The sequence below is a fragment of the Pseudopipra pipra genome, chromosome 14, assembly GCF_036250125.1.
Source record: "Pseudopipra pipra isolate bDixPip1 chromosome 14, bDixPip1.hap1, whole genome shotgun sequence".
Classification (NCBI taxonomy): Eukaryota; Metazoa; Chordata; class Aves; order Passeriformes; family Pipridae; genus Pseudopipra; species Pseudopipra pipra.
Genome location: NC_087562.1, coordinates 13861439 through 14000229, shown reverse-complemented (window position 1 = coordinate 14000229; position 138791 = coordinate 13861439). Strand labels below are relative to the sequence as shown.

The window sequence follows — 138791 nt, the reverse complement described above, 5'->3', positions numbered from 1 at the left end:
TTGACAAAACAGAAGTGTCTATGTGAGGTAGAATGTGGTAGATGAGAAGGAAAATGTAATGGAGAGATCCGAATGGGAAAACAAAATTAGAATAGCAGTAGGCAAATAGCTGGTATTCATGCACACATCTTGAAAAGACTGAGGAAAATGAGGTGAGAACTGAAGTGAGGTACCAGTGTCCCAGTGTCCTCAGAAGAGACTGTGGGGAATATCTGTGTGTTAGATGAGAACAGCAGATGGTCATCTGGATGTGCAGGGTAAAATAAACACTGAAGGTGAGCCACCTCTCTGAGAGGAATCAATGGAAGGCATCAGAAACGAATCTTGACATCCATCCTCTAATTTCTTTGGAAGAGAAGGGAAGCTGGACTTGCACCTTCCCTCCCCTTCCATGCAACAACAAACACTACAGCCTCTGGCTCTGAAATAATCTTCAAAGCCTGTAGATACATTCTCGTGCCATGTCATAATTCTAGTTCTGTTTGAAATTGTATGTGACTGGCCACAGCATCCCTGAAGTGAAAGCTGAGTAACTTTAGTGTGTCTTTCTGGCAAACCCAATTAGTCTGCCTCTTTCTTAAAGGAGAAGAAGAGCTCGTGGCTCTGCCTTCTGCACAGCCCGCAGGGAGCAGAGGAGCTGGCAGGGACACTCATGCATGAGCGAGGGGCCGTCCCTGTGTGTGCAGTGTCATGAGAGGAAGGTCATTCGGACCCATTTCTCAAAGAAAAAACTGAGTCTGTTCATACTGCTTCTCCCATGATGATCCCATTTCCAAATCGCTGGGAAACGCAGCTGTGCTGCCCTGTAGGTGTGAGTCCCCGGTGGTTATGAGGGGAACAGACAGAGATGGAGTTGAATAACTTGTATGGAACACACACACAGCACATGCTGATTAATTGTGCTGTGTCAGTGGCCTTGAAATGCTGCTGGAGACGCTGTGGTGCCTGCAGGTTTTCCCAGCAGCTTCAGTCTCTGTCATGGAAAGATTAATGCTGTGAGACACGGGACACAAGGGTATAAACTGACCTCATATGCCCCATGATGACTTTTGGAATTGGTAGATAAGCTTGCTCTCCAGCTTTCTTGCTTCTAATGAGCTATTATCTTCCTGCAGGATCCTGCAAATAGTGCAATGACTTCTCAGTAATGCACAGGGGCTAAAATGGTGTCCTTTTATGGTAATCTCTTAGATGTGACACAGTTTTCAGTAAGGAGTTAATGCTGAAAGATTATTGCTACTGCTAGAGTGGATCACACAGGCAAATTTCCTTTTTTGTCTTTGGTTATAAAATCTAGAAGGAGAGGAAAAAACCCCTTGAAGCAAAGTTTCTGATGACATTAACACCTACACGACCTACTGATGACAGGGAAAAGGGAGAGTCAGCCTATTCCCCCAGCCAGAAAGACATGAATACAGCAGCTGTAATGGATCCTTCTCACTCATATTTTCAAAAAGCCTGACCTAGACCAAACCCTCTAGAGCCAAAGCTGTACTTACAATGACTCCTAAAACTGAGGAAAGTTTAGTATGAGGGGACTGATTGTTGAAAATGAGTTTTCATTACTGAGCACACTTTTATCTTGTTTAAATACATATCTTCTTGTGTTATTTGTTCTTTTGACTTCAGTTTGAACAAAATTAGCCTGATATAGGAGGGCTTTTGCTTAGTTTTATGTGCATTTTTATAGCCATCATATTCCTTTGGTGCGAAAGTGCTTGTGTCCCTATTGAAATTAGGATTTAAGAAAAAAATAAGACTTTCTTAAATAAAAAAGAAATCACAAAATATTTTAAGGATATCCATTTAAAATGTCATGTGTTAGGGTATCACTTGATTAGATTTTACCTGCCTTTACGGATATAGCGTTAAAAGTTCTTTTCAAAACTAAATATTATTTTTGTGTGACTGGTGCTGTGAGTTCTTTTCCTGCTGACGACAACTTATGAGAACGTGTCTGATATATAAAATATGTATTTTAGTTGTGGAGACTTCAGAATGTTGAGGATGGGGGGAAATACCTGTAGCAGTGTCTCTGAAATCTGAAAAGATTTCCTTGCTTGCTGATGTCCTCTCACAACTATCTTCTGCAAAGTGTGCAGATAGGTGTCTGCAGATAGGTTGTCTTAACACTGTTTGCCCTGGTAGTGAAGAGATGTATAGAGAAGAATAGGAAGGATACAATTCTTAGCAATCCAGCCTTTGATTCACCCTTGCTTTCCAGGCTCAGCTGGTGTGGATCTTTCTAACATTGGAGGAAAAAAGTCAGAGGAGGTGGATAATGGCTGTTAGTTTAGCCCATTTAATCTGTTGTGTCTATTGTTTCCTCACCTGTATGTAAGTCCTGTGTCCTTCCATCCTGTTATAAAAGGGTCTTATTAGTTGAGTGAACAAGCAGTGAAGCTGTGATTAGTCTGATAGCAAGTAGAGCTTTTTTTTGAAATCACATGTTTTTTGAGTAATCATTTTATCCAGAGCCCTGCAGGAATATCTACTGTTTCTGCTTTGGCTCAAATGTACATTTTGCTCTAATAGTTTTAAAATAGACTAGACTGGAAGCTTTCCTGTTTGACTGATGTCTTGACTTGGATGTCAGTGCATCCCTTCCTTAAATAAGAGGACCTTAACTGGTTTGAATCAAAGCCCATTAAACTTTTGAGGTGATGGTAAAATGGCTTCCGGGTTCTTTCAGCTTTTGCATCTTGCTTGCATTATTGGAGGGGTCAGGTTTAACTTTGAATACAATGATCTTGATCTAGTCTTATTTTCCTGAAGATGCTCTGTTTCCAGCTTATTCAGGATGTCAGAAATTCTGGGCAGAGAAGGGTTTTTGGATAATCCACCAGGAGAAAGGCACTGATAAGATATGAGAATAACCATATGTGTAAACTGCTAGGTAGGTGACCATCAGAGCTGGCAGAGAAGGCGTAGTGAAGAATTGGAAGTTCAGAGTTAAAACTTCTAAAAGGCTTTGTGTGTGTGTGTGTATGTGTATATACACAAAATTATCTGCTGAATTGCAGGGGGCATTTAAAATGTCAGGACCCTTTTTTTTTTTTAGAAGCGCTGACAATGAAGTTTGTGGGGACATATTCTGAGGCCCTGTTTAGGGCAGGAGAGTTGTTACCACAGTTTCAGTTAGGAAATATTGACCCAGTCCTCCCATTCAGCTCCACACTGGCAGATAAGCTTTGTCAGGGATTGAGAGCCTCAATAAAACTGAGAGGCAAACCCATCCATGAGGTGACTTCATTGAAGTCAGTGAGTTACAACAGCCCACAGGAACATTCAGCACAAAATTAATTTCTATGTAACTAACTAGTTTTATTAAAGAGGTAGATTAATGTGACTTAGTTTTTAAATCTCATGGTCTATTATCTTCTTCTCTTCTCAGCTCTGTTTACTTCAACAGGAGCTGCCATTCTGGTCAACAGTAAGTAGTGTGTCTCTATGGCAACTGTCAACAAAAGAATTATTTATTTGTATACACACACACATTTTGTACCTCTTGTATACCTTCGGAGACATGGTTGAATCACTGCGAAGAACAATTTATAGTTCTATCTTTTAAATAAATCACACTCTACCCTGTTTCAGGCCCACCAAGGGACAATACTAAACAACTGAGACTTGTGCACAGAAGAAGAAACTATGTTGTGATGCAGGAATGTTGGATGTGGACGGGGTGATACACACTGATTCTTTACTGAACACATCTAAGTTCAGAGACATCAAGCTGTGTACATTCTCATCCTTTTTGTTCTTTGGAATTTGAATGAGCTTAACAAACTTATTATAGGCTAATACATTTGCAAATGTATGGAAAATATTAGAGTTTATCACCTTCAACTGTATGTGAGAGAAAAGTGGTATTATCCAAGTAGGCTGCAACTGAAATGAATCAAGAATAGCAGCTGTGTATAGTGTATTAATCAGAAAAGCTAAGAAACTGTATTAAATTCACTGTTTTTTCTTTGGAGGTTTCATAGAATTTCTATGAATAAGCTGATTTCTGTGAAGGAACAAAATACCACAGTATTTGCTTTATAAGGGAAGAATAAGACATGGCAGGATTACCTAAACCTATACCACGAGTCTAAATGTACTTTCAGGTAACATTTTTGACAGGGTGATGTGGATTAAACTGTGCATAATACTTGTTCCACGCAAAGAAAAGAAAAATCTTCATACTGTTAGGTACTTCAGAGTCTTATCTAACCCCAGATTTTGGTATGGGTGGGATATGCTAGAAAGAAGTGCTTCCTGAGGCTAAAAGTTCTTATTTTTTTATTGCTCAACAGCTCTCCTCTGCCTCTAGATATTGTTGTCTAAATAGTTTTGTAATAAAGAGCCCCAGTAGGTCATGTCAGGCTTGTTTATTATCATTACTCCTAAAATTTTTTTGGTGTTATTTTTGTGAAAGCCAGGCAGTGTCACTAAAAGCCCTATGGTGCTTAGAATCCCTGAAAATGAGTCAGCCTTAAATAATTTGTAACCGACAACCACTGCTCTATTTTCCAAATATGTGAAAACTATTAGCAGTTGCTGCACAAGTTAATTTGACTTTTAATTGCATGGTGTTTGTCTGTGAGCCAGAAAATATATAGAGCAGGCTTTGTTTATTGTCACATTATGCACCAAAAGCATGTGCCTGTCAGCTTACCCTGAGGATAAACACCAACTTCTCCAGCAATGATTCTTCTTTTGGGAGTCCTACTCTGTGGTGGAGCTGCAACTTTTTTAGAATTTTGCTACATCAGAAATGACATGTGGGCTGGCTCACATATAGGTAGCAAAACATGGAGAAAAGGACCTATGAGTTGCAGTAAAATTGCCTCTTGTGTAATTGTTGCCATTTTGTGAATGTTTCCCAGGCATCTGTGGTGCTGTGTCTTAGGAGGCAAAGTCACGACGTTTGTGCACATTGCACACCAGCATAAAGCAATATATATGTGTTGTGAGCCTGGTTTTAGTAGCAGTCCTGAAGTCATTGCTTCTCTTCCTTCTAGCCAGTTAGTCATGCCCCACAGGAGCTTGTGAGATGTCTGATTTCAAAGACAGGATTACTGCCAGGGCTCCTTTTTGGGGCAGTAAAATCATTCTGCAGCTCAACGTAGCCCTTGGTAGTTCAGTTGTCTTCATGTCTGTGTACAAGTTTTATTTATCCAGAAGACAGTGGTAATTTTGTTTTACAGGTTATTGTTGTTCTTGTGCTTCAGATTTTCTTGCCAGGTCAGAGGCTTGAAATTCTTTGCCCATGTATAGCAGGAGTGCATTTTCTTTCTGTGTTTCTAAACCCTTTAAACATTTTAATCTGTTGACTTGGGAACAATTAATAATGTCTTGGTAATAAATTTTGAGAGATATTTGACAAGAAAAGTGCTATTTATAGAGAATATATTGCATAGTCCATAATAAACCTTATTTATAAATGGTTGGGGCTTTTTTCTTACAGAATGCAGTCTAATATTGCTAAGATGGGGGAAGGAAAGTTTCCTTTTAGAATTCTAATAATTAAAAAAAAAAAAAAAAAAAGAAAAGAACCCCACATGAAAATCACTCTAGCAACTACTAATGAAAAACTTTAATCTACTCGTTAACACAATTATATGTCAATAATCTGATGCTTGTATAGACCTGAAGATGTTTTTCTGGGGGTCTATATGTGCTTTTTCTTTGGTTCAAGGGAGATCATGAGAGGAGTCCCTTTGTTTTCTTGCAGTGTCATACTTCTTTCCAGAAAAGTAAGGTAGGGTAGGGGATTCCTTAAAAAATTTTGGAAAACATTTTCACATATTTTTGACCAGGGTCTGTCCTGTAGTTGACAGAAGCATAAACTAGAGATGCTGTTCTACTGCCTCAACTCTCAGGCTAACACTACAAGTTTGTTTACTATTTTAGGATAAAACAGAATGCAAAATATAGCCACATTGAATGTGAAATTACACCAGTAACTAGGGTTTCAGATTAAAAGTTCAGAAAGTCATTTACTGTGTTCTTGAATTGATGCCTTTTTCAAGTATTTGTGTAAAATATAAATTTTATAATTCATAAGATTTAAACAAAAAAACTAATCAGAACAATGTCTAAAGTTCTTCAGAGTTAATAGAAAAATCATCATAAATTGTTGGAAGCTCTGCTCATCAGCTTCATTTATTAGGCTGTAAACCACAGCTGTCAAGCTATTAGTGGCTCACGAAACAACCTCTCCACCCCTCCTTTTATTCCTGGTATGAAATTTCAGCTAAACAGATAAAACCCTTGAATCCAAATACTGTTTGAAGTCCTTCCTCATTAAGTTTTCCTGTAGATTTTTTTTTTTTATTCTTTGAAATGCTTATGGTAAATGTATGTTTATTTATCTGTGTCACTCAGGAGTACTTGTGTTTTCAGTGTCCACATCAGAAGATAGGTCTGCAAATAGTGCTTGTCACCACATCCTGCTTTTTCAAGAGACTTGATGTTGAAGAAAGTAAGATTTGGTGGGTCAGTTGGGATGTTATTTCATATAAAATGTGAACTTATCATACTGTAACTGAGACACATAATTAAAGGATCTAGTTGATGAAGAGCAAAGGCAAAGATTCCAGAAAGCAATTAAACCTATTCAGGTTCTGAATCTTTAGTGCTGTCTGGTGATGCCTTTTTCTACTGACTGCAGATAAAGTCCAAATGTGTTCACATTCATATTTAAATGCTGAGCAGGATCGTGCTTTTAGCACATCTCTTATTTGTGTCTCCTCATATGTTTGGGCAAGCATGGAGTGATCTTGGAGCAGTGTTCCATGCTCCTCTCCTGCAGAAGGTTGTGATCACACTGTTTTCAGTAATGTATCAGATATTTGCTTTTTCTGTGACTTAAAATAATACATGACACAAACCCCAATGAAGGGAACGTTGTCTATGCTTGTGAGTTCACTTTTACAAAGCTGTGCAATTGCACAGCTTCGTGGTCCTAAATTATTACATAGTAGTTTAACACATGCTATTGATAGAATAGAACTTTGCCCCTCAAGAGCTTCTTCCAGTCTTTGAGCCAAAAAAAAAAAGAAAAACAACTGTCATGTTTGTAGAGGCTTGTAAATTCAAAATTTCGTGTTGAATTCCAATGGATATTCATGCAAGATGTTTCCCTGCATTTCCTCTATTCTCATTTTATTTGGCTTTGGGACAACTTCAGAATGGCCAAGCCTGAGAATTTTCTGCAAATCTTCTGAATGCCTCTACTAGACCAATGTGGGTGTGCTCCCACAGCTGAATTGGGGTATATTTCTGGGTTGATAGTATATGGAAGTATTATTTTCGTGGAAACTTTTGGAAACAACAAAAGAGCCCTCCCTAGGGATTGTACTAACTAGGGTCAGTGGATTTGAGTTTATATTAATTATAGTCAGGTTTAATATAAGAATTTTCTCTTGGCATAAACATGTATCAGTCTAATTGCCACTGATTGGGCACAGAAAGTGCATAAACAAGAATTAATGAGGAATTTATAACTCTATATACTTGAATCACAATAGGGATGGGATTGGAATAAAGTGTTTCCTGAGAGCTGGAGATAGCTGGAACAGCAGTTCAGATCTATTTACAAAGTCCCTTTTTTATGGAAGTCCTCTTATAAAGAAGCTTTCTATAAATCAGCACATTGCATTGGTTGACATCAGGCTACTCTTGTTTTTTGTATGTTGTATGCATGTGTATAATCTGTATTAATAATTATATATAGAAAAAACACTGCAGCAACTTCAGCATCAGAAATTACTTTTCTTTCTTGAATATTTATTAAATACCTTAAATTTGGTACGGTATTTAATGTTTAATATTAAATCATGGGAAGGACTTTTACGAGGGTCAAAATACTGCAATTGCACATACTTTTTTCCTGCTGGAAGATGTTTGACATGTTTTTATACAGCTTGAAAACATTCAAATAAGATCAGATACAAGTTTTTTGAAAATGGTAGCTTTTAGATCAGGAACCAGACAGATTAATGTTTTGTGAATTGGATTAGAGTCCAAATTGTCTGAATGAGTTTGATACCAGACAGCTAACCAAAGTTCTTTTTTTCCTCTTGAATTGGATTAAACTGTCGTAGTCACAGCAATTATGCTGTGGTTTCTGGGCAGTTTACTGACTTTTATTATATAAATAAATTTTAAGGAATTTTGTGAGTTTGACCTTTTGTCACATCAGATAGCATCAGGTGTTTGGAATGAAATCAGCTGGCTAAAGAACTGTTGAAAAGCCAGATTTGCTCAAGCATATGATCATTATTGAAGATGGATTATACTAACACTGCAGAAGATCTTTGAAACCTCTTGAATAATTCTAAGGGATATTTTTCTAATTTTTAGTGTTTAGTTCACATCAGGTTTTTTATTTCTGTGTTGGAAATGAAGCCTTGAAAATTAGGAAATATTGGATGGTAATTACATTTCAAATAATTTGATACCATCCTGATGCATTTGTTCTAGCTAGGTAATAACTACTTGTTCTGCTTGCATACAAAAAGTATTAAGTACCAGAAATATTTAGCTCATAAGCCATTTTTGTTAGATTGAGGTCTTCATTTAGTCAAATCTAATCTTATGGAGACTGAGGTTGTTAACTAAACAGTCAAAAAAGTCTGTTCTGGTGTAGCTATAATACATGTAGCTGGGCTGAAATTATTCCTGGAAATTGAGCTGGAATTGCTGATAGGGGTAATGATAGCTAATGAAAAATCACAGTGATAACTCATTTGTCACAGACTGAAACAAAACTTTGGGGAAAATGAAATATTTCTCTTTAAAATAGGAAACTGAAATGTCTTGGAAGTCTTTGGGCCAGGCTCTATGTAATGCCTAAAAAGAACTTTCAAAGGCTATTACTTAGCCCAAAACATCCAGAAGAGGTGGTATGGTGTCTTTGAAGTTTGATCATACAAGGTACTCTTATGTCTGGAAAAAAGAAAAAAACAGTAACCCAAAATAAAAATCCGACCCACAGCATAAAGCCTGAACTGAACTCTGTCTGACCTGATCTTGCCCGCTACCTTCATTTGTATTGTGAGGAATGTCAGAGCTGATGTATCTCCAACTGGGCTCTACATGAAAAAGGTGAATGGAAGCAGAAATGGTTGATCATTATTCTCTTTTTTTTCTTTTTAGTTGCTTAATTGTATCTCAGCTTTGTACACAGTGACTTTTCTGTGTTACCTCTTTCTTGATGTCAACAGCCTCATGTACTTAAAGGGTAATGTCATTTGGGCTTCAGAAAGCATTGAAAAGTCAATGGAAAATGTGAACTACTGAACTGACATATTGCAAGGACAAAAACATCAAATCAGATGAGCAGAAAACAGTTCATTTTGTTCTTGAATAACAAAGGATAGTCTATATGCCTAGGAGGGGGATTAATATTTCAGGTTTAATTTTTAAATAAAATAGATTTAAAAACAAAGAATAAAATAGTTCAAGGGACTCAGGGTCAGTTCAGTAGGTGCATGTAACACACCTAACAAAAGAGCACAAACAGTGATTTAAAGATAGTTTGAAATTCCTGGGCTGCTGAAGTGCTTCAAATTAGAGCAAGGCTGACGTGGGCTTCTGTCCCTTCATAGAATCATAGAATATACTGAGTTGGAAGGGAGCCACAAGGATCACTGAGTCCAGTTCCTAAGTGAATGGCCCATATAGGGATCAAACCCATGACCTTGGTGTTATTAGGACCATCCTCTCACCAGCTGAGCTGATCTCAGGGGCATCTAGGGGGTTACACTGGCACTCAATCAGCACTTAGGCTTTTCTTGCCATTGTTTTGGATGAGACAACCAGAAATCAAATAACAGTTTGTTCTTTTCCAAAAATGGGAAACCGGAGTTCTTACACAGTCAATCCTCAGTCTTATTTACTATCCCAATAGGAATGGGGTAACTGAGGCCCAGAGAAACAAGAAGAAAAATGTAGTATTTATATAATAAATTAAATAAAATCATCTCTATCCAACATTCAAATGTCATAGTCTTCAAATGCAGACCTTTATCCATGTTTTCTTAGATTATGGAATGTTCTAGAAAAAACTTAATGCTTCCCTCACTTTCAAAGGTACTGCAGGTTCCCTTTCTCTTGTACTCTCTCTGTCTGTTACTTGACCTAGACCAAACGAGCTACAGCTGGTTTAAATGCCACAGCTGACTTGAATTGTTTTGAGTAAAGAGGATTAAGAAGCCCCTACCCAGGTTGCATAGCTGGCAAACCTGAGGTGTCTGAGGAGGTGAAGCAGTGACCTGGTGCAGTGCAGCAGGGGACAGTGGTGGAGTTGCCTGGCAGAGCTGAAGACAGCCAAGGTACGTCATGGCCTTACTTCATTAATGTTGTGTGTTTGTTTAGAGGGCTCTCATTTTGCTTTGTGAAACTCCTGGTGATCTGTGTGTCTCACCATGCAGCCCTACAATGCCTTTGTCCCCTTCAGATTTGTCATTACTGATGGTGCAAGCTTAGTGATGCCAGAACTAGAAATGAACTGTGAAGTTCAATCAATTTACTCTTTACAGTCAGGTTTAATTAACTTCAAGGATTAAAAGCAGAAGCTTAAGGGAAGCTGCCAGTGACCTCTTAGCAAAACATGGAAGACTGAATGTTGTTGAACTCTCAGGACCAGAGTTCTAATGAAGACAGTAGGTGGCAGAAAAATCACTCAGTTCTAGGAACTAAACCAGGGACAAGATCCATTATTCTGCAGTCAGTGTCTGCTTCACCTCAGGCTCAGAATTCTGCTCTGTGGCTTCTTTAATGTGTGTTCTGGAAAGAAGTCAGAATGTAGTTTAGATACATGTCTATTTGATTACAAGCAAATCACCCCCATTTACCTGAAGCCTTGGTTTAGGATAAGCTTCCCTCCTTGGGGAGGGAGGAATCAGCCTTAGTTAAGTGTACCTTACGAGGTGACTGAGAGGGGACCTCAGCAGTGTCTGTCACTCTCTGAAGGGAGGTGGTAGAGGATGGACCAGGCTCCTCTGGGGGATGCCAAGCAACAGGATGAGAGGCAATGGGCAGAAAGTGAGGCACAGGAATAAGGTTGGATCCACCTGGATAAGGCTGCACGACCCACTGTGGTCCCTTCCAGCCTGAGCCATTCTGAGCCAGTACTACGAGAGAATTCCTGTGTTGCAGGGATAGAGAGACTAGGAACACCCTGCTTGTTTTGATAAACTTTTCCTGTCTGTGAGGTTTGTTTTTTTCACTTTTCCCAGTTAAAGGAATAGGTGCGAATATGCAGTATTGATGATGATGATTTCAATTTTGCAATGGAATAGCTGTAACTGTGATAATTTCTGGTCATATTCAATGTCAAAATATAAAATTTCTTGAAAGATTTGCTTTCATGGCCACCACAGAATGAAGCATCAAGTATTTCTTTTTTGAGAGGTTAGAGTATTTTTTTCTCTGTCAGAAATTACAGCTTTTTTGCCATTTCTGAGTTCTTTATTTCTGCTGTTTAGCTGTCTGGGAAGGTTTATGTAAAAGGTAATGAGTGAATAACCACTTAGACCAAAATGGCAGTTTTGTTCTCTGTTTGTAAACTGTCAGGTTCACATTGGTTAATATTGTTGCAAATAGTTGCTTGCAGAAATATATGTAGAAGCAATAATTACCATACTGATATTTGTGGAAAGTAAGTGCTTTTTTGGGTAAAACTGAAAACCTAATTCCAAGATTAATCTCACAAATTTAGCGGAAATGATAGAATGCATCAATTAGTTAAGACTTGAACTTCAAATGTTTCCCGGGCCTGTCTATGGAAGGTTTTTGATCAGATATTTAGGAAAACAGTATTGAACACCAATATTCCCTGCTTGATTGTTTTCTGGCTTCGGCAGAAAGAAAGGAAATTAAAAAATGGATTTTCATTTCAAAATGTTTCAGTGTTATGTAAATATCTTAAATTATGTTGGGTTTTTTTCTGAGTCTCAGTGACCAGAAGTAATAAAACCCCAACACTGGTGCCTTCTGCAAATGTGTGCAGTGTCATATATTTTGGCTAAAGTCAATTTCTGTCTGGGTAACTTGAGAACTAAATCTTTCCTGAAGTTGGAATCAATGGCTTGACCAGACATTTTTTTGCCTGAAATGACAGTAAACGTGACAATTTGGTTTTAACAGGACACTGAAGAAAGATAATTAATGGGTGGCTGAACTTTTAGTCTGCTTCTATGGATAAAAAATTCATAGACAGGGAAAATTAGGACCAGTAGATGCTGGTGTTTTAGCTTTCCAGTTTGATTTACATAATGTGAAACAACTGTTCATTAAAATGTGTAAATGTTTCCACAGACACTGTGTAGACATCTAGGAAGGAAATTATTCCCTTATTTTGATTCTCCATTGCAAACCATGAGCAGTGAAGCTGTATGTATGGTTAGGGTTCGATTTAATTCTCTGTACTAGGAAAAGAGAGTTGTGAATAGTAGATTCCACTCGTTCCTCTAGAAAATCTGGCTCTTAGAGGATTGAAGTTGAACATTGAAGCATTGAGCTTTTCTGTACTCTAGTGGGTAATGCAGCTGTGTATCTGTAAAGTTCATCTAGCTCCAAATATATTAAAAAAAATACTGTTTTATTAAGAATTCCAACTAGAACTTTGAATATTTTTCTTCCATAACAATAAAAAAGGGCAAAGAAATAGTATAGTTTATCTTCAAAGAATTTCAAATATCACTGATATTTGTCAAAAAAAAAAAAGAAAAAGCAGGAATTCTTGAAGGCTTAAGACATTTATAATTTGCTTTTTAATTTTCCTTTGGCCAATAATTTTTCCTGCTATTGGCTAGCTCATTTTTGAATGTCAAGTGGTCTTTGAATGTATTTGGCTGAATTTCTGCCCAAGTCACTGTGAATTAGCATTGTGTGAGATGTAACGATCTGAAAAAGATCAGCCAGTATTATGAAAATCTAAACATGTACAGTAAGGATAATACCTTGAAATAAAACCATGCACTGATTTTGAAATACTTTACAAGAGACCAACTCCCTTAACATGATTAGCCATTGTGTTGAAACATGAATTGATGGAGCATATGGCAACAAAAAAATATTTTGCTACTTGTGACTCCTTGTGTTATTCTTTCAGTTCTTTGGATGTTTGAAAACACACTTTTTAATTTGTTTCTTTAATTTGCAAGATACATCAAGCTTCTGAATTGCTGAAATACTTGATAAGGAGCTGTCCTTCCTTAGCCACTTATGTTTTTGCTTCCAAAAACTTCAGGGTTTCAGGCTAGTTTAGGAGCTGTTAGGTATAAAGTCCTGCTGTTTAAAAATTGTAGCAACTTGTAGTTATTTCAGTTCTGCAAGAAACTTTACGATGTCTCTATATGTTCTGGAACATCTCAGTTGTTACCTGTTGTTCTGATTTCATAAGAAGCTGTGCCTTTTGAGTGTTTCATTCCCCAAAATTAGGTGAGGGTAGAGCAGGATTTGTCTTCAGTCTTGTGAGAGCTGAAAGAGAAGTTTCCAAAGGGGCCAACACCTGCAGACTGATCTAAAATTGTTTGGTGGTTAAACTTCAAACCTGGTTTATTTTTGCCTTTGATTTGTTTTTAATCTGATTGAATAAAAGGAAAACCCTTTTAATTCTTAAAGGGTGACTATTTTGGTTTTGTTCTTTTACCTCTGCTTGTGGTGCAAGGTAACCAAGCTGGAAATTCTATTTGTTTATTTTATTCTGCATTTATTTTTTGTTTTGAAAGAAAAAAAGGTGTTAAATTTTGCTATGGAAATGTCTGGGCTTACCTTCCATTTTCTGTATTTTTTTACTTTGTCTTCAACTGTATGAATACACAAATCTGGCCCCCCAGGATGGAGCACTTCCATATATTAAACCTCAGCTTTTCTTTCCTTATGTGTTTCTAGTCTTTGGAATGGCAATGCCATGAGAATATGAGAATTTCTCTGTATTTTAAAGACATGTAAAACTTAGTGTTTAAGTCAGAAGAAAATGAATTGTCTAGCAAGATTGCCCTGCAAAAATAATTCTGAATATAATCTAGCACAATAATTTATTAAGTTATGACACCTGCTGGGTACATTTCTGTAACATTTCATCACATTCTGTTTGTAAATGTGCCCATGACTGATGCTTTTCAGTCCGAAGCAAAAGGAGCTGTGCAGATTATGCTTGAATTAGGCATAAGGTTTATTTTTTTTTTTTTTTGGTAAATATCAACTTTATGCAGCTCTAGACTGTGTCAATTTATTTTAAATGTGTACGTGGAAGATACAATGCCTGTTCCCTTCAGCAACTTACTGGTGTATGTCCATGCAAATGATATTACTCCTTTACCTGGATCCATGCTGGCTCCAGATTTGTGTTGTTGGCTGAGGTGGATAGTTAAATCTTATGAGCTTCTTATAAGACCAGAAGATTGGTTCTTTGACCTGTTCCTTTGAAATTTGAGAACTGTGCTAAACATACTCTGCTATTGAGGATAATGTGTTGGAAAATACTGAGTATTTGGATGTGTGTGCTGCCTGGGCCTATAAATGTATGATGTGCTGATATTCCTGTGTATTCTGAAGGAGCATAGTGGGCACTGACTGTTCTGCTGTGCCAAGGAATCATTAATCTTGTAGCAAGAGTATGAAGATGATTTTATGGGAAATGGTGAGACTTGTGATAGCATAGGGCAAGATTATATTGATGTAAGGGGAAAATTGAAATGGCCAGTGTCCTTTTTTAAATTCAGCTTCATCTTTTATAGTCACTGCACTTTACAAAGGTGGATACCTGATCTAATTTTTCCTGTCTCAGCTTGCATCTAGAAGCATAATGAGAAATAACAGAATATAACTTGACAGCTGCAGTGATGCACTGGCTGAAGGGCTGTGACTGCCCTTTCTCTTCTCAGTCTGTGTTACACAGTGGTTTTCCAGGTGTGTCACCGGCCTTATGAGAGAAATTCCCTCTTTTGCAACTTTGGCCAAATTTGAGGGCAGGACCTGTGAGGGGGCTTGGCTTTCCAAGGCAAAGTTCTTCAGTTCTTGACTCTCAGACTGGAATCCACAGTACTGAGTTAGGCAGCAACCTTCCTGAAAGTGTGTATGTGTGTGTGTAGAACCTTCTCAGAGAGGAAAGTCTCTGAGAGGACTTGTGGGATTGTGGGCCAAGGCATCTCCAAAATATATCTTATGGATCTGGACCTTTGTCTGCCTGAGTCTTCTGTAAATGCCACTAATAACACGCCTTTAGGAGGATGTTGGGAAGATAAAGGCACTTGGTTGCTTTCAGGAGGGTACTAAAACCCCCACAAAATTCATAGGTAGCCTTGAAAATAGTACTGAAGAAAATAGGAGTGAGAAAAGTGGGGAGGGCTGCAGTGGGAGATGTGGAAGCAGGCAGCAGCAGAGAGTTTTGGCAGAAAAGATTGCTCAAGTTACTCTCAGAGCCATGCAAAATACAAACCCTTTCAAAGGCAAAGGGCTTCTGCCACTTGAATGACTTAAAGTCCTTAACTGAAAATAAGTCTTCAATGCAGAAGTCAAAGAAAATTAAGGCACATTTCTTTCCAAAATATAGGAGAGGGTACAACATTGTGGGGGTTTTTTTTGTTTGTTTGTTTTTCTTGTGGGGGTTGGTTTTGTGCTTTAAAAAGTTTAACAACTGTAGGATTGAAGTGTTCTAATACTTGGCTTGTGTCATGCCATTGCTCTGGTCTGTCCAAGGTCTTTCAAAACTTTATGGAGATAAAGTTTTATTATCACTGTTTTTACAGCTGAGGAAGTGGAGGGCCTTTCTGTTCTCTAGGAATTGCTTTTGATTTATTGCTGGAATTACAAGTTGGTGGATTATGCAAGTAGGCATTTCTGGATCTCTTTCAGTTATAACAGTGCACTGTTTTAAAAAGGCTAAACTGATTTCTCTGAACTTTTTTAAAGAAGTGTTTGTTACTTTAGTTGCTACTTTTAAACACATCGTTTAATTTCCCTCTTTGTTCTCTTTGCATTTAGAAGAGCATTATATTTAAACTTTTTGGCAACATTGTTGATTTGTTTTATAATAAAAAACAATCAGATGTGTTTTGACTTTTTCTAGCCTTCAATTTTCTTTTCAAAGATTATTTTTTGTTATGCTTCTGCATTTTAAACTAACTTAGGTTATAAACATTAGTTTAGGTAAGAGGGCAAATTGAAATTTCATGTTTACTTGTATGAATCTGAGATGCTGAAGAATCAGGGATGCTGACACTGTTGTTGGTACCACTAACAGCACCCAGTGCCTAATCTGCCTCTTCTGTTTTGGGTGTTGAAATAGGTTGTGACTCACATTCCTGATTTTGGGGTAAATTAGGGGAATATCAGATGCGATGATGTAGGTATCCAAAATCAGATAGGAAACTTGGTTTCTCCTCTTTCCAGGAGGACAGAACTATTCCGTTATTTTAAGTAATCCCTGCCTAGTTTTACTTACATAATAATGTCCTAATGCTGAGTCTCAAAGACTTGCCAGTTGACTGAAGCTTGGTGAAAACGGTTGATAGGAGAATGTCGTGGTAAAATTTTGTAAACAGATTTTTGCTGAACAGCAAATTGATTAAATGTTTCAGAGAAGTTTCTTTCAAAGCATTTTGAAATGAATTAACTTCTAATTTTTTAAAAACTAATTTGTGAGTTCAGGTGTTTGACATTATTAAAAACTGACATCCAAAAATTTCGTTATTTAGTTTTTAGATATATAAAAATAATTTAAAATGTGTTTTTCCTTGCTTGAGGAATATAAACAATTGATGGCTGTGCCTTAATAATATTGAGATCTGCTTAAAAAAAAGCACTGAGGAAAGTTCAATTAGCTTCTGTACATGCCAAGGATCAAATTTGCATGTAGATAAGAGAGACTGCCTAACAAAATCCACCTTTGGAAATAGTGCTTCTCATAATTTTGTGATGTTCCATGTGGAAATATAAGAAGGCAGTGTAAGTTATAGTGTAAAAATATAAAATAATCATTGTTACCTATTCTTCCTTCATGTTGGATATGAACTTTCTCGTGGCTGATCCATAAATTAAGAATGATGTGCTTATTATGACTACTACTACTTAGGGCAAAATTAATGGGGCAAAAGGCATTGCTTGTAAAAAGGAAAACAATGTAGCCTTGGGGAATTATATCTGCTGGGCTATGCATTTTGATTAGTGTTCCTAACAGGTCTTGATCATTTCCTTTCAATCTGTGGTTCCCATTGCATTACTGTAGTTACATTCCTGAGGGTAGTTCAGGTGCAGAAATTCATCTGCCCACTGTGTCCACTGGACACCAGAAGATGTCAATGGGCTCCTGGGGGTTGAGCTACGTGGGTTTCCTCCCTTTTGGGTTTTTGCTTTTAGCTCTCTGCCAGTATTTAGAGTCAGCTCAAGACTGGCTCCTGGAGGCCCTTTCCCTGCTGCTCTCAGATCCTGCTCCAGAGGTGCCTGTCCCTGGGAGTCAAGCACTCCAGCTCTGGGGAGAGATCAATGCTGAGCCAGGGACCAGCTGCCCCTGCGAAGCTTTAGCTGGGAATAGGATTGACAACAAGCAGAACTTTCATTTCACCTTTTAATTGACTGTCATGAGTAAATTTTTGGTACATAAGACTTTTCTTGATACTCTTTCTATGTGCATATTTGTCAGATTTTATTTAAATAATTTTATACACAATATTGGGATAATCTGTTACATTAATGCACAGCTTAAAACAGTTCTTATTTACACTGATCACAGAAAGACAGAGGTATGAGGACAAATACTTTACATTCACCATCTTTATCAGCATTTTAAGTATAGTTAACCAGCACACATCACACACATCCATATCCATATTTATAAGAAATGTACTTGTTTCTAATTACACACATGGGGATGTAGGTGTCCCCCTTTGGAAAAAAAACAAAAAAAAAAACAAAAAAAAAAGAGAAAAAAAATTGTGGAATGCCATTTCCCCAGATAACCAAAGATTAAAAAAAAAAAAAAAAAGGCAAAAAAAAGAAGTAAAGGTAAATGGCCCTGCAGATTCAGATTGCACAGTTCATGGAATCAGGCATGGACATATCATGTCTATGTTTGGACACTTTTGGTCACTGGGGCACTTTGGAGAGTACTTATACTACTGGCAAATTTTGAGCTCCTATGAAAACTTATTCCTGAAAACTGCGATGTGTTCTCTTGCTTTGGAAGGAGATCTACTGGACACTAACACATTTGGTTTGATGTTAAGTCATCTAACAACACAAAACTGGAGCCAAAGGATACTCTGGATTTTTTGGTTTTTTTTTTGGAATAGAAATTAAAAACACATGAGTTCATTTTATGAGATTAAGGCAGCAATGGAGAATATTGTGCTACAATGTGTATTAGCTGTAGGTAATATTCTATTCTCCTTTATCACATTTTTACATTTATAATCAAAGGCCAACATGTTATTGAACTAGACTGGCTGACTACAAAATCTTATAATGGAGAGATAGGTCTTGTGTGATACCCTTGTTACATCAAAGTTGAATTTCTCGCCTTACAATATACACATATTCTATGAAAATTAAAAAAACCTGGTAAAAATATTAAAATAGTTCCTATACAGAGGAACTCTTATCTAAGGTAAATTCTAGTCACTGCTATAAAAAGGCATTAAAAATTAAGTAAAACACTGGTGTAAACCAAGTAAATGCTCACTATAAAGCTTTTATTTGTAAGGCAAACCTTTATCACACCTATTAGAATTTATTTTCCAAATGTACTATTTGGAGGTTCTCCCTTTTTAACTGATATTGCCCATCACAAACGAGAGTTAAGTCTTGCAGACAGGTTCACAGAATGCAAGGTAAATTACAGATGTAGCTCACCTGCAAGTTTGAGGCCTCTTGGCAGTGACCAAGAAACAACATGACACCTTTAAAAGAGAGCCAGCTTAAGGCTTTGTAATTCTCTTAGTTCACTGCATTTGTTCTATTTCCTTATTAAAGAAATTAAGCAACTTATGTTTAGTATGGCAGCTAAAGAAACACCGAAAGAAAGGAGGAAAGCAAAGCACAGGTGGCTCAATCTTGCTGTCAGTGCTTGGGCAGAAAAGGCCCACAATTCTTCTGGAAACTAATTCAGTGTTAATGGACATGAATGCTGAGCTGCTGGACTGAGACTTAAACCTCTCAGTTTCTCCCTTTCTCTGCCAAACTACTTGCATCTGGACACCCACATGTCCTTCTGAGCAGGACATTTTCACTGACCACAGCCACGATATCTGTCACTTATATTCTTCTGGTAGTCTTGTGTTTCTCTGCTTATTTCTGCTCCATCAGTCATACAGTGATTGCAGTTTGTCTAAGCAAATTTTCTTTTAAATGCAACTCTAATTACCCTGTTGTGTTTTCCTAATGGTTGAAATGTTTGTACTGGCCTCCTAGTTCTCTACAGTAGTCTCTGATGCATGTAGATGCATCTGAATTCGGTCTTAGGCAGTGAAGAGTACCACTGTGCAAATTAATCACCAGCTGAGGATCCTGGTCCTATATTGAATTAATTTTTATTAGGAACAATGGGCAAAAATCTGGAATTTTTTGGTCTAGGAAAAGTTTCTCTGTGCATGGCATGGCTTACAAATCTTGTCATTCCACAGTTAAACTTAATCAGGCAGAACAAATAGGAACACGTGTTCCTGCTTGGTCAGTCTGAGTGCTCTTGGGTGGTTGTCAGCAAAAACTGTTCTTTGAGAATATGGATTAGAGAGGGGCAAGTGCTTGGTGAAGTGTTCCAGTTGAGGTCTGAGTTACAACAGACTGAAATGGCTGAACAAAAAACTGCTTTCCACGACACAGAAACACTCAAACGTGGATGTTTGACATAGAACAATTTCCTGTGTATGATCCCTTCTGAAACTCAGTGATGCAAGGTCACAGATGTAACAGAGCTTAACTGCGTGCACAAATTAAGTTCTAAATTTTTTTTTCAGACTGTTTTGCAGTGTCATGTACTTGTGTACCTTTCTTCAAAAGGAAGCCAGCACATGGCTGGCCTTCTCATGTACCAGAGTAATATTAGTGTAGTAAATGAAGATCTGTAATAACTCAGGTGTCCAAGCAGCTCAGAGATTCAGTCCTTTATGGTGATTTCTGGCCAGCTTTGCTTAAAATAGTCCATATGCTCCTTTCTGCTTGTATATAGATATGAACCTGGTATGGTCACTCCAAGGTCTGGTTTCTTACTTCAATAAACAGTTTAGCATCATCCTTTAACAGTTTGACTTTGCTCTGGTTAGTGGGGTGAGCCCACAGTCACCAGCAGGAACATTGTGTGAGTCAGAGGAAGGTAGACTGGAAAAGTCTCCCAGGTGATTCAAGGGTCTAATCCCAAACATCATCTTTGCCTTTACATTGAGAAAATTGAGTTCTTACACAAGGTGATCTGTGGACCATAAATATTCTTAGTACTGAGAAAATAAAGTGTGTTAGAACAAAATTATCCTATTTTACTGCTCTGAGAAGCTCAGAGTTCACACATAACTTTTGCAGGTAGGCTATACACTGCCGTGTGTTGAACTGTGATAACTTGCTAATGTCTGAGTCCTTCAGATTGATTTTAAAATGTTTTAACAGGGCACTGCAAATAAAACATCTTTAGGTCTTATCTCTTTTGAAATTGCTGATCTACGGTTTTAATTTGGTTCTTTGGAAAGAAATTCTTAAGCATTTGCCAATGCCTCATGGAGCTTAATGAAGCAGCCTAGGATATGAATGAAAGCTATCTACTCCCCTAAAAACAAGTATCTGCTATTTAATGCTGTACGAATTGGAAGAACTGCAAAAGAGACATTAACAGCAAAAGAACTTTTGATGTGGCCTCCTACAACCTAACAGTACAAAATAAACTTAATTCATTTCAAAACAATAGCATAAAAAGTTGGATGTATATACAAAATGTTTGGGTCGACCTTTTTAAATAATAACACTCAAATGGTATTTTGCTGAGAAGAAATGACCAAGTATAGGAAATTTCCTCTGGGAAAATGACATACGACACACATTGCACGTGCAGTCAGGGAACACACACAATAGTAACACCCAAGTGCTTCTCCTACATTCTATATTTAAAATATCGTGTTTGATCCTGGATATCCTGCATTATCCCTCACTGTGGTAAGATGTCTTTCAAGTGTTGCCAGGGTGTGTGTCTCAGGACGTGATGGAACAACGAGAAGGACTGACAAAAAAAGATATGTGTCCAACAGAGGCCAGACACTAAATAGCACTAGTGCTTTTTGAACTATTGTGCATGAAAGACCCACTGTTTCTTCCAGAAATCTAAAACTGTGGAGTTTTAGTAATGTAGCTTTGGAACAGTACCAAGGACGAGAAGAATTGTCTTGCTGAATGAGAGCAGGGAGGGGTACAAAGAGAGAATGGAGGATCTCTTTCCTTGGTGCTAAGTTTCTGTGGGTTGATGTAACACTGTGGATCACAGGCAGGTCTTTTTCACTCGTCAAAAAAAAGGTCAGAAGAGAGATGCTAATGTATGACAGCTGCTTCCTTTATCAGATTAAGAAAAGGCTTTTAAGGAAATATTTTCTAGAACTGCCAAATGAGCTATTTAATTGCTTCACTGAATTTTTCCCACTGGCTTGTTACCAAAACAACAAACACAATTAACAAGCAGATGATGTTGTGTCTTGAATAAGTTTGTACCAAACATTTTCTTCTTCTGGAAGCAGGCTGCATACTCAACCAGCATTCACTTGCCATCCCACAGGGATATCTGGGAGAGCACCGTTCTCCAGAGTGGGTCTGTCCCTGTAATAAGTACAGCTGAGGGAGAAGGAGTGAGCTGCTGGGCCGAAAATTCAAGACACAGTTAGAGGAAGACTTGCAGTTAAACCACATGGGTGATAAGAACCTGACTGGGTGGTGTGTTTTTTGGTTGTTTTTTTTTTTTTTTAAACTACAAACATGTGAACTGAAGGGAGATGAATAACTTAGTGGCATTTGATATTTTCCTATTGACAATGTATTTGGGAGCTCAAAGCAGGTCCCTAAGAGGAGGTGGGTGCCAGTGCTATGGCTTCTTTTTTGGACTGTCTGTACCATATCATTGAGTGGAGTAAAGAAAATACTTCACAAAAGTATTTGTCATTTGAATGGATGATAGTCTGTGTCTATTGGCATCATTTATCATCCAAGAGGCATGAGGTAGTTCATCATCTTATTCTGTGGAGAACTGAAGACATTGTTCTTTTGTCTCTGGGATAGAAGTTGCATTATTTTGGGGGAGACTTTCCTTGGGCAACATCCTGAACTTAAAGTCTAGGTATGCAGTCATGCCCTGTGTATTGTCTTTTTCATTCAGGCTAATTGTGGCAGCAAGATTCCTGCTTGGTCTGATATGACTTCTGTGTTCTGTATAGATTGCAAGTTCTTTACCAACAAAACTTCAGAACAAGGTGGCAATAGTGCAATGGAGTCCTGAGCTATAAATACTACACTAAACCTAAGAAGTTACACAGTAACAGAAATAAAAATAATGTAGTAGCTAATTGCCTTGGGAGTTGGTATTACAGATACAATCAAACCTGAACATGCTGGGTAAGGCTGACTTCCCTCCCATGCTAAGAGAGCTTTGCTCCTATTTCAGAGCAGAGTGGTGATGAAATGTACCTTTTCCTACATGTGTTTTGCTGTATGGATGGGGGTGATTGGGTGTGTCACAAGTGAACATTAATGCAGGTTTTCAGCATTTCCAATCATGAACGAAGCAAGCAATGTGTGATATGACAGACTATTAAAGCTCCAGGTTAAGCAGCCCTCAAGAGTTTCAGAACTTAGTAATCACATCTGTGCTAAGAAGCTTTTGAGCCATGCCAAGCCAGTGACTGAAGCAGCTGTATTGTTGAAAAGTAAATTTATAACAATGAAAAGATTCTCATGTAGTTCAGCAAACAATAAAAATGGGATTAACTGTGAAATTGGTGGGATGACTTTTTTGAAGCCCTCAACATTTTTTCACTGTTTGGTCTGTTGTGTACTTACAGCCTTAGAACCGTAACATTTGGAATTCCTTAATTATTGAAATGTATTTAATAACAGGGTTTAAGCAGCCTTTGGCCAGCAGCTGGGCCAGCAAATATGACTTTCTTTATAATTAGAAGAAAATATTCTTTGAATTTAAAACCCTGTTTAAATAAAACTACTATTTGTCACGGAGACTCTTTAAGGAAAGGACAGTATTTGATACATTCTGAGTATTGAACATGTTGGAGGAAAAGGATCAATAAGGAGAGAAATTTCCCTTTCATTATTTGAACAGAAATCAATATTAGACAGAAAAACTAAAATCACTTGGGACTCTTAAACTGGTCTACTTTAAAAAAGAAAAAAACTCAATAAAAATGTTTTATAAATAAAAAAGGCCCATCCTTTTAAAATATCTCTTTAAAAAGAGGAAGCACTACATACATTTAAAAGACAAACTGAATTGAATGTATAGAGACAAAAAAATTCAGAGGTGATGTCCAGAGGTAAATGCTGGGTTGGATCCAGCTGAAAAGCTACGGCCTCTGAAAATTACTGTAGATCTAGTGGTAAATAATTACAAGAAATAACTCAGAGCTACCGAATGTAGTGATCACCAGAAAGGTACAACAGTGACAAGTGACCACAGAATAAGAACAGCACCCAAATGCAGAGTTTGTTCTGTATCTTCTACTTTGCATAATACTACTAGAAAGAAGAGCTGGAATAGGATTAGAGAGCTGAGTGTGCCTAAAATATCCTTTTAAATTATTCAATGCAATCTTAGTATTATTTGGTAGGTGAATTCAGGTTAAATTATAATAACAGCATGTTCATAGCAGGAGAATAAAGCCAGAGTCTGGTATTTTTGTGCCCCTGGGTAATTATATAGTTCTAAAAATTATTATCTCTATATATTTTACATTCTTTATTTGGAACAAAATATAAAAAAAGATGAAAGTCTACTTGGATGTAACTTTCCTACTTAGCTGGAAAAGTCTGTGGAGTATGGATCATATGGTAAAGCCATTTCATATGATAGAAGGGAATATATTTTTCATGAAGTACAGTGTAGTATTAAGCTGTGTTCTGTACTAGTAGCTGTAACAGGAATTCTGTTCCTGCTACTCTTCAGCTTTTGGAATTAAACTGGGCAGAAAATGGCATGGACATACACAGCAAGGACAAGGTTCTTCACTGAGAATAGAAACTTATAACAAACCACTGAAAATGAAGCACTGAGTCTTCACTTCAGTAGCATGCAAACTCATATCCCAAAGGATAGTATGGCAAGAAAGCTAATGACAGGAGTACATAGTTAAAGTTGCTCTTTCTTCATAATTGAGATGTACTCTTTCCTTAGGCCTAAGAATGTTCAGGTGGTGTTTGTTTACGATAGGTTGTGGCATGAGTGTCTGAAGTAATTATTACTGTCAGAAAAGTTTAATTCACTTCTTCACAATAAGAAAAGCATTTAACTTATGCTGACTGCTTTTTTTTTTTTTTCTCTGCTCCCCCCTCCTCCACTTCTGCCAATAGCAAAACTCACAAGTTTTGGTCATGTAGGGATTTCATGGCACCAAAGGATGCAAGAAAAATTAAACGGAGTCTTTAAAGATCATTTGAAGCCAAGTAATAGAAGGGAGGCATTGACAACAGAGAGCAGGTGTCTTCCCTCAAAGAGTCAGTAGATAAGCTCTGAGCCAGCCTGGGCCAAGCATAATCGAGGGAGCTTTGAACTTGACTTTTCCGTATTTTCAGTTTAGCTTAACACGTGAGCTTTTTCCTTGACCTGTTGGTTGTCATATTGTTAGCCAGTGTTGGAGCTGTAAGGAAAAACAAATAGTGGTTAAAATAACTTTCTTGACTCAGATGATGATAGTGAGAGATGCATTGGTTGACAAATCTAGAGTTACAAAGAGGTTTCAAAATAAAGGATAGGGTATCCATTATGTAACTAAATTTCTGTGCATTCCACTTTGCAGTGAAAAATATGCTGAATATAAAAGCTGCTTAGTCAGCTCTCAGCTCAGTTTTAGAATTTGGAACTGCTGAACATGTATGGGAATAAAATGTTTGTTTCAGTTATGGTAGGCAATGTTTTGTTTACAAACTCAGACATTGTGAACAAAACATTAGCTATGCTTTAGCACTAGCAAACCCATTCTTAGCTGCTAACTGAAGATGGCAACAAATTAAAATGCCCTTGTGTTTGGCATGGTTTGAGGTATAATTAGGAGTTTACTTCTGAGGGCAACCTCTTCAAATTTATGTGAAATTAATTTGCTTCCTCTTTGCCATTATAGATTTGGGTTCAGATGACCAGTGCTGTGTAGGAAAGGCTGTTTATAGCCCTTTTGCACAGGAACATCTGCCTCTGGAAAAAACGAGTTATGTACAGCTGGAACTGTAAATCATCTGGCAGAAACAGGAGAAGGCAGGAAGAGGTGCTGTGCTATTACATATTCTTGGCCACATCAAATAAATTGTGGTCACGGAACAGGAAGCCTTTTCTTCCTGCTTTCATTCTGCATCCCATAAATCCACACTTGGATTATTTCCTTTAAAATTATACTTCAAACAGTATTTTTCAGAATAAGCAAAAGGCAGATTTATTTTTTCAATATCAACATACAAACCACCACTACAAAATCTGGGTCACGTTTTGCAGAGGTGTGCATAATTCTGGTTGCTTTCAACTTTGAAGACAGAAAGTGGTCCAGCATGAATGCTGATAAGTGTAACAAGCTTCATATTTGCATCCTTTTTATCTTCTACAAAAAAGAGTTTATTTCAATAAGCTCATTTTATTTGCTAAAAGGAAAGCAGTATTTGGAAACCTATAGTGTATTTGTCATGGTTTAAGAAGTCTCCAGCAGCGTTTTCAATCAGCTGCAGGCCTGTGGGGAAAGCTTCCACATAACCTAGCATGTTTTTTCATCATGGCCATTATATGTAAGCTCTGACATTGGATACTTGTTTTGGTGTTTACCATGTGCTGCAGTTTTGGAAACATGACTTCAGATTGCTGTGCAGTAACTGAGTGAGAGGACATGACCTGTTCAAATGCATATGATAGTCTGGAAATATGTTTGTCTCTTTGCAAGATCTCTGTATATTCAAATACAGCCCAAAATGATGCGTGTGGTACTGAGCCTCAATACCACAGACTAGTAGACTGTAAGAATACAGACCTGCAAAGGCAGTCACTATGAGGACATTGGTGCAAACCTGCAGTTGTTGCTAAAGACAGGAAAGGGTTGGTATCGGGAGAGGAGGCATGTGAAAGGAGTACAAACCTTAAATTGCCTGACATTTCCTTGGGCCACGAGTTGGTGCTCATTTTCAGGTGTGATGCAGTAAGCTAGTCTCTAAAGGAAGAAAAGGAAAAAGTCAGCCATATGAAGTGGGATTATGTATGTAATCCTCAATCTATAGTGGCGAAGCAGCATGAACTTTATTTAAAATGGTAACTTAAATCTTTAATATTACTGCATCCTGTGCCTTTACCTTAGTCACTGAGAGAATGAGCTTATTATAAGCCCTTGGGTGTTAGCCTTTAATATAAGAAACAACAGTAGAAAGTTTATGCAAATACTAAGTCCAAATATTTAGCAAGTGCATATGGAAAAGAACATCAGGAACAAGTTGGTATCACAGGCCTTACATCTCCTAAATTCACGCTTTTCTGTTGTGCTGTAACAGGGTTCACCAGTCCCAGAGTGGGAGAGGAAGGAGGTACTGGCTTTTTCCCAGCTCATTCCCTTGTCTACCCCATGCTGTGCCCTTTGAGATCATATGTAGTATTCGGTTTATCAGGGAGTTTCGACCAACTCAGGGAGTTGCCACTAGAATAAGAACATACCTTTTCCCATACTTTTAAGTGCCACAATTTAGGGCATCATATCTTTTCATAGTTACTTGGCTGTGATATACTAGACTTTTGCTGCAGTTCTTATGGGAAAACTGGAGATTGCTCAAGTTTACTGGTAGGGGGATGCAGAAGTCTTTGGCCAAAACCATTCTATCATTTTGTATTGTTTGAGTTTGTCTATTACTGCTCCTGTAAACAGCAATCAGGGAAAAACCTGATGGGTCAGTACAAATTATTCTTTGAGACTTAGATGCTTCTAGAAAATGAGTTTGTAAACCCCCCAGAATGGAACAAAACAAAGGGCTTATAGAATTGCTGGAAATGAGATCCAGAAATTGTGTACAACATTGAGATGGTAGAGGCGATGAAAACAGGGCAGCTGAAAAGGGGTGGCTGCCTTTCTGAGGTGAACATTAAATGAAGTGACTGTAATGTTTCAGAAACAAGACCTTTGATCCTTTGGGTCTGCCAGGTCAATGTGAGGGGGTTGTGACCTATTTATGTAAAGGCTGAGATCCTATTTTATGCTTAATTATCTGTACGGTGATGGTTCAGTGATTTGCCTGAGTGTCAGTATCTTGCTACACCACTGTGTAACTCCAGCTGTAGGAAAGGAAAGCAATGCAATTAGGTGTAAATCAGGGAGTCTAGATTAGGTTATAAAATTATGATGTGATGGGAAAAAAAATGATGCTGTATAACAGTGAGGAGTCTTCTGAGCACTATTTAAGACTGTAGGTAATTTACTATGACAGTGATGGTAAAAATGATATGGTTAGTGAACCTTAATCCTGTGCCTTTTTGAACAGATAAAGAAAAGTACAGGGGGGTGAACTGTAAGGAAATATGGATGCATTTTTCCTATAGAAAGAGGTTCTTTTCAATAGAATGAATACATTAATATTACACATAAGCATATAAATGAAATTAAAAGGACACTATTTAGGTTTTCTATGTTAATCCTCTTGCTCCTAGGCAAATCAATAGAATAAGATGATCACAATTTTTTCCCCTCTATTTCTACTTTATTCAGTGCACAGAGTAGGCACATTATGCTTGAAGTGGGTTCATGTAGTGCAAGATGCTTCTGTCTGGTACCCTGGCTCTTCTACTGAAGTAGTTAAGAAGCAACAGGCTAGATGAGAACATAAGTGGGGCCTATATCAGAATTTTCTTGATTTCCAGATCTATTTAAGCACCTTGGTCTATACTGAATATTAAGTTTCTTCAAGCATTCTGATATTCAGAATGTTGAAATAATTCCAGTAAAATAGATGATAAGGATAAATATTTGCCAGAGAAAGTAAAATATGATGTGGTTGCTGTTAAAGAGAGAATACTGGGCTAAATGGATCTGTTGCTGTGACCCAGTAAGGCATTTCTTCTGGTTGTGCTGGATGCTCATTAATTGAAAAATGGCCAACCTGAACACAGAGCTACCTCATGGGCATATCTCACTCTCCCAGCGTGTGGATATATGTTTAGAGATTCTTACAGCGCTAAAATAGGAGAAGTCTAAATTAACTTTGTACATATAACAGTTTACATTCCAGTACAGAGTGATAAAACATACCTTGGACTGAACTCTGTTCAGGTAGAACCGTGTGAATACCATACCTCAGAGATGAATATGAAGATACCATAATTTGTACGTTTTTTGCTAATAAGCAAAATTTAATCTCATCAATTGGATTAATTACAGGCATCAAAAATAATTTATCAAACTTAAAATGGTGCTGTCTGGAAAGCCAATTTCTATCTAGAAACTCAGCCAGCACTCAGTAATCCTACCCCAAAACTCTGATCCGTCTGATGGACGGATTCAAAAGGTCACTCATAAGTAATAAGTTTCGGGAGTAAGAGAAATAAACTGCCAACTTAGATCCAGCCATTTCATTTCACAGCAACGTTTCCTGACATTTGATTAGTGCTCCACTTACTTCTTTAAAGGTCCCACGCACATTCATAAATTTATAGATGATATAGGCAGGCACAAGCACCATGGAAGATAATGCTATTCCCCAGCCAATGCGGTTTGCCCAGAGAGGGAAGGTGTAGTCGTCGTAGGTCAGAGGTTTGAAATTTATTATGCTGACTATCACGACAAACTGGGGGAGAAACAATAACACAGGCCATAGTTTTAAGATGAAGAAAGTTACTGGAAAACTGATTCCATGTGTTCTATTAGGCAGTCACACTAAGGTGCATTTCAAACCAGCCCTGCTGTTTACCTTCAGCCTATTTACTTCGTGCCTCTTACTGCTTAAGTTCTTGATGCACTTACTAGTGTTAACAGCTCACTTTAGTTACCTTAGACACAGACTATTTGAAGTTCTGATGGGAAGATCAGCTGATTGTCTGCTACTGCCTCATTTTAACTAGTGTTACAGACATAAAAAAGGGATTCTGTGGTCAAGAAAAATTTCTGCAGGATGTACTGTTTTCCCCTTCTTTGTTTTCCAGGGACATTAGGCTTCATTTAGAAGCTTTGTACCTATTTTTCAATGAGAGGCATAATGCAAATTCCAGGGTGATGCATTTACTGAGGAAAAGCCAAGCAGCCTCAAGGCCTGGAAAACAAAGTTGTTGTTTAATTCCTGTGCTATCCTGTTCAGTGCTAGGTACAAGAAGGAAAGAGTGGGGTGCCACCCTACTTCCCTCCTGTTAAATCCATATGTAACATGCAGAGTACCTTGATTTGGTTCTCTGGGTCTATACATTCTGCTCCATATATGCAATTTCAAATTAGAGTGCTTTGAGCCTAGGGTTTCAAAGACTGCACAAGGAAACCAATGGTGTGGGTTAAAGGAAGCTGATAGTGTGAAATCCGCTTAGAAAAATAATAATTTAGAAATTTTTCTTGGGTATATGTACATAGCTGCAGACAGTATGGGGAAAGAGCTTCGAGCACTTACAGGTGGCAAAAAACAAGTGTACATTGTGATGGCTGAAAGATGCATTATCTACTGCAGATAATGCAGTACCTGTATAGGCTTTGCTAGGAAGGTATTTAGGCCATTTCACCAAGAAATCTTAAGCTACCTGAAGGTTAGGCTGACAGACATTCCAACATTCTCTAGCTAAATTGCTACAACTCTCTTCATAAAATTCAAATTTTTAAGTGTATCCTTGTGTGCAAAACCCAAGGATGCTTGCTGCAGCATTTTTCCTTTCTGCTTAAGTCAGTCTTCTTGAAGTGCTGCAGGATAATATAGTTCCATACAAGTTTCTTTGTACAGCTGTCTTTAAAAGGATAATTAATACATGCTGGGTAGGTGCTTACGGATGAATTGGGGTCATAAGCTTTAATATTTAAAAAAAGGCAGACCTGGCATAAAAGCCTGCCCAGTGTATGTTTTCAATACCAGTACTGCTTTAAGAATGCACTGCTTTAAGGCAATTAATAGTTTCCCAAAATCATACTGAGGTCAAATTTCCATGTTATTATCCTGACCTTTCATTTAAAAATATGCATAGGAAAAGATTCCAGTATAAAACTGTAGTTTAGTGCTGAATCCAACCTTTACCCAAAGCAACCAAATTCACACTTTGGGATTTTTTTTTTTTCCAAATGAAATGAAGAACTTGTGATTCACAACAGATAGCTTACAAGGTATATTTAATATGTCTCTTCAGTGTTTCACAGAGCTAATTACTGGGTGCAGTCACATATTAGTTTTTCTAAGGTGTCATTCCACAATTTGGGGATCTTCGTATTCTCCAATGAAAAATACATTCTTGCTAACACAATCTCTTATCCCTGGCTAATTTATATACCCAGCAGAGTGGTTTGTGTTCAATATGTGTAGGTACTGGGGGGGACAGGGATGTATAAGTGTTCCATGTTCCCTAAGAAAAGCTACTTTCTTAAAATCACATTAAAATGAATGAGCAGAAGACCATAGCCACAATTAGCTTCTCTTTCATAACTGAAATGTATTTATACAAAATATGACCAATGCAACTGAAAAGAATTAAATTGGAGTGTCTTCTGTTCCTCCCGACAATATCTGGCACAGCAATGGGTATCCTGCTCTGGGTATCTATTGTATATTCTGGGAAGCAAACCACTAGTATTCTTTCCATGATGAAATATTTCTCACTTACCAATAAAAAAGCAGGGCTAACAAATTTCCAGCACAATCTCCAGTAGAGGCCTGGTTTGAAGCCCATCATTTGTTGGATATCTTCACTGAATCTGTCCACACCTAGAATGGATGTGAACATGGGACTGATGTAAATCTAAACTGATGAGATGCTGGCATACCCAAAACATATTCTTTTTCAGAAAGCAGACAAGTATGACTTCCAAAGTAGAAGATATATGAAATTGATCTCCTTTCAGTGACTAGATGAGTCTTTGACATCACTGTGTCCAAGACTTAAATGCCTTTAAAGGCACTTCAGGCCTGTTGCAGACAAGCATTACCATTGAAAAGAGGCGTTTGACAAATATCTAGAATTTAAATTGTAAATGGGACAAAATTTTTTTAATAGTTGTGGACTGTTGTAACCTAATTACTCCATGCTATTATGAGTACACTGAAGGAAAATCTAGACCCTCGCTCACACAAACTGCTTACTGATAATGAGGTAGATCCATATGATTCTTAATTTATCAAAGGAGATGTTCCACTTAATGACATACTAACTTTTTGGTGTTTCACTGAATATCACGGAACTTACATTATATCCATTACAAATAGAGTTTCATATTTTATCACTTTTCCAAGGAACTAGGGCAATGTTTCTTCTGTTCAGTGTAATTATGTACAAAACTACATCATTTTAGAATGGGATTATTATCACTGACATAAAATGGGGAAAAAAGTATCCTTCTCTGTTTTCTTTAAGAACAAAACAATCTCTGACTTTACACCTCAGAGATGCTGGCTCACAGAGATCTCTAGTGCATTCTGTCATGTCAGACTACTTGTTTATAATTTATTATACTTTATGTGTTCAAGAAGTTTACTTTCAATCCTGAACCCCATCAGGTAAACAGTAGAAATGCAGCTTTTTGCCATGAATATTTCTTTATTAGAGAGGATGTATAATTTTCCATAATGATTGTTTCTCTTCATGTGGATTAGTTCAGTACAATTTATTTAATGTAAATAACTGGGACAGCTCGAGTTAATCCTTTACATGCAACAAGGATGCAAAATATTTACAGGGTCTGAGACATCTGAGTGTAAATGTCTCTTTGATTTTCCAGTCCAAATATTACGTACAGGTGAAGAGAAGTAGCCAAGAGGATCTGCAAATGCTCTTTAAATTTAATCTGATTCTATTTGCAGTGCCTTTTTGTGAACTTTAAAGTGACTGAATTTCAACTGCTATGAATACTGACTGAAATTTATCACTGTGTAGAAGGTCAAAGACAAGGACTAGATACCTCAAAAAATTTTATTCGTGTGTTTCCAGACAGATGCAAGCAGAGCTCAAACAGTGGTTGGTGTTTGATTTCTGCTGAAAATGGGGGGACAGGGAGGTCATGCTCTCAGACTGCCCTGTCCAACACCAGGATTTTCAGTACTACAGGTCTTCAAATAACTGTTCTAAGAATCAGTAAAGCAGAGCATAGTTATAGCTACAGGTGATGGTAACTGTAGGGCTTGTTTTTTTACACTTCTTGAAAGTATTTACTTGGGTTATTTTGCGATTCTATGTGATAAACAAAAACTGTGGGTGATGTTTAGTTACAGGAACAAACTGATGTGACCACAAACAAAACTCCAGATGACTTGCTGGAGACCTGGTGGGGAATATGGAAATAACCTCCATGCTTTTTCCAGGGAAAACTAAGTAAAAGATACTTAAAATTTGTTGGGAGGTCCTGGTTAAACATACCGAACCCAAAGAGGCTTTCAGTGTAATTTCTGAACTAATAAACACTGCAGCTGCCTGAGAATTGTCACCATTCTGTTATGTCGTGGTCTATTACATGGCACAGAAAATTTGTACATAATATTGTGTTGTCAAGGGAATTAAATCAACATACAAAAACCCAACAGATTAGGAAGAGAATGAAAAGTAGATTTCTATGGCTATAAAAGCAAGTTACCCTCCTCACATTGGGACAATCTTCTTTTCCCTGATGCAGAGATCAGAGTTCAGATAGAATGAAAGCCTACATGTTACCAGTAAGTCCTGCACCTGCTGCCAGCTAGAACTTGGTGAGTTATTCTGCCATACAGGCTCAGCCAGTGGCTTCAGAACCACTCACTTGCACAGAAGCCTTGAGCAGGTCCTGGCCCTGAGGTGAAACTGCTTAGTGGCTGTAGCTGAAATAATTTGTGGGCATGTTTCCAAGAATTAGGGCATAGCTCCAACAGTGGTTTGGATCTCTGCAAGCAATCTTCGTATGGGTTGTTTTCCCCTCCTGTCTTGTTTAGCTATGTCATATATAGTATTCTTTTATGTGTTTGGAATTATTTTTTTTTTTTTAATTTGGAAAGTAAAAATTTTCAATACTGCCTTTAATGGTATACATATGATTTACCTGGTCTGGTGGCAGGGAGGAAGTGAGCCATGCCAGTGCCATTCCCAAAGAATGTGCTAGTGTAAAAGCAAACTGTGCTGATGTAAAAGCAAGCAGAACTGTAGCAAACATATCCCCCTTGGCAGTGCAGTAAGCTTTCTAAGTTGGTTTGCCCCATCTGTATTTTCATTTTGTGGAAATGTGCACGTTCATACTCTCTCATGCCAGCCACACATCCACACAGAACAATCTGTGGGCAGAGGTGAGTATCAGCAGCCAGAGCCTGGTTAAGTTCTTTCCTTTCTGCAAAACCAAACAGCTGACCTTCAGCTGGGGTGGTTGGTTTGTTTGTTGGTTGGGTTTTTTCTGGGTTTTGGTGTTTTGGTTATTTTTTTCGAAATAAATTCAGCTTTTGGTTTGAAATTTCAATCTGAGGAATTTTTTTTTTTTAAGAAATCATTTAAGTAATTGAAAACAATGAGGTTGCAGATAAGGATGAAAATCATTGAGAGCTCGTACTGGGCTCGTTCTCGTTGTTCAGGGGGGTGTGGGTGTTCACAGTAAGGTCTGATTGAGTAGAGATTTTCCTGCAACTGAAACCAAAGAGCAGTTTTGTGCCAGTGGGAGAGGTGTCTGGCTTTTTTTTTTTTTTTTCTTTTTAAGGATATTCATTAGAAAAATAGTATCAGGGTTGCACATGAGGAAAATTGGGAACAAGCTCACAGACATAACTAAAGTACATCTGCATAGCAGCACAAACTAGTTCTCCCTTCTCTTACATTCACAGTTGGCCTTTGCAAGGAGAAACTTCATAGTAAGTAGTCATAGGTAAAATTTGAACTAAATTTCCATGTTTTTAGTCTGTGCCAAAATGTCAATGCTTGCCTTCAGGCTGGCTTAATATTCAGCTGGGTCATTAAGGCAACTGGGGTCTATCAGAAAAAAGAGGTGGACAAGATCATGCCAGATTTAATCAGTTTAAATAGCACTTGGGGCTGTAATAAGTTCTTTATAAAGCAACAGGTCATGCTGTGTCAGTAAAAACATCTGTCAGTGCCTAAGAAAAACGAATAGATATTTTCCTCATCACAGGCAGGCAAGAGGGAGAAAGGAAAGAATGATCAAGACAGAGGGTGTAAAATAAAATTTGGTTCAGTTTGTGAACCACATACACAGCTTAGCTATTGTAAAGTGCAGTAAATCCTGTTTTAATAGTAGCAGAAAATAATTTGCCCTTCATAACTGAGGAAGCCTCTGCTTCCAAGCTAAGCTATGAACACCCTTCTGCATTCAGCTCTTTTATGGGGATTAAAGACAGTTGTCTGTGAAATACAGTGCCTCTACTATTCTGAGAGACAACAGCATATGTACTGCTAGCTCCATGCTGATGTTGGGTGACACAATTAGTACATTAAAGCTAGAAAATCTTTCTGTAGTAGATAGAACAGTTTTATACATTAATGCCATTCTTTCATCTCATTCACTCTTCAATAATTTTTAGCTGCAAGATAAAGCTTGTTTGATTAGAAGAACATGGTGAGGCAAAATGGATGGATAAATAAGTGACTGAGGGAGGCAAATGGCAGTGAGAATCATGATGTCTCAGAACCTTCTGAATCATATGTTCATTATAAACACTATGTCTGAATAGAAATGAAGATGACTTTCAGGGGAAGAACAATCTTGCTGGGAATCAGGGCAGCAAGTTCCATACAGAGTTCAAGGCAAGAAGAAAAGGGGGAACAGGTGATTCTGTCTTTGGGTTAATCTACTTGCTTTGAAAGTACCAGGAACAAACCTGCTACTGCAAGTCATCAGCAATATTAAGAGTTGTTAAATACTGTCAGAAGTAATAACTTCTCCACCCCATCACAATCTCTTTCACAAGACAAATTTCTTTGGCTCTGAGCAGAGTTTCAAAGCTTGTCCCACTCAAAGTCTGCATTCCTACGGTTCATGAATCAGGTGAAAATCACTCCATGAAACCTGACTTGTCTTGGTTTCAAGTGTACAAGGCTATGCTGTTTTCCCTTAAAACAATGTGTACGTCTGTCATGAGCACTTGGAATTTTAGAAGAGGTTTATTTAGCATAGGCAAAATGAAGTGCTTACCATAAAACCAGGAAACTCCGATTGCCTCCATAAGAACAGCAAACAATATTGAAGTCCCAGCTGCAAATGTGTCCAGAAGTGTGAGAACATAAATTCCACCCTGGCATTGGGGAGTTCAGAGATGCAACAAAACGAAGTTACAGATAGAATAATCCTGGTAGTTCAGTATCAACTTAATAGAAATCTGCTTTACTTGAAACATTATCTTAACCCAAGTATTTTAATATGGATCTGTTGCTGCAGACACGAGTTCATATTTGCATGCAAAATAGTGGAATCAGACTTGCAACTCTCCTAAAGAGGCTTCTTTTCATCCATGCCCTCACTTAATTGGGAAACAGAAGCCTTAGCTTAGCCTGATTCATGAGTTCTCTTGGCACTACTGTTCAGTGGGAGTTGAAGGCACTGGCTGTTTGGGGAAATATTCAGCAGCTTGTTGGGCAGGGCTTGTCTAGAGCAGTTAATGTACAACTTCCTAAATTTATGGCAGGAATGGACCTCTACAAGTTTCCACAAGCCATTATCAGTCAGTTTGTTCCTGGCTATTTGTTCTGTAGTCCAGTGAATCTGCAGTCTTAGACCACATTTTGCCTTGTTTTACAATGTGCTGTGTATTTGTGTCATTGATGTATTTTGCTCATTTTCCTGAGTTTGGGCTAACAAGGAATGGAAGACCATGCTATGTTTACTTGTTTCGAAATGAACCTGTGTAAAGTGTTTCAGGACGTTCTTTGTCACTTGGAAACAACTGAAATGTTTGTAGTTGCAGTAAATTTTTGTTAAAATCTTCTTTTATAACCAAACTTAATCTGACTATGCCTGTTCAGAAGGGGAGGAACAAAGGAATCATTTTACGTGTTTTTACCCTAATGGTATAATTAACACTTGCACTATTTAGATTCGTAGGTGATTTTAATCTCTGCAATCACTTTCCTTTTTTTTTTCTTATGTTTTTTTGCTTATGTTTTTCTGAAACAGCTGTGCATATTTACAAAAATAGAGAGACCAGTACTTAGGCCTTGTCTAGGTTTTTAATTCTGTGGGGACTTGTCCGGAAACTGAATGAACTTTGCTTGTTGTGTTAGAAAGAAAATGTTGCTTATTGAATGACATTTGAGTTTGACCTCTTGTTTTTGCTCTACACCTGCTCCAAACGAATGTCTTTGCTATCAAACTTGGTAAAGTGAATGACAAATATGATTTTGTAAGAAGCATATTTGTTTCAGAAACAGCTGCTTTTGAATATATACAGCCTTAACATTTCAGAGGGCAAAATCAAAAGTGAATTTCACGTGATGGTCTCATACGGGTTATTCTTTTTGTTTTGTACACTTTAGAAATGTTGTCCCTCAGTTATGTGTACTAATACATTTGGACAAGTCTGGGCAGTTTTGTGAATTCCAGCTAGAGGGACGAACTTAAATCTTAACAGCTTAAAAACTGGAGCTAGGTTGTTATCTTGAACTACTTTAGTTCACTTGAAGGTAGAGGAATTGCTCCCACTGGCACCTGGTCAGGCTTTTAACACTGAATTTCTTCTGATATCATACTTCAGGAAATTTTATTTCAGTTGAAACTTAGATAAAGAAGGAGCATGTTCAGTATTAATAGAGGTAGCTTGGTATCAAAAGGATAGGTATTTTGCATGATATATCTACTTCTAGTGTCTTAAATGTTTTTCAGTTTGAGGAAACTAGGATAAAAATATTGGGGTATTCTTTTAGTGTGAGAAGAACTTTGTTATTTATGAACTTATGCCATTTGAGTAGTCTTAGTAATAGATTTGGAAACCATTTCTAGGGATGGAGAGAGGTTCAGCACATCTGCTTTCACAGAGGCTACCTCAAGTTTTAGTTGTTTTCTAACACTTTTGGCATCTTTGCTTACAGGTCTTTTTTGCTTTTTCTTTTTTGCTCAAATAAAGGAAAGTTCTCTCCAACCTAGAACACTGTGATTATCATTCCTTAATTAGTTATCAAAAGCCAGATGAGGCAAATCATTCAGGGTGATGGCAGTGATAAACACAGTTACTAGATGTTCAGGATAAGTTATCTGTGTGTTTTTTTTATGGTGTTCAGAGTAAGAGGTACATGAAGGAACATTAAGAAACATGTGGGTGAGAGAAGATCATTATTCTACACTCCTTTAACAAGGAGTGCTTCTTACTTGCTTCAAGAAGACAGCAGCCAGATGATGAAGGGTCTGGTCACTTGAAATTCTTAGTTCAAAGCAAAACCAAACCAAACAAACACAAAACAAAACACACAGAATCAAACGAAACCAATCGTAGCACAGTCAAATCTTTGTTCCAAAGAATTGGTTTTGTTGATAGCTAGTGATCTTGTGCCAAAAACCAGAGAAGCTTCATATATATATATATGAGATTAAAAGTGCTGTTCTGACCTTAAGTTAAAGAACTAACATTTATAACAAAAATACTCACCTGAACCTATCCATAATTCTATCTGATAGGGTTAATTGCATTTTTAAGGTAGGATATTGATGGCAACTTTTGTTGTACTTACATTGGTGATGCAAAAAAGGGCAAGTAGGAAAGTGCCAAAAGAAACACCAAAGGTGAAGAGCTTCCTGTGCTGCTTCAGAATGTGGAAATCATCTGCCAAGCCAGTGATGACAGCTTCCATTCCCCCCATCTGAGGGAGGGAAGGCAAGAGCTCTGGTTAAACCCTGCTGACTGTTGTAAATACAGACAAAGAATGTAAAGCAGCTGGTATCATTAATACCCAACCCCTCCATGCTTTCTGACATTTCAGCTGCAAATCACTGGTGTTATGAGGCCTAACTTTCTAACTCTCCTCTTCACACAGGAGAGTGTCAGGGAACTCGTGTGATGGTTGTTGCCTCCACAGCCATATCCTGTGCAGACTCTTTGCTGACTCAGGACAATAAGTACTTTGGGAAAAATAATATACATTTCAATATACATTGGAGAAAAAGCTGGTAGATTAAGTAACTAAACTCCTTAAGATATTTCTTATAAAAAGACAGGCACAAGAAGCATCTAGAGGAAGTGTGCTGAAGAAAGATTCACTTTAGCCATTTAACCAATTCCAGTTTGATGAAAATCTTTACACACTTGGAGGAATTACTACATAGGAAACTTGATGTAATGTTTTTTTTTGTTGACAATATGAAAGAATTTGACTTTGTTTTCTAGAAGCTAATGGTGAACATTAGCCCTTGTTTTGCAACATAGGAAAAGTACTTTCCAAATTTTCACTGAAATTACTGGGTTATGTATGTGGTTATGAATTTTAATTTCTTTCCATTAATGAAAACATTCTGCCCCCACTCACCAAGAAACTACGAAAATTAATTTCAGTCTTTTGTCATAATAAATAAATTCATTTAATATTTTGGAGAGGCTGAATTCCATTACTTTTGTGATACTAGAAGACCATGGCAAGACCTGGAGTGCTTGGTGCAATACAATAGCTGGTTAGTAGGTGCTGACATAGCCTGTCCCTCTCCTGTAAGAATTTGATGAAACCAGCAGCTCTGGTTGAAATCATCAGCAGAGAATTGTCTGTTTAGAATCTGAATAATTCCTACCTGAAGCCATGGAGCTGGGGGCAGTGGACTCAATTTTTCTTTAAAGGTAACAAATGTTTACAAGTAAAATGCCTCAAAACATTGTGTAGGTTTGTATTTCCTAGTGGGAAAATGCCCCCCTCAGGGGGCATCAGTGGGTGCCCTGCAGTTAAGATGGGTTAATGTTTGATCTCTTCAGAAGTTGCTACTGTGTTGGCACTTAATTGGTCTTGGAGAAGTTGAAAATGGAAAGAGACAGCTTGAACTATTTTGGCAAAGGGCCATTTCTTAATGTATCACGATTTACTCCCCTTGTTAATTCCCTATAACAAGCTAGATGCCTACTTCAAAAAATGTTTGCAAATATTTGTTCTGCTTTCTGCCCTTTTCACTGCTGCTTGTTTAAATTTGCATGGTCAGATTTCTCTTTCTTTTGCATTGTGACAGTTCCATTTTTGTACAGACCATTCAATTTTTTTGTATTTCTGTGCCAGTGGAGGCTCATGTGCATGAATAAAAGTAGTCATGTATAATTATTCTTCTCTAGCTTTGGGGTTATTTGATTTTTAGCTTGAAAAATTTTAATTTTCCCTTCAGGGACTTGATCAGTCAGATGTGGGGGGAGAGTTGAGAAGATCACCATAAATAGTATGGCATGACCTGAGTTTTCCTTGGGAAATGATGACAAATCCCTCCTCTTTTAGAAAGAAAGAGATAAACTTGGCCACAGTTCATTAGTTCACAGTATTTAATTAGCTCACAAGAAAGACCTTTCTCCACTTGTAGGAAAAGTGTGTTCTGCAATTTCAAGCTGTGTCTTTGCCATTCAAATGTTTCTTTACATTGTCTTAAATTTACTGCTGTTGCAACATTAACAGTTCTGGTTCTAAACACTTCTGAGCATTTATTTTCTCCTTAATTCTGTCCTTTTCCTACTGGTCATTCTTGCTCTTTCACTGTGCTAAACTCTTCATTTCTATCCTCCATTTTTGCCTACAGTGGAAAAATGGCCAAGCTACAAACCCAGATATAATCTTCCCTCTAACTTTTGTATAAGGATTCAGATCTTAGTCTATAAAGTTCAAACTTCATTGAACCTGAGCTGGAATCCAAAAATCCAAACATTTTGGAAACATTTAGACTTGAATCTGACCTTTAGAGCTCAGCCCTCACTCCACAAGATCTCATTCAGCTATTTGTAATGAATATCAAAGCTTCCTGCTCCAACCTCATTTTTCTCAGTTTTGCTCTTCTCCTTGTCAACTCATTCTTTCTCTTTCTTGACCTTGAAAATGAATGAATTTTCCTGAGGTTGTAAGCAATGGAAACACTCTGTTTTGCCATTTCCAGCAAGAAATTCCTAGATCAACTCTGTACATGCAGAACTACAAAAGAGACTTCTATGCTTTGGAATAGTAAGAAACCCCTACCCTACTAAAGAGGATGAATGTTTGTTCATGGTTCACTATTCCTTAAAGACCCTATTTGGTATTCCCAGAAATTAATCAACCTTTAAGATAAATATAACAGGATGTCTTGATGCCTCTTTAGCAAGAACAAAGCAGAACAACAGTTGTTTGGGGGCTTGGAATATTTTGTGGGACGAAGTCTCTATGATCCTGAATATCATGGTATAGTAAAACTTAGCACATTATGGAAAGAGCAAATACACTTGTTTGACTGGACATTTTACAGCAAGACTGTAGTAAAATGAAATCACTATGAAATATTCTGGTGTGATTTTTTAAATTGTGACTAAATTTACAGGAAATTCTGTATCATTGTTTGTAGAAAAAAATGGGACTACCTTCAGACATTGTGTGTCTTGAGCAGATGGATGGACTTCAGCACATATAAAAATCCCTTCTAGAAACCACTTTACTCAATGTCTTACTGTGTTTTGCAAGCAGGGTTCCAAAACCTTATTGCAGGTTCATAGCAGTAATAGTTCATAGTAGTGTTGTTGGGTTATAACTTTAAACAGTAATAATTGTTGATGAACAGCCCCACTGTAAAAAAAGTAGCAGTGAGTAAATATTTTCTGGCTTGTAAAAGATTAGATATTTTCCTAAATCTCTTAATGATTGTGAGTCTTTAAATATAATACTGGGAGTAATGCTATTGCTATGTTGCCTGTGACTGTGAAAACAGATTCAGGGAATGTACAGAATGTTTATTTGAAATGTAATCCCCTGCTTAAGGTTGCTACCTCTCCACTTAAGGAATATAACAGTAAAAGAAAAATGCCAAGGCTAGAAGGAAAAATTACTCACAGAACTGTCAATGCCAAGAGTAAGGAGCATGATGAAGAACACCACAGCCCAAAATGTAGATCCTGAAAGAGTTGAAATTGCCTCTGGGTACAGGATGAAAACTAAACCAGCTCCTGGAATAGAAAACAGGAAAAAAAGTATTATTAAATGATGTTTCTTATTGTCACAAAAGTGCTCATTTTAATAAGGTAAATTATGAGTAAGTTGACTTTTTACTTCACTTCCCATTACACTCTGAGTAGCTGTTAAAATTTGCATTTTACCAAAAATATATCCAAAATACTTTAATTATTTACTCATGATAGGTTGGTAATAAAAAAAAATATATGCCATTCTTTCTACTTGGAACAACCTTGTATGGGATTCGCAACCTTACTGGCTGTTTTTCAGCAATGTGGGGGAGAAGGAACCACGTGGTGTGGACTCCACTGTCTGGCAGGAGAACTGTTGGGTGTGATGAGAGTTACCAGTGAAAGGACAAGAGAGCTGAGCTTACCAGAACCACCAAAACCAGTCAAAGGCCTGTTTGTTGCACAGGCAGCACTTGTGGGGGGGCAAGATTTTGGGGAACCTCAGTTCAGTAGAGGTGAGATAAATCAAAGCCATTTAGAGTTCACATTTCAACAAGGCATTTAAAGACAGAGTTCTAGTTCCAAGCAAGTTAATTTGAACTAATATTAATATAAACACACTTGTGAAAAAATGGTGGGAAAATAAAGGGGTAAAATTAGTATGAAATTAACTTCCTACCTTCAGTAGCTACATCCTCAATTTTAACTTTGTGCTCGTGAGCCATGTACCCCAATATGGAGAAAATTGCGAATCCCGAGATGAAGCTTGTGACACAGTTAATGGTACTAGTCAGCAAAGCATCCCTAATTGTGGAAAGAGGAACAGCCCAGTGAGGAAAAAAAAAACAAAAACACTTTAAGGACTAGATAGGGATTGTCTTTAACTTTTCTTTTTCCTTTCCATCCTTCAGTTCACAATGTATTTATAATACGTGTACTTCTTGAATTTATATTTCACAGGAAAATTTTAAGTGATGCTTGTTTTCATTCCAAAATGTAATGTTAGCAAAATGTCTAAATGTTGGAATTTCTCAGAAGGTGCAGAGCAGTTCTGTTTGAATTTCCATGGCGGTGATTCAGCAAAGCACTTACCAACTGTCTTGATTTTAAAGTGCATTCCTAAATTGGAACTCAACATGAAATATCAGAAATATAATCCCAAAGCACAGAAACACTTCTGGAAACTGGAATCTTTCTGCTATTAGTTCCTGGACCAATGAGATTTCACCCTGTGCTCACTGTTGCGCTTAATGGTACTTTTGAAAGGCAAACACCAGCACAGTTTACACAGCTGTCTAAAGTCCAGACCTAATCCCATTCTGTTTTTGCAGTGCAGCAGATATCTTGGCAGGTCCCTGTTACTAAAATTTCAGTAAGGAAGACAGTGTTACAAGATTTGGGTTGGTTGCTATGCCTGTGCAAAACTCACTGCCATTAACAAATGACTGAAGATAAAGATAGCTCAGTACTTATTCCAGCTGCAGTCAGAATAAAACAGTATAATTTTGCAGTAGTAATGAAAGAATAGGCTCTTACCTGTAACAGTTGTTGTCAAACTTATTGTAACTGGCAAATGCAATTAAAACACCAAACCCAGCTCCTAAGGAGTAAAATATCTGAGTAGCTGCATCAATCCACACCTGCATAACAACACCAACATGGTCAGTGTCAGTTCAGTCCACAGGGATACATCAGGAGAAAAGCAAGACGAGTACAAAGCAACTGGCTTTTGGAAAACAATTGGCATTCATGCTTGTGGGAGTGTAAGAGCCTCCAGCCCCAGTGAGGTGTCACATGGAGCATGGTCATGGTCTGGAATGGCTTAACCTCTGGTAGGTTCTTGCTCTGTGCACCCTGCTACCTGTGGGGTGGACAGTGGTACCTCTGAGATTTTACCAGCTACTGAAACAATTACATGGTTTTTCTCCTGGGTGGCAGAAGTACACTTCCAATAGTCCTTGTTCCAAGTTAGTTTGGAATGTACAATCAGAAAACTAAAAAGAGTTAATGGGTCAAGAGTTACAGGACATTTTCTTTCCCATAATAGAGCTTTCTTTGTGTGACTTTATATGATGCTTTCTTGAATCAGACACTGAAGCACAGTTGATGTGCTGTGAACAGAACTAGGCAGGTTATCTGTCAGCGTTCTCACTTAGCTGGAGGAGTTGCAGAAGAAATTGCAGTTCGTACAGGACTTCTAGGTATCATGGATTTCTTTCAATAATAGCAAGAAAGTCCTGTAATACCAATTCCTTGCTCATTCTTTTTATATACCAGTTACATCTTAATATCCTATTTTTGCACAGAGGTTGATGTCTAATAGGGTTGTGGTCTCTCAAAAGTGTTTCTGTGGATAAGAATGCAGAAGGAGGGGTGCAAAACCTTTATATTTTTTCTTGTTTTTTAAAAACTTCAGATAACCCTTGTTGTTAACAAAATTCCTGAACAATTTTAACATCGATTTTGTTTAAACCGTAACCAGGTCTGCACGGTGCCACCATAAAGCACTTGTTTCTGTGGTTCTCTAGCTTTTTTGTGTCTTGCCAGTGCGATTGCATTCATTGTGCTTCCCCTTTATTATTATTCAAGCACCCTTAAGCATGTGCTTAAGTCCTATTGATTGAAGTAAGACATTAGCACATGCTGCCTCCCAAAGGACTTTTGCACCGTGTCTGTTGAGTAAGAGTCTTGGCTCTTAGTAGCTGATTAGGAAACAAATTGAGAAGATCAAGGTGAAGGTTACAAAGAGCAGAAACCAGAAATTCCTTTATGACCAAGATTAAATGCAAAACATTCCTTTTGTTCTACTGAAGCAGGATGGGAAGCAGACAGTGGGGCTGGTTGTGCTGTTGATGCTCATGTTCTCTTTCACTTCAGCTGAATCTGGTTGATGCATAGTCTAATGTTTTATGGTAGGATATTGCTTTTATACACATGAAAAATGAAAAAAAAAAGGCATTTTACAGGAGGCAGCCATCAGTCTTTCCAGCTTTCTTCAGTGTTTGTCATTTAACTTTTGTGCGTATTCTTTCTTGTGTATGTGGATTTAAAAAGTTACTGTACTGTGAGGAGAAGAAACATTGTGTGCAGCACCAGGTGTTATATAATCTTCAGGATATTTGCTAAGGTGAATGAAAGAGTGAGTGTCACCTCCACGTCTGACTTAAGTCCCTAATTAACACTGATCCCTTTAGCAGAACACAGGTTCTGTTTTACACAGATGTTTAACATACCCATTTGTGCAGTGCAGATGAGCATTGTGACTTTGGCTTTGGGCTTTCAGCAAGGAATTGGTCATTGACCTAGTTAAAAGATCCTCAGCTGAATCTCTTTTTCTCCTTTTTATAGAGACACGATTGTGGACTCAATATCCCTGAGAACTGAGGTGTCTGCTGTGCAGGATGTGGCTTCCTAAAATGAGGCACACCTGGACATTGATCTGGGTGCTCTGAGGTCTTCTAGAAGAGCATTGGCAGGGGCCTCTGTATGTCATTACTCTTTGTGACTTACAATGTTTCTTTGTTTTCATTTGGAAGAAAAAAAAAATCATAAATCAGATCCAGGGATGCACTGACGTAGAACTGAAATGGGATTCTATTCTTTGGAGCCTGAGAACTGAGACTAAACAAACAGGACTATTGCAGCAGCAGGTATCCCAGTCTCCAAGAGGGGAAAGGCTGACATGGCAAAGCAATTAGTGAAACTTCTCTGTATAACTGCTCTTTAGTCTTTCACTATTCTAGAGCAACTTTTTGTTGTTGTTGTCTGAAAAATTTCGTCTTAGCAACAAGTAACTTTAGGGTCACTTAAATAGCAGCTGCAGAAATAATAAGCTATGAAAGAGCAGTGCACAGAATATCCTTCCAGAAGCAGAGGGCAGCTATGGTCATGGGGGCCTAGATCCTGAGCTGGTGCAAGCAGGCACAGCCCTATAGACATCTAGTTGAACTTGTGATGCTTTTTTCCAAACAGCACTTAAAATACATAAGAAAAGTTTAATCACCTCCTTTGTTCATCCTTGCATCTTTGTATTTAAATGTGTGAACTACTGGGGTGGCTACTGCCTTGTGATGAAAGTCCCATATTTGAAATTTGGTTTTACTATTCCAGAATAGAGTGAGATGGGGTCTGGGTTCTGGTGAAAACTTCTGTTATTGAAGAAATGCCAGTTTTCAAATTTAGTATTAAAAAGCCAGGGAAGTATTGTTCTGCTAAAAGTATTTAAAATAGCTGTGTATTCCTAGCTCTCAAGGTCTTTTTTAATTATTCTGGAAAAATCAAGATAGGATTCACAGGAAAGGTACAGTGCAACTATGGACAGACTGCAGACCCTTCTGCAAATTTTCAAGATGATGCATTTACTTCTAGGAGAACGATGTCATTGCTTTTCAGTTTTATAACCATTTGAATGGTCTTGTGACCCATCCATCGAGATATCACTGTCTTATAAATGATTTATGATCTTTTTAGAATAGTACAGGTAAAATCTCTCTGTAATCATCAGATCTTCATTTTTTGTAGGTCTGAAATGCCTGTAAATTCATGAGTTAGTGACTATACTTGTAGATCTTGCTTTAAAATGTACGAAATAAGTCTTAGTTCCAAGTTACTCCACAAAGTAAATTGGTATGGATATATATTTATGTTGTTAAGTGATACAGTGAAATGTAGATTACTTTCAATAACAGGATAAGAACACCATACTATTGCAAATCTCCTTTGTATGAAGAACCATGGTTTAACAGGTGAGTTAGTCCTGACTTTATATGTTTAGCAAGATTTGTGTAGGCCAGAATTTTTGTTTACCAGGTTAATATTAAGCTAGTGATTAAAATAGCAAGATTTTCTTCTTGAGGGAATTCTTAGCCTTTTGAGAAATAAATTTTTGCATGACTCCATTTTCTTGTACATAGAATACTGTAATTTACTGGGTGCACAGTCAAAACATGGACTTTTTAAAGGGTTTGCCACACCTATAACTGCCTTCAGACAAGTGTTTTGTGACCTGAACTGTTTGGGTTTAGTGTGAGATAGTGCTGTTATGGAGAGAGTGGGAAAGTTACTGTCAGAGACAGTGGACTAGTGCATATGCAGAAGCAGAAGTGTGGCTATACAAGTTCAGAAGTTAGCTGTAATATTTTCAGTTTTAATAACAAGGCAGCAGGTTTAATAATAAAGGAATGAGAGCAGAAAAGTACACTTACTGTGGCTTCTTTTAATCTTCTGAAATCTATGTGCAGGTATGCATTTATTCCATTGTATGCACCAGGGAGTGTTATTCCGTGTATTAGTAAGACAAATAATACAACATAAGGCAAAGTGGCTGTTATCCAAACAACCTGCAGACAACAGAAACCCCAAAGACTGATGAGCTCTTACAGAAGATTTAAGAATGTGTGATAAGCACAGCTGGCATTTTCTTGGTTTGGCCGTTCAGTTTGATGGAGAAGCTCTTTACAGGACCTCTTGGGGGAAAATGCTGTTCTGTATCATGAGTCTTTTCAGATATAAGTTTACAGATGCCAGTAGGAGGCAGTTTTGACAAACAGAAAACATTACCAACATGTGTTAGACTGCCAATGAGCTGCTCAGCTCTGTATCATTCACTAAAAAAGTGCAGTCATCATATTAGGTGATACTGTCATGAAAATGTACAAAAAGCTCTCAGATGTATCCAACCCTTGAATTTCTCTTGAGGTGGTTTTTGAGGGATGTCAAAGAGCAACTTCAAGTGACTTTGACCAAGTCTTTCTCTTGACATGGCATTTTATATAATAAAACCAAAGCATTCAATGCCATTGAAGTATTAGTACATTTGGCTAAGAATAGGATGCACATTTAAGACAATTTTGAGTATTTAAAAATATTTTCTGGATGTGACCACTTTTCACAATTCAGAGATTTTTGTTGAATTGAAAATAATATGCTAATAAAACTTCCACTTGTAACATCACACAAGCAAAGCTTGCAAATAAAATAAAGGCTGAATTGGGATCGTGTATTTTCACTGTACGTATGTGAAGGTCTCTCACATGGTTTGGTCCCCGAGGATCCCTCAGAATCAGTAATTTACTTTCTTGCTTTCTAAAATTAGGAGACTTTTTAAAGGAGGCAAAGAATGTAGCTGAGATAGAAGGACAATATTAGCTCTACCTTTCCCGAAGTCTTCACGCCTTTCCACAGACTAAAGAAAAGAATGATTACCACCACCAAGAGGCAGAGGGAAAGCTGCCAGCGAGGCAAGCCAAGGTCATGGATCCCACGGCTTTCGTGCAGGTGCAGAACTCCTCGCCTACACACCAGATACACAGAAACAAAGCCAAGTCACTGCAGGAAAAAGGATTTTACATATCTCATGCTGTGGGCAGCAGGAATGGATGCTGCACCGCAGCAGGACTTGCCCTGCTGGCATCACTAGCAGTGAGAGCTGTTCTGTGAAGCCATGTACTGCTTCTCCACATAATGCCTTTATGGTCTCATGGCCCCATCACTGTCTGTTTAGCCCCACAGTGCCATAATGATACCATGCTCTCCTTCACTGGAAGTGTATGGGGTACTTGGAAGTATCACTGGCTTGTTCTTACTTGAACACTGAACAATGTCCAGAGAGGGTGCAGAATCTGTCCTTGGAGATTTTAAAACTTGGCCAATGAAGGCCTTCGGCAGACTGATTTACTTTTTAAGTTAGCCTTGTTTTTAGGTAGGGAGTTATATCAGATGACCTTCAGAGATGTCTTTCAATCTAAATTGTTTTGTGATTCTAGATAAGCAAACAGCTGGCTTCCTGCAACTTTAGCAGTTCCAACCTTATTTTCGATTTCTTTTTGAAGAGATTATCTTGAGGGTGCAAAAAAAGTGGTTGGATAGGAAAAGCAACAGTTGGTCAATTTAAATTGGATGCAGTGGTCTGTGTTATTCACTGAGACTGGAGTCATAGCAGAGGAAATTCTGTTTCTTACCAGGGCAGGCTAACTCTTTTGAGACCTACACAGAGAAATGGAGTGTTGAAAAGAGCCTTTCTCCTGGAGACTGGTGATATCTAGTTAAGTTGTCAAACACCTTGTGTGCAACAGGCACTGGGATATAGAAGAGATGTTACAGTGGATCTCTCTTCCTTTAACTCAGCTCTATGCTATAAAGTGTCTCTTGCTGCTTTTACAGATGTAAGAAATCCAGGAATATTTTGCTTCACAGAAAGCTGTATTTGCCAGGAGGAATGGCATTGTGGCTGGAGCCCTGCTCCAGAGGTGAACTGCAGAGTAAGCTCCTGGTTCTGATATGAACCTACAGGATGTGTCTCAGGGATTCAATTTGTTAGTGTTTCATTGCCCATCCAGAAAAAATGGTCATGACCTTCCTTGTCTCCTTCCTTTCTCTGTCACCCTTTGTTTGCTATGGACTGCTTGGGCAAAATAGAAAGTTCATCTCTGTTGTCTTCTCTTAGGTCCATAACAGTACAAACAAATCAAATCAAAGAAGTCCTTTTCACTGGAGGACCTTGACATGTTTAATGAAAATAAGTGCATTTTAGAGAAACTGCAGGACTTTGTAATTTGCCCTGCATGACTGCAGGGACTAAAGCCTGAGGAGTCTAGTTCCAGGTCCATTGTTGGTCCCTGTACAATCTCTTACTAGATATTAGTCCTTCAGAATTAACTTAAGCACTTGTCTTGCCAAGTCAGAGATGGGTGAGATAGTTGCATAAGTTCCAAGACAGGACAAACCTGTGTGAACTTCAGTGAGGAAAACTGAAAAATGTTTCTGTACTACTTAAATTGTGGAAACATGCTGGGAACATCAGGCCCATCAGAACAACCCTTCTAGTAATATGAAAAAGTTGCACAGAATTCCCTTTGGATCCCTGAAGCATTATGATCAGCTAAGAACTGTAGTGGTTTGGCTTTCTGTAGTTTCTCCTGTTTAATAAGAAATGCTATATTTTTGACTGTTTCTGTGATTAATTCCCAGTTGGATACAAGACAGTGGTAGAAAGTATCCTTCTAAATTAAGCAGCTGATCTCTTTCTGTTGCTTTGTGAGGCTAATAACAAGTGAGGCGTTAAAAGGGTAGTGAACATGTGTTTCTGGCATATATTCAAGAATGTTCCTATTTAGAAAGTATGAGGTGAGTTTAACTCTTATTATGTATACATCAATACAGTTAAATAACAATATAGCTGTTACCTGTGGAAGCAGCGAAACAGAGAGGCAGACTTCTTGATATCTAAAACCCTAATATCTTTAATTAAATGTAAATAAATAGATAGGTTTCACTCCACTTTTGCTTAGAGTGTGAATAAAAGCAACTTGTATTTCTGCTAATGTAGTATAACTTGATAGAGAATCCACAGTGTAAGTGAATCCTAGGCAGGGGTGCCTGATTGCAGGCACCAGCTTGGGCAGTGATAAGTACAGCCAGGAAAAGAGTCACAGGTTTCTGATCAGAACATCTGTCCAGGATCTTGGGAGGCTTTTGGCAATCTGTGCTGTCACAGTTACGCTGCTAACACCACCAGAGCTGGGTGTTATAAACAAAGTTCTTTGGAGTACAATATGTAGAATCCACTCAGAAAAACTGATTCTGGACTTGCATTCTTTGTGCCCATTTTACTTGTGCCCGAGTATTTTTTTTCTGCTCCCCTGTGTGCTTGCTTTCCAAGAAGCACCTAGCAATGTGTCTTACTGCTTGGAACACTTGCCAGAACTGCCATTTCAAATGTGGGATTCCCGGGATTTTCACGGGAATCTCCATTCCAAGAGTTCCCCCTTAATCAGGGTAAGAGATCATAAAATAGGAAGAGAAAAATACTATTATAACCAGTCAAAACAGCTGTGTAACTGGGCAGCTAAGCAAGAAAATCTTTAGAGACAGCTGTTGTTTCTGAGATCTAATTCTGGCAGGTCTTGCTTCCTTTTCCTTTTATTCTGGGGTGGGGGGATTTTTGTTTGTTTTTTAAATTTTCTTTTTCTTTGTGATCTCGGAAGATAAGTCATAAAAGCTTTCCAAAAGATGCCCTTTTTGAGGATTGCTGGTAAGTAGTTAATGAATGTTTACCTACTAGAACCTACATTTCCATTCCAGTAGCACCATAAAGTATAACAGACCTAGTGATTTAGGTTAAGGTGTGCTGACATCTGAAGGAAAGAAGCAGTGGCCAAAGTATTAGATGGACTAAGAATTTTTTTGATTTAAAGAATAAAGCTCTGTAATGTTCTTCTAAAAACAGTGATTTTTTTTTTTTGTTTTTGAGGAGGGCAAATATGAAAGGAAGTTTGCATTCTTCATCTTCATCCAAGTTAGCATACATCAACAATGCTACAGAAAATCCGGTTAGCTCAGTTATGCCACAGTTATTTCACATCAAGGAGTGTTTATTTCAGGAACAGCTGAGGCTGTTTTAAATCTGTCTATGTTAAAGCAAGTTGAGTGATAAATCCCTGACTGGGTCTTTTAAATTATACTCAGTCACCTCCCTTATATTGGCTGCAGTGAGGAAAATACGAAGTAAGACATACTGCAAGATTCCCCATTTGGGAAGCTCTGAGGTCAAAACACTTGAGTTTTCAGCCTTTTGATATTATAGCAGAATAATGCAAGGTGGCCAACATCCACTCCTGAGTCGAGGTTGTCTGCACTCATTGCAGGATTGTCCCATCTCCCAGTGCTATGAAGATATGTACAAGTCATAGACAAAATTGCATGAAGTGTTCTCTTAAATCCCCAAGCCAGAGGAGGTACAGCACCAGTATCAGCCTCTGTTCTCTGTCAGCTTCTTCAGATTATGTTCAGAGCTACTGGCAATGTCTTAAATTTCTGAAAGCAATCCTTACTTCATAAGTAAAGAGACTTTTGTCCAATTCTGCTAACAAAACACACTTATAATTCAGACCTCTGAGTCAAAGAGAATGGAAAAATCACGGGTAGTAAGACAATTAGAATTAGTATTTTGTTGTGATTGATAAAATAATGAAAGTAGATGAGAAATACATGCAAAAATGAGAAGAGAATGTTATGGGGGAAGAGTCTGAGAAAAAACATTAACAGATGAAGCTGATGGAAAGCAGAAAAGGGATCTATTATTTTATGGTGAGCAAAACACAAGAGAAACTAATAAATTAAGCTTTCTGATATTCTAGTCAGAGCTCTAGAAATATTTAGTGCTGCACAAAGAATCAAACAACATGCACTAGAGAGCAGGGATTTGTGCAAAGGAGCTTGATTTATGCTAAGACTGCATTCCACTTAAGGGAGTGTAAATTACATTTGCAATGACTTTGAGACTGTACATGTGGGTACCAAAAGTCTTTTCACCTGTCTGCAAGAGGAGCAGGAATGTGAAGGGGTCTCAGATTGAAGCTGCACTCAGAGGTTCTGGTTTCTCTTTTGGGAAATTTCATCCTGTTCTCTCCTTCCTTATGCTCTCTGTTGGGAAGATTCTCCCAGTTACCCAATAACTCCAGTTCCTGCCTTACTTCCACACTGCATTCAGCTTAAGTGAGACAGTTCACCTCCACTGAAATCTGCCAACAGCAATTCATTTGTTACAACCACCGATTCCTGTTTAGTCTTTGTGCAGCACTTGGGTCCTCTTTAATTTGGTGTCAGATCCTGAACAGCCAACAGGAAGCCCAACTGTTTGGTGTTTACACATAAACCCTAAAAGCAAATTATTAAGGAGGCAGTGGGGCAGCTGCTCAGTGGGACTCAGTAAATGAAGGACCCAGTCATAGCTCTAATAAGAGGTAATGTTGGAACCAATGAATTTTTTTCTCTGTCTTGGTGTTCCTACCTGTAAAATAAGGATTATTATAAATGTTTGCTTCGTATCTTCTCTGAGCAATTCAGAACATGCTTGTTATGGAAATGGCGAGTGTTTGAGCATAAACAGGGAAGAAATGGGGAGGGTTGTGATCTGAAAATTACTCTCTATCTCGTTCACTCCAAAACATTTAATCTATAATCAGAAAACAGGAGATAAGAATTTTAGGTGTAGAATACTCTGAGGCATTTTTGTCAGATCACGAGCTTTTTGTATTATCCATTCCTAGACAGATTTATATGATTGTCTTCTAGAAATTTAGAAGGTTTTGTACTAGCAGATCGAGTTTAAGATCTTGGAGTAGCCTAGTTTTTCCAATCCCAAATTAACTATAATTTTAGTTTTCAGCCCAAATATGATTACACAGCTCTATAGGCTCATTTTGTTTAGTAAAGGCAAAAGTTACTGGCATAAATTTGACATGATCAGTAGAAGGATGTCATTTATTTAAATTTTTAGATGCGTTGTATCAGATCGGTTCCAGTTTTGAAAAATGCCATCACTTGTCAGCAAATTAGTATGTTAACTAACAAATGTATTTGTTAACATATTAAGTAGTTGTGAGAATCACTAAGTCCTTAGAAAGTTAGCAGTTTTATTTATGAGATCAAACTCAAATGGCTTGCATAAACTACGAATCAGCAAATTGGATAAGGTATAAATAGACGTAGTCCTGCCCTCAAAGCTATATTCCCCATTCTGGTAGTTAGACCAGGTTTTTATGGTTTCAAACTTAACGCAAACCGTAGATTGAAGATGCTAAAAGGATTGTCAATGTATACAGTGTGCAATCTGTAGGAATTAAATTACATACTCAATTTAGAAGGCAATTTAAAGCATAATAATTGTGCTCAATTAAAAGGCTCTCCTACATGCATCTTCTATGTTATTCATTTGGGCAACCATAGTTCAGTCATGAATGCTGCCAGTTTTCTTCACAGTATGAAATGCAGTTGGTTTTGCCTGTAAAAGGTCAGGCTGTCTGCACCAAGCACGTGTGGATAGAGTTCTTCTTGCAGAGTTTGCCAGGCTCCAGGTACTTTTACTTCAGTTATAGCCCTGCCTAGATTCAGCTGTGCTGTGCCCATGGCAGTTTGAGTCCATACAAGTGCGTGAAACAGAGCTCGTGGTACAAAGCCTGTAGAGCTGAGGTTGGACAGCAGTGTCTCCTGCCTGTAATTCTGGGGTCGGGGTGCAGTGCAGAGAGAACAGAATGGCTCCACGTGAAGGGCAACAGGGTTGGTCTGGCTCAGACTGGCTCTGCCATACATGCAGCTGCCATCTGAGCTGCTTGGGTGCCTCTGGGTGCTTTGCAAAGAGCTCTGAGTAAGGCAGGGCTGCAGTGCCAGAGGATACACCCAGCACAGGAGAGCGGGCTGAGCCACTGGACGTGCAGTGTGTGTGCCCAGTGTTCCCTGCTCCCACCCTGGAGCACTGGGCACGCTCCAGGGGTGTCCAGGGGCTCTGCAGGAGCCAACTTGGTTTCAGCTGGACTTGCTCTCCCCAGCTGTAGACACCAGCTATACCTGCTCTCTCCAGCTCTGGATTCCACACTGTCTTTTGCCAACACCTTCATTGTCTGGGTTTTTCTGTTTCTCAAGATATTTCAGCTCCCTCTTGTGTTGGAGAATGGAGGTGTGTAATGGACTGCAAACTAGATTTTGGGAATCACTTACATAATTTGCCAGTGGCACCCCGGCTGGCATGTAATAAATTATTATTTGTATTGAGTGAAATGGTATTTCCCAACTCACTGGAATCTTTAGCCACCTTAATTCTCCAGTTAACTTAGCAATTCTGAGCTCCCCTGCTATGGTGCCCCACTTGCATGCATTCAGAGCTCTCCAAAGTTTACTGATTTCAGAAGAGCTGCATGGAAAGACACAAAGTTGCCAGAAGGTCAGTCACAGGAATAGGCCCATGCACCACAACCTGAGGACTGCTGACAAATTTAAACAAACGAATGCTCGCTTAATGGTTTGCCATTTGTTGTAATGCTGGCTCCTTTACAAAGTGAGGTTACTTTATCTTTTCATGGAATTAATGCTTAGATGTGATAGTTATGGATGAGCACTTTCCCTATAGGGAGCAACACATAAAACACTACGGGTGATGTTATGTCACTACTGTCTTGTAGAGATGATTTGATGAGAAACAGGTGAATACAAATAAATGGATGTTTAGTTGTGTGTGACAATTTTATTGGCTTTGCCTGGAGGGATATGTTCTGGTGGAGATGCTCCACAGAGAAAGGCTCTGCTTCTGCTTGCCCGGATTTCAAATGCAAGATAATATAGGGGAGGTACTGCAGCACTGACCTCAGCTACTGTAGTGACTGTAAATATTGGTCCTGCTGCCAAACTACATAAGATTCTGTATGTAAGTTAAGCATTTAGAATTCCTCCTGCAAGTTAGCACAAAGCAAGCCAACTACACCAGGGGCATGTTGTGGTTTAGGAATCATTTCCATAAAGCTGCCCAAAGCCTAAGAATGGGTGTACACATTTACAAGGATTGACTTCCACTGTACTTGCATTTAATTTCTTTTCTCTTTATATAAGTAAATGGTCAACAAATGTGAAGATGTGAACAAATATTGAAAAATACATTTCAAAGCTGTGTATTTATTTTATGAACATAAATACTTGCAGCAGAAATGTCCATGCACTGAGTCAAAATGAGAAAGATTGAGTTACTTTTATGAGTCCAAAATGTCAGCAGGGTCAAAATTAAATAGACAATCTGCAGTGATGCAAATATATTATGTTAATAAATATGATAGATGTAGACTGCTGTGACTGAATCTTGTCTTTATTCCTTCTTCTTAGGTAGGTTTTTGCAATTACTCACAGCTGGGCAGACTTGTGAATCCTGTGAATTGCCTTTACTGAATCTGGCATGAAAATTTCCCTGTAAAAGTGTTTTTTATTTTTCATGCAGAAAGAATGTATTACAGCCCTGAGAAAAAGTACTATCAGAGGGAAGTAGCTGTAGCTTGATATATTTGTTGATAATTTCACCGTTTTTTCTTAAAAATTGCCAAGATCTGTTCCTGCAACAGGAACAGATTTTTTACAGGCACAGTACCTCATGAAAAGAATAGTGGTTTTCTTCTTCCATACTGGTATTTTTTAATTGTCAGCATAAATGAAAGCAAGATGGTAGCAAACTTTTTCTGGACACAAGGCTGGAGAGAACAAATGTAAAATATGCCTGTGTTCAGGCAAAGTATTTAAATAGGAGTGATGGGGGGGAGGACTTTTTTTTCAGTCATGTACTTCTGCTTTTCCAAAAAAAAAAAAAAGTTTATAATGAATTATTTTAACGTATGTGGAAAGGATAGAAGGTTCTTTGCATTTTGTGTTTAATTCCAAACCACTGAAGAGGGAAGTAATTAAAGTGATGTGTGCCTCCAAAGAAATGTGGAATTGACATTCTATTCCTAACTGGTTTCTCTTATGTCTGGCTATTACTAGCAGAAAGGCACCAGTTGTTATTAGGCTTGGCTTGCTTTGTTAAGTTTCCAGTGTACAAATACTTTATAATTGATTTTATAATTCATCTCTAATGAAGTATTGTAGAGGTTCCATTCCTTCCTGTTGTAGGAAACTGTCCCTATGACATCAATGGCACCTTGGCCTCAATTAAGCCTGAAAAAATAAAACCAGATTTAGTAAAATGAAACTCTCTAGAAGGCCTCAGTGTAGAACCAGTTCAACCTCAATTACTGTCCAACTCTTGAGGTTTGAAAACAAAAGCCAACTATGTTTTTGGAAGTTCTTCTGTCACTGCCTTGGCATGGAATTTGCAACTTTAAGTGATTTCTTCCAAGTCTGAGGCTTAGACGATTTCCCCTGGTTTCCCTCTCTGTCAAATACTGGACAGCTGATAGATTTGGATTGCAAGTTTTGCCTTCTCTCACTCAGTGTAAGTGGTGATAACCAGCATATTTTTGTTGAATTTGAGGTACCTTTCTTGAAGTATTTGATGAACTGTAATGTCACATCACAGTACTCCCACCTCCTCCTACAGTTTATTCCTGTGCTGATGGAGATAGAGGCAGTCAGCTCTGGCAGCTACAGGGTTTTAGGAATTAATTGACTCTAAACTCATGGTCAGGCCAGCTTTGTGTGAAGGAATCATGTCCCAAAGAGAAGAAGTGCCTGTTTTGTTTAGGGGTAATCACACCATCCTTCTGCTTGCAGCCAGTTTTGGAACTACCTCTTTTCAATCACTTTCCATCTGCAAAATGAATGTTTGGTGTTTCTGGTGCCCTGCTCCCCATTCAGCCTGCCCACCAGAGAGCAAAACTGTGTGTGTGTGTTCTGACCTACGTACACAAACTAGAGAACCACGTTTAAGCTGTAACACTTCCCATTCCCTCATCTTGTGGCACAAAATAGGAAACTTTTACAGTCAGAAGATTCAGCTCTTCCTGTTGTAAGAAGACCATGGGCATGAGTCAGGTTATTTGATGTAAGAGAAGCAGCACTGTTTTCTGACGTGGTTTATTAGGTTGGATCTGAAAACACTAAGACTTTGCACAAGTTTGGGTCTACACCTGAGCTGTACAGCTGGACTTGATGAGCTAATCCAAACACTGGACAGGTAAACATAATGCCCCTTGTGATCCCTGTTTTTACAGCTGAGGAAACAGACGTTATAGATTGTTTTACTTAAGTGATTATTCTTCTCATTTTGCAATATAATCTACCTACTAATAAGTACAGGGCCTAGGGACTTAAGTACAGCCCCAAAATTCAGGAATCAAAGCAAAGGTCAAATTCCCTTTTTATTCTTACCTTCTGAAAACTGCACCTTGAATCTATTTTACAGTGAAGAAAGAACCAAAATATTTCAAGTTTCAGTGTACAGACAATCACAAATAGAGCTGTTCCCCAGATTAGTGGAACTTAATAAAAACATCATGAATCCACTCTACCTCAAGCTCACCCACTACACAATCATCCCCCAAGTGTGATGTGATAACAGAAGATGCACAGAACCACTTTAAATCATAAAAAGGCAAAGCAAGAATATAGGGATTGCATTTTGCTTTACAAAGGCTCACACCCAAGAAAATGAAAGAAACTCTTTTTAAACATGTTTAAATGAAAGTTCTGTAATAATGCAGTTCTTTGTTTTAAGACTCAGAATTTATAATTTCTTATAGTTCACTTCAAAGTCAGGTTCTCTGACTACATGCATACATAGGCTTTTGCTATAAATGATCTACTTTTACATCTGATTTGTGAACACATCATATATTGTAGGGGCAGCAGATTTCATAGCTGTCTTTATTTGCCATTGTAGTGAGTTCCTTTGAACTCAACACCCCATATTGTTTTCAGAGCACTGAATTTAGTTTACCCAAACCCCTGCCAACAGTTTGTGTATCACCACTGATCTTTCGCTGTGCTGTCTTCAGAGAAGAAACAGCAGCCACAAATGTTTCAGAGCTATAAACAGAGACCTCAAGATCCTTACTATAGCCAGCCACGGTGTAACACACATGAGGTTATTTATGGTAACAGTAATGTCCCTTTGTTTCTACAGGGTTGGACTCACTGCTCAGCAGGTTCATGCCCTGATACTCCCAACACAGAGATATTAACTGATTATTCAGATTAATTAAACAGCTGATTCAATTAGTCTGATGCTCATCCCCCTTTCTTTCTCCTAATCAAATCCCATTTTCCCCTAGAGGTCAATAATGCAAATATTTATACACAGATTGATATATTTATTTTCTAGTTCAGTTGTTAATTTATATACTTTTTTGGGGTTGATTCCAACTGTTTGATTTGAGTGTGCCTTTGTCTGTTTTGATTCATGTTGCCTAATGCTCTCTTGCTTAGGAATCAGTAAAAGCCTGTCTTTCTATAACCTGGCTCCCTCCTCCTGCTCAGTGCATCTCACTTCATTGAACTATTGAAGCAGTTGAGCAAACAGAGGTTTGGTCTGCTGTCTGCTCTGAAATATTTTGCAAGTAGAGAAACAGTCCTTGTGTTTCCTTGCCCTGGCAATGCTAGTGCAAGCAAAAGTGGTACATAGAGAAGATTTGTGTCTTGTCCAACTCCATTTTGCCCAGTAGCAAGTACTGCATTAGTACAGGAGCAACCAAAGCTCACAGAGGCAAGAGCGTCACCCTGGAACACAGATCAACATTACAACTCCATTTTAACCTTACTCTTGGGATGCTCATTCTAGAGGCTAGGTGCTAACTAACCTTCAAGAGGAAACACTCTTAGACATAGAATTTTGAATAAAAAGCAAAGTCAAGTCAACACTTACTCATAAAATTCAGCTGCAGGAGTGAGCTTGTACTTCGAGTATTTAGTACCATTGCCAAGCACTGATGCATTGAAGAGTTTGGGATCTGTACAGTTTGGACTGTTCCAACTGTTGTCACAGTTTGTCCAGGGGAGCTCAAATGTGAATGACGAAAATAGATAATACAGAGACCAAGCTATGATAACGTTGTAGTAGAAACCCACGTAAAGAGCTATGAGTATCACTGCATAGCCTACACCTAAAGACAAAGGAAAACTAGATTACACATTGTGTTTGACATGCAACAGTATATGCAAGCACTGTATTGGTACTCAGCCATACATATGTGATTGCAAATTCATTTTAGATCTTCACAACAGTAAAAGGAATTTTTGCCATTTACATACACACATGCAGACACAATGTCCCTGACCTTAAAACAAAAAAAATTACAGCAATGAATTTAGAAAATGACTGGGTTTTATCAAATCCATTTGTTTGCCAGAAAAAGAAATTAAGCAATGTCAAAATTTGCCCTTGTACAACTCCATTGCTGATTTGCTTCCAATGCAGAAGATTGCAAGCCCATGTTAGGAGTGAAACTCACTTTATCTTCATGATGTCAGAGACCTTGGCAACTTCTCTTGGAAAAGTAAAGCTTGATACTTAAATGAAGTTTCCCTATGCCTCATGTTCCCACCCTGAACTAGTTTGGAACAGACACCAATCCCTCTCTTGTTTCTTTCCCATCATTACTCTCCAGTTTGGCTTCTATCAGCATGTAACTGGTCCAAACCATGCATGAAACAGTCTGTGCTATTCCACTGCGGGTCTCCAGGTGGTTTTTGGGCATGCCAATAATCTTGGTGAATATCATGTTGGGGTTAAACTGTGTATGGACATTCAAAGCTTTTTATTATCTCCCTGGGATTACAGAATTCCCAGTGTAAACATTCTCTTTTGATTTTGAACATTTGCTTTGTATTTTTGTGTATTGCGAAGTGTGTTTGGAGGGATCCTTTAGCAAGAAAGGCCCAGAGTGTGCCTGTTCTCCTCCACTGTCCATTGGAAAATGGACATTTTCCAACGGTTTTGCAGGAGGCTTTGGTATTAACGTTGGAGCAGAACAGAAGTTGGTTGCCAGGATTGTTCAGGAAGCTTTCTTTACCTTGACTTCAATCATTCTTCCTTTAGTATGTGTGCAGCATTGTTCCCTGACTCCTCCCCCCAAGTTGTATGTATTGCAGACAGAGACTACAGCCATTTTACACATCACTGTATTGTCATAGCACCCAAGTATAAACCTGTACTTCTAATTTTTTCAGTTTTGTTTTTTGGGAATACTGCATAGGAGGCCTAGCAGTTGGAGATTATTAGGCTTTCATATTTCTTTATAAAGTCAGGAAGTAGTACACACTGTGAGTATTAATCCTTGCTTTAAAATTTGCATAAGGAACAGATGCTGACCCTGAAGGAGCTGGCAGTTCAAAGACTGCTGCGTGTACAAAAGTTACTCTTTGCTCTTCAGGAGGCTTTTAATCTGTAAAACAGTTTGCTCTTCCCTAACACGGGAAAAACTGAAAGTAAAGATGAAACTGTATTTTCAAATCCTTGATGCTTAAAATGAATCTAGTACAGGAACACTCTAGTGATATATTATGATCAATATAATGGAGAGGAGGGGGGAATCACCCAAGGGGATAATTCTTAAGTATTAAGGTGAACGTTAAAATACAAATAATACAAAAAATATGAATACTATGAATAACATATTTTGAGCTGAAATTGGATGATTGCTGTTTAAAAAATGTGTTCCTGACATTCCTCCAGTTCAGAAGGGCAATGAGAGATGTTTAATATCACGATTAAAAATTACTGGATCAAATGTGTCCTAAATGGCACTTCCCTGAAATCTTGAGAATGTTCAGGAATGAATTTGCTGTCCTGTTTCTAGGTTTTCTTAAAAGTAATGCTGCTCCACCCACAGTCTAAAATAAACCCTAGAAAAATGCAGAGATGAAAACAGACTGTGTTATAAAGGTTACAGGATATATTTTTAATTGCATGTGTTATGATAGCATCTCATTAGAAGTCCTTAGAGTTCATAGCAATAATATTCACAGCTAAAATTAGTACTATAGTGCTGTTCATTTAGAGAAGCTGTTATAAATTTGTGTAGACTGTGTACTTTTCCTTTGAGTGAGAGATTTGAGTTATCCCAGAAACAACTCCAAAACATTAGCAGTAAAATGTATTTGCGTGCTATCAGAAGTTTTAGTTAAAACTTTAAAAGTACTGAGTTTATACTGAGGTGCAGATACAACTGAATGCTTATTATTTTTGAGAATCAAATAAGTTATGCTATTCTATATCCTTGTAATAAGAACCCTTAAAAATGAACAGCAATGTATGTTTAGTCCACTCTGAAAATGTCAGCTTAAAAACACAAATGGAATGTCAACGAGACTATACATGAAATAAGTTCTATTTTCTTTTCTCATAATCTTTTCAATCCTGAAGTCAACACATAGAGTACCTCTGAGCACAGTGGTATTTGGCTCAAACACTTTGAGACCCTGAAGGTCTCATTTTTGCAGTTCAGTCTTCAAAATCCTCATTGTCATACAAAGGCTCTTCAGGTTCCTGGGTGCTGAGATGATTTTTTTTTTCCCATGATGGGATTATATAAGGGTTAGGTAAATCTATATGAATTAATTTTAAAATTTTGGGGCACCTATTTTATTAGCTTGCTAATTTATTTTTTTGTTATGTCTCTGATTTTGCTGTGTGTTTTGAGTTTGACTGGTAAGAAAGAAAACCTTCACTTTTCCTATTCTGTGACACTAGATTGCTTGAAGAGGAAAGCTGTATTTTGAGAAAGAAGACTAACATTTACTCAGTGTAACCTATATCCAAGCAGCAGATCCCTCAAGTTTGGATTGCTATTGTTAAGCTCCTCAGCTTTTGTCAGTCACAGGAGGGACATGATCAGAATTTTAAGGTTCTAAGATGAGCTGAGCTTAACTGGTTTCATTTCAGGTACCTCTGTGTTGAAAAGGCTTTTGTATAAAATTTTAGATACAATCTGGTATAGATATAAGGAAACTTACATTTTTTTGTTGGTAAGCAATGGTTAAGAAAATTCTTGAGGCTCCTTAACAAACACTTGTTTCATGTACAGAACACCTATGGCTTCTTTCACACAGGGAGATCCCTTTATCCCTGATCAATGCCAAACACCCTGATCAGCATCCAAACACCTAACTTGGCTATTTTTAACTTGCAGAGTGATTTATCTCAGTGCACAAACAACACTCCACAGCCTTTTATTCAGCAATGCTGGAGAGTTAATCCTAGTGGAAAACACTCAATAGTAATGTTCAGATTTTACTGAGTGCTTTTCACTGCTAGATTTGAAAACCACTTAACAAAGTCTGTCAGAATCACTGCTGCCATTTCATAGGCAGGAAAACTGAGGCACAGAGACACCACAGAGAACTCGTGTGATGTTACAAATCTAGTGGCTGAACTACAGCCTTCACGTTGTAGTGTTGTAGCCTCTGTGGTGTGCTGACTTCTGCAGAGAATTCTCCATGATCCCTGATTGGAGCAGTGGTTATCTTAGTCGATGGGGAAGACAGGGCTGAACTGACCCCCATGGGATTCGGTATTTCCAATGTTTGCACTGCCAAACCCCTCCCTCCACCCAGAGATCTTCAGTTCCTCCCACTCCCCAGTGTGCAGGGGAAAGGGAGGACAGGGCTGAACTGCTCCTGCTCGTGGCTCTCTGTTGCACTCAGCCAGGTGTCACCCTGAAGATGATTTCTGTGGCTTTTCCCATTTTGTGCTTCATCTGTGATAACAAAAAGACTTCTAACTTCATGGATTGGGGAAGGGTCACCAAGTACAATTTTGTCTGTGAAAGCTGAGAGACCTTTACTTTGTTTGTGATCACAGGTGTGTGGCACCCTCACGGTGCTGAGGGACACTTACCTTTGAAAACTGGACAGATTTTCCAGACAGTGGCAGCCCCTTCTCGGTTATATTGTCCCAGTGCTAATTCCATATAGAACAGGGGCATTCCCGCAATGATTAAGAAGAGGATATAGGGAATAAGAAAAGCACCTGGAAAGACATTAAGTAGACACTGTAATCTTTGTATTGATTACATTTTGCTTTCTCTGCTGCTTACATTTACTGGCTAAAGACAAAGCCATTGCCTTCGGGAAGTAGAAAGCAAATATCAGGAAGGAAGAACCCATATTTTCTTGTCCCTTTCCTGTATTTTTTTAAGGTCTCAGAGACAGAACCCCTAAAAGAAGCTGTGGGCCAAAGCTCCTATTTCCCCCTAATGTTTCCCCTCTGCTTTTTGTCTTTAAAGGGGAATAAAGTGTCCCTGAGAACTAGTCCCTAACAAAAGAAAAAATGATGCTGAACACACTTGCACAGCTTAAAGGGAAAGGGATCATGAAAAATTTTAAGTTTTTTTAGTGTAGTAAAAAAAGTTCAAAATGGGGTATGGAGCCAGCAACAGAGAAGAAAAATGTGAGTTCCTGCAAGTGCAGCTTAAATCATATTGTGTGAGGTGTCTGCAGGAATCTCTGGCTTTAAAATTAATCACTACTAGTCAATCATATGGAATTTGGACTTCCATGGCATATTTTGGTTTTTGCTGTATTAAATTCCTTTATTCTTACAAAATGGGTCAGACAACCCTTCCTTTCCAATGGCTCATGGTCATTAATATGGAGGATGCAGTGGGTTCCACTGCTAGGCCCAAGCACAGCATCTTTATATTGCAGCAGGGCAGTGCCAGGGCTGCTTGCACCTTCCTGGAACACATCACTGGGCTGAGGGTTCTCCTGTGAGTTTGGACTGTCACCAAAAATCTGTCACCTCTGGAAAAATCAATGCTACTGTAGCATGAAATAGAAAAGCATCATCTAATGTAGAAACCATCTGAAAACTTCTTGGCTATTTTATATGATCCAGGTGACAGAAAGATTTCCCCGGCGCATGGCTACGTGTGATATTATAAAACAATTATAGCTGGTGTCATGTTTAATAACTGGGTGCTCTGTCAGTTCTCTGTTTTGTGGGACCTGCAAAGTGTAGCTTTTATTTTACTGCATAGCTTACTTGGTCAAGAACAGTTTAATTAATGTAAAATTTGCCTCTATTAAAAACATTACAAAACATTAAAACCATTATTTGCTGACAGAATGATTACTTATCCTGAATAATTGACTGCTGTCCTTAGGAGTTATGTATGAAAAGGAAAACAGATAGTGAAAATCATGGTTCAATTTTTCAGCAAAAGAAAAAATAACCCAGCAGCTTGTCTGCTTTTCCCTGTAGCAAGTGGTAGAAACTTCTGCAAACCTTTAAAAACTGTTGTGCTGGTCTAGTAATCTGAAAACTTCCTTTGCAAAAAGTAAGTTTGCATTGCTTCTAAATTTATAAACTTAGAGAAGGTAAAAAGCTGAAAGCATCACTGCAGCTTTCTGAAACACACGAGTAAGCAGAATGAATTGCATATTTAAAAAGTATTTCTGAAACTACTGTTGTGCTTTTAAAAGTCTGAATAGTTGTTCCTTTACCTTTCGTGTTTGCTTTTCACAGATATTACTGGTGTAAGCTGCCTAACATGACTGTTTAGAAAGGGAATTTTGAGTATATACTGGAGAATAAGAGTGGAAAAACAAACCGCTCTCTTAGTCATTCCACCAATCTACTTCTAAAAGTAACGTGCTGTAACATAATGGTAAGGACAATGTATTCAGCATTCAGTCATAAGTTTAGTCATTTGAAAGTTAAAATCTTGCAACGAAACAGAGACAAGGTATATCAACAGAAAGAAAGAATAGCTTAAAGCTTTGAGAATGTGTGCTAAAACTGAAATATATTGGTTGTACCCCTTGGGGGGCAAGATTCTTCCTATTCATGATGTTTGTATGGAGTATAATATAAATGCAGCCTGCATTTGCATAAGCTACTACAGTAGCAGCAGTACATGTTTTAATAATATTTTAGTGTTGTTTGTAAGCTGCTTTCTATGATTGTCATGTTGAACTGTTGTATGTTTGAATATTGTATAGAAAAAACATTTGTATTCCACAAACACCTGATACCCTGCAGCTCTGAGCTCTGTAGGTTTCAGTGTTGAAACACACTCAGCAAAATCAGTCTGGGATACTACATATTGCTTTCGCTATATCTAGAATCTGGAAAAAACTATTTTAGGTGCTTTTACTGTCAGATTTCCTGTAAGTGAGCCTTCCAAGTGCAGTCCTTGTCTTCCTTCGACAGTGCCACAGTGTGGGGAGCTGACTCACGAACTCAGATTGTTTTTGGGAGGTATGGAGTTTGCACCGAGTGTTGTTTGATTCGTGTCATGAGACTGTGGAAAACACAATGCCTATTCAGGGACATCTAATTGAGAAGATTAATCCAGGAGATGCATAGTGGACATACCTATTAAATGCTAGTTTAAAATACGTGGTTTTTAAGTATGACTAATAGCAAGATGAACTGTGAAGTGTACTGTACTTAGGCATACTTGCTTAAGCGTCATCTATTTGGCTGCGAGTCATTCCAGGCTTTAGTTAAAGGAGTATTCTTTCCTTTTTTTTTCCTTCCCCCGCCCTACCCCCGCAAGGGATTAATAAGGTGTGGTGTAATTTTCATCAAAGAGCACTTATACAGTATGGCAGGGTTTCATAGCTGGGTTACTTTTCAGGTACTAAATGATTGAAGTATTTTGAAATTGAGATAAATACCAAAGTAAGGGTGCTTAGTCACATTAGTTTGACTTAATGTTTTGGAGCCTTCTGGAAACTTCTTGTTTAGCAGCTTCTGATTAGGTAAAAAATACGAAAAAATCAAGTATTTTTGTAAGCATCTTTATATTTGCTCTTATCTTCCTTGCCAATATCCAGAATCAAATTTCATGGTGTTCACTCGACTCTTTCCGAGATTATGGCCCCTTCAAAGAAAAATGATGGTCAAAGTATCATTCAAATTTCCACAAAATAGAATGGTCTGCCAGTGCTTGTAAGCAGCATCTGTGTGAGAGCTGTCACTCTGTGACTGTACAGGGGCTCCATCCTAGGGCTGCTCTGGTACAGTGTCTTGTGAACGAAAGGTGTTGTTTGGAAGGAGACTTCCTGTCCTGGAGGTGTGAACATCTTGTGGACCAGGGAGGAGCCAAACCAGCACCCTGGGGGGGCCTCTTGCTTTAGGTCCACTCGTGTGAATTTGAGTATCATACCAGACTTCTCTGCAGGAGCAACCTTGCTGTTAATGCCTACCCTGCCTATGAAGGGAGACGTGATGTGATGTCACCTGTGTCACTCCTGCCTGTGCCACCAGCCACAGAGACTGCTGTGTTTTAATTGCATGAACCCAAAGTCAGATTTGTATAGGCCAGACAGCTGAACTCTTGGGAAGCACAGTTTGGCTAAGACATCAGACTAGCTTGCCAAGATCTACCTACCTCAGAGAGCTGAGGGAACACAATCTGTGGGATTGCTGCTTTGGCAGTAACACGCTGATAGCACTCAAGGGGATTCCACTCCCCCACGGTGTGATGGGTTGGGGCTGAGCACACAGCTGCATCCCACCAGGCAACACTAGTTTCAGCAATCCCTAATGGTCCCTAATTTCCTTTTACGACTAAAAATCTGAAGTAATTAACATCTGTAATACAGCCCTGGCACAAGGGCCATACTTGACTTGCTGCTGAGTCACAAGCATCTCCAAAGAGCCTTAGACTGTTGTGAACTGCTATGTTTCTCTCTTAACAGATTTCACAAGATCCATATATGTCCCTTTAAAATACCAGTGTAAACATGGAGCTAAGACAGCCTTGTGTCTTATGCAAAACTAGGTTAGGTCAAGCCCTCAGCTTCTACAAGAACCATCTGTGTGAAACTTCAAGTGGAAACTTAGGCAGAATTTTTTTTAAAAACTATTGCATTTAATTAATGAAGGACAAAATACAAGACAGGCTTTGCATTCCTGTTTTCAGTGCCAAAACAACTTCTTCATTGTGGTATACCAGAATCCACATGGAGTGTTTCCTCTCTTTGTACCTCAGCATTCCCAGCATTCTAAGGGGTGAGAAAAAAAAGCTCAAAATGCTCCTCTCAATCCTACTAGGAGGTCTCATCTCACTTTTAAATACCAAAAAAAAAAAAAGAAGCATTAATTTACTAATGGTTGAAAAAAAAGATAATTTAAACAGCTGTGGTTATCCTAAAAGGATTTTTGACGCACAGACAAGAAGTAGGCCAGGACAGGGGTAGTTGAAACAACTTTGAACTTTTTGTGCTCATTAGCCTTCTGCATTTGTTACCATGGTTATTTCTGGTCAAAATGTTATACTGGCAGGGTTGCCTGCTAAAACAACAAACTTGGAGCAAATATTGCAGTATATTTTCCGAAACGAGAGTTTCCAGTATTTGTGCAGAAAAAATCTAAAAACAGAGATCTCCCAATTGGTGAATTGAAATACAAGCTAATATCTCTATCTGATCAACAGTGCTTGTTGGTTTGGGTTTTTTTTTTCATACAGAATAAATAGTACTTCAAACAATATCAACAAACAGTTGATAGTAGTAGTACATTGATAGCAGTTTGTTTGCTTAGACAACAAGGAAAATGGGTGGAAATTGTAATCTGTGTAGAGTCTTGTGAATGAAAAACGAAGTCCCTGAAGCAGAGATCTTAGAATCGAGATTGTACGAGACCCCCATGGGTAGAAAACTAGGTATTTAGAAAGCAAGGCATTTCTTAGCACATGAACGTTGTTCTGGCTCTTCAGCAGACGGGCCACCAAGCTTGCACAGCCCCCAAGGGCACCTCTGAGCCTGCTGCTAATGCCTGGGAAGAAGGGGTGAAACGTCTTAAGACCTTACTGACCTGAGGTTAAAAGCAGTAAGAGTTTGTGTGGCAGAGCAAAGAGAAGACAGAGATACATGATGTGTAACCCCAGGTCAAAGACAAGCTGATGATGTTAACAGCAGCTCGATGATGATGTTGAGCCCAGCCAGCAATAGATTATAGTTGTCAAAAATAACATTTTTCTGCAAAACAGATTGCGTGACATACTATAAAAATTTCAGCAGCACTTTACACATATAAAATTCTCCAAGTACACAATAAAATCTTCCAAGCATGCAACCTTTTTTCATGGAAAGTATTTCTGAATCGTAAAACCAGTGGAGCTATACCATGGTGAGTGGCATGTTTCTTTTGAAGACTTTATATTTATCTACTCCCTCCAACAAATTGCTGCTAGATTTGAACCTATTTTTATTACTACTCTCAACTTGGGCTCAGAGCCTTCAGTTTTTTCAGAATTGCAATTTTAACAGCGTTCCTTTCACTCAAAAGAAAGTGAAAACAAATAGTTTCCAGAAATGGTTCAGTGCTGTTGGCTGAGGCCAAGTGAAGCCTGCATTTTTTGTCTTGAGCCATTAACCTGCTACTGCCTCAAAATCACTTGAAGTGACTTGAAGCTCAGTGTACTTATAAGCTGGTCACTGGGTAGTAACAGAAAGGGTTACCCAAGCCCTCCCCATGGAAACCCAGTCATCTCTTTGGCTTTTGTTACAAGAGTCATGAGCTCAAGAAACCCATTAGTAGCTATTCTGAACAAATTAATGAGAGTTAAATATACCCAGCCACTCAGAGCAGCATGATTCATTCATAAATAACACCCAAGTCATTGGCCAAGGTCCTATTTATGTAAATTAATGACATGATCACATTTACAGCAGTGTGTAGCTTAAAGATAATTGCAGGCACCTACAAGAACAGAACCCTGGCCTGTGTTGTTTGATAGGAAATTAAAGAATAAATAAAGAGACATGGTAGGTTTGAGAGAATATAAGTTGGGTTGATCCCAGGTGGACAGTGTGGCAGTGGGAGCCCTGGAGCTTTGGAGGGGGTTCCTGCTGCTGACCTTCACAACAACATTCTTACTGCAGCTAGCTTAGGAAAAGAACAAGTCCCATCACCTACCATGTGTGTGACCAGAGAAAGTCCAAAAATTTGCTTTCCAGGTCGCAGTGACAGCTTTTGTTTTAAAATCCTGCCTTTATTGCAGAGATACTATTGGAGCTGGCCCCTTTGTTTGTAAATAAATGAGTTTTATCTGTAGTTTGTTAAGTAAATAACTTGGAGTTTGTAACAATGTGACAGCCTAGCTATTAATATTCCTGCCCAAATCCATCTTCTTGATTTTGTGTCTTTTTCTTTTTTAACTGGTTTAAATCTGGCTGGTTTAAAAAAGAAATGGGAGAGTAAGTGAGCTGGACTGTGGAGTCAGCTTGTAGACTACTTTGTTATTTATGACATCCCTATTGCTAATATTCAATAGGACAGGAGTTGTAGGAGTGGTAGCATTCTTTTCTGGAACAGATAACGCTGTTGGGAACAAAACAGCAAACCTTCTAGTTCACAAGCTCTTCAGAAGGTCCCAGCCAGAGGAGACGAGTAGCACTGGACTGCTGGGTCAGTGTGCAGGTGCCTTGCTGGAGAATGTTCCTGCTTCACAATACACATGACTGACTGGAAGCTTAAGAGATGTTAAATTAAGAGGAAATAATACTATTCTATAATTTTATTAATAGGAATGTTCTATTCGTGGCTTTTTTTCCCCCAATCTTGCAATTTAGGGGTGACACAAGGATATATTCACCTGCAATTGCATATCAACAAAACCACCCATGTAAGGTGTAGGCTGTACTTCAAATGTACAAAAAGCAAGTGTCTGTCAAAATGTACCCTGATTTATTGGTGGCAGAACATCCATGGCTAAAAATATTTTTCAACGAAGACATTAGAAGGTGTTTTCTGTGAGATTGTGGATCAAGATAAGCAGGTTTTTCTGCATTCCAGCACCAGATCCATAATAACATAACCTCAGGTGATAAATTTTCCTTAAATTGTATGTACTGAAAAGGTAGTTTTCTGTGATATACAGAATATAGTCATGTACATGAAATGAAATATTACTTCATCTGCTTTAGCTGCCTCTTAAATGTAGGGAAGTCCGTGCCGGGTGCCGGGGAGATTTGGCAACTACAGTTTTACTTTGGTTCAGATACAGATTGTTAGTTGCAGTTTTCTCTCTCTTAGAGAACTTGTATGTTCATTTGTGCATTTGGTTTTTTTTGTTGTTTTTTTTTTTTTCCCCTCAGTCAGCTGTAAACTAAAATGAATGCTTTCAAAATTCATGGATCAATCTGATTTTGACACCAGATGGCTTGTTAGATACTTTGATGTAATTTCCTAATTTTCTAATATACACCAGGGTTTCAGACAGAAAAAAAATACAAAGCTGACTTGAAGATACAAGACAAATCCTTTCAAATCCTTTAGCTTTTTTTTTTTATTTTGTTTCATAGGTTAACGACTTTGCTGCTATAAAACATAATTTAAAAAATTCATTATTTCTAATTTGAAGATATATGACATTTGATTTGTGGCAGTGATTTCCCTGATGAATTAGAATACCCTGAAATTCTTTTTATTTCCCTCCTGAGAAGATGCTTAAGTGCTGTAATCAAGTGTTTCAGCCTTTTTTTTATAATCTGTAGAGAATGAGCGAACTAAACTAATTAATTACAGTGTAATTAATAGCGATACCTGCTTTTCTGTCTGAAATTGCCACCTTGCAGGCAGTTCTTGGTGTAGCATTTTCATGTGTTGGCAGGTCGAAGAGCTACGTAGGCACTTTTGGTACTTACATTAAGTCGTGGTACCCACTTTCTGAGCTGCCCACTTGATGCTTTAGGAATGTTAAGTTTATATATCTGAGATGTTCTTCCACCTTATTAGGAAAGAGCCTGGGATGAATCCTCTGGATTTCAGCTCCTCATTTAGGCCAGTATTAGTCCTTGCTTTGGCCTTTCTACTCTAACATTCTCAGGACTGCCCCTGTGGGAGCTGCTCGCTGTCCTGTGTGTGTTGTACAGGTTGTACAGGGGGGATTCACCTCCCAGTTATGCCCCTTGTGTTGGGTGCCTAATTCAAGGGGATGTGACTGCCCTGGCAGAGCTAATCAGAGCCACAGGAGTAGCTCATGGACACAGCAAGGCAAGGGGTGTGAAACGTGCTTTGTTCTGTACACGTAACAGGGCAATTTCTGGTTCACAACACAACCTCAGATGGAGGGTGTTTCTCTTAAACACTGCTTTTAATTTGCAGGTTGTCAAAGTAAAAAACAGCCCCCAAGTTAAGCACCCTCTGGGGAGGATACAGTACCCATTTTAGGCAGTATGAGATTCATAACCATGCCAGGGTAAAACAAAGTGCCCAAGACATCTTAAATCAGCTCTAGACAAGTGCCAAGCAGCTTTCAAGAGGATTAATGTGCAAACCAATAGGAGGTAAATGCCTTGAAATTCTGCTAGAGAAGAATCAAGTATAATGATCTGTGGTACACTTAAAACTTCCCTTACCATTTAGTGATTAATCCAATTCTAAATTGTAACTTCAATTTTTGGACTCAATGACTAAAGCAAAACATTCCTTTTCCTTCCAGGCTTTTTTAGAGATTTATTTGTAGTGGTGTAATACTTTCTGTACTATCATAAAAAGGCAAAATCCTGTATTCTTATCAAAGATTATAGTTGCTGTTGGATTGTGCTAATATTTTGGAAGGGCTGGGTAAGGGTAGCTTCCAAATGGCTGTGGCTTCTTTACTTTGTACCTTTCTATTGGCACTGAACACAAGAATTTCACAAAAACTGTCACAGGACTCCAGGATTCTTCATAGAAAACCTTTCCATTTGGAAAAAGTCTGTATTTGGCATAGGGTAGTGCTGATAATACTCTGTGCACTGCAGAGCCATCAGGTGGGGTCTCTGAGAATTTGGGCATTGAGAGCACAAAGTAAAACTTCTCAGTAGCATCCCTGCAGCAGGAGGATTGTAAGAACTACTTCTCTTGATATTCTTTTGCTAGAAAGGGCAAACTGAGTCTCTTCTGGACCAGTATGAAACCGTAACAGTGCTGCATCAACCTACCTGTACTGGCTAGCAACACCCTTCCTTCATTTTCTGTCCTCCAATTACTCTTCCTCTTCTGTGGGAATTAATCAGACAAGAGTTTTTATTTAAGTCTGAAACTTGAGCTCTATGTTTGCTCTTAGAGGGCTATTTTCCTAATAGGCTTCAAGCAACGAAGTAAATTTTCCCCTCAGTCCAAGCTGTCCAGTACATGCTTTATCACTGCCATTCTGCACAGGGCCTCCTAGCTTGAAATGCTATGGAAGAATGTGAAAACGACCTCAGGGCCCATCACAGCTCACTGCCAAGATGAAGCAGAGCTATTAACAATTTGAAGCAAAATCCTTCTTGCTTCATCCCAGTGCAAGCTTTTGCTAGGGCAGATTGCTGGGCAACTTTGTTCACTGATTACTCAGACCTTATGATAAATCAGTGTGGCTGAGCTTGGTGTTTGCAACTTGTCACACAGTAATACTTTTTTGTATTTCTAAACAGCTTTAAACACATAATACATCATGTCTGTAAAACAGTATTTAGAAAAATGTAGGCGATCTTGAAGATCTCCAAATCTCTTACTTCAAAGTTAGAGACAGTGACTTTGTCATCAGCCTCTGTATGAGACCATGAAGGATTAACTGGCTGTTTAGGAATAGCCTGGTAACTGTTTTCTGTCTTTCTTTTAGAGTAGAGTCAAGAAAGAGTAACTGATGCCAGGTGTACTCCTACAACCACCAATTGCAAAAGTTCAAAACCTATGGAATAGGCCCCAGAATACTTTAAAATGTATGATCTTCTAGTCCAATCCTTTTATTTACCTGCTGGTTTTTAGTCTTGAATTTGCTTTGTATTTTCCCAGGTTTTCTCTTTAGCCTTGAAAGCTAGAAAGAGTCTTGCCTAATCACTTCTCCCTATGAAACTATGAGAGTAAAAGGCACTTCTTAAAATAGTACTTTCTTTTATTGCTTGAGCCCGACATAGGAGAATGCTGAGGTCACAGTCTAACTCTCACAGAGTAAATCCATTTTGTGTAATAATGACCATCATCTATGTAATCCTGACAGTTTGCTTATCAGGGAAAGTACTGAGCTATTGTACCGAGTGAAGATCAGTTATTCCTCACTGGAAGTCTTCTATATCAGTTTAGTCTGAACAGTTTTTTTATTACTTTACTCTGTTTTTCTTCTCACATAATTCTTAGTCTGGAAATTCTGTCTACTTAGGAGTCCTTAAAAGAGAGACGTCTGTTATTTGGGTTTAAATCCTGGCTCTGGTGACGTCAATGGAAAAAAATCACCCATTGACTTCAGCTGGGTCAGGATTTCTCCCATGTGGTTTACAAATCTATTGATTTTAACTAAGGCTGTAGAGCCATACATAAATGAGAAACAAACTGCAGACAAGGAGCAAATGATCAAACTCTTCCCCAAAATAAAGTCCTGGACTGTCTTTGATCTCACCAACACCAGCCTCATAATCTCATTGACACATCTGCATTTCTCTTTAGAAAGGAGACAAAGCACAGCACGAGCTATTCCTTAGTTTTGTGATAAACTGTAGAAAGAAGATGTCTGTGTACAGCTGTAATCACCCCTCAGCTGAGGGCACAAGCTCCTGAGCTTTCTTCTAGCATCAGTGTTACTGGCCACCAGTAGACAGACACAGTCCTGCATTCTGATGAACAGTCACATAGCAAAGATATTTTTGAGTAGCTTCTAAGCTATGAACTTGATGTTTTGGTAACATTTGGCATTGAACTTTCTAATATCATAGTAAGCCCAATATACTTAATTGTGAAATTATTATGTTGTGAAATAATGATGCCTCTGCCAAGAAGAAAAGATGCTGAGACCTGCTGGAAATGATACCACCTGTATCATTCCTTGGGGGAAGAGAACATATTGCCATTTTAATGTTGCACTCATTTTAAAAAAGGAGTGTTCAGGGGGTAACACCTTGTTATCACTGGATTGTCTCCTTGCTGTCATTGGGGCCATGCTGACAAGTGAGGTCCTTGGTGTGAATTAGGCACCACTAAAAAGTGCCACTCCTGTAATATCCTATTAGATGAAATGAATCAGGAAATGCAAGAAGGGTCTCTTTGGGAATTATCATTGCTATTAAGGGACAGCTCTGTATTTAAGAGTCATGAGCCACCCTGTCAGGTCCTCCAGAGATTCTTTTTCTATAAATGCAGTAGGTTGCTGTGACATTAAATATCAGGTTAGGATCTCCCAAGATCTATAAGGATCTACTGCTCCACCTTGTGGTCGGAAAAACGTTTTCCGTTATTCTACTCGGTAGAGTGGTGTGCCAGAAAAAGTCCAGCTTCTTCCCCTTTTTTTTATTTAACTGGAATTTGACTAGAATTAGCATCCTTCTTTTTCCCTGAGATACGGCTCTTAAGGGCAAGTGACTAGCTGTCACCTTTGGCATGCTTCAGGATAGACATTGCAGGAGGTCTTTCATTACAGAAGAGAAAGGGAGAAAGAGAAATTTAAATCACTGAAGAGTGCTGTACACACTCACACAGTTCAGGAGGTGCAGAATAAATTAAAAATAGCTAGCAAAAAATAAGACGCGCAATTCTCAGCTGCTTTTTTCAGTATGTGCACAGGGCCCAAGGAAACGGCTTGTTTGGATGGTCAGGGAGGCAGGCAGAGAGGGTGCATTCTTCCATGCTGCCTATGGGCCAGAAAATCAGCTCATTCCCACAGTTCTGCCATCTTCAGTAAAGATGAATTCTGTGCAATTGCCCAGCCACAATCCGTCCTCTACATCAGCGACACAAATGCTGTTTCTCAGACTAGCAAGATGTGGCACCCAGTGCTTGGAAATCATGCAATAATTTTCTCCAGCTCTGAAATAAAGGCTGTAAAGCAGTAATACCCTTCTGCTGTTGAAATCACAACTCCTGTGTCCTTCAGAGGGGTGAGATCAAACCAGTACTGTTCTTCCAATGCTGGGTTTGTTCTAGGAAAGCAGCATTATAACAAAGCATTCCAAGAAAGGCTTTATGTTTGTGTAGTCTAACACCACTGGTCTGGGAGTGTCAAATCCTATTTTGGACACTTAAATTAACATATATTCTTAGACAATTATAAAAGCCAAACAATAGAAACCAGTTAATACCTACATTAAGAGCACAGCTGCTGCAATCACTTGTGCTTTTGGAAGTGAGTGGTTGTGTTCCTAAAGCCTTAAGGAGTAGGAGAACTAGAAAAATTACCATCTTCTATAAAAAGAGTTATTGTATAATAAGGGCAACTCGTCTTACTACATACCAGCAATCAGAACACTCGTCGTAAAAAAACATTTATGGACTGGCAACAGATAACTGCCTGCCCAATCCTGCCTCAGTTTTGTTTAGTAATATGTTATCACGGAATTCCATGCACTGGAAAGTTGGTAGTGTGCTTTGGATGACTGTGAGTGTGAAGAAGTCTGTGGCTTACATAGCCAGACCTCCCTGCTGACAGTTTGTGCTTCTGAATGGAAGACCCTGGTTCCCACAGTGCTGTACTGTGCTGTCACCTTTGTCATGCTTCAGGAGAGATTGCAAAACTTGTTTAGATATAGAATAGGGGAAAGGAGAAGGAATAAAACAAAGGATAGCTTTGACAAGTAGTTAAGAGGTTCCTTCCTATGGTTTTCTTGAAGAATATGTTGCAAGGCAAGGAACTTAACTGTTTCCCTTCCATTCCTCCCATCTCCTTTCCCCTTTTTATCGATTAAAGGTTTCAAAACCTTTAAAATTAAGTATGTGGAATCTATATAGAAGTTAAGATGCTGAATTATGCTACAGTTATGTCTCCAGAGAATGGGGATTATTCAGCAGTACTGAGGATCCAGGCACTTCTGGTGCTGATTTGCTGAAGGACTCAGATATCCATCTTTATGACATTCAAAATTTGACTTTCTAAAGTCTTCCTCTGAAACTATTCTGACTTGGCACCAGTATATCAGATCTGCACAATCAGGATGAAATCTTGCCATCAAAGGTTCAAGACTTAACTTGAAGGCAGAGAGAAGGAAAGGGAAGATAAAGGGATTATAGTTGGAGAAAGGAATTACAGGTTGTCAAGACATGGGTAATAGGCTACTAACACGAATCCTTTGTCTTCAAATGCCCTGAGGAAGGAAAACTGAAAGTCTATAATCAGTGTAATGTTCCTGTGGACTTGTCTTGAATACAACTTATTTCTTTTACAACTTTAATGATGATAATAATAATAACAACAGCAGTAATATTTTTTTCTTGTTGTCACATTCCAAGTCAAGAAGCTGAGATTCAGTTGTGAGATTCCAGGGACCTAGGTGCTTGGACCTAGGCACCTTCAAGGTCCCTTCCAACCCAAATCATTCTATGATTCTGCATGTACATAGACAATGGAAAGTACTAAGAGTGAGGTAGTAGTGAAAGACCTGGAAATGTTTTACAAAGACACACCATTCAAATTTGTCTCCCACCTTCTGAATTACAATATTTTAATATAAGTATGTCTCCAAGTACAGAATTTATTTTGTTATGGTTTATTATTTTGTAGTACTGCTCAGAGCAGTGAGGTACAACATCATCTAATAACTACATCTAATAATGACAATGCATGTAAATGCTATGGAGTTTACATGGCAAATTGATATCAGACACTCATACTACAGTTCTTAACTATTTAATCAATTGGTTAACCTGGGACAAAGACTTTACAACTGGGAGTTGCTGATTTGCTTGCCATTAGACATAGGAAAAATGAAGGCATGAGCTATTTGATGTTGCTCCTCAGAATTGCTCAAAATTCTTTAAGTCATTCATTTCCATTTTAATTCACAGCAAGAAGTTCAGTAATTTATGGAGTGGTTTTAATCATCGTTTCCCTCACAGCATATCTAAACACTCACTAAAGCTGTATGTTCCCTCTGATCTTACGTGTAAATAGTTGTATTAACATTCTGTTTCATATTTCATATTTCTGTTCTAACTATGGGGAGGAAGTATTGGCCTTGAAAATAACATCTTTAGACTGCTGGAGCTGTATTCACATATTCACTAAACTGACAGACAGATTTGTGGTATTTTGCCAAAAGATGAAAGGGAAATTCTGCCCCAAACCCCTGTAGACCATGTCTCAGTCTCTTTAGAGATATTTTGGTTTCTTTAGTAAAGAGGAACTGTTGGCTGCTACACTGCTAATGCGGCCTTTCTATTTTCCATGCTCCCAGCAAATTTAATAAAGAGCTTAAGAAGATGTGAGTGAGAAAGCAGACTAGAAGCACATGAAACTTAAGTGCCTGCTATTTTAGCTTGAATGAGTATCCAAAACCAGGACCCCTAGCCAAACCGTAAGAAATTCCTGTATTTGTTTTAATAGGAGTTAATGTGAGCATTGAAGGCTTCCTAATGGGACTTTCAAAATTTACTTGTGCAGGAATGGCTTTCTAGGGATATTTCAGTTCCTCTAAAGAATTGAGAAGGGCATACAGGAGTGAAGAGGGGTTAGGGAGGGAGGAGGAGGATGGGAAGACCGTTAGCAGAGATTTTAAATTTCCAAACAACAGGCTTAGGTTCACTGTTTAATGTCTTTTCTGCCTTTTAGTTTAGAAAAAAGTGCTTCAAGTGGTAATTAAAATGTGCATCCACTGTACTTAGGAAGAGGTATCTTTGCTTTTGTCAGAACAGCTCATTTGGATCACATCAGCTCTTTTATTGACAGGAAAGCTGGAAAACAAGCATCCCTTAGATCAGTTCTGAATATTTGCCCTGCCTCAATCACAGGACGGTCATCTTAAGGTGTAACATCTTGTCTAGAACCTTTCTATGCTGGTTATCTCTAGAACCTTTGTAAAATTGTCAATATAAGGCTGCTAGAATTGTTCAGGGACACATAACTTCTGCTCAGCCAGGTATTTAGCTGATAGTCTATACGGTGTGACAATTATCCACTATTTCATGGTATCATACCTCAGAGTCAGAAAGAAGAATTTCAGAATTGATGAAAGATTTGGGAGAGAAAGATTCAGTTCTTCCTTCTCAGCTATCCTTTATGTTTCATATGTAGTTGGTGTGTGACGCAGTAGCTTATAAACCTGCAGACATTACTGTTTTAAAGATTTATTTGGTGGAACCAATAAGACACATAGAGCAGAACAGGGAATTTCAGAGAAGCAGCTGACAACTGGCATGTGAACTCAGTGCTGATGAGCCTTGGTGAGTCTGTGCTTTGTGTGCACCAGGTGATTAGTGGCTGATCAAGGAAAGGAAAGAGGATAGATGAAGTGGGAAAGGGAAGAGGGCAAGTGTGAACTGGCCACTGAATCTGGCCCTGGGGAAGGAGGTACTGCCGCCCCACACAACTGAGCATTGTCCACAGTGTCACAGGATGCCTGGGAACCCAGAGCTCATGGCCACTCTGAGGAGATCAGCATAACAGTTTAACCTATCGAGGTCACTGGTTTGATGTGCTAATGGGAATTGAAACCCTCTTATTAGGAAATCAAGATCTCTAGATTTGCATCTAAGCTTTGATTGACTGATGAGTCAAACTCTTGGCGTAGGCTTTGCAGTGAGATTACTTCAAAGTTGATTTATTATTATTATCATCATCAATGCTATTTTGGAATATAAACTCCGATATTACAAGGAAAAGGTCATCCACCTTCAAACTGCAAAGTGCCAGGTTATTTTCTTTCCCAAAATAATGGTTAAATTTGGTGGCAGACACTTGGCAAAACTGAGGAGGCAGAATGCAATAGAAAGACAAGGTGCTCTGGTCAGCACCACAGCTTTTGGTGAAGCAGTGCAGTAACCAGGGTCCCACCTCTGTGGGAGGTGATGGCTTCACTGATATCGTTCTCAATGCATAACAGCTCTTGGCTCCTGACTTTGTGCTGGCCCTGTTTGGGAATATTCAAATTTGTTTTTATGCTGCCTTTGATATCTGCTGTGGATTGTTCAGTCCTGCATTACAGTTTATGAACATGTGAATAGGAAAGGGATCATCAGAATACATTGTAAGATACTTCTGAAGTGTATTGATTGTTGGCAAACAATAGCAAACATTTTCTTCTGGAAATACCGTTGTCTAAAAACACTTAAAAATAATGCTGCAGAGGAGATTAAAAGTGTGTATTATGATAGCTAGAATACTGTTAAAATATTTATCTGTAGCTATTCTTAAATTCATTAAAAACTTAATCTGATTCTTATGATACAGTAAGTCTCCAGTGACTAATCCAACAATTACATGCTTCCTAATGAGTAGTCTGAACATCACTGACCTTGCAAATCCTTTGGCTCACAAAAAAGTACTTTATGTTGGTAAATTCTTTTTCCTCAAATTTAAGTGGGAAATATCAATTTTGCCTATGACTATGCAGGAAAAGGAAACAAAAATGAACATTAGTACTGAAAGTATCTTGTACAAAAACTACAATAGCTTTGTTAACTAAGACTGAGCATCGTCCTCCCCCAGTGTGAGCACATCAGTTAATAATAGTAGGCATTACTCAACTTCATTTGGCATCAGTAAAATTTAAGATGTAATCCAAATATCAGGTTAAATCTTTCCCTAATTTGATGAGACTGTAGCTTTAATAGTAGTCCTATTCTTTAATTCACCATAGCCTCTTACATAGTCAGGGAGCAATTAAAAGGTTGGATGTGTTATAAAGCATTCTTTTTAATATATTGATGTTGAAATAACTCTCACTTACAGAGAGAGTTATACAGCTAAGGAGTCTCTTTTTTTTTTTAGAAAAAAAAGAAAAATGTGCTTTTGCCAGAAATGAGTTATAACGAGGGTACAGCAGCTGTGAGCCTAGCCAGTAGAAATGACCATAGTTGATGATTTCTCCAGTGATGTGCCCTGCTCCTTGAAACTCTCACAAATGCACTGTCCAAAAAGTATTCGATTTGCTGCCAACAGTGCTTTTCCTTGGTGCTGTGAGAAGTAGTCCAATACATGTAAGTCATGGTGTTTGTTGATCAGCCAGACTGACAAGGTGATGCTTGAGAATTCCCTCTTTTGGAGTGTTGTCTGATCTGCTTAATGGGAGCTTGCAGATTTTTCCCATCTCTACAGAGCCTCCCTGTCACCTGATAAATACTTTAGAGCACATAGTGGACTTATCCTTCTTCCAAGAAGTTGGTGAGTGCAAGATCTCATCCAGTCTGTTCATATTAAACTGTCCTGTAAGGTTTCTGTGCCTGTTTCATATTACAATACAGCCACTAGATCTATCTCTGCCCTTGTAAGGCAGGCAAGTCCCATGAAAGTAGGTAAGAGAGATAAAAAATTAAATGCTTTTTAGATCTTACTAGAGATTGGGGATTTTTTTTTAATAACAGAAGAATGATTCCAAAAATTCCAGTTGTTCACAGAAGGGTTACATTCTGCCATCTATCCTTGTGCAGAAGTCCCATTGGGGTCTCTCAGCAGGCTACTCCCAAAACACAGATGTTTCTGGCTATTCATTCAGTGTTTTAATTCTGCTGGATGCTTCTTACTCTCCAGCTTTTTGTTACTGGAAGCTTTTTAAAATATAAATGTTTCTTTTTGTTGACAGTGCTGTCTGCAAAGTTATCTAACACAAAAGGTCTGTATAGCAGCCACTGGGGGGTGTGAAACTCACTGAAGTAAACTTTTTTGAATAAGTGGAACTTCCAGATCTAACCCAAAAGCCTCTATGTCTGGTTTTTTTCTAGGAACTTTCCCTAGAGTTTGCTAAAGAAAGAAACTCAAGGACTTGCCTAGTAAAAAAAACCAGGGTGTAAATGTATCCATGTCCTTGTAAACTTCAACTTTGAATGAGGGAATACAGTGTGTATTTATACTTCCTTCTGAGTTCTTGTAAGTTCTCATGCCTTATTGAGAGTCACCTATTTTTATAAGCATGGAAAGGCCCTTAATGTGTCTGCAGGCATCTTAAATTAATCACAGCCAACCTTAGGAACATAGCAGTCCATATGTCACCCACCTCATTTTTTCATATGTAAAGGGAGATGCCATTTTCCACCACTTCCATGTGTTTGACATTGGTTTTTGACTTCTAGGAACATCTGTAGAACCCCTGTGAGTGTAGCTTTTGGTAGGGTTACAGAATTTCTTTTTGTTAGATAGCACAACCTATGCTGATCTGGGATTTAGGGCATTGCAACACACTTCCATTTCACTGCCTATTTTGTATCAATCTGTTGAAGATATACAAGTTCATAACCCGCAATTGACTGTCTGAAGTCAGCTCTAGTTAAATCCCTGAGGCTGAGTAATTGCTGAGGCTTTCAGAATAAAAAGAAACTGAGGGAGGAAGAGGAAAGGAAACCCTTTACCTTCCACTGATTTACTTTATACATACCATCCAATTCAAGTTTAATCTGTTGTGTTGGTTTTTCCTGTATCTAGTAGTGTCTTATAAATATCAAAAGACAAACTGTAATCCTATTATGACCATCTTGTAATTTTTTTTTAAGGGTAAGTCTGGAACATGCTATACAAGTACAGAAACACCTTCTGAATTTATCCTTTTAGTTTACTTAACAGTCCAGAAAAACTACAAAGACAATGAAATTAAATTTTCTCCATGTCTATATCCATGTACCTTTATTACATCTTCAGTATGGGGATACATAGCAATTACATGGAACCCATTGTATTATCCTTTTGAGGCAGCAAAAGTTGAGGCTAGTGCTAGAAAGGTTCCCTCCTGCAATAGTATTGTGGGGGAAAATAAATAAATAAATAAATGTGTGTTTATATCTATCTATCTAAGAATATTAGTCATTTATGACTGGAAAGATATCAAAATAATCCAGTGATATCATTGCCTGATGATCTATGGTCTTGAAGGAAAATTTACTCATAAAGCAAACAAGTTCCCAAACCCAGTTTGAAAGAAAGAAGGGGACTGAGTTGGCTTGAAATTCAGTGAAGTACTTTTAGAGCCTGAATATCCTACAAGAGTTCTATTAACCACAACTGATGTGTATGTCCAACATGAGAGGCAACGGATGGAAAATTTCTAAGACACCACAGTGTTTGGTCTCTGTAGCTGTAAACAGTTCTCAGTCATTCTATAGACTCTGATAGCACAGGGCCTCTCTACCTTTGCTTGTAAGGGTCTGATTTTACTTTGATATTGAAGAATTGGTGCAAACTTTTCACTGAAAGGTACCTCTTGTAGCTGTATCAGCTTTCTCTCCACTGCCCTTTGGAAGTATTTGAATCAGAAGACGCTAAGGAAAACTCAGGTTTCTCTAGCTGAAATGACACAGAATAATACACAGCGACCAAACAAAATGCAAGGGACTTGCAGACTGTTACTTCCTGAGCCTGAGCTGGCAATAAATTATAAAGGAAGCAGGTTAAGAAACTTAGTGACCCAAGAGACAACAGAAAAGAGGTCAGGCACTCTGGGTGTCACCTTGGGCAATGTGAGATAGGGGAATATATCTGTTTTCCTAAAAATTGCCAGATGACCTGGAGATCTGGAAATGGTGCATATATACTGAGTGGTATGAATGATGCTGCTGCCACACCTGCACCTGACACCGTGGAAGCCTGCTGGGTTCATGATGCATTGTGCTGCTACAGTGTGAGTGGCTAGAACTATTTTTGGACATAACGAAATAAGGATGGAGGTTATTTTTCTCTACTAACTACTTTCTTCAGCCTGTCTGGGTGGTGAGCAGAGAGATTTTCTGACTCCTTTCAGAAGTTTTGGAGGTTCCAAACTTGACTGAGTGTTTCAGTAGCACTAGTAACCTGTTAAGGATAATTCCATGTTATTTGGTAGGGATTTTCCCATCCATCCTGCATTCCTATTTTCACAGGAAGCAAGTATTTTATGCCACAAGTGACCCATTAGCCTTTATCACCAGGCAACCACGTTATCACTATATACATACATAACTATCTCACAAAACGTGCTTTCTATCTATCAGTTCTTCTATCTGCATCATTCACCGTTCACACAAACAGTCCTCCATCTGCCAGGCAGGGTCTGTTCTTGTGTCTATGTGTGATTTGAAAGCACCCCAGGCACCTGCCCGGCTTGCAGATGGTGTTACTCCATCACAGTCTGGAGTCATCACTGACAACACAGTGTATTTCAGGGAGATGAAAGGGGCTGATGAGTTAAGGTCTTACTGAAGACAATCTGAGCCAACCGTAGTTGTTGCGTGTAATTTTTTGTGTTGTTGTCATGGCCAAACTGTGCAGGAGGTGAGGTTTTGTTTGTAACAAGTCTCCTATCTACTTGGGAGAGGGGGAGAACACCCACGCTGCAGAACGGAGGGCAGAAATCCCGATTCCACGTTAAAACTACCCCCACAAAACCTTTCAGTGGTCCGGCGCTAGCTCTTCTAGATGCTGTTTTTCTGCTTGAGTGTTTTTGGTTTGGGTTTTCTTTTTAGTTTTTTTTTTTTCTTTCCCCTTTTGGTGCTATTTTTTGCGAACGAAAAAAAAAAAAAAGTGTTAACAGGCTGAAGAGGCACCAGAAGGGAAATACGCCCGTGCCCGAAACTAAGTTAAACTTCGAGGGGTGTGCGAGCAATCCTTCCCGCGAGTGGGGGGGTCGAGCGGCGCGGCGGGAGCGGCGCCCCGAGCGCTCCCGGGGCCGCGGCGGGTCCCCGCCGGCCGGGAGGCGAAGGGAGGAGCGGGGGAGCGCCGGGGCAGTGCCGCCGCTCCTCCCTTCGCCCTCCGGCACCGCGCCCGGGCACCGCGGGGTGTGAGCCTCGGCTTTCTCCCAGAAACTCCGGGAAGAAGAGAGGGGGATGCTGCCCTTGCGGCGGTGCGGCGTGGCGGGGTATGGGGGACGGGGGAAAAGAAGACCTCGCAAGCGGTGCTCTTACCCCCTCCATTTTTGTAGCAGAGGTATGGGAATCGCCAGACGTTGGCCAGGTCCACGGCGAAGCCGATGACGGAGAGGAGGAAGTCGATTTTCTTGCCCCAGGTCTCCCTGTCCTGGGCGCCGTAGCGCGGCGCGGGGGCGGCGGGCAGGAGGCTGCTGCTGGTGTACTGCACCCCGTTGTGCTCCTTCACCAGGATCAGCTCCACGTCCTTCTTCGGGGGCGGCGGCCCCGCGCGGTCCGGCAAGGGGGCCACCACCGACACTTTGCGCTCGGGCTGGACCTGTTTGTTCATCCTCGCCTTAAACATCCAGGGAGAGAGAGAGCGGGGCTGAGGAGGGGGCGCGGGCGCGCAGATAACGGAAGTGCCTTCCCGCTGGAGGCGACTCCGCGCTCAGCCCGGCGGTGTCAGCGCGGCGGGAGCGAGGCACGGCCGTAATAAGAGCCATGCAAATGAGGCGGGAGAGGGGGGACCGGGGCGCCCCCGGGGAGCGGGGCTGCCCGCGCCCTTCCTCCGCCGGGGAGCGGCGGAGCCGCGCCCGCACCTGGGGCGGCACCGGCAGCTCCCGACCCCGCACCGGCCGGCGGTTCCCCCCGAGCTGGACGGTTCGGGTTCGTCCTGCCGCTGACTGCGGAGTGGCTCCTTCCCGCCAGCCGAAACACGCATCCCCGGGCAGGCAAGCTGGAAGTGCCGCTAGCAGGCAACAGGTAGAGCCTGTTTGGATCGCCCGCTTCCCTCCTTTGGCGGCTGAGCTACGCTACAGCGGCTCTGCCCTGTCCGCTAGAGTGGCTTTAGCTAAACAGTAGAATTTGGCTTTTGGTATCAGAACGCGGTAGGGTGCAGGCTGAATAGCAGAGCCGGACACTGCTAATGCTCCTATGCTAGGACTGATGGATGGTCAGCTTTTTCTGTCATGGCAAGCGTGAGGCTGGTAGAATTCAGTTGTCAGGTTGAGGTATTTGTAGGGCATTAACTGTTTGCCGCTATTTCAAATGGAATGTGAGTCTTTTACACGTAAACAATTATCTGGCAGAGCAGTGATTGGTGCCAAAAGTTGGCAATACAGCAAATACAGCTGCAGAAAGGGGTTTTTGGGAACTCTTCTTGTTACAGCTGTGAATGGTAACTCTACGTTCAGTGTCAGTTAGGGGAATAAAATTTGAACACAAAAGGCAGAAACTGGCTTCTTCCCCCCAACACTAAGCAGCTTCCCTTCTGCTTGGCATCAGTGAGAACAGGTCAAACCGCAGAGTATTCTCAGAGGTGTTGCAGCCTACCATTCTATTCACTCTGCTGGGATTGATAATGCAGTGTTGTAATATATAAAGAGGCACTAGTCAGAGTTCACAAGGAATATGAGATTTCTCTGCAAACTCGTAATGTTAAAAAGAATCCCAACTCAGAATTAAAGTTCACTTTTTAGCATCCTCCCCTCCTCTCTTTAGGCCACAGATTACCAAGATGCTAGTAAGACAGCAGCTGAAAATTTGGGGGTGTTCTGCCTTCACAAAAAACACTTGGTTCAAGCTCCAGGATCTCAGTGAAGTGTTTGAGCAGTGGCTATGTTGCTTCAGAGCAATGGGGTGCTTAGAACATACAGCTCGTGTGCTCTCCTTTGGTTGCTCTGTGATTTCCTGTGCTCATCTTCTTCAAATACACCACATAAGACTTTTCTCTCTATTCTTTTTGACACTTCATGCCATACGTGCTGCAAGTCCTTCCCCTGTCCATAGTCATGGACGTGCTCTGCCCTATAAACACTTGCTGTTTGCCTGTGCAGCACAGCCCATGGGACCATGCTCATGTGCAGCTACACTGCTGCCCAGTCCTCACACCATCCCTCACTCCTTTCACCACATCCATCCAACACATACCCATGTTAGGTGCAGTGCCCCCAAATATGCCCCTGCTCCCCTGCATTTAAGTGACCCTGCACACCCATTCTCCCACAGCAAATAAAGGACACGTTCTGTTTCGGACAAAAAGGGAACCCCTGCTCTGCAGAGCCCTAAAACCAGCTTGATGACAGACTCACCAGGTAGCACTGAGGATGTCTCTGTCCCATTCCCTGGTACCTATGGGGAGGGGGAAGATGGCTGAAGGGGGATTCCTCCTTCTTGGTTCCACCACTCAGGGACTGCAGTCTCTCTGGGAGCTGAAGCTGTAGCCTAGCCAGTAAGGAGCTTTTTAAACCTGGTTCCCCTCTCTCCACGTGACTATTACTGCCTTAATGATCTGCACGGACTTTCTGCGCTAGACAACAGCACTCCTGTATGGCTTCTGGAAAAATAAGGCCTTGCTAAGGAACACCCTTTTCCCCACAAGGTCTCAATTAGCTGAGACATCATGAGCTGATCATGATGTCTATGGTGGGAGGAATCTAGAAAGCCCCCGCTTATTTCCGAAGAGAATTAAGTCACTCTGCATATATATACATGAACATATATATATATATATGTGTGCCTTTAGTTCTTGCATGGAAAGTGCACAATCTGGTTAATGCAATATCTGCTGCACCCTCAAGGTAAGAAAGTCCTCAATTGGATTTTATAGAAAAGTTGCTTAATCTTGAATCTGTCTGGATCTTGTTATGCCTAATGGAGGCTGACAGTGGGTGAAGTTGAAGTCAGAGAAGGGAATATTGTATTTAGAAACCTCAATGTAGCCAGGCAAGATGGCAGGGTGTTAGTGATATTCCACTGTCAGCTGGGAAAAAGGCTGTAATTTACTTCAGAAAATAGTCATTAATTATTCAAATTCCTATCTATCATTCTCTCAATGTATTGGAGAATATACTATGTGCTCTAACAGTAAGCTGAGGTTGTCACTCTCACACATTAGTGTCTATGAAGAAAAAAACCTCCAGTGAACAACAATTTAGTTTGTGCTTCCAGATCTCCATTTGCTGGTGGTGTGAAGGCTTACTGTGCTTGTTGGCAGCAGGGTTTGAATTCTCCAGCTTGGCAGCACAGCCCTTTGCCACTGATATTACAGAACTACAGAGGCTGGCTATTGTCCTTCCTGTGAACCATCTTTTGAGAAGGGTAGTATCAGTGTTGAAATATGCTGAAACTTGCACTTTACAGTTGGTGAATCTGAAAGAATCTTGCTTCATGTGATGTCTGATACACTTGGTGCAAGAGCTTGACAGCTGAGCCAAACAAAACAGTGACTGAGCAGGGATATGATTGCTTTATAAATAAAATGAGGTAAATGTCAGGAGAAAAAAATACACTACCACCATTTAAACCAAGAGACAACCGAATCATGATAAATTTAGTTGGGAAGTGAGAAAAATTCTAACTGTAAAAGCAGTGAATGCAGTGGGAACTAGAGACCTGGAGTTTAGGATGATGTTTTATGAGTTGGGATGTTGTTGTATGATGAAGTTGCTTGTGAGAACTGGGATTTGGGCTTGCAGACTCAGGACAGCAGTTTCTTATTCTAATCTAAGATATAATGAAAAGAGGAAAAGGGGCAAGGGTTATATACACCAAGTATTTAATTTCACATCCTGATGCATCCACAGAAACTCTGAGCTCATTTGGGCCTTGGGGCTCACCAGCACTAAAAGAATAAACATTTTTCAAACAAAGTGCAGAAGTTGAATAAAGTTAAGTTTGGTTGTTCTGTTATAGAAGAAACTTGGGGAATAGCCAGTTGCTGTGGGAACTGGGAACAAAGCCTTCTGACTAAATCAATGTTAAAACAATTTCACAGTGATAGGAACATGGCATTGGCAGGGATGCCCATCTTTCTAGGTTAGCAGGTAAAGGATACCATGCTGTAGACCTTATTGGACATCTTTTGATGACAGTCAATATATCAGCTCCAGCTACTCAGAATTTTACAAGTGGGACAGGTTTGCTTCATAGTGTCTCTAAAATCATAATGCCATTCCAAATCTAGTGTTTACTCAGTATTTAAAAGCCCTGTACTGTATTGTTAGTAGGCTGTTGTCATAGTATCTCTTCTTTAGAGCTAAAGAGAGGCCTTTCTCTGAGAAGGGCCTGTTTGGGTTGGTCCAACCCTGCATTTTGACAGTGCCTGTCATGCTACAAACTGTTTTCAGAGTGAAAATAAATATTACAAAATCACTCCACAGTGTTTTAGTATTCTGTTTATGCAAACGTACCAAGTTGTAGGGGAAGACAAGGCCTCTCCCTGTTTCTTGTGATAGTAACATTTGTATCTTCCTTATCAAGTTGCTTGAGATTGTCACAAATACACACCTCCAAAGCTAATTTTACCCGTTACCTCTGGCATCAGATGACTTTCTTCATGAGGGCCACGAGTGTCATCCCAGAAAGCTATCCCATGACATCTTTATCATTTTATAACATATATCATTTTATAACAGTCATAACATGACTGTGCATGAGATGCACTCCATCCTCCTCCCTTCCTCTTGACTTGTGCAGCGTCCAAAAGGGAGCCAGGGCACACACTGATCTAGTCTCTGCTTTGATCTCTGCTTTGAACAGTAAGAGAACCAGTACACTTGGGTTCTCTGTAGTGCTTCCTCCAAGTTCACCATGTCATGTCTGTGTAATCTTTCTTTTTTTTCTGGTTGAAATAAACCTTTCCTGAGGAAACATGGCCTAGGTTTCAGATGGAGTCTTATGAACCTTTAGTGAAATAGTAATGATTCCCACGACTATCAGCCAAGACTTTAATGAGAAGGGGATCTCACTTGCCTTTTTCACACCTGTATTAAATGTTTGTCCATAGATAAGTTATAAACACCCAAGTCATTCTGCTCCATCACTTCTTTAATTCTTAAAGGCCAGGTTTAGCATTTTGCTCCGTCTGCTTCCATTAATTTCTGTTATGCTGTGTCTCCTTTTTTTTCCCCATGTGATTCCCATTCTTCACTAATTCAATATTGCCTGCCAACTTTATCATCTCCAATATTCATTATCAAACACAAACTTTTGGGTGCATATTATTAATGCAAATATTTAATAAGATCATTCCCGTTAACAGATCTTTCAGGATGGGTAATCTCACTGCAAGCCTGTAATTATCCTTATAGCACAACATAGTATTATATCCTCTTTAGTCACTTCTTTTCCTGTCTTAACAATTCTATTTATCTCCACGTCTTCTGCTCAGACTAACAATTACAAGTGTCATTGTAGCAGCTACTTTTGTAAAGTCGTGATAGATTAATATCTACCACGTTTTCCTTGCTTTTATAAAAGGCAGTTATCAGAACAAGGTGCCAGATTAATCTGTCTTCCTTTGGGAAGCTCGTTTCACATGTAGGAGTTTTCTGTGCTTATGCACCTATGGATAGAATTTGTGAAAAGTGTTTTAACTTGGGAGCTCTGTGTGGTCATAGGATTATTTGCATCTCCCTAAATCAAGGCTTTTGCAAGACACCTTGTAATTTCTGTCATTTGCAGACCCAGAACAAGACACCTTGCTTGATGTCCAAAGCTGGATTGAAAGAGGACCCAAAAGATCTCATGAGATGAAAATTCCTTGACTTCAGAAGGTCTTGAGATTAGATTTTTTTACTGCAGCACTGATGGCAAGGTGCTGGGTATTATTTTCCTCCTGTTGAAAAGACTAAACAAAAACCCAGAAGCAATCTGTCCTTGCTTGCTGGGAGGACCTGTCCTTTCTCTTGGTGCCAGTCTCTTGCTGATATCTCTGCTTGTACAGCAAGTAAAACATATCCAATTGTGCAGGCTGCAAAAAAGACTGAGGATGAGTCTGATATCCTGCTTAATTTGAAACAGGTACCTTAATACAGGCTTCTGATCTTAAGTTTATCGTTTGCTGTACTGATTGCTGAACATGCAAAGCCAATCTTTGTGTAGCCTCGTTCAGTTTAAGAGACATCATGCACATGTACCTGATGACACAATAGGATCGATTCTTTTGCCAAATGAAAAACAGCTGATTTCACTGATCACACTAAAGTCCAAACAATGAAAACATTTAAATTATTGATGGTTGGTGTTTTCTACTAGGCCTGATATTAATATTTGGTACCGAGTTACTTCCTGTGGTACAGGAATAAAACTCTATTTGTGGCCAGTGAGAACGGTATGCACAGATCTGGAGAGGAGATGTGGAAATGAAAGCCTCATTATCTTAATTCTGTTTCTCATTTTTTACTTTTCTAAAAGTACTCAGAAAAAATTGAATTATGCTAAATAAACTTGCCTTTTCAATAAGGGAAGGCGTGCTTTCCGTTGCTCTAGCTTGAGCTTTCCATTGCTCTAACTCAGAGAAAGGATTTTTGCAGCTCTCAGTGGTCTTGAGACAACTCACTTCCTTAAGCTTTTGAGACTGTGATTCCACCTTCTTGAGGCAGGAGACAAAAAATCCAATAGCTAATTGAAGATAGTCTTTTCCAAAACACTGAACAAGACCAGTTCTTTATTTCTTTTAAAGATATAGCGAATCTTTAAAAATACAAACATTCCAAAGGCTCCAAGTCTCATAGTGGGTATTAGTCAAAGAGCCAAAAATAATTTCTACTCAAAGTTTAAGAACTTTTTTTGTATTTTTTGCCTTATTAATGTTTACATGTTCATCTCACAGGTGTATTCATGTGGTCACCTCATGTGTAGGTTTGAATGGGTTTTACTTGTTTTTACTGTCCAAAGCCTTTGCAGTTCTATAGCAACAGGCACATCAGGTTGTGCACTGATTTAGTACTTGGAAACCTCCACTTGCCCTCAGTTGTAGCATTTATCCAAGTGCAGCACCAAGTAGCAAATTAGCTTCCCAGCTAACATTGAGTAGTTTGGACAGTTCTAAGTAAATTGTTTTTGTTGAGCTGATTGTTTTAAAATTAAGCCTCCAAGCACCAAAAGAATCAGCAATGCCAAAGGAGACTCAGAGCCTGTCTTCAAAGTTATGACAAGTCAGGCAGTTGGCAGTTTTCACAATGACCTATATTTTAATATGGGCTATTGGATTATTTCTAAAGAGGCTTCTTAGCCATAAAAGAATTATGCTCATTGGCTGGGCTGTGGCAAAAATACAATTGAATTAAGGATTGAAATAATTTAGGATCCAGCTGGACAAGTTGTCCCTGCGGCTGAGCAGTAACAGATGTATTAAGCATTGGAAATTGCACAGAAAAAAAGGTATAATTGATCTAAGGTAACCTCACTACTTTATATTAAATAAATCAATGCTGATAAGCTGAAAGGTTAGAAGCAAGAGGCTGAATTGAAGGAAGGTGGACCTGGGAAAAAGCAACTCTAGGTAAAGCCAGTTAACTTTTAGGTCCTAAATATGGTAGGGACTATGGACTTTTGATTTCTCTCAGTACAGTGGCTACAAGTTTCCAAATCAGCAAAACCCTGGGGAGTGTTGGGGGAGGGGGAAGGAAGGGATGCATTTTCTAAGTGAGAAACAGATAATTATAATTAACCACCTCTGTATTAATTTGTGCATCTGCAGCCATTCATCACTGGAAGCCATAGGTGGCCCACAGCACTTGCTCTCTCACCCGTATGTAGTTGTACCTATCACTGATTTTCAGCTTAGGGATTCCAAGGGAAGGCTGCACTATAACAACCACTTTAACAGAGCAGCTGATGTTTTTGGAGTGCAGTGTGGGTGCACACGTATGTTAAAAGAAGCAGGTAAGCCCAAAATGCTGGCCAGTAATGTAGAAGACAGTAAATTCCTTCAGGAGATATCCAGTGCCTAAACACTAGCAAATGGAGAGGTACTATAAAATGAAGAAAAAAAATACTTTTCTATTTATATGTGTTCCTTTTAAAGTCAGGGTCGAACTTTACAAGGTGAGAGCAACTTCAAATAAACCTGTGTGTGTATTTAACGTAGCTGGAAATACTGCAGGGTAGTAGAAGACAGGATTTCCCTGTTGTTACTCCCTTCTAATTCCTTCTCTGCATTTCCAGACAAAGCACAAACAGTTTCATAGGAATTAACCTTGTTTTGCAAAGAATGAAATGATACATAAAAAAAAATATTTGCGGTATTGCTCTGAGTGTGCCTCCAGTGAGGTTAAACCTGCCTGACTGTCACAGCTCTGGGCGTGCCTGTGTTGGAGTGAACACAATGGGCACTTCCGAGGCTGAGGAAGGGGCACACGAGCTGGCAGAGGCAGCGGTGCCCGAGCCGGCTGCTGAGGCCGGGTGTGCTCCGTGTGTCCCGCCGGGCGGATGCAGCAGGTGCCCGGGTGGAGCTGTGCTTGTCCAGAAGGATGACAGCGCTCCTGCTTTGGCTCTGAGCGGCTCCGCTCCTCTGGCGTGGCCGGTTGTGGGGATGCGGTTAAGAGCAACTTTCTCATCAATGCTGTGTCTTTTTGGATAACCCTAAAGCTCCACCTGCTGGCTGTGCTGTCCTTCAGCCTCGGGAATGAACGGGAGCGCTCCGGCCTGCGGGCAGCAGGGTGCGCAGCAGCTGGGATTTGTCCTGCTGCTGAACGTGGGACTGCAGAGAAATCCTTTAAGGGACGCTGGGTCTTGGCTTATGGTCCTCTTCTCTTATTCCTGTCTGCTGTAGACCTCTGAACGGACTCGAGCTCGGTAGTTTTCTACAGAAGTTAAAGACATCTGCTTTGAAAATAAGGAAGGTCCAAACTTCCTTAATGATGTAGCAAATATGCTGATTTAAAGCATATATTTGAGATATTGTGAATGACAACGTTAAAAGCCAGTCCTGGAAGCAAAGTCAAGCAATCAAAATTTAGGAAATGTTTTTAAGATAATGTTTTATTTAAGATTTTGCTGTGACATAAACTAAAAGAATAGCTGGCATTAGAGCATGGCTGTGCCTTTGACGTTCCTCTGACCACCCCACCCCTCTCACATGTCAGACATCTTCTGCCATTTTGAGGAATTGAAATTTTTATGGAATTCTAATTCCATGGAGGTCTCCTGAAGCTAACACCAAATTTTGCTTGATTGTGCCTTGTCCTCAGCAGACAAGAGTCTTTAATGTAAAAGCAAGGAGAGTGAAAATTCTGATTTTAAAGTCAGGCATAGATTTGAAGAATCAGTTGTTTCTTACTTCATTTCAAATAAACGAGCTGAGATGTAACCAGCAGGTAAACATGCAGTCATCCCTCCTTGCTGTGATTATTTAGTTTTCAAAGTGCTCTTAATCAAAGTATGTTTCTTGCATCTCAGCAAAACATAAGCATAAAATGGCTAAACATAAAATTATGTAATTAAAAATATAATGATTCTTTGCCAAGCTAAATCTTCAGGTTTTATTCATGTACTGAAAGTGTAGTGATACCAGAAGGTTAATCAGCATGAGAGATTTTTGGTGAGACATTACACTCTGAAGGGAAGATGGAACACTCAGGTGTACCCTCAATATTGAACAATATCTCTTTGCTTTCTGAAGATTTGCATATTGCAATCTTTCAGTGTCCAAGTTATGACAAGAGAGTGTATAATTCCTTGTGGTCAAGGTCAAAAATTATCATTCACTGGGAAAGTATGATTGAGAGGTTGAATATACTCAGCTCTATACTGTCATTAACAAATTTTGTACTGTTTCTGAGAGAATATTGTGACTTGTTTGAAAGTAGCATCTAGAACCCTGTTGTAATAGCAAATCTACAATGGACTTTATCCTGTGCTCATGCCCTGTTAGAGACAGGGACAGCAAACTATGGTGGCAACAGATTAGAGGAAGAGGAGAATATATATATATATACAGTGCCTCAGACTGTACCATAGAAAAGACCATCTGCCAGTCCATGGACAGAATCAAACCCTCTGACTGTGAATTCTTATCTTTTCTCTAGACTGAAGATACATCTGCAGGCTGTACAGTCTCTATACAGCTGTTCTGCTGAAATGCACCTCCTGGGCAGTTTGATATTGGGATAACTTCTTTTCTGATACAGATTAGAATACACAGATTTTAGCATTCCCGGGAGGGATCATGGTGTAAGCACGGTAAAAGTGGGTGATTGCAGTCCCATTGCACTTCATGAGAACTCACCCTGATAAAAATAGCTAACAGTTATGCTCCTTTGCTTTCTTAGTGAATACCTGCATTTGCAGGCTCCCTATTCTCTGTCCCACTTGTGGTCACTTATATCCCTTCACAGATCATGGTGATTAGCTGATTAGTCCCTGTAGTATCACCAAAAGAATATTCTTCCTACCTTCCCTGTGTCTGCAATATGGATTTTTCAAATTTAGGCACAGACAATGTGTCTGTGCACTGGGAAGGCAAACACAGCTTCTCTCCAAGCACGGCAGAACATTTTGCCGTGTACCCGCCTACCCTTCATCTGTGCTTTTGTCTCTGGTGAACAGTGGCCACTGCTCTTTTAGGATTTGGGTACAGAATGGGAACCCAAATAGCACCATTTTACTCCTGTTTTAAGTGACACTGTTCTTACACTAAGGGCAGTGCAGCAGCAAAGGGATGGGACCTGGGCCTGCCTTCACTGTGCAAGGGGAGAAACTGGATGATACGACTGTCACGCTTCCGAGCACAGAGATGAACCCAGACAAATGAGCACAGGGTGGAACAGCAGAGCATGCTCTGAAAGGATCTACAGCAGGAGGAAATCAGGAAATCTCTTTTAAAAGAGACTCTGAGAGAGTGCCAGCCTCAGGGAGTGCCTGGCAGCGAGACTGAGTTGGAACAGAGCTGGGGAGGGCTGGTGGATGGTGTGGCCTGGTGCAGATGGACAGCTATACCACAGCTCCCCAGGGATCCTCTGTCTTTGTGGGTGGCCCCAGGGCTGCCAAGTTGCCCAAACCTTACAATATTTAGGGTATTTTCATGAAGTCCCATCTTTTGTTTTCACGTGATTCTATCTAGCTTCCATTTGAGGAAGAGAAGTTACGTTTCTAGCTCACATTTTCAAATGTGAACCATAGGGGCTCAAAAGTGAAAGGATAATAAAATTAAATGCCTCACTTTTTTGTTGAAGAAAAACAAAGATTGATTGGTGAGGGTTTTTTACTATGATTTTTAATGGCACTTACCAGAGGGAGACCACTTGAGCCTCTTTCTGTGCATTCAGGGAGACATCTCAGAACCTTTTTAAGATGCTTCACGTTCTGCAGGTCTGTCATAGAGATGGGAAAACAAATGGGATCAGGCCCTAAGTTCATAATGCTCCACTCAGTTGTGCTGTCATGCACATGTATAGTGCTGAAACTCTCTGCACAAGGGAGCACAAAGAGATTTTAAAAATAAAAATTTTAAAAAGGGAGGGGGAAGTGTGAGCTGAACGTGTGTGAAAGGATGTCAAACCAAAAGCAGACTACAGAAAATCAGGATACACTAGAATAAATGGTATGAGCTACTGAGCAGCATAAAACAATGAGTTATACACCATCACTCCTAATTCTTCAGAGAAGCTTTCAGGTTAATGGCAGGCTGCTGTTAAATATTAGTTTGGGCAATGATCAGCGTGAGCTTCCATGCGTACTGCAGAAGGAAATCAAAGGGCCTGTCTCAGCTCTCCCAGCTTCTGCATCTCATTAGTTTGTGGATTTTCTGGAGAAGGGAATGTTGTATTCAGTACCCCTTTATGAGAGGCTCAGACTCCTGCTGGGCCACACAACAGAGTGGTTTGCCTTGAGTTCAGCTCCAACCAGGAGCTGAGAGTCCTTCCAGCTAGGGCTCTGAGCTAAAGCAGTCTGATGCAGATTGGTTGAGTTAGACTCAAAACTTTCAGAGGAAGTTGAGAAATGTGGTTCTCCTTTTTTCTTTCTTTTTTTTTTCCCATTATGAAAGAGAAAAAAAAGAAAAAATAAGATAGGGGTAGGTACTGCTTGGTTAGGACTTGTATATGCTGGCAGCTAAGAGCTGGCTTGTTTATTTAGGCTGCAAGAAGGAATAAGCCAGTGTATTTGCTGGGCTCTGATCCTCTGATCTCTGGTTAGCACAGGAGCCCTTTCAATAAATTAACAAGTAGGGAGGAAATTATGAGGGAGTTTGAGGATGGGAGGTTGAGTTGACTGAAAGAGGGAAGCTTCTTCCTACATTTTTTTTTTTTTCATCAGTGCTGTCTCCTAGCAGACCCTAGGTCAAGTTTAAAGGTAAACTCTACATCAAAGGAATATTGTGTACGCAGTTATGCCTGTATATGCTGACTTAGCAAGACTAGAAGAGAAAAAATAAAAAGATAGAACCAAATGAAGTTGGTGTAGTCAATAATTTCATCAAGGGCAAGAGTACTGAAGGCAAAACTATCCATATTTTACTACATCTAGATCAGTTACTGGTTTCTCTGCTTTTTCTTTTGATACAAAATTGCTGCAGTTGTCTTCAACATCTCCCTTCCTATGGGCTTCAGCCCCTGAAACTCTTGATCTGTGTGTCTATAAGGAGGCATAAGCAGGGTTTAATGCAGCAACAGCATTTCATTATTCTCTTTCTCAATCAATTAATAATTAACATTGCCACTGATGACTCCCATATTACTTAATTTACACTTTTCCCTATTTTCTCTTACCCTCATTCTTTTTTCCCTCTCCTCAGTTGAGCTCAGTGAAACTTTGTTCCAGACCCTACAGGGAGAAGAAGAAAATGGGTCAGAGTTATAGAGGCAGCAGCAGGGCACAGTCTTCTTACTGGAATGAGTCTGAGGCCAGGAACAGAGAAGTGCTGGAAGCTTCGTGCTGTGTTTCTGTGGTATAATAACACAGCTCTGATGGCAAACTAATTCAGTTTTTTTACTTTTAGGAACCACTAAGGCATTATGGATGCTTCCTTAACTGTGCTGGTTCATTATCATACAATGTAATTATCTGATTCTGGTATACAGTTTGTAGGACCTATTTTCTGGGTTCTGTTTCTTGGCAGATCTACCTGATAACGCAGCTTCCAAAAATGTTCATGAAAAGGTCAGATTTCTGGGCTGAATAAGTTATTTGTATTTTTGTGGCATTTTGGGCCCTATTGTTATAGGCTCTGTAAAAAGCTTAACATAAAGGCCAGTTCAAACCCTAAAAAATTCAAGTTAAAAAAAATAATAGATCAGATAAGAATATGTAATAAGCTCCCTTCAAAATCCTAAGCTTTTGGGAGGAATTTGGATGTAAATGGGACCTTGGAAGCTCTGGATGATTTATAATTAATAATGCCAAATAAAGCTCTGGTAGAAGTCTTACCATGTCACTGCTGGCATTAATGCTGGGCTGCCTTACTGGGAGTGATAGACTCTTTCTTCTTTCTTGTTTATTAATATATTTCCTCTTGGAGGAAGACTGCGGTAGTAAAACTCAGCAAAGCCAACAATGTGTCTCATAAACAAATTAATTTCCTTCTTCAAACATTGTTTCATTCAAGAGCAATACATTCAAAATTCCTTTTAGTGCTGGGTCTTTAATTGGTTCCTTTTGTAGGAGTGAAGCAGTCATTCTTTGAATCTCCCTTGAAGTTTGTGGAATTTGTTGAAATCTGCTATGTTATCTCGTGTTGGGAATGCAGCCTTTACTGAATAGCAGTAAGGCAATGATCTTGATAACATACTTTATGTGTGACTTTATTTGAAGCTTCTTAGGGAAAAGCCCACTTATCTCACATGGTGAGCATTTGCCTGTTGTATGTAAAGAAAAAAAATCACCCTTAACTTTTCCTTAGAGGGATGCAGTTGAGTTTCAGGTTTGCTTAATGATATCTGAACCAAACAAATGAGGGATACCTGTTCCTGGAGCAACGAGATCTTGTTCCTTCTGTCTCTGAGAAAGCCTCAGTTGCTCTGTTTCTCCCAGAAACTTATTTAGTAAGGCCCAAGGAAGGGGTAATAAGGCACTCTCATGTGTTTAGTGTTAGGCATAGCTTTTGCTGCATTTCTTTATTCGTTCAGTGTTTGGTTGTCACACACTACTGGGATGTACAGGTGTTATTTGAATACAGGGTTTTTTGTTGAGACTATAGAGTCTGTTTGCCTCCAGTTAGTAAGTGTACTTATTTGAAATGCAAATGTGTCTGTGTTACTTCCAGTGTTTAATGTTCTGTACTGAAGACACAGAAAAGGAGAGAGGGAAGGTGAAGGAGAAGCTATATGATCGAAGTTATTTTGTGGCTTAAAACTGAGAGCTGATTATATCTTGGAGGAATAAGCACCCATTTGGGAAAGTGTTTCAGCCATTAAAAGAAGTAAGTTCAGTTTATTTTATTTGGTAGGGACAAATTAAATTCAGATTACTAGTTGCCAGACATTGATCGAAATAGTTATGCAAGTAAGGTTACCTTGATTTTAGCATTAATATTGCTGGAAGAGCATTAATATTTCCTGGAAGGTTGTGGTTTGGATTAGTGGTTTGTAGTTCCTCTTTTTTGGGAGGGGATGGTCTGGGATCTTTTGAAATATTTTTATCCAACCAAGGAGCAGGGGAAACAGCATGTGATTGCAACTATGTAGCAAGGCTGGTAAGTAAGGCTTAAGCTGGGGAAGACTGTCTGTGGTGTGACCCAGGGCTGAATGTATTCAATTAAAGCTATTCATTAGATGTTCTCTCATGATGAGTGGATTCAGGGATCAGCAGCAGTGGCTTTTGAACCATTTATCAATTAATGAGAATTTGTTGTAATGAGTACAGTGATGAACATGGACTAGTTACAGTAGAAGCCTGTAAGCAAGAAGAGGTCAAAGCAAAATATGGCACAGTGGCACTGTTCCCTCACCCAGCCTGGAATAATGAAAGAATTGAACAGAAGTTGCTATTGTTGGAAAAAAAGCCAACAGACATGGACCTGCCTTGTGAGCCAACATGGGCTTTCTGTAGCAATAACTAACTCAGTGTGCTGCTGTGCCATATGAACCAGAGGAGCTTCCTCCTGCCTGAATGAGGCTTTCAGCAAAGAAAATACACTGGGTGTGTTGCACTGGGTGCCAGACACCTTCCATTATCCCCATAGCAGTGCTGACTGGAAATTACTGTAAGCCAAGAAGTCTGTGTTGTGCTGCTGCTGTGCCTCTTGGTTTTAGCTGCCTAATTACCAGGATGAGAGTTGTTCTTCCACCAGTACTGTGAGTGCTGCCCTGGCTTCTCATCAGTCTTTGTTTGCTCTAAGAAAGCAATGGAGGAAGAGTGGTTTGGACTTTTTTACCAGTCCTGTGCTTAGGTCCTCCAGAAAGCTTATTTTCCCAATTGAAATAGAGTTATTATGGAATTTCTTCTCTTCTATCCCCACCATCTTTGTGCCCTGTGCTTACCTGGGCTGTGTTTTCTGAAGAAGGACTGAAAATGTATGTTAATGATACTTAGTCCTCCAACTTTTGGAACATGGTACCTTAGGCACAGAGGCACCTTTGACCTTTAAGCAATACAACCTTCTGTCTCTGGATACTTCCACAGAGCATTTGTCTAGAGATGGAGGTAAACTTTTACCTATCTGAGATGCTTCCTCTGAAGTAACTGCTTCTGAAAAAAACAAAAATAAAAGCTCTTGAATTTTTTTTTAATCATTCCCCACTGTTTGAAAGTGGGTGCCACCAGTGGGTTACTGGCATCTGTCTAGTGGCAAACTTCTAACCCAAAGTGAGTTTTCTCTTCTGATGGTTCATTTCACCACTAAGAACCTGAACTATGGAGTTCTAGTAACTGAATACTCCACAACTGTAGGTGTTTTGTTCCTTAGAGTTTGGGTGACCTGATTGCAAAGCACTCATTTTAGGAGAGAAGAGATGCTAACCTTATCATCCTGGCATTATTATAGTTAAGATTGCATCTGAAACAATGGCCAAGGCAGTTTCTTTACTGTTGTTTTTAGTTAGGAGGCATCAAAATAAATTGGGTTCAGTTTTGCTGTATCAGTATCATTTATTATGGAGAGCATGGTGAGCTGAAATATCCTGATGTAGGCCTGATGTAGGATCAGACTAGGATTAGCATATATTTTTCATCGAAGAATAGTGTGGTAGTTTTCAATATTTTAAATAAAGGGGTGAAATACTTAATATTTATTGCACTTATAGAACAAATTACTTTCAGAGAAACATCCAATGTTTAGGAATGATTCAGTCTTGATGAATTACCCTGCCATATGAAGTGATATAGCTAAAGGACACATCCAGCTGGCTTTGTTCTTTATGACCAGTGTGATATATTCCCAAGAGACTGAAGTACTTTCTAAGGAGGGAATACATTGTCCTGGTTGCATCAACAGTCCTTTCTTGGGTACATGGTGACATCCTTTTTGTGGGATGTGTTTTGTCACTGTGCTGTATGAGAGGTGTGTGCGTAATGAATCCAGTGGAAATAAACAGTATTTTCCCCCCTATGAATATTTGATCTATGATTTATTTATCCACCCAACCTTAGACTAATAACATGTCAAATGCTGCCTGTTTGTTTTCCTGTTGACATATTTCTATCAGCAGTGTCTTCTGTATTATGGATAGGAAGAATATTAGGAGACTTATAAAACAATGGCATAACAAGACCAGTTCTTTGATGTAAGCTAGATGGACTCCACTTGGGGACAATAATAAGAGATTAAGTGGTGGGGAGGGGTTTTTTGTCTACTGTGAAATTGTTTGCATTAAGCTGGAAGAAGAGTAATTGAGACTGACTGACTCCAGCAGAAGGTCAGACACTGCCCAGTGCTGGCAGGCTGGTGTCTGCTAGGGCAGAGCTTGCTGGTGTCCCCCTGTGTAACTGAATAGAGACCTGACATCTCTTTCTTTTTCACCTTGGCATGCACTGAGTCATGGTGGAAAGAATCAGACTTGGTGTCATGAAAATGCCTAGTGACAGCAAGCAAGACAGAGATAGCTGCAGGTGAGTATTTTCATAGGGGAAAAAGATGCTAGAGGAGTCTAAATGCACCGTCTTGCCATAAATTACCAAATCTGTTCAATCTGTGCTTTTCATGGTATAATGCTGAGTTCTCCTTCTTGCATCTGAAAAAAAATAATTAGTGGGAGTGTTAAAGCAAAGAATGTCAAATTTGACTATGAGATTTGAGACACCACGAGTACCCATGGGTAATTCATGTAATCAGGAGCCAGAACTCTTGTATTTCTATGTCTGCTATGCTGGTATCCTCCTGGGTAATTTTTGGTGTGGTAGGTGCTTTCCTTTTGCCTTTTTTCTTTATAAACTGTTAAATATCCAGGAACAGTAGAAATTCCTACTATGCACTTTATAAAATACTTCATTCAATGTTGTTTCTTTTCCTAGAGCCACAAAGTCCACTGTAATAAAATGAATAATATTGGAGAGTTTTGTCAAAGGTATCTCCTAGTACTTGTTGTTGTCCAAGGGGCTGCTTCTCTTTGGTCCACAAAGTATATTTCTACTAAAAGAGAAATTTCCACTATATAAAGCGTAGACTTTTCCCTTTAAAATTGGCAATAGCAAAGACAGAAAGAATGGCTCCTGCTTGTTTTATTTCAAAGGTTTTTTTAGGTTTAATGCAGCTTTGAGTTAAACCTGCACTCAAACTGTAAAGGTGAAAATACCACTGGTTTCTCTCTCCCTGGTGTATAGTAGCAGTAAAATTTTCTGCTTACAAGAGATGGGCTGTCAAAGACATGCAATTAAATAACATTATGGAGGTTGGCATGCTTTCATTTGAAAGGCCAATGTACAAAATGTAAACATTTTAAATGATTTCTGCTTTGAATGGCTGCTGCAGTTCATGGCTGGTTATCTCCCGTTTCAAAGACTTCCGGCATTGAGGAAAACAGCTTTTCTAAAAGCTGCTGACAGTTCTGGTATGACTCCTTCTAGTCTCCTACACTTTTTCCTGTTCATTTCTTTTTTACGTTTTAAGAAAGCACTTTGAATTTTCCTGCAATCTTTGATATCAGGAGATATGAGCAGAAACACAGACTTGTGTATCTAATTGTGCACTTGGCCTTATCTTTGTCTGCAAGGCTGATGTTTACCTTTGAAAAGGAAATTATTCTTTTTGAACAATTATAGCCTCTAAGCTTTCATCATGTCTCTCTAATCTGTAGTGCTTTGCTTCTAGTGCACTATCTGATGCTTAGTGAAGTTTTAGGAAGATAATATCCTTAACAAAAGGGATATAAAGGCATTTTTTTAAGTAAGAAAGCCCTTTTTAACAATAATTTGAGCTGATCAAAATGTTCTTGATAAATTGGTCTTTTAAATTCAGTAAGGATAAAGCTAAGGTACTGTAGTAGGTAGGAATGAGCAGTCGTAGGAAGAGAGAAAGGGGGAAGCTGGTTACAGAGCAGTTCTTTAGACTGGAGTGGCTCTGTAGTGGGCAATGCTGGGTATGTATGAGCAGAAATATTGACTGCAAAAAAAGTCTGCTGAGATTTGGAGCTGAAGTTCTCTCTCCAGAGAATCTAAGTGAAAACAACCAGTAGCCTAGAAAGTACAACCCATGAGTAAAAAAAGAAACAGGTTTTGGTTTTTGACTTAAGAAAGGTAGGCTGGGAGATGCAAGAGTGAAACAGGTGTGATGATAAACTCTGGATAGAGGTATGTGCAGATATAAATAGTTAGTCTGCAGAGAAATAGAAACAAATCAATTCTCCTTGAGCAAGGTGAACACAAGACTTCAGCTGCAGAAGTATTCAGGCCAGACCAGGAGAAAAACTTTCTAACAGTAGAAATTGTTAAGCAATGGTCTGATTGTCTGGAAAGGCTGTGCAGTCTCTCTCTGCAGAGGCCTTTAATGGCAGGTTTAATCTAGTGAATTCTTACTTCTACAAACAAATGCTCTTCTTACCTATGCCCAGTTTGGAACAAAGCAATGCACGTGCAGGTGTAGCTTTAGAGATGAGCCTCACCAGAACCTCATTTTAACACACAAAAGAAGATTTAAAATAGACTATTTTCTAGAACAAAAAAGTTAACTGATGAAAAAAGTTGTTTGATTTAGTATAAGTACAGTAAAACATGTAATAGCATGAAAATCTAGAATAATCATGACGTGAGAATGGGGGGGGAGGGGGCATATATTTACCTTTGACCTGTTGCAGCAGGAAGAGGCTTAAAAAGTAGTGCCTATCTAAGGTAATGAAGTATTTGCCATTATAACATTGTCATGTGTCTCTGAAGTCTTACCAGTCCAGTTGTTACAAAATATCCTAAACTAAGAAGATGGCACAATAAATAAAATTTAATCAGTTGTGATATTTGTTTCTTGGTGAGGGTGATGCAGTTCTTACCACTGTTCCAATAACTAGCCATGGAAAATTTTTCTGTTTTCTTATTATTAGTATTGTTGTCTGCTTTTAATAAGTACAAAGTATCTGGTTGATACCTACAGGATTAAGCATACACTTAAGTGCTTAGCAGAAGTTAGGTCCTTAAATGACCCTTCTGTATTTCCTTTGTCATGGCACTAAACCTGCTGTGCTTCTTGAACTTTATCTGAGTAAGTGCTGCATACTGTATTTATATCAGACACATTTTATTGTTTGCATTTTGGCTTTATGAAATGTCAGAATCAATCTTATACTAATGAAATGTTCAAATTTCATCTCAGCTATGAACATAGCTGCTAATCCTATAAGATGTTTACTTTCTGCCACTCTGGCTATGTATAGTAACAGAGAGTCTGCCAACTTAAGCACTGATGACAAACGTCTCCCTATTGCTTCTCAGTCTAATAAATGTTATTTCATTGAGCAAAGATTTAAAATTAATTAATTCAATGTCATTAAAATCCCTTGCAACCTTTGACAAGTTTGCTCTTACTGAAGGCCAGTACAAGTAGTTACCTGAATAAGCATGTGCCCCCAAAACCCACCCAATTCAGTAATTTTTATATTTTAATCTTACAATTTAACTTTAATCATTGTGGAATACAACTTCTAATGGCAGTAGCTAGGTTTTGGGCGGAAATGTGGAAGGAGAAAGTAGAGAGAAAGGTAGGCTGTATCAAATGATGAAAAACTGATAGGGAAGAGGTAAGCCAAAGGGCACTCACCAGAGTCCAACCTTCCTAGGAAATGATAGAGTGTAGGAAGGGAAGTAAAAACTTCCCAAGCCCTTCTTTAAAATTAATTTTAAAATTTCTCCTGTGGCATTCTCCAGGTGAGAGCTGTGTGATTCCCACCATGAAATCTCAGGCTGCATTCCTCATTGAAGGCTGTTGTCAAACAGTTCACAGCAGACTGTCCAGAGCGTTGGTGTGTTTGTGTGCACAGGGACATTTTTCACTTTTAGTTTCTAAGCTTCAGGCCCCGATTTTCCACATCCATGGCTCCTGAGTAGCTCTTGGCACCTTTGCAAACACCACCAAAAGCGTGCTCAGGCAGAATGGTGTATTTATTTGCACTGGCATAGTGCCTGAGGAATTACCCAAGAATAGGGCCCTGGTGTGCTGACCACCATAGAAAAAAGATCTCAACAAATGTTTCTCAGACTTCTGATGCCCAGGGAATACTTTGTTTTAGATGAGAATTGCTAGGGAGATGACAGATGGGGCCAAGCAGCCCTTACCCTGTGCAGCAGTCCTATGAATGGTCATTAGACCTGTCACAAAACACGACCAGGGCTCTTAGTCCTGCTGGGATCCTGAGTGGGGTTGAACAGGTTGAACAGCACACAACTGCCTTGCAAAATTTCCCTTGCAAAACCATTTAGGAATCATTGAACTTTCCCCCCCTCCCCATCCCCATGCTAGGGAGCAAGCTGATGAGGAAGAGGATGTAACACTCACAGGAACATTGTGGGAATATGATTTGGCACCTATCTTGTTCTGATGCAGATGAGAACAAAAGCTCAGAAGCAGCAGCCACTGCACGACTTGGTCCCTCTGACTGGTGCTGCACAGCTATTGACTGTGAAAAGAGGAGACCCATTTTCAGATGCTTTCCATAGAAGAGATACTATTCCTCATAGTTCTACTGATGGACAGCAACCAGCCAGGAATTATGTGATTTTTGCAGTTTAGGACCAGATTATAGCAGTATGATCTGATGTGAAACCTGGATGTGTTATATCTATTTCTGCACTTACTTAGGCAGTGACACTGATGCAGCAAAAGTACAAACATATTTTTAATTTTCTTGTATTTGAAGATCTTTGTCTCAGAAACCAACCTCTGGTGTGGCCAGTGGAGACCCTGTTAATTCACCTCCCTTAAACTGATCAGGATTTACAGTATTTGTGTCTTCCTTGTTCCAGGGTGAACAAGGAAGGTTCACTTTTCTAGGTGACCCTACACTGCCTTTCATGTTTTCAGAAAAAGGAGCCTAGATTTAAAAAATGTGAGATTTATTCATAGTGTATGTCCATAGTTATCAAACTCCATGAATAACAGCAGCCCATGGGCCTGCGTTCCTGTGAATTAGTTGTGTTTTCCTCTTGTGATAGACTTGTCCTCATCTGATTCTCATCCCTGTTGAGACTAGTGGAGTTTCTATAAACTTTAAAGTGTCTTATTTTGGTATCCCTGAAGGATTTATCATCAAATCCATGTCAAAGCATGACAGAGAAGTGCTGATCAAGTAAATGATGTTTCCTGTGATGACATGGGACCAAATATACCTTTCTACTGTGCAGAACTCAAAATGATCATTAAGCAGTCTGTAGATTTATGAACTCACACCTCAGGGTCTCAGGCAGAAAGGTGTCATCCCTCAATGCCCAATTGAGATCCATTTTCTATTTAGTATTTTTAACCTTCTCCTTCTGTTTAGTTCCTGCTCTGCCACTTAATGTAATGCCTGTTTATTGCAGACTGCTTTTAGTTTGGTCCTTTTAAAAGCTCCCTGAGGCACGATGATGCCTAGAAATTAATGTATTCCCTTCCTGCACATCAAGCAGATGTGTGTATATTGAGTTAGTGTCTCTAGTGTTTAGCTAATTTCTTTTCAGAGCATAGTTGAATCACTGCTACATACCAAACCCATTTGTGGCCTTTCCTCAAACTATTGGGCTAGGTAGATTTATGTACACAGTATTTTCAGCTTTAACCGCAAAGCACTTGTGTGACTTGCAGATTTTTATAAAATCACTAGTCCTAAATATGCTACAGTACTGGAGGGCAGTGCTCCAGGTGCTGAATGTGGCTGGATTCAACAGGAGTGTGCATAAGGCAGCCTTTGCATTCCGAGACCTTGAAGGGGTTTTCTCTGTCATCTTTGCCCACCCATCTATTTCTCACTGGTTAGAATGGAAGTTGTCTTTGAAAAGATTATTGCTGGTTGAAAAGCTGAGGACTTTGGTTAAGCATCCTTGCCAAGGAAGTAACATGTATTCCAGCTAACTGTACAGCCAGGTTAGGGTAACTCTTGTTTCTCCTTCTCTAAGTGAAAGAAAATACTCTCCTAAAGTTTACACTACACAAAGCCAAGATTGTTACTTCTAAACTGTGGTTGAGGTCACTCATTTTACCTGTAAATGGCAATGCCTTATTTTCCATCAGAAAATGGAAGTCTCTCTCCACATATCTGCAGATCTTCTTTGTATCAGATCCCCTTTTGCTGAGGCAGTCACCAGAAGTAACTCTTTGGAAGAGCATTAGTCATGTCCTACTCCTCCAGCCTTACCATAAAGCAAAGTGCCATCATATGCAGAACTGAAAATGCCAACTTCAGGTTTCATTGTGTTTAGCAAGGTAAGACATCACAAGCACGATTTCCTGAAAATCCCCCCAGCCCCTTGTGGTAGACAAAGTACCCTTTCCCACTGCACCAAAAAGACTCAGCTGTTCAAGTAAAGTCTTTTAAAAAATATAGATTTATTTTAAGCACATGAAACATAAGGATAGGCACAATTATATACAGAGAAAGATTAAACATGGCAATGAGCTTATGGCCAGATAATGCTTAGAGGCAGAGGTTATCATTTCACATATGAAAACCTGCTGAAAACTGGTTATTACTGGTACTAGACTCTATAAGCTTTGCTCATCTCTGTTTTAATTTGAAAATATCTTGTCTTTTCATACCTTCCAAATTTTTATTTAGAAGTATTTGCATAACTACATATATATTTTAAATACTGTATAAAGTGCATTCAGATGAAGGATGGAAAAAGGTAAAGAAAGGCCCAATTTCCAGTGCACTAGAGAGGACTGAGGCAAAACATACTCAAATCATTGACTGGAAAGAGCTTGGTTTTGAACCAAACCCTAAAAACACACTGAGTAATGGCACAGTAATGCAAACATGGTTTCTAGGAGACAACTTTAGAGTAGATACTAAGTAATAGAACTATGGCTTGACAGCATATTTGCCTTTTAAATTTTGCAGAGCAAGGTCACATTCCTCTCTTGATAATTGCTAGAAGAAAAAATATGCTGGAGTTTGAAATGTTCCTCCTACTGTGATCCTGAACAGTTGTTACTGTAAACAACATTCTATTTATTTTGAAATAGTCCATTAATTCTTAGGTCTTACTGTCTGCATTTTCCTGTAGACTGAGCTGCTATCTTGGAAATCCAATTAGTTTTCTGTTGTTAGAAGTGCAGCCATTTCCACCTTTACCTGGCCTTTAAGCCTGAAGTTGTTTCTGCTAACATCAGTGAATCAGCATGTCTTGTTCAGAAGCTTAAGTCTGCCGGTTCACAAGTAGTTAAGGGAAATCTAAGGACAGCCAAAACCCACCAGCTTCAGCTCTCAGCTTCCTGTAACTCATTTCTGTATCTCAGAAACCTGAGAAAGGCTAATGGATATTGCAAATTAAAACACTCTGGCATAATTTTTTTCCCTTAAATCATACTGGGTACGTAGAGGACCCAGCACCAAAAATTCCACTTGTTTTTAGACAAGTGGACTCCTCAGTCTCCATTCTGAGAGGCCACTGCAGTGCTGGAGCTTCTTACCCCCCTTAGCACAGCTGTTACTTTTGTGAAAGCGTGAACTTGGAAGACACTGAACAACATTGCCAGTGTTGTGATATGGACATTAAGGATAGAACAGTGGTTTTTCCCTTACACTCAAACAGGAATAACTCCTCCTGATATGAAAGTAAAAAAAGAAACTTTTTTTTTTTTCAACTGTAACTTCCATTTCAATTTTACATCAATTGTGCTTATGAACAGCTAGGGAAAAAATCTTGTAGAATTCAAAAGCTGAAATTCAGTCATCCTTTTTGTCAGAGGTACTTGAGCTATCCTCTTCAGTGCCTTCAGGACAGACTTTATTTCTTGCAGTTGGTGTTATTTCTGAGACCAGGGTTGTGCTCCTGACTGGGCTGTGTTTGCTTTCGAGTGACTCACTGTCCTGCTCATCTGACAGATCTACCTGGTGTCTCTGTAGATCCAGGTATGTAGTAAACAATGAGGCATATTCTGGATGCTTGAGTGCAAAATTCTTGAACTCATCTGAAAAACATTTAAAAAATAGATCCTACAGTGTAGAATCAGAGAAAATTTCAGTGCCTGCTTCTTTTACTGAAGCTGATCTCCAGTTTGTTTCCTCTGAAGAATCTCATGAGTATCACACAAGTATCTAGGTCTGTGCTTCAACAGTTCTCCCCGGGAACAAGGTATGAGAACCATCAGAGGATTCCAGGGAGGAAGAAAAGGAAACTCACTGTCAATATGACTATCAAAGTATTCTCCATTACAAAAGGGCTTAACTTACCATAGGACAACTTCCCGGTTTCATCTGCATCTATTTCTTTAAAGAGCACAGAAACATCAAGCTCAGGCAGCCCCAGTGCTGACTGAATGATAGAAGCAAACTCCTTTTCCGTTATAGTGCCGTCGTCATCCATGTCAAAGAGCTGGAAAAGACACAACGTGTACAAATACTTCAGCATCAGTTTGCCTGTGGACCTTCTGTGCACATCAGCCACCCACACTGGCTTTCTAGTATTCAAGAGGTTATCTGTAAACAATGCCTGGGATTTCAGGAGACCTGCTGCATCCCTGCTACTTTCTCTTCCAAAAGATTTTACGTGTTTTCTCTGGAACAAGATTAAGCAGACACTTAGCAGAGCAATATACATGCTACAGCTGGGATTTGAACATTCTGCAAAAACAAACAAACCTCACAGCATTAGTTCAGTGATAAAACTAATACAAAACTGATAAAAAATAAGCAAAGGTTTATGTTTATGGTCACCATGAGCTATGCTAAGGCTCCACTGGATTCAGCCTCTCTATACTGGAATATCTTGGGTTGTAGTCCTCATTTTCATTAGGTTATGGCACATCCCTTATCAGATTAAACTTACCATAGTTTATGTTCTGACATAAAATACCTGAAATTTACTATATGTGATTGGTCACCCACTAAGGAATTATTGTAGTTAACAAGGAATTTTGGTTCCTGGAATGCAGGCAGTGGATGCACGCTGATCATCCCATCCTTCCCAGCACAGTGACAGTAAACATCTGCTATGAATCACCCCTTGAGAAACACAAGGGATGGATGGCTGTAATTCTCAATACTTGCTACAGGCAAACTTCCTCATTGTGAAGGAAAGAACATTTAATGGCAAAGAAAAAAAAGTAGCAAAAGGAAACCCATAGTTCCATTTCAGACTGAAACAGGCTTTTACCAGCTGAACCAGTTGCTTCCTGCTGAAACTGGATATTAAAACAAATTACTAATTTTATAATCAGTGTACCTGTTAAGATACTGGACAGTATAGTCTGGAGTCTGGAAAACAAAACAATGAAACAGCAATAATAGCTGCTATTCCTGCAATAATTCCTTCTTCATAGGAATCTGTACTGATAAAACATCCCTAAAAAAGCATAAATCACTTTTCACAGTTGTAGTGCTTATCTAAAAAGAAGCCAGTGGATTGCCATAAAAATTCTAGTACTTCCCAAGTACACATCAATGCTAAAAAGTGCCCAGTTTAAGATGAACATGACCCATATCTCAATATATTGCTCCATATGGTTCATAAGACCAGATTAATGGGTAAAGTAACTGAATCTGTGTCAAAGAGCTACTAAAAAATAAGGCAAGGATGCACAGCCTGGCCATCCCTGGTCATGTACTGCCTCCCTGTACCTGAGATGTGAAAGGAGCTATTGCACCATGTCAGGACACCATAGTACCAGCCACCAGTTCTGAGATGCAGCTCAATTTTGGATGTGCCAGTCCTCAATTTTTTTTTTCCTTGATTTTTTTTTCCCTCCTCTTTGTTAAGAACAACGACTCTAGTGAGGCTTGACCCATGAGAGGATATTACTCCATCTATTGTGACTTTGAAGAATCACAGGAGAAAAAAACCTCAGGCAAAAAAACCACAAGTGCTGCTGAATCATTTTTGGAGTTAGGCTGCCAAGTTACATATTCATTAGTGCCTTCACACAGCTTTTGAAACCGTTTTCTATGATGCCTGCAATTCTTCCCCTCTCCTTTACACTCTAAATGTCAATTGGTTTAAGAGTATTACTCACATTTGCATAACAGATTGAAGCTATAAACTTATGATTTGAAAGGTAACAGACTTACAGTCAGTCTTGATTTGTCAGGTTTGCAGATTTACACTAAATTGAACTTACCTTAAATGCCATCTGAATAGTCTCCTCTGTGTTGGCTGGGTTACAAAGAATAGACAAACCAATTACATATTCTCTGAAGTCAATGGTGCCATCTCCATTCTGTAACCAAAACATGCATGGCAATAGTTACAGTTAATACTGCAAATCCCTTTAAAAGCTGTTGTGTAAATCAAATACACAACATGCACTAATACAGTTTACAACACCCACCAGAGGTATTTGTTCTTCCTGGAAAAAACACTAACAGCTCACTGAATACGTAATACTAAGGCTGGAGGGGCAATATATGTATTTTCAATAGCTAGAAATTGGGTATCCATTTCTATCTTATAAACATACAAACAAAAAAAAAATGAAATCAACTCAAAAGTTTTTCTTCACCATATGACCTTCAGGAAGGCTCTAGGATGAACTGGAATACATGTGTTTAAGGTAACTGTAAGAGTGCATGCAGCACTTGCACTTGCTGAAGTTCAGAGACCAATGTAACGTTCAGAATAAACAGGCCAACAGAGAGGCTGTTGTTTTGAGTTCAAACCTTCAGCAATAACATATATGCCAGTGAAAGGACAAACAAATCTACTTGGTCTGTCTTAAACTTTTCTTTGAAGCAAATGCACTGCCCCACGTGCTATTTTGAAGCCAATAAACTGTCCTACCTTTTAAGCCAGAAAGGCGAGGAATTCATTGGAACAGCTTCTCTGATAATTCCAGTTTTGATGTGGATGAACATTTCAATGTGATAACTACAAAGCTACATCAACAGAACATTTGAAGTTTGCTTTGATGGGATTTGTGAATAATTTTATGTAAGCTGCATTATATTTGCAAATAGGGAAAATGGCAGATGCCTGTTGAAATCAGTAGTGTTCCTGTCACCACACTGAAAGTTTCTTGAGTGTTTTGGGAAACATCTGTCTGGGGAAAAGCCATCTATAAGTGTTACATGGTGGGACACAGAGCAGTTAATGACAGCATAGCAGAGATGACTTGTAGCTCATCATTTGGAACCTTCACAATAAGGGCATTCATCAAAAACGTTTTAAAAACAAACTTAAGTATAAAGCAGAGTTCCCTTTGTGGATAATGTGCTGTGCACTTCAAGAGGAAAAACATTTTTTTAAGAAGTGGAGTCCCTACGTCTGAGAACAGCACAGAACTTTTTTAGCCAAGTGAGAGAGGGGTGGTCTCCTGGGTAAATCTGTAGCAAACAGCCAGATCTGGATTCTATTTCTGGCTCTCCTACCAACTTCTAATGCCCACTTGAGCATACCAACCTTAACCTTTCTGTTCTTGGTTTCCTGCTGCTGGCAGTGCAGTGTGCCAGGGGAGAATACTAAGGCTGCTCTGTAGAGTGCTTTGAAAATCCTGGGTGCTATGAAACAGGGATTTTAGTAATTGAATTTAGCTTTTAAGATAGTTCTTCATTAACAAAATACATGTAATAATGTGTTCAGTACTAACTTTTCATCATCAAGCTGTACATTTAACAGGATTTAAAACTGTTAAGGTACAATTTTATTTAGCCTTCAAAACCAATGCAAGACTCTTTTGCACAGACAACTGTTATCTTCTTTATACTGATGCTCTAACCAATCTTTGAACATCTTGTACTTTAAAAACCCCTGAATTTCAAGGAAACTTTTTAGCAAAGTTATGAATAAGATATGAACTTTTAAGTTACTTGCATGTGTGTCTAAGGGATATAACTTTTGACAGTTTTTAATCATTAGAAAAGGACAATGTTCTCTCATAAATGCTGTTTTATTTACAAATCTGCTGTCATTGTGGTGCAGAGCTGGACTTTAAGTATTTTGATTACATTGTAGTTCTCAGAGATAACAGATCTAACTTTAAAGTGTAACATTACAAACATAAACTTTTAAAACAACTGAAGAAAGAGTGTAAATAATAATTGTTCAAAGTTCCATAGAATATTATTTTTGGACAGTTTTGTAGAATGTATTCTTAGCAAAGGATTGTTTGATGTGACTAGAATATTTTTTTAAAATTTATTTTTAAAGTTAAGAATATGCATCACAGGAAAAGAACGGGGAAGTAAACTTTAACTAAAATAATCTAATTAAAAACAACTTCTGAAAGAAATTAGCACAGCTGTGGCTGTACATGGAAAAATGACACGAAAAATGACAAAATAAGGGTTATATTACTTTCATTAAAGTGCTAAAACCCAATAATCAAAACTGAGTGCAGTTTGACGCATAGAACTCAGCCATTTTAGTAGGAAATAAAGTTACTACGCTTGCAAGATCATGTTGTGACTAGCTTTACTAAGCCCTAGGATGCTGGCTAACTCCCAAATGCTCTGGCATTTTGGTTAAGGAGAAATGATGGGGTTGTCGCTCGTAAAAAGGGACGGGAGTTGAACTGAAAATGCAGGAAAACCTTCAGTGCTTGTGGAACACCACAGCGAAAAAGCACTTGCAACTGTCTTTCTACACACATCTAGTAGCTGTGTTTGCAGCCTATGTACCCAAGAATATGTTAAGAAAGCAACATGTGAGCTGAGCTCCAATTCTCTAAATGGCAAAGTGGAACATCAGAATTTAGGTATTTGTATTTATGTTACATAAAATAATCAAAACATAGAGTAACCTTAACAACTCTTGTTTCTTTTAAGCAAATTAGTTTCCTGCTACTCTTTTCACTATAGCATGCTATGGTAACTAGGATTTTGTTTTTGTGTTTTTATATAATACAGTAAATCTAAGAAAAACAAGAAAGTTGCATTGTCATAAGCATACTCCACTTAGTTCTGCAACAAGGACTGCAAGACAGATACAGTACAAAGTACTACTGCATCAATACTTTTTTCTCTTCTATGTAAGGCAACAGGAAAAATCAAGTATGTATTGTGTGTGTGTGTCTGCCATTCGTAGCAGGTAAATAAATTATTAGGTAAATAAACCCTCAGTCACTTACAGGGTTACCACAGAGAGCTAAAACTAATGGGACCATTTGGGGAGGAATTGCAGATGCAGCTCTCGTGTTCATATCCAGGCTCATCATGTAAGAGGCTATTGCTGTAACTCTCAAATTCCCATCACCTGTTGCTACTTGCAAGTTCTAATCAGTCAGAAAGGGAAATCCTGAAACCAACCTGGTAGGATTGGTTTCACCTGCAGGTATCACACTTTACCTCGTGCTCACTTTTCTATTACTCAGGGCCCAAATGGCACTATGTGTTTTTCCACTGGATAACTGGGAGTGGGGTGAATGCCATTAGGAAGGAACTGACCTCTTTCATCACAGCTTGGGCCAATATGAATCTTTTTCTGTTACTCAGTTTGCTATTAAACAAAATGCAGGAGGAAAAAAAGTCTGGGCAAAAATTATAAGTTATTTTCTCCTAAGTTTCAAGTAAAAGGCTTCTCTAAGTAGACCAGGGAGGACTTATCATCAATCTGGGAAATACTATTTGCTAAGTGTAACTGCAAGATTTAGAAATCAAAGCTAAGGAAGTTTCCAAACAAAACCAAACCACATACTCCATTAACATGCAGATGCCCTGCAGGTATTGTGTGGTGTTTCTCAGTGAGTCACCCCAGACAATTTTCATTTAAAGCAGCAGTGCCTGCTGAGAAATTTTCCTTGTGCAAGAGCTGTTTTGATCAACTGTGTAATCCTTAATTCAAAGAAATGTATCTTTGAGAGTTCATGTTATTCCATTTTTTTTTTCTCAAAAGTTGACATCTTAGCCAAAACTACATAACAAACCAGAATAGGATGCTGTATCCTGATGAAATTTAACTTGGATAGCCAGAGGTTGATTTGGGCTAGCTGTCTGCTATGTCACTGCATCATTACAGCAAATTTCTCTAAATATAAATGTAGTAATTTAAGCTGTTTGCATTATAACTATACTAAAGCTTGAAGGAAAGAGAGAAAAGATTAGTTCCTAGAATTGTAGGAAGGAGAAAACTGGTGTAAAAGTAGCCTCAGACAAGCTTTCAATTTTGCCCTGGCCAGCAGGTAGAACTGACAATACAACTCAGGTTTTGCTTCAGCAGCCAAGCATGAAAAGCAGTAGTAGGAAGGAAATTAAATGATTATGTAAATTCCCTGGTCATTACAGTTATTGCAGCTCTAATGTTTTTCCCCTGTTAGAAATAACTACATGACTCTACCACTGATTGCCTTCAGGTAAACAGACTTTTATTCAAGCTTAGTGACTGCTGACAAATCAGAACAGCAACATCAACACCAGATTTAGGAGCTTTTTATATAATAGTTATATTCATACACAAGCCACTTTACGTAAAGAAATAGCGGAGCTTTGATCCTTTCAATATATTCCCTCTCTTTAAAAGTCCAGAGTTAGTTTTCTGAGACAGGCTTATGTCCAGATGACAACTTACACAAACCCTTCAGAAAAGCAGAGTAATGCATGCACAAGAGGAATCACAACACTTGAAGCTGGGCCATCTACCACTAGCTCCATCTGCCTTAGAACAAGGAAAAGACCACAGTTCTACAGCACAGGATTGTAGCCTTCCCTGTGTATCTTCCAGACGAAGCTTGTTCTTCTCTGCTATGCCTTCAGGAATACATGGTCAGCTGCAGCCAGTCCTCAATGGTCACCTGGATCTGTCCACTTCCATCTCGGTCCAGGGACTTGAAGGTGCGGAACATCCCGTCCAGCCGCACCAGGCAGCTGATGAAGCTGTTGAAGTCCATGCTGCCGTCCTCCTCGGCGTATCTGCGCACGATCACCTGGCGCAGTTCTTCTTTCAGGTGGAACCCTGCAGCCTTCAAGGCGTTTGGCAGCTGAGCTCTCCCAAGAGTGCCTGACTGATCAGTGACATACTGCTTGTACACACACTGCCATTTCTTGATGTTGTTCCACAGGTACTTAAACTTTTCAAAGCCCAGTTTGCCGTTTGTGTCACAGTCCATGACGGCTACCATGCTACGGCACGTGTCTAAGCTGAAGCCATCTGTCTTCAAGTCTTGATGTCTGGAAAGAACTTTGTTCAGGATGTTCCTCAGCTCTGTGGCACACACTTCCATATCATCTCCAGCCAGCTGGGCAAAAAGGCGACGAAACTGCCTGATCTCCTCGCTCTCATAAGCTTCCACATTCGTAAAGTGATTGCGAGGAGGTGGAGGTGGCTCTGGATTATACTGAGCTGCTGCTTCACTTATAAGATTGACAATACCTCCGACGAGTCCTCCAATATTCCCTCCGTGTCCACCACCTCCTGTTAGGAGACCTCCAAGGCCACGTGCAAGGCTCCCTCCATGACCACTGCCACTTCCTCCGCTCAGCAAAGCTTTAGCAAGGAACATCGTCAAGATTTACTGAAGGGAGTCAGAGATCCAGGGCTTCTGTAACTCTCCGAAGCTGTATTGTGTCTGACTTGGGCGTGGGCAAAACACAGCTTATCTGCATGCTTAGACTTCACCAGGTCTGTGCATGTCTCTGGCTGCCAGTTAGGTTTCGTTGGTTTCTGTCAGGTGATGATACACCTGTTTTTCTTCTTTTCTTCTTTGCATGGTTAGCTTTACATGATTTAAGGAATCATTTTAGAGAAAAGAATGATGAGGCTGAAAGCCACAGAGCAGAAGTCTCAAAATGCCTGTGCTCATACCTGAAGCAATTTGAAAAGAGCCCTGCAACATGAGCGTGACTGATCCTCAGGTACACTGATCTCCTTAAAGATGAATGCAGCCTTGCTCCTGTCCTTGCAATCTTTCATCCCTTCAACTTTTTAGTGAATTGAGCCTTACTTTGCTAGTTCTAGTCACTGGTGCTGTTGTGCCACATAAAGAAAATGAAGGGAGTCTTCTTTGCTCTTATTCTGGTTGCCACACCACATTTCTGATGTATGTACTGTCCTTCAGGACTCCAACTACAGGCTCAAAGGAGCCAATGGCCCAAGATGAGGAGGCAAGAATGATGAAAAGATGAGGACCCAGCTCTGCTAGACCTTCAATGCACTCAGCAATTCAGGAAATACATTTGACTCTTCCCTATTTTAAAGCTTGTAAAAACTTTCTATCTGGAAAAATCCTGAAACTGTTTTAATGGGCATTTACAACACAATGACCTGCTAAGGACAGGTGTGCTGCTAAAATAAACTTGATCAGCAAGAGTGATGCTGAGTTGGGAAAGCTCCTATGGTAAGAGAAAACCCCCAGTTCATAAGTGCTTGCAGGACTGCAACATGCTGCTTGCACTGCAGCACATGCTGGGTGCCTAGAAGATGAATTCTGTGCCTGCTCTATTCACTGATGCTTCTGGTATAGTCAGAAGGGCATCCACAGAGCAATTTTTGTCATCCTCAGAGAGAAGCAGAAAATGGGAGAGATTGGCACTGACCATGGGAGAAAGCCTAAATGATCACATTAATGCACGGCCCCCTTTATGGCTGCAGGAGGCCACAGGAGTTAGACTCTTTAGGCAAGAGGAGTCCCTCTGAACTCTAACAGCACCCTTCACAAACACAGCAGGAACACTAGTGTTCTAGTTAACACTGTAGTTAGATTCACTCTGCCTTAAATGATCTACTTACAACTATATCAGTTAATTAAGCTGTCATAAGTACATAACTACACACATGAATACGTAAGCTCAAAATCTGGGCTAGGCAAAAAGAAATATTCAGCCACTACCAGCATGGAGATTATTGTCTGATACTGGTGCAGCAACTTGGTCCAAGAGATGGCTGCCATGTCCCAAGACACAAACTGACCACTGTTTTTACATCAAAACTTACGAAGGAAACTCTAAGAGTCACCTATCTTGCCTACAGGAATTGTTAACCAAGAAGCATTTACTGGACATAATGAATTAAATATCCTTTTGGGATGTGATTTCTAACAAAATATTGTCAACAAGTCAGTTAACCAGCTACTCACCCTGTCAAAGAGTAGAAACAGCTCTTTGAGGACATCTGTAACAGGCAGCTTCAAGTAGTCCGCAAACTCTTCAATTCCAATTCTTCCCCCTTTGGAAGCACTTGCAATAGCAGCAAAAGTATCCAACTGCTCTCTGACATGTTTCCATTTTAGGCTATGCAAACATGAGGGAGAGAAGATATTTCTATACAGCAGTTCTTGGACAGATGGAATTTCAGTAGGAGTGATCACAGTGTTCAAAGACAAAAGACTGCCAAACAGAGCATGTGTGCACTGCATCTCTAATGCTATACTTCAGACTGGATATTTTATATTAAATCAGCAATTAAGGACTGATCCCCCTGGTTATTAATATTAAAAGCAGGCAGTTCTATGCTTGGGTATGTCAGACTTCCATAGAGTAACTTCCCAAACCTAGAATCATCTGTTCAATTACTGGGCTACTCTAGCAGAGAGCTTTTCATTACCATAAATTCAGGTGTAGCATCACTTTGCTGCATCATGCTCTAGGGTGAGTATTTCCCTAAGAGGAAGCAGATCTCAGCTCTATTAGCAGACTCTCTACCCTAACACCAGCATCACAACAGCCTCAGAAGTATCTGATCTCTGCAGAAATACACCACTGCACCTCAGTAAGAATGATTAGTATTGCCAAGTAACTCTCCCAAACAGTTTGACATTATTTATGATTTAGCAAATAAATAGTAAGTCAAGATTCACTGCACACATAATTCAGATTTTCCCACAACCATGCCAGGTTATTTGATGGAGTTACTGTATGGTTACGTGGTTCAGCCCTCAAATTCCACTGTATCCAGTCAGAAAAAGTTGACATCACTAGTGACACATGGCTGCACAATACAACTAAGAGCAGTAAACCACTGGTTGAAACCTCAGGCTGGAGAGGGTTTTTACTTCCTGCCACATGCTGCCAGTGCCTCTCCACTAAAGCAATTTAAATTTGCATCAAGTGCTTAAAATAGGTACTGCTCTACCTTCCTCACCCTCTGGTGAGATAATTCCATAAAAGATTAGAAAAATGTATTTTTCCTCTTGCAACATTGCCCACAAAAATTACTTGGGATTAATTCTTACTAGGATTTTTCTCATCTCTGATTGCCACGTAATTTATATATGTAAATGTATATATGTATGCATAAATACACAATATTACACAAGGCCAAGTCAGTTGTCAGGTAATTTATCCTTTTGTAGATGGCTGGTGATACCTGCAGCACTGTAGTAATTATCTGCAGTAATTAGCTGCTACCAACAGCTAAACTTCCCTTACTTGAGTTTCTTGCTAATTTTGGTGAACTCCACCAGCCCAGCTTCCATGGGTAAAGTCAGCTGTCCTGCTGAAATCATCAGTCTGCAATCTTCAAAAGTGTGATCAGTGACTGGCACATTCAAAGCACTGAAACAAAATTCAGGAAAAAGAAAAATCAATTTCTTCAACGAAGATAACTCTTTGTCAACTGTTTCCCTTCTCTAACATGCAAAACAAATGATAATTCATTCTTTCACTGCTTCAAGTAGGACGAAGCAATACATCCTATTTTGTGTAACTGTGAAACCAAGTTATGGCAGTGTCATGATGTTTTACGATTTACAACCTTGTAAATGCAGCCCTGTAACCTTGAAGAATGAACCACCTACTTAGTCTCACCAAGCAAAAAGAGAGAAATTTATTCCAGTTTTCTATGAATTGAACATACTCTGTTTCAATGTAAGACAACCTCCCTTATGCTCCATGTAAAAACGATCAGGTTGTTCTAGTATAGAAATTTGATATCTTTTAGTGAAAATCTAGAGCAATTTCTACATATAGTACCTGGGCCTTGAATAAATTTCACTTTATGGCTAGGATATATATGGAATTTCTGGATATAAAGGAACAATTCTCAAAGATTTAACCGGTGACTGCTTACGTTGCCATGGTTTGTCGGACTCTGTAGGCAAAAAGAATGGGATCGTTCTTTTCTTCCTCAGTAGGAACGTGAACAGGCAGAAACTGAAAGGGATGAGTTATCCAATCAATTCAATAGTCCCCACTTTATTAGCAACATGAACAGTTTCTTATTATTGTTTGATGGGGGAAAAACAGGAGAAAAAAAATTAGCCATGCAATGAAGGAACTGGGCACTAGAGGTCTCAGCCGCCTTAGGAACAGCTCTGGCTCTTCCACCCTCACCACACAAATGAGATTTAGTCCAAAACTACCTCTAAAGGATTGGTAGGAGTTTCTTAAATATGAAAAATCAACCCCCCAGGGAAGTAAAGTATAATAAATGCAGACTTTGTTAGAAGACTAAATGATGCACTGGTAAGAATGTGAGTTTGAAATACTACCACTCCTTTTCAAAGATCCTTTGTAAGTGATATTATATTGCAGAGTTACATACACTGCAATAGTGTATGTAAGAGTTTTAATGTTTTTAAATACACACTGCAGTCCCACCTTGTACCTGTTAATTGTATCTGTCAGCATGTGACTGATAAGTTTCCTGTACATTTTTCCTCCATGACAAAAACGTTAAGGAATTATAGTTCTGAGTTGTAAGGAGCACATTAAATGGATGTAATACTGTAAAATTTCAGAACTCCAAGCAGAGAGTAAAAAATCCCAACCACCTTCTCTCCTCCTACATCTAGAAAACACCCCAGATATCTAAATGGCAATATGTTTACTGTTCAGGATTTATTCAATATTAATATGTAAGAAGTTCAAGTACCTTTTCACTAAATTATCCTATAGAGGAACTACTCTCTATTGCAGTGTGAACCAGCATCTGTTTGCTAAGCAGTGTGTGTGAAGGAGTATTTTGCTCTTTCTACTTCAGTCTAAAGTGTTTGCTCACAGCTCTGTTTCCTGTGCCTCTTCTCAGCTATGGTTATCATTTATCTGAGTTCTGCTGCTCCCCACCCTGCAGTCTTACCCTGAATTCCTAGAATACAGCAATTCCAAAATTAGATGTTGCTCATGAATCACTGGAAGACACAACTGCCAATTATGTGTCAATATGTTTCTTCAGTTATATTGCAGCTGCTTGTGATGTACTAATATAGTGGTAACTGTCCCATATAAATGCAGGCTATCCTGAACAGCCTTTTAATGTTTGTTTTTAAGGAATGCTTCCTCTTCCTGATTAAAACCAGTAAGTTTATGGAATTGGTTATCTGTCAAATAGCCATAACAATTTTCTGTTTATACTTAAAAGCTGTCTCCCCTGTAAGGAAAGCAGGGCTCCTGCTGTTCACATGAATGCTTGAGATTTCATTCCTTCTGCAAGCAGTTGCCAGCTCTGCTCAAGCTCTGACACAGGTCCCTGCTTATCACAATTCCCCTTCAGAAATCACATAACTCTTAAATTGTGAAGGCCCAGGCACAATGTACAGACACAAAAAACTGTTGTCACTGGGTGAGATGAAGTCAACTCTAAGAAGTTTATGCAACTGTGGGTCATGGTCTTGAAAGTGGTCATTACATCACTTGAGGCTGAGGTCTTGCTCAGAGAGTAATGTAACTTTCTGGCAGGTTAAACACCACCTCCATCCCCTTCAGAAAACCCACCTACAATTATTCACAAAACCTGTTTGCCAGAAACCCCAGCTGGGGAGGAAGAATTTTGTTTCTTGACGTCCTGTGGTGGCATGATCTCACACACACACCCAGCTGCTTATCTGCTGAGGAGTAGTAAGTAAACCTTCCCTGTCAAATCGCAGTCCTGTAAGAAAAATTCCTCACAGCTCTTTCAGGAGCACAAATACTTTTCTGATCTGCTTTTGAACTAGTCTCTCTTGCTATAGAATTTGCTAAATGCTGTATCTTCTGCAGACCAAAAACTCACTGCCAGGTTCACTGCTTAATTTTCAATATCTACAGTTTGTTAGTTTGACTAAACATGCAAACACGTACACTCCTGGACTGCAGGAGTCCATCACTGCTTATGCACAGCAGGTAGAGGCAGTGCAAGACTGCTGGGAGTAGAGAAGCTACTTCCTCACAGCATGGGACAGCAACAGAAATGTCCACTCCTAAAAGGAGTAGTTGGATTCCCTCCTTCCCCAGGAAAATCTGCCCCTTCTCCTTTCAGAAATTGAAAGACTTTTGCACTGATGCCAGGGAATCAGTTCCACTTTGGGGACACATGTTCTGTGAAAGCTGCAATTCTTTAAATGTTTCATTTTTTGGAACACGAAATTTATTTTCTAACAGACAAGTTTGAGTTCTGAAGTAGGGGAAAATGTAGCCCTTCCTTCTACTGGAAGGGCTACATTAACTATTTCTTGCTCCCACGTATATAAATTATGTTCTTCTGTACAAAATTATCGGGAGAATTATCTCCTTACTACAACTTCTAAAAATATGTGTCTATTGCACATATTATACAGTAACAAGATGCTCCCTTACAATGAATTTCATTTTTTCACAACACAGACTATATGGCTAATTGTTAGTAGTAACAACACTGCTGGTATTCACAAGGCTTTGGACAACTTTGCTAAATTCTGTGCTTTGCAAATAAACAGCAAAACCCATCAATTTCTCCCCTTCCTCAGGTCTCTAAACCAACTTAGTCCACACTGACAATCCTTTTGGTCTGGTAAGGAATGTGAAATACAACACTTAACTGAGGTTTGAACAATTTACCTGGCTCCTCACTACTGTGTTTTGAATGTTGTCTCTCTGACAGGGAGCAGGTTGAGTGTGTGTGCTCATGTTATGAAGTGTGTGTGCTGTTTCAGTGGTCATTCATCTGCCATCCTGTGCTGTGCAGCAGATTTTAATGATCAAGGGAACTGGTTCTTTATACAAGGCTCATACAAGTATGTGAGTCCTTAAGTAAGCTCTTAGTTGTAGAAAAGTGTAAGAGTTCAGTCTGGGAAGATGGTGAGGAAGATGAGGATACTTTGAAGGAATCAGAGAAATAAGAAGGTGGGAAAAAGAAGCTGTTACCTTTAACAGAATGTGTTCTAATTCTTAGTTTTAACATCTGTAAAATGCACGTGGTGATAATTAACAATGATTTACAATGCTATAAAGACATTTCTGACAATTTTCTTTTACGAGCTTATCAGAGTTTCTAACAGAAAATAGAGTTTCTAACTCAACAGAGTTTCCAACATACACGTGGACAACAAATTAAATTTATTACCCCCTGTGATTCTTTCTCTTGTTTCTAAGATATTGTTTATTGTTCACTAATGGTGACTAATAATGTGAATAATGCATTTACATTTAAGCAGAAATTCCCTGCTTGCTGCATCTTAGTACAAAAATATTTCCAATTCTTACCTCAACTTCTACTCTTGTGAAGAGCTGACACATTGTCAGTAAGCACAGCACTTTACTGCAGGCAAAGAGGAAGAAAAACACATTTTACTTATTTACAGCCAAAGCATTTGCATGTCATTAGATGAAACTCTTTAAAGCACAGAAAAAGCAAAGCCAATATTGGGCAAGATTTTTAAGTACCTTGCAGCGAAGTCCCCTGAAAAGTTGTTTTTGACAATTTTTCTACAGGACTTCTGAATACACCTGCTGCTTGCTCACTGAGGAGGCAACTTGTTGTGGGCTGTCATGCACATTAACCATTCTGTACAGCTCCTTGGCCATGTCCTCTCTCTTTAAAGAGGTGAACACATACTGGATTTTAAGCTTTAAGAGCTTTGATTCTGAGAAGTAGCTTTAATTTATCTCTTATTCTCTCAGCTGCAAAATGAGACAAGTAACTTCCTTATGCAGAACTGAAGCAAGCATTTTTTAGTATTTGCTAGTAATTTTGCAAATAACAGTAGTGTTTACACAGGTGGGTTAATGAATTGTCAGTATGTTTGGGGCCTTCAGTGCTTTTAGAAAAAGTCACAAATTTTAGCATCAACAGGTAGAATAGGGGGAGAAAGAAACTGCTAAAGCACATAATCATTCTACTTCTGAGTTGTTCTTTTCACTATGATTTTTAAGCAGAAATTCATATTTGCTCCTTACTTTCCATCAGGTACATTATAATAGAAAAACTTCAAGCAGTTTTCTGTTCTTGTTTTGGACAAAACAAAAAAGGATAAGAATCCTTTCAACCTTCTGCATGAATCCATTCTTAATGCTTGATTTTCTAACACATAAGATTAGGTGTTCCTCCCAGCAAGGCACAAAAGTAAGAAAGAAGTAGTAAGTGAAAGCAGAACTGGGTCAGCAGGTTTTTGAGAAGGAGACTGGTACTGTCCCATCCTGGCTGCAACATGCAGGAAGTTTTACAAAGAGTGTGACAGTTCTGCATTTTGTGATCTGCAGGTTTGTAGGGGGGGTGTTCTTCTCCTTGCTCCAGTTATTTTTGTTAAGAATCTCTAGATTCTTCTCCATCCGCCCATTCCCCTCCCATGGGTTTGCCAAGCAGTTCCTTTTATCTTCTCACAGGTTTCAATCTGAGCCTTCACCATCCAGCCACCAGGCTTAGAGCATTCCTCAGTTCTGAGGGAATGGGCAGCCTCCTCCCTCCCACAGGAATACCTCTGACTACATTTCTTCCTTCACCCATTCCTACACCATCTCTCATAGCTGAAGACACAGCTCCATTTAAACTTCCAGTGTAAATCCTTCATAAAGGAAATCTGTAGTATATCCTGTATTCATTACTCTCAGTATGCTGATAAACATAACAGCAGTAATAATAACAGCAAAAGATTCTTGGGAAACTGAAATGAGCATTTTCATTGTGTCCATTCTGTAAGTGTGCAGCTGTAAGGATTAACTAATGATAGCTTAAAAGGTGCTTGTGGTCTACTCCACTAGTTCAGACATGTTTCAGAATTAGTTGCCTTAAAAATGTTACTCACTTAGTAAATCAGTACTACTGTACTTAGATATATTACATATTCCACATGAAAATTTGGTATATGGATACTGCAAATGCACATTTGAATGAATGTTTATAAGGTGAAAAGTAATTCCCAGACATATTTTCAGTGCAGTTGTGAAGGTTTTTTAATACTTTAATAGTTTTTTAGCATATTAGAAGGCCACCTGTGTTGAGAAATAAACACAGATCCACTGCCTGATTTATTAAAGTATTTTTCATTATTTGAATGTCAAATAATATATACAGAGCCTTTTCACTGAGATCTTAAAACAATTGCTTTTCTTGAGTCTGTCAAAAATAAAAGTCTGAAGAGGAATCCTTGATGTTTCAATGGGGAATTATGGGGAAAATGAATACTTATTTTGCCCATCTTCATTTACTCTCATATGACAGCAAATGATACGGAGGAATGAATAAACTGAAATAACATTTATTTTTTCTTGTTTGTATACCATATAGGAATCTGTAAACACCTATGGGTTTTGATGACTATGAGTGTTTTCCAAAAAAAAAAGAATTTAAATCTTTTGCTCCAGTGTAACATGCAAAACAGGAGAAAATTAGAAAAAAAAAGGTTGTCAGAGCAGGAAATAATGTTTTCCTTTGCAAACCCTTTCCTTAGCCATTCAGGTATGAAACCTACCCTATGAGAGCATTATCCCCAAGTATTTCCCCCTCATAAAAACAAGTCTAGAAGAACATGTGTCTCAGCTCAGCGGAATCTGTTTGGCAAAATGTTTAGCAACAGGAGCAAAAATTCTGTATGTAATTTTCAGTAGGATTAAGAAACTTACAATGAATAGCCCTGCCATGTCCAGGTCACAGTATCCTAAGGAAAAAACAAAACACAGAAACGTATGACAGAACCAGATGCAAGTTAGAGAGCAGATAAGTTACAATTTAAAACAGGCACGAGTTTAGTAAAAGTGGATGATGGTTTCATAGTCCTGTAGTGAAAATAAATACAGCTGTTATGGCAAATAGGATTCCTTGCTTTAAAAATTTGGAAATAAGCATGGCAGACTTTTATCAACAATTGGGAATAACGTTACATAGTTACTTAGATATTGTAAATCATTCACTCTGATCCAAACAGCAGAAGGTGGAAACAAAAATACTGGTAAGACTTTTTAAGTGAGCTTCACCAGTCCCTTTAGAAAGGTACCCTCATTAATATGTCTGATTTAGTTTTTAAGGACATTTCTGCATAACCTATCTTTGCTTTTTTTGCTTTCCTTTTTTTTCTCACTCTATTACTTTTATACATAATTTTTACAATATATACTGTCAGAACCTTAAATCCTATCAGTGAATGTGATACCAATCCCCTCGAGTGGTTCACTTTTGAAATTCATTTGTAAAAGGATTATACAAAGGAATCTTCATGACTAACAATAACAGCAATTATGTTTTTAATCTTAAAAAACATTATGAATTAAAAGTTTGGTCTTTTCTGGATTGGTTGGATGACCAGATAATTAAAAAAAAGTTAAAAAGGTCCCAGACTTACACATGTCAGTGAAGCAGAGCCACACAAGGACTGCTGCATGAAAAGAATATCTGCAAAGCTGCCCTCCTGAGGTACCTGAATGTTGGTGTTGGATGTTCAGGGATCAGCTTTGCTCTTGTTCAGAAACTTTGAAAGTCCCTTTGCAGTAAGACTATCTTGAGCTTAAACAAAAAGGATGACTAGTAGGGAAATTGTGTCCATTTTAGACCGCGAAGTACAGACTCTGTGGCACTGCAGGAAGTTTTTAACTTCTGCTGCAATACTTTCCTGCCTTCCCTCTCCCTTCAGCTGAGAAGCCCAGCAGTAAGTGTTTCACACTCAGAACAGCAACTACACCATGGTGACACTTGGGAAGCCTGGCTGATTTCAGGAGCTCTTCAATGCTAAAGCTCAGGACAATACATTCTTAGTGACAATGCAAAATATTTATCATGTAAAGTACCATGTAAGTCAGGATTTTGACTTCTGTATTACTGGTTAGTGACAGAAGTATGTTCTGCTTACCAGCTTGTTGGGGTATCGGAGTAACACAGGTTGTACAGGGACTCGTGAAACAAAGGCACCTGCAGCCACAAATTAGAACTGATTGTTATGACTGAGCTTAATGCAGCAATTGAGAGTCTTAAGTGGTTCATTTTAGACCTAGTATCTAGCAGAAGACATTTTTAAAAAGGCAAGGAGAATGAGAAGTATTATTATTCTTGTTTAGGGTTTTTTTTTCGTTGTTGTTTGGTTTGATTTTTTTGTTTGTTTATTTGTTTTTAGATCAGCAGCACAACTAGCAAGGTGTCAGGACAGAAAAGGGTTAGGCTCCCTTTCAAGGAGAAAGCTGTCTAAGATTCCTGGATTGTTCAAAGTCATTTTCTGTGTATTATCTCCCCATTGACTGGCATTCATTTCAAAGGATTAGATGCTCACAAGGCTGTTGAGCATTTCCTGGCTCCTTCTCTGTTCTGTTATGTTCATATGACAGAGATCTGAGCACACAGCAGTGGTTTGTAACTTTGCTACCTAAACAGTTAAGAAAGGAGAGCAACATGGCTCTAACTTGTTGTGCAGCACAACAATCTAGTGATCACTGATGCCATCTTTAACACCTTCCTATGTTAAAAATCTATTGTCCTGGCTCACTAAGCACTAGGCAAAGACATTTCATAACCTGATTGCATGGCAAAATTTACAGGAATCTAAGATTGCACAACTGTAAGCTGAGTTCATACGTTCATCTCATAATAATCACAGTTACCTTTATGGGTAAATAAATTAGATGAAAACTGTACCCAGGAAAAACCCCAACCAACTAATTATATATGTCATAGATATTTTGCATCCTATACAAATCAGAAAAGTAAGCTGTCTAGTATAAAAGAGGGGGTTTAGTGCTACTGAAACTTTAATAATGTAAGGGATTACTATAGTGCTGTTGTGGATGATATACCTTCTAAGTACATCCTTACTACAACTACAAATTAATAATCACAGATTATTTTCCAACAACAATGTGACAAAATATCTCACCTTGTTTAAATGTGATCAGGCAAGATCGGTTTGTGCAGGTGCCTTCTGGGAAAATCAGTATCTTGGATTTAAAGAGAGAGAAATATATATATATATACATCCACATATTTCATAAAAAGATTACACTTTAGCTTCTGTTATGTACAGGCTGACTTTATGCAAGCTCTGTGACCTGTTGTACTGTATCACAAGAATATCATCACTGTTTCAAAAGGAAATGAACAAATAAATGAAGGATGCTCACAATATTATTAACCTGGCCCATCTTAATTTGAAAAAAAAATGCTTTATAGGAGAGGGGAATGGCCTTTGTTGTACAAAAGACTTTAAGTGTTTCACTTGAAATTTTAGTGTTGGTAATGATAGGAGAATTGTTCCTCTCCTGCTGCCAGCAGCTCCTTATATAACTGGGCTGACAGGAAGTGCATGAGGTACTTGAGCATTTACAGGCACAGATGCCATCAACTCGAGTGAGATTCCAGCTGGGATGAGATGTCAGCTTGAGCAGCAGCAGCAAAAGGCACAGAGAGCATGTGTGTCTGTGAGGCAGAGCTCTGGAGGCATCACACCCCACAGCAGCCTCTGAACCTGAATGAGTCACACACCCCAATACCCAGAAGGTTTCTGAACTAGTGCACACGACTGAACCCAGTCCCCTGTGGAACACAGGAAAACTTTGTATTTCTCATATCACTACAGGATCATAAGCAGCATTCCAGAAACACCTCAGGACAAAAACTGGTCTGGATTGAGAGTGTTCAAGGTGTGCTTCCAATTCAGTCCAAATGAAAAGGTCAAGGCTAGATGAGAAAGGGCCTCAGTAGGTCACACCCAAGAGACACAGACTGTTCTAAGGTTATGACAGAGGCAGCTGCACACACTGATTTACAATTAGTCCTCTAGAGATCCTGTCATCAGAAATCATTCACTGGGACTCTGGACACAAACATAGGTATGATTCTGCTTAGCCTATGTCCTAATCCCCAGAAAACAGGTTAGTGACTGATCAAAGAGTAAGTAATCGTTCCCTCCTTCCTCTTTGTTGTGGTACAGGGTTGGAGAAGCCCTAATCAGAACCTCATGCTATTAATAAGGGTGCCTAGCCTTTTGTGTTTGGGTTTTAAGAGGAGGGAAGAGGGAATCCAGCTGCTCTTTCTTTTCTATCATGCTAAGAGAATGCAGCCCAGGCATGCTGAAGATGGTATGACAGACATCATCTTGTGGTCAAGTTTCTCAAGAAAAAGAGAAAAAAAAACAATAGGAGGAAGGTGTGGCCAGGGCACAGGACTAGGAATTACCCAGTGACACCCTCAGTTGTACTGCTGACTCTGTCCTGGAGATTCCCAGATTACTTGACTCATGGACTATTTATGCCATAATATATATGTAGGTTTTATCCCAAGTGCAGCACTGGTGTGGAGCCCATTTCCCTTTCCTCCCCATTCTGCTTTCAGAAAAGATTAGGTCTACCAGGGCATTCATCCATAACAGCTTAGCAAATCTTAAGCATCAGTGTAGTTTGTAAGCACAGTATTAAAAAAAAAAAAGTCTTCTTAGCTTTGACATGTGAATATTTAAAATCCTCCGTATAACTGACAAATTGAAAAAGATAATGGAGGCTCAAACAGTATTTACAGCAGCTTAGAAAAATGCATTTATGAGTCAAATTAATGTAGCCAAAATGCTAAAAAGCTTTTTGTAAGGCGTTTATGAAGTGTCTAAACAATGCCATTACAAAAAAAAACCTGGCAAGTGTTGGTCTTCCCTACTTGAATGGTCTCTGTTTCTGGAGACTGTTCAGAAAGTAGAGCAGCAGACAGCAGGTCTAGCTGTCACAGAGATACCTGCTATTGATGTCTATTATTTTCACTTGCATCTTTTACTTTTCTTCAAAAGCCGTTCAGTGGAACAACAGTGAAGGAAAAGTTAACATTTCTTACTTAGTCATTTAGGAGGTATCCAGCTATGATTAAAGACACCTTGTGACTTTAGCTACTGAACCAGTCACTTTCAGTTTTTATTTTAAGGAAGTTAACCCTTAAGAAATCAAGAACTAATTCAAAACACAGAGCATGATTTTATACACAAATATGCAGAGGATATGCCTGGAGAAAGGCCTTGTGTCAATGACTATATTTTTTCAGCAGCTTGGCATGACAGTGTATTTGTAGGTTTAGAGCCTTATTAACCTAAAGAGCAAACTGAGCTCCACCTCAGCTATTCTCTATGTGAAGAACTGCTGTTTTGAGCTGTCTGTGCTGGAGCTTGGACAGTCTGGGTTACCCATTTCACCAACTGCTCATCCCCTGACTGTTGTGAGCACAGCTTTCCTACTTGGCTTCTCACCTACGAGCTGCCTTCAGAATACTGACTCACATACACCAAGGCAAGTCACCTGCTGCTTAATTATTACCTGTGGCCACTGGCCCCTGGATAATGCCCGTTTAGTGATCTCAGCGACCGTGTTCTTCCGGGAATCAGGGTCTTGACGAGAAACTGCTACAGGCTGAAGGGAACTCAAAATTGCTGTGAAAGAGATAAAAAATATGTGTCTCAAACGGGTGTTGGGAAAACACATGGGTTCAAGGCTTCCTTGTAGCAAAAACTTGGTCTTGTACTAGGAGACAGACTCCACATAAACAACTTTTAGACTAAATTGATAAGAGTATTATTATTCTCCTCCTTCTGCAAAATGGGAAGTAAGACACAGAAGACACAGCTACACTGCCAGCTGAGGAGCTTTACAGTAATTATAAACATCTGAAATTCAGCCAAACACATTCTAATAATATTGCTGTTATTTTTCACTGAGCATTTCCACACAATTCTAAGAGAGGGACCTGACAGGGTCTCTACTCACGGGCCACACTCAGGCCTAACTCATGCAGACTGCACCCAACAAGTAGTTTGAGCCTTCCATTTTCAGTTACATAGTATGCACAACTTCTGTGCTAATTACAGAAAAAAAACCCCCTTCATTTAATCAGGAATTTGCATCATAATGTGTGTACCTACTAAAATGTGATGAGACCTGATGAAGAATTATTTTCTATGTCCCAGTCCTGTGCTTTTAAGCTAAAATCCATATATTATCTGTTAGCTTATTCTTTACAAAGACACTTTGCTATGTTGCCTGCTGAGTTTAGTTCTGGGTTACTGTATAGCCAGCAGGAAGTCTACAGCTGATTCCAGCAATAATACAAACAGAGATTCTTTTTGTGCCAAAAGGAGGAGAAAATAATAGAAGCATGAGTCATCTGATCTTTTCCATTCTCTGCATTTCCTTTTTGAGTAACTCCTCTCTTCTTCCTTCCTGGTCTTGCTCCCATTAAAAAAATCCATAACAGTGCCTGCAAGTTTAAACTTATAAATGTGGTATTTTCCAGACTGCTGTAGTTTGGGTCTATTTTTGAAATAACCTTCACCAATTTGTGTTCTACATTTATGGGCCACACTGATAAAAGACAGCAGTCAAAAACTTCTTGAGCTACCTACTGGGAGAACTAAAGAGAAAGCTTCTAGCCTGAGCAGTTGCAAAACATGCTTTCAGTATAAAGCCAAGTTTAAAGTGATATTATATTTCATACCTGAAAAGAAACAGCATACTTCTAGACATATTTACCAATTCAGAAAGATAACGTCACAGGAATTTCACTGGAAATAATTTGTCAGTATCTTTGGAATCTAAGGACTTTAAAGTCTGCCTCTAAATCACTTCAAGAGGTTAAATTTTTGGCCCAGTGTCAAGTTGCTGAGTTGTAACTTTTTTGTTTTGCTTTGTTTTTTTCATAAATACTTACTGCCAAATACCGGAGTGGACAGGTTCTCCGCTCTAGACACTATTGATGGCATTCCAGTTAGGGCACAAACAATGGCGTCAAAAAAGCTTGAATGAGGAGCTGCAACAAAGATTGGGGCTTCTGGGAGACTTGCTACTTTCCCTTTTACTTTAACCTGGAAACCCATTATGAAGAAGGCGGTACGAGTCAGGCCTGACAAGGTTGTCCGGATCATCCTCCTTGTAAACAGAAACACAAATATATCATCCATCTTACAGTCAGTATTTCTTCTGTACTTTAAAAGAAAATCCCATAACAGATTTCCTAGTTCTAACCAGCACTGGGGCCTGACACAGGGCAGCAGGAAATGTAGGGTTAAAGGGGAAGTAGGGAAGGGAACATCACCTTTTCCTGATGAAACAAGGCAACGTGCAGCACCTTGTGAAATCCTCCTCCCAGGTACTCTATTTCTCTTGCCATACATATCATTGCAGCATAACATTATTGTGAGGGGAGTAATTAGCAGATTCAGTGGTTTTTTTTGTAAGAACTTAGGTAACTGATACTGTTCTTTTACCAACCATTTTAAACACGTAAGATTAAATGACAGTGTTCCCTGAGTGGAACATGTTCCCACCATAAGGGACATGTTCCTTTCATAGGACTCTCTGTAATCTCTTGGACTTGTAAGAATTCATTTCCTGTGTCTACTCCTCCTCCTGCAGCTACAATGCACTGTAGCTAAAAGAGAACTTCATTACTCTGAGGTCATAAGCTGAGTGACTGAAACCCAGAACCCACAGAAGCAGCTGTAAAATACCACTTCAAGGGCAATGCAGCTAGCAGAGGAGCTGTCAAAGCTAATTTTGTTATAGCAGAAATTACAAAAGCTACACAGAAACTCAACCTACATAATGTTACAAAATACTTTTCTTAGTAAGTTTCTTTTCTCAAATATTTCTATTAGTATTATTAGTAAAATAAGTTCTGGATTACAAACAGCCTATAAAGATTTTTATACAAATCTCTTTTTAGCCTTAAGACAACTGAAAATCTACCTATTTAAAAAGCTCCACTGTTGTTGTAAAATACACTCATTAAAAAGCTGCTTCATCTAAATGGGTAAAACTGAGATGTCATTGAGGAATCCTCTTTAATCAAAAGAAGGAGTGAGAGGGAAGAATGCTTTAGACCTTTTACCTTCTCCATCCTTTCAGTGGCACAGATCCTCTTCCACGCTGACAGAATATTGCAATTGATGCAAACAGCCAGGCTAGCAGTAAAATGAATATGATGCATGTGGCACGGAGGGGTAGCAAAATAATCCCCTGCAGAACACTCTGGAAAAGGAGAGGGGAAAAATCTTAAGAAATGGTATCAGCAGGAATGACACTATTATCTGTATAGTTACTTTATAAGGACTTTAAAATACTGACATTATTGCTACATGATTCAGTAAGGAAAGCAATAAAGATTAAAGGTTATTATGGGAAGTCATTCTTAGTATTTCATTTTCACTTCTGAGTTCCCATTTCAGGTAGAACTGGAATACCTGAGTATTTAGGTTTTTGGCTTGGATGTTGTTAGACACAAAGGGTAAACAACATTTGCTCTAGTTTATATTTGGTCTCAGTCTGCAGCACACAACCAGCTTGGATGAGCTGACACATATCTCCACTCCAGAGTCTTCTGCCACTAGCTGCCTGTCTAGAAGCCAAGTGGGATTGTTAAGATGACTAAATTGTACTCTTGCCCTTTCAAATGACAAATCTCATGTTGAGTCACAATATTGCTGAAAGTGATCCTCACTACTGCTTCTGGGAGCTGTGCACACACAACACAACATCGTTTCCCCTAGCTGGGACTTAAGCAAAATGGAGTTTTCAGCTGCCCTGGTTGCAAATAATCCTCAAATATCATACTCAGCACCTCTCAAAGGAATTTTTAGCTTGCATTTTTTCATGCACAGCTCCAGAAAACAGGTGTACTGGCACAATGTTGCACCACAGGCAGCTCTGGTGCAGGGAGAAATTCTTAATTGTTTTATCCCAGCACATTAGGTTAGAAACTATATCCTGAAGGTTGGCTTTTATGGTGCAACACATCACTGTGCAGATTGAGCAAGCCCAGGTGAGCTGTGTTAGCAGGTGCAAGTCATAGCTGAGCATTCCTGGTAAACCAGTAAAGGGTTCAACTCCCCTTGGCACCTATTCCAGCTCAGCTCCCACTCACTGATGAGGACCAGCTCGTGTGCAAACATATGCACAAAATAATACACACCCAAGCAGAACTGTAATGGTGATTTTTTTTTTTAAATTTATTTGGGCTATGTTTCTAAAAGTCCCCCAAAACTTGCATGAGAATGTATCATTGGTCACAGACTGACAGCTCTACCATTTCAGATATATGGGAGAAGTTACTGAAGGAGAGTTATGTGAGTTTAACTTGCTTGTGAGCTTACGATTTTTTATGCTTTACTATTTTTTAAGAAAGTCTACAACTGAACAACGGTGTTACTTTCTCAAAATCAGACTTTCTAGTCAGCTCTTTAACAATGGCCTCTTACTCTAGAGAAAAAGCAAGGTTTTTAATAAGTCAGTTTTACAAAACATTTTGCAACTTCCTAGAGTTGTGATTAATAAGCAACACATTGGATTTTAATTCACATATTTTCTTTAAAAAGGAACAAGTGTTTGTAGTATATTTGGAGAATAAGCATCTTAGTGTATTATTTATCCAATTCCTTGATTTAGTCAGTTGCTTCCAATTTTCCTTTCACCAGCATGATCCTTTCCCTCCCCACCAAATCCCTTCCACCTTCATGTAACATTCTCTTATTGTCCTCTTGTCAATATTCAGGAGAGGCTTTGCCATCTGGCTCTAAACCCTCTGACATGGATGAGGATTAAAATGAATTTAGGCCTTTGGGACTCAGTTCTGTGACAACAGACCAAACAAGACAGGGGGTACATGTGGATAAGCATGTGAAGCAGGTACACTTTATGTTCTGCAAGCACTGCCATATCATGTGTTTCCAGGAGAGATCTGAACACTCAGGTGTGGTTATTTCCTTCTTTTATATAACAGTTGTATATAGCTAGCTATGGAATTTTAACCATAACTTAATGGACAAGAGGAAAAGGACTGCTCTGGATCCCGAAATGGGTTTGATAGCTGGGCATAACAGATGTGACCCTGGAGATCTGTTGCTCCCACTTGCTCTGGTGCCAGTTGTGGCGAATCTGAAAAAGTCAGGTAGGAAGTTAAACCAACCAAGACTCCTTGCTTCCCTCCCAAAATTAGATGTGTCTTTTTTTCTCTACATGCATCTTCCTGTACTATGATCTATAGTCCCAGTTCAACATTTCAGCTGCATTCAGTTATCCAAAATGGGCAGCAGAAGCATAAATCTGTGTGTTTTGAATTAAAGTAACTTTTTTCTCTATGGAAAAAAGAATATATATGCACTGAACTACAATGAAAAATAAAGGATGCAATAGCAAAAGCAAAACAATTCCTTCCTCAAAACTTTAATAAATTCATTAATCTATTTCAGGCAGATGCACAGGTGGTACTGATTTGCTGATGCAAGCTATTGGCTTTCTTGGTCAGTGAAATGAGGCAGAGTTGGTTTCTGCTTCATCAGCTACAGACTAGGGTAAGAAAAGGACAGAAAAGAGAAAAGTCAAGGTAGGCTAGAAAAGAGAAAGCACAGGAGAAAAACATACAAAAGAAAATACAGAGTTTAGTAACTACTAAGTAGGATCGGAGCCACTCCAGTTTCTGTGTACAGTAATCACAAAGAGAATAATTCTGAGTCATTCAAAGAACCTCTTCCTGCATATTGAATCACCTGTGTACTTTCTGTTTACTGTGTCTGCAGTAACTGCATATCCTGTCACTGCAATTCTTGCAGACAGTCCCAGGTCCCACTCCCATAGCTGACTAACCCTCGATCAATACATGGGATTATGCTATCACTGATGGCAGGAACCTGGGAAGGGGAAAAGCAGGTCTACCAGAAAGCCACAGAATTCAGTTTGAAATTCAGCTGCTGTCAAGTTGTCTAGGAAGCAGCAGCAGAGCAGGTTACGGACCAGAACAAAGCCCAACTGCAACTGAACTCCTCTGACATCTGGGGTCATATGGACAGTCCCCCACTGCAGCATATGCAGAGCTAGGCAGGGTCTTCTGTGAGTGCCCAGAGGATGTCACAGCTCTCAGGCAGTCTACCTGCTTGCTTCCAAGCATGGGGTTAAATATACTGCTTTTAGGACGCTGGTTGTGCCATTACATAGTTGCAGAAATCCACTGAGCATCTCTTCAGAATAAAGCGGAATCCAGTAATGACTTAACTAGAGTTTGTGCTTTGCAGTCGCAGTTCAGAAGTTAGGATGGCACGTGAACAATCAGGATGAACAGAACTAAAACTAAAAACCAGAAAAAAATCTCAATGATGAATTGCAGCCAACTTCAGTCAGAGGATGGAGACCAGAAGTCTTTGAACAACTGTTTTAAGATCTTGTTTGGCACATGTAGATGTTTAGCACAGCAAAACTGATCTTTGCTTTGCATATTCCAAAGAATGGCAGAAGTCTTCTTGGTTGGTAAACTATCAGCAGTTCAGGGACTGCCAAGAAATTGTAAACTATTCTCACTCCACTTTTCAGTCTGGATACAACCTGTTTGTACATTTGAAGCTGAATGAAATGCAAACAGCTAGCCTGTCTCATATTCAAGCACTGTTCCTCAGCCACACAAAAGCCTTTACACTGAAGAAGTTCACCAGTGTATGGAAATCCTGTTTTGGGGTCCCATAGAGGGTTTTGAAATGGTATGTTTTCATTGGTATATGTTAAAGGAATAGCATAGAATAGGGAGGATATAACAAAACTATCCTTTAACATGCAAGAATGGAGAAACACTACACTTGACATAAATGGAAAGAGAAGGGACACTTCCCTTTTTTGGAATTTATAGTAACACTCTCTGGTAAAGCCCTGATTCCCAGCTGGTCTGACTGACACTGCTGGGCAATAGAGGAGCAGACAGGACAAAGCAGTCAGTAGGAAGTATCCCAGTCTTTATGACAGTAGGGGGGAAAGAACAGAAGGGAGCAACCCACAACATGAGAAGGTTCTCTGTCTTGTGATTTTCTGCTTTGCAATTCTGTGACTACTACAGTTTTACTCCTAAGCTGACTAGCACCAGGCCCTGACCCAGCCAGGTTCTTTTCCTCCTAGGTGCATTATGGAGCTCCGTATGGAATGCATCTTGCTTGAAGACATAATTATATTTTTCAACCCTACCTCCTGAAGGAAAAAAGTAGAATATATTTATTATAGCTAAAACGGTAATTGTAGCTTAAAAATGCAAGCTTTTGAAAGTAGTCTGTGCATCCTCTAGAAAGAACAGCCAGCATGGAAAGCTGTCCATGTCTGGAACCTCATTAAGAAACTAGTTTCCTTACCTCAGGGTTCATGCCTAAAGCTACTGATTCAGATGCACTTGAAGTGTGTTCCAGGCTGCTAGTAAAACATAGGGGATAAAAGGATTTGAAATTGTTTTCCAGGTTTCTCACATTTCCTCCACCCAGTTACCTTCAGGGCAAACATTGTTTATAACTTGAAGAGCTATATGAAACATAAAATATTTAGTTGTACATCACCCTCAGATATTTACAAGGATCAGCAGAAAATGCTGCAATTCCACTTACATGTTGATGTCCTCATTGTCCTCACTGATATGTCAGTTTATGTTTGGTTCATCAGCTAATTTTTAGAGTCTGTTTTTAAAAATTAAAGCCCAGGAATACTTTCTGCTTTCTTAATTGCATGAGTATCCTGTAAGTCTTGTGTGTGCTTGTACACAAGCCATACTGGGACAGCATTCAGGTCAGATCGCCCAGTGATGCCAGTCAGTAACCCAGTGGAATTTGTGGACCCTTTTTTGTTGTACAATATATGTATGGAACCAACCTCCCCAATCCCAAATCAACCTAAAGAAAGCTAAGTATCTGAAACAGGATGACTGAAAAACAGTTACTTTCTATTTTAGCTTTTCATATCAGAGAGAAGTTATCATCTTTATTCTAGAGCTGAAGCACCTGATGTGATGGATTGATGGACAGCATTTCATTCTTGAAACAGGACTCCTGTTTTCTCTAGGAATGATGTGTTATTGGCAATGACCGCGCAAATATTTTCAAAAGCTTGTTGTAAATCTTGTGCCAAAAGTTTTAAGTCAATCAGCCTCTGCGTGTGTGTGTCGAGCAAGCATTCAGTTTGTGGACTCTGGAGAGTGCTGGCTTGAAGAACTTAATTTCAAAAAACAGTGACTTTTTTTACAAAAGTGCATCTTCGACCGTTTACAAAACTTCTTCATGTATGTGCTCGCTATCTCTAGACTAGATCAGGAAGCAAACTAGAGAGGAAGGAAGTATTGTTAGTCGCTGTCTGCTCGCGGCCAAGCCAGGAGCGGCAGATGTGTGACAGCGTCAGGGTTGCTGCCCTTCCCTCCGGGCTCGGGGGTCGCGGCGGCGCCGGGACCCGGCAGGCGGGAGTTTCAAACCGCGACCGCTCACACGGCCGCGTCCTCCCCTCGCAAGGGCGGCTTTGTACGGCGGCCAGTGGCCCCCACCCCGTGGAGTGACCTCCACACCCTGGAGTGACCTCCGCCCCGCACCGGGGACAGCCCCGCGTTGGGTCGGAGCGCGGAACGCGCCGCTGGTTTAGAGCCGCGCCCGGGCAGCACTGCCGGGGGTGACAGCACGGCCAGGGGTGCGGGCACGGCCGGGGGTGCCAGCAGTGCCGGGGGTGCCAGCAGTGCCGGGGGTGACAGCACGGCCAGGGGTGCGGGCACGGCCGGGAGTGACAGCACTGCCGGGGGTGCCAGCACTGCCGGGGGTGCCAGCAGTGCCGGGAGTGACAGCACTGCCGGGGGTGACAGCACTGCCGGGGGTGCCGTGCCCGCCCCGCCCGCCGCGCTCCGTTCGCTCAGATGCGCATCCCAGCCCCGGGCAGTGCCGGCCCGGCCCCGGAGGCCCCTCCCGCCCGCGCCGCCAGCCTTACCCGCAGCTTGTCGCCGGCGCCGAGGCGGCCCGGGTGCACGAAGGGGTTGGGGACGGTGGGCGGGCCGAAGCTCTGCTGCCTGGGCAGCGGCAGCACCCGCGGCGCCATCTCCGCCGCCATCCCGGGCGGCTGCGCATGAGCCGCCGGCGGCGCCCGGGGCCGGCCCTGCCCACGGGCCGCGACAGCCCCGCCTCGGGCAGGTGAGCCCGGGCGGGCCGGGACCGGCTTCTCCGCGGGACCGCGGGGCACCCTCGGGTCAGGCGGGGCTGCCCGGCGATCCCTGCCCGCCCTCTGCCCTGGCCGAGCCCAGTGTGCGGTGCGGTGTCGCTCGGGGATGTTCATAAACACTGGGATCTACGCGAGAGAGGAGAGGGGCGAGCGCGGTCACGGCGCGGGACAGAGGTCGTTTCTAGGAGAATGGTGCATTTCCAGCCCTGCATAAGGCTGGTACAGAGACTGTGGTCCGGAGTAGCTGAGGGCTATAGATCCGCTGCAGCCGTGCCCTTGGCATCTCTTGCCGCACGCCTGCCCTTAGGGCTGCCACACGAGCAGCCTCTGCAGGGCTCGCAGTGCCATAAAACACCGCTCCCGGCGCCTTCTGACAGCCAGCCTGGCAGGGTAAATGCCGCTGCTGCTGGTTTCAACCCGAAAGGAAGTTCCAGCCTGGCTATATTTAGGAAACAGGCTTTTGGGTTCTCACGAACATCCGCTTCAGTGGTGGGGCTGAGCCACCGGTCTGTGCGTGCAGAGAGCGCTGGTCTAAGAGCTCCAGCCTCCTGCGTGACATTGGTTCAAACACTTTTTGAACCAGAAGAGAAGGAACCAAAGGAGAAAGGCGCTTTTCCCTTTCTCCTTCACACAAAAGTATTAGTACTTCCTGACACAACATTATTCTGCATGTTGCTGGACTATTCATACTGCTGTAACAAAAATAATTATAAATGTCTCATAGTTCAGTTCCCACTTTGACGTGTCTGCTTCCACAAAGACATCATCAGCATTAATAAAACTTAATTATGATAAAATTATTATTTGTGTTTTGCAACTGCAGGTGCTTAAGGAGTAATCATGGTGATATATTTGGGCTAACTGAACCCTTGCCTATAATGGAAGCTTGATGAGTGTAGGATTTCCCTTGGCTGGTTTCCAGGGTCTCCCTCTGATTGCCTGTCCTTGCAACCAGCACTGTCCTCTCTAAAACCAGAGAGCTGTGTAAGAACCAGATCAGCACAATTGTCACAGAGAGTAAGGCTAGGGAGAGCTCCAAAGGAGAAAGATCAATTCTACCTCCATCACTCTTGATAGATGATTGTACAAGCTCTTTTTAAAACCCCATGACTTCCCTAGCTGATCCATTCCAGCACTTCTCTAGTAATGCCTTGAAATTACTTTTTCTGTGTCTGAGAAGAATCTCATTGCAGATGATACTTATCCTCAGTGGACACGAGATCTGTTCCCTTTCCTCTTTGCTGCTAGTTTTTGCACACTTGTGTACTGTTATGATTCTCTTAAGC

At 39.5% G+C, this 138791-nt stretch overlaps 3 protein-coding genes across 3 annotated transcripts; all 3 read right to left on the bottom strand.

Annotated features, from left to right (window-relative positions):
- Positions 1–17622: 17622 nt before the first annotated feature.
- On the bottom strand, positions 17623–83945 carry SLC6A2 (solute carrier family 6 member 2). The gene is given in 15 exon segments (XM_064671187.1): positions 17623–24830; positions 26304–26375; positions 28819–28986; positions 30986–31086; positions 35475–35574; positions 38000–38128; positions 41300–41412; positions 42050–42174; positions 42907–43010; positions 46575–46709; positions 47524–47662; positions 58484–58721; positions 62456–62587; positions 83324–83648; positions 83650–83945. Coding segments are annotated over 15 exon segments (2025 nt in total). The 5' UTR covers positions 83770–83945; the 3' UTR covers positions 17623–24806.
- Positions 83946–105907: 21962 nt separating this feature from the next.
- On the bottom strand, positions 105908–137430 carry LPCAT2 (lysophosphatidylcholine acyltransferase 2). The gene is made up of 14 exons (XM_064671184.1): positions 137278–137430; positions 131408–131547; positions 130229–130446; positions 128842–128954; positions 126429–126489; positions 125415–125473; positions 124195–124229; positions 121840–121894; positions 118472–118554; positions 117832–117957; positions 116541–116694; positions 109659–109757; positions 107776–107917; positions 105908–107513 (listed from the first exon to the last, which is right to left on the bottom strand). The coding sequence occupies exons 1-14, from the start codon at positions 137395–137397 to the stop codon at positions 107269–107271; spliced, it is 1650 nt and encodes a 549-aa protein (XP_064527254.1). The 5' UTR covers positions 137398–137430; the 3' UTR covers positions 105908–107268.
- On the bottom strand, positions 114080–115064 carry CAPNS2 (calpain small subunit 2). Its single transcript, XM_064671186.1, has one exon. It carries the CDS (start codon positions 114966–114968, stop codon positions 114219–114221), a length of 750 nt encoding a protein of 249 aa, XP_064527256.1. The 5' UTR covers positions 114969–115064; the 3' UTR covers positions 114080–114218.
- Positions 137431–138791: the final 1361 nt, after the last annotated feature.

Coding starts and splice junctions, on each gene's coding strand:
- CAPNS2 (XM_064671186.1), bottom strand. CDS start 114,968: ATGTTCCTTGCTAAAGCTTTGCTGAGCGGAGGAAGTGGCAGTGGTCAT.
- LPCAT2 (XM_064671184.1), bottom strand. CDS start 137,397: ATGGCGGCGGAGATGGCGCCGCGGGTGCTGCCGCTGCCCAGGCAGCAG. Junction 126,490..128,841: donor CCAGGGGCCAGTGGCCACAG/GTAATAATTAAG, acceptor TTTAAATCCAAG/ATACTGATTTTCCCAGAAGG. Junction 125,474..126,428: donor CCTGATCACATTTAAACAAG/GTGAGATATTTT, acceptor TTGTGGCTGCAG/GTGCCTTTGTTTCACGAGTC.